Source organism: Polistes fuscatus, unplaced genomic scaffold (assembly GCF_010416935.1).
Source record: "Polistes fuscatus isolate 324 unplaced genomic scaffold, CU_Pfus_HIC Scaffold6, whole genome shotgun sequence".
Taxonomy (NCBI): Eukaryota; Metazoa; Arthropoda; class Insecta; order Hymenoptera; family Vespidae; genus Polistes; species Polistes fuscatus.
Genome location: NW_025113140.1, coordinates 1,584,683 through 1,721,720, shown reverse-complemented (window position 1 = coordinate 1,721,720; position 137,038 = coordinate 1,584,683). Strand labels below are relative to the sequence as shown.

General features: G+C 28.0%; 9 protein-coding genes and 1 long non-coding RNA gene across 21 annotated transcripts in view; 2 read left to right on the top strand and 8 right to left on the bottom strand.

Moving 5' to 3' along the window:
- The window catches only part of LOC122523004 (5-hydroxytryptamine receptor 1), a 99,596-nt gene extending 50,496 nt beyond the window's left edge, over window positions 1–49,100 (bottom strand). Inside the window, exons 1-4 of one of the 8 annotated variants that reach the window (XM_043644510.1) lie at window positions 48,547–49,100; window positions 48,131–48,312; window positions 47,679–47,880; window positions 1,526–1,843 (exon numbers count right to left, since the gene is read on the bottom strand). In XM_043644510.1, coding sequence (XP_043500445.1) covers window positions 1,526–1,663 — 138 coding nt within the window. In that variant the 5' untranslated portion in view covers window positions 1,664–1,843; window positions 47,679–47,880; window positions 48,131–48,312; window positions 48,547–49,100. Of the gene's footprint in view, window positions 1–1,525; window positions 1,844–47,678; window positions 48,313–48,546 lie in introns of all 8 variants that reach the window. The other 7 variants (XM_043644507.1, XM_043644506.1, XM_043644511.1 and 4 more) reach the window with 7 other exon arrangements.
- A 306-nt stretch (window positions 49,101–49,406) lies between these two features.
- On the bottom strand, window positions 49,407–58,914 carry LOC122523047. The gene is made up of 2 exons (XR_006305234.1): window positions 58,786–58,914; window positions 49,407–49,458 (listed from the first exon to the last, which is right to left on the bottom strand). It is a non-coding gene; the product is annotated as an uncharacterized LOC122523047 (long non-coding RNA).
- A 21,604-nt stretch (window positions 58,915–80,518) lies between these two features.
- On the bottom strand, window positions 80,519–88,298 carry LOC122522995 (cilia- and flagella-associated protein 58-like). Its single transcript, XM_043644486.1, has 11 exons — window positions 88,266–88,298; window positions 87,448–87,534; window positions 87,050–87,178; window positions 86,683–86,915; window positions 85,589–85,865; window positions 85,270–85,502; window positions 84,714–85,125; window positions 82,666–82,936; window positions 81,856–82,370; window positions 81,040–81,264; window positions 80,519–80,785 (listed from the first exon to the last, which is right to left on the bottom strand). Exons 1-11 carry the CDS (start codon window positions 88,296–88,298, stop codon window positions 80,519–80,521), a joined length of 2,682 nt encoding a protein of 893 aa, XP_043500421.1.
- A 1,000-nt stretch (window positions 88,299–89,298) lies between these two features.
- On the top strand, window positions 89,299–96,032 carry LOC122522989 (protein ELYS). Its single transcript, XM_043644468.1, has 4 exons — window positions 89,299–89,589; window positions 89,833–90,210; window positions 90,303–90,597; window positions 90,687–96,032. Exons 1-4 carry the CDS (start codon window positions 89,560–89,562, stop codon window positions 96,002–96,004), a joined length of 6,021 nt encoding a protein of 2,006 aa, XP_043500403.1. The 5' UTR covers window positions 89,299–89,559; the 3' UTR covers window positions 96,005–96,032.
- A 3,334-nt stretch (window positions 96,033–99,366) lies between these two features.
- On the bottom strand, window positions 99,367–101,125 carry LOC122523017 (coiled-coil domain-containing protein 50). The gene is made up of 5 exons (XM_043644533.1): window positions 100,870–101,125; window positions 100,701–100,763; window positions 100,490–100,607; window positions 100,199–100,412; window positions 99,367–100,105 (listed from the first exon to the last, which is right to left on the bottom strand). The coding sequence occupies exons 1-5, from the start codon at window positions 100,925–100,927 to the stop codon at window positions 99,485–99,487; spliced, it is 1,074 nt and encodes a 357-aa protein (XP_043500468.1). The 5' UTR covers window positions 100,928–101,125; the 3' UTR covers window positions 99,367–99,484.
- Window positions 101,126–101,805: 680 nt separating this feature from the next.
- Window positions 101,806–102,531, bottom strand: LOC122523205 (tubulin polymerization-promoting protein homolog). Its single transcript, XM_043644860.1, has 2 exons — window positions 102,105–102,531; window positions 101,806–102,010 (listed from the first exon to the last, which is right to left on the bottom strand). The coding sequence occupies exons 1-2, from the start codon at window positions 102,269–102,271 to the stop codon at window positions 101,806–101,808; spliced, it is 372 nt and encodes a 123-aa protein (XP_043500795.1). The 5' UTR covers window positions 102,272–102,531.
- Window positions 102,532–102,535: 4 nt separating this feature from the next.
- LOC122523024 (cyclin N-terminal domain-containing protein 1-like) lies at window positions 102,536–104,040 on the bottom strand. The gene is given in 5 exon segments (XM_043644542.1): window positions 102,536–102,803; window positions 102,875–103,090; window positions 103,169–103,525; window positions 103,527–103,627; window positions 103,808–104,040. Coding segments are annotated over 5 exon segments (966 nt in total). The 5' UTR covers window positions 103,836–104,040; the 3' UTR covers window positions 102,536–102,539.
- A 580-nt stretch (window positions 104,041–104,620) lies between these two features.
- Window positions 104,621–106,432, top strand: LOC122523031 (protein SCO1 homolog, mitochondrial). The gene is made up of 4 exons (XM_043644552.1): window positions 104,621–105,093; window positions 105,163–105,532; window positions 105,612–105,817; window positions 105,901–106,432. Exons 1-4 carry the CDS (start codon window positions 105,028–105,030, stop codon window positions 106,048–106,050), a joined length of 792 nt encoding a protein of 263 aa, XP_043500487.1. The 5' UTR covers window positions 104,621–105,027; the 3' UTR covers window positions 106,051–106,432.
- Window positions 106,433–107,198: 766 nt separating this feature from the next.
- LOC122523002 (parathyroid hormone/parathyroid hormone-related peptide receptor-like) lies at window positions 107,199–126,055 on the bottom strand. Of its 4 annotated transcripts, none has more exons than XM_043644499.1 (14): window positions 125,750–126,054; window positions 124,803–124,888; window positions 114,367–114,480; window positions 111,860–111,941; window positions 110,791–110,897; window positions 110,421–110,579; window positions 110,118–110,212; window positions 109,595–109,926; window positions 109,355–109,485; window positions 109,149–109,234; window positions 108,928–109,072; window positions 108,212–108,467; window positions 107,590–107,756; window positions 107,199–107,484 (listed from the first exon to the last, which is right to left on the bottom strand). In XM_043644499.1, exons 3-14 carry the CDS (start codon window positions 114,376–114,378, stop codon window positions 107,368–107,370), a joined length of 1,689 nt encoding a protein of 562 aa, XP_043500434.1. In that variant the 5' UTR covers window positions 114,379–114,480; window positions 124,803–124,888; window positions 125,750–126,054; the 3' UTR covers window positions 107,199–107,367. The 4 variants fall into 4 exon arrangements, with proteins under 4 accessions (XP_043500434.1, XP_043500435.1, XP_043500436.1 ...); XM_043644500.1 differs by having other exon boundaries at window positions 125,932–126,054; XM_043644501.1 differs by lacking the exon at window positions 124,803–124,888.
- Window positions 126,056–129,469: 3,414 nt separating this feature from the next.
- Window positions 129,470–134,470, bottom strand: LOC122523025. 2 transcript variants are annotated; one of them, XM_043644544.1, is made up of 7 exons: window positions 134,320–134,470; window positions 133,905–134,142; window positions 132,150–132,215; window positions 130,966–131,031; window positions 130,712–130,874; window positions 130,065–130,416; window positions 129,470–129,662 (listed from the first exon to the last, which is right to left on the bottom strand). In XM_043644544.1, exons 2-7 carry the CDS (start codon window positions 134,053–134,055, stop codon window positions 129,480–129,482), a joined length of 981 nt encoding a protein of 326 aa, XP_043500479.1. In that variant the 5' UTR covers window positions 134,056–134,142; window positions 134,320–134,470; the 3' UTR covers window positions 129,470–129,479. The 2 variants fall into 2 exon arrangements, with proteins under 2 accessions (XP_043500479.1, XP_043500478.1); XM_043644543.1 differs by lacking the exon at window positions 132,150–132,215 and having other exon boundaries at window positions 134,320–134,467.
- Between the last annotated feature and the right edge of the window lie 2,568 nt (window positions 134,471–137,038).

Below are 137,038 nucleotides of genomic sequence, written 5' to 3'. Positions count from 1 at the left end.
ACCAGTCGACCCTATTGACTCCTCTTTCTATATCTCTCTCTCTCTCTCTCTTTCATTCTTTGAAACGATTCGAAGAAAAAAGAAAGAAAGAGAGAGATAGAAACACCCCTTTGAAAGGGTGTTCCGTTCCCCTACGTTCCGGTAAACAACACCCTACACAATTCTGATTTACCAAGCACGAAATTCTTTGATCCAAGATTTTTAATCTCTTTTATCCCTTATATATCTTTGTTTCCATCCTTATCTGTGTATAATCTTTTATCTCTTATTCGACAAAAAAAAAAAAGAAAAAAAGATACAAAAATTAGAAACGAAATTCGAACGAAGAGAGAGAGAGAGAGAGAGAAAAATCCTATCTCGTGGAAATTTCTTTTACATTTTTTTTCTTTCCCTAATCAACCCACCCTCCCCTTCCTCTCCTCCTGCCCCCCCTATTTCTATTCGGAATCGTACAAAATTCCAATTTCGATTAATTAACTTTGCTCGGACTGTGATACAAGTATAGAAAAGTTCGAGGAAAATAAAAGAGAAAGAGAGATAGATTAAGTCTTTGGTGAACATCGAAAGTTACGTTACATTCGATAAAGTTTAAACACAAAGGTGCAATCCATTAATCAAATAGGTGAACGTTCATTCGTCTCTCCTGTTCTACCTGTTCTCTCTCTCTCTCTCTCTCTCTCTCTTGGGTAGCGTCTGTATTTTAGGAGAACGCGAATCTATTAATTTATTACTATCTTCATCGTAGGAACAGTTTCCCGTTGAGAATTTAGCCATACCCTTTTATCGTTGTATTTCTCCTACACACAAGCGCACACACACATATACACCAATATTTTATATGACTTACTAATGGACCATGACCTAGACCAAATGAGAAACTATAATATGCAAGAGTATTTCTCAAAACTTTATCTAACTCTTTCAATTATTAAATTGATCTTCCATTAGTATGGAAACCATCTTGAAAAGTTTCTAACCTCAAAGAAATTGTTTATCGAATAACGATTATTAAAATAAAGATTTAATTAATATTCTATGTATAAATTATTTCACAAATAGTATCTGTTTTTATATATATCAAACGTTTCGATCAAAAAAATGTGCAATACGATTCTCGTTTTGAAATTAAATTCGCGATGAAAAATATTATCAATCTTAACCGACTAAATACAACGAAACGAAACGAAATGAAATGAATGAATGAATGAATTCGAAAAGAATAAACAATTTTGATACAAAAGGTGAATTTTATAAATCAATTGTTATTTAAACACTTCACCTAGAGAGTTTTATAATTTAACGAAGAGTTTTTACGAAAAGAAAAGAAATTAGCCCCTCAACGAGAACAAAATCTTTCCCCACTTTCTCTAAAAAGAAAAAAAAAAAAAGAAGAGAAGAAGAAGAAGAAATACGAACTAATATATTCGATCTACCCTTGAGACCTTTGGAAGAAAAAAAGAGAGAGATTAATTTAAAAAAAAAAAAAAAAAAAAGAAATACCTGAAAAAAAAATGAGAGAATATACCTGAAGTGGCGTGTAAGGTGAATTCTTGCCAGGAAATGTTAGAAATAAATCTTTGGTTTGGTTGGTGGCGACGGTGGTGGTGGTGGTTAGATTGAAAAATAGAATTTCTTCCGGGTTGGTCTCGTCCTTCCCCTCCATACGACCCTAACCAAAAGTCAGGAGCATCCCAAGGGCCCCCCTCGCCGATTACTACGTCATGCTCCTCCTTCTCTCTTTTCGACCGTGGTGGCCTTCCACGGTTGCTACGAACGCACATGGGAATTTCTACCTCGAACCCCTTGATTCGATGATATCCCTTGATATCCCTTTTACGATCACCTGCAAATTATCAACAATAATAATAATAACAACAATAATACACGGCAAATAAATTATTATTATTATTATTAGTATTATCAATAGTAGTTATTCTTTTAATATATAAAATATATTTATTATTAAATTATTATAATTATTAATATTTATTATTATATATATTATTAAAATATTAATATTATTAAATTATTATAATTATTAATATTTATTATTATATATATTATTAAAATATTATTATTATTAAATTATTAAAATTATTAATATTTATTATTATATATATTATTAAAATATTATTATTATTAAATTATTAAAATTATTAATATTTATTATTATATATATTATTAAAATATTATTATTATTAATAGTAGTTATTCTTTTATTATATAAAATATAATATATAAAAAATATATATATATATCTATATATATATATATATATTTGAATAATTTTGTATTTGAATCTATATACAGTATATTAAAATATAAAAAAAAACATATTAAAAGAAATGCTGTAAATGTTCATACGCGTATTTGACGATTAAAAAGAAAGAAAAAAGAAAAAAAGAAAAAAATGATTGCAATATGAGCGTTCCATAATAAGAACAACGTTTATAACTCAAAGGATATTAAAATGGTTTATTGTGTATGCGTTTGCTTGGGGAAAAAAAAAAATAATAAAAGTATGATGAATTTTAAAGGAAACAAGTCTAGGTGAAGTATTTTTTGTTTTTGTTTAGTTTCTTCTCTTTTTATTTCCTTCTTATTCTTTCCCTCGTTGCGGGAAAGAGAGATAAAAGAAAAAGAGAAGAATAAGGTGCGGGGGAACGGGGGAGGGGGGGGGAATTAAAGAATTCACCAACACACACATATACCCAACAGTTTCTTGTTATACTTCGGAATAAATTTTCTCGAGTTTTAGTTTTAATTATATTTCTTTCTTTTCTTCCCCCTTTTATTATTTTTCTTCTTATTATTATTATTATGATTATTATTATTATTCCTTTGTTTTCATATATATATTTAAAAAAAAACTAGCCAACTAAACGATATCCCTTTTAAAACATCTTTAAATTCTTCTTCCTTTTCTCTCGTATTAATTTAAGAAAAGTTCTTAAATTGAACCCCCCTCCCCCCACTCCCATTATTTTTAACCATTAAGGAGACTACTTTTAACGCTATACACCGGTTTAAAGTACTGAATCTTTCTCCACTATCCCCGGTTTCGTAAAAGCCACTGCAAATTTCCTTTCGAAATTCTAAAACTTTCGAGGATTGTAAACTCTTGTGTAATCAAGAGAGCTTTTCTTTTCCAAAGCTTTTCGCCGGAGCGGAGCGGAGCGGAGAGAGATTTTCACGGATTTTCCTTGGATGAAAAAAGTCTACCCACGAGTTTTGGAATAATCTTCGCGAATTTTGCGGATTGTAGCAGCAATTTTTCGAAAAATGTGCCCTCTTCAAGTTTTCTTTTTATCACTTTATCCTTTTATATTTTTTTTTTATTTTACGTATGCAATCAAATATATATATGCAACCCAAGGATTGAACCCTTTTTTTACGAGTCGCGTGAAAAGAAAAAGAAAAAAAAATTGAATGCAAGAAATAAAATAAAAAAAATTGATATTTTGGAAACGTATGAACTTTTTCAAATAATCGCAATTCTATCGAAAAATTGTACTTTTCGACATTCTTATAAACGTGAGAGTACTTTTAAACTGTGCGAATTGAGAAATAGCGAATAATAATAATAACCAACTTAACCCAACAACATTTCGTAAAAGTTACAACGAAATTTTCTTCAAGCAACTTTATATTTTTCCCCCCTTTCCGAAACTTTCCGATTCTAAACTCTTTGCGTAATCAAGAGACCCTTTTTTCCTTTTATGCAGCTTTAACGGAGAAAGCTTTCGTCGTAGATTAAATTTATCGAATTTAGAATAAACTGTTATAGCTTTCTTTCTTTTTCTTTCACTCTTGTTCTTTTTTCTTTCCCTTTCAGACAGTTATCCACCCCTTCTTTGTGGTTTTTAATTTTCATTTTATTATATTACATTATAAATTATTGCAAATATACGAGAATTATTTATTACTTATTTATTATTATTATTACATATAATTATTATTAATTATTTATTATTACATAGTAATATAGATTTTTATTACGAAGAAATATAAATAACATTTTATTAACAACAACAAACGAATAAAGACAAAGAAGATGAATACTTTATTATAATGATCTAATATTATTTTACGATCCTTTCCAAAATTATTTATCATTAAATAAATATAAATATAAACAGTTATCCACCCCTTCTTTGTGGTTTTTATTTTTCATTTTATTATATTACATTATAAATTATTGCAAATATACGAGAATTATTTATTACTTATTTATTATTATTTATTATTACATATTAATTATTTATTAATTATTTATTATTACATAGTAATATATAGATTTTTATTACGAAGAAATATAAATAACATTTTATTAACAACAACAAACGAATAAAAACAAAGAAGATGAATACTTTATTATAATAACCTAATATTTTATTACGATCCTATCCAAAATGATTTATCATTAAATAAATATAAATATAAACAGTTATCTACCCCTTCTTTGTGGTTTTTATTTTTCATTTTATTATATTACATTATAAATTATTGCAAATATACGAGAATTATTTATTACTTATTTATTATTATTTATTATTACATATTAATTATTTATTAATTATTTATTATTACATAGTAATATATAAATTTTTATTACGAAGAAATATAAATAACATTTTATTAACAACAACAAACGAATAAAAACAAAGAAGATGAATACTTTATTATAATGATCTAATATTATTTTATGATCCAATCCAAAATTATTTATTATTAAATAAATATAAATATAAACCCTCGAAGAATAATAAACCGCAATTGAAAATAATATTCACCATTAACACGCGAATAAAATTCCTATGAACGTTTAGAAAGCACAAGTAAACGCAAACGAAGGGAAGAAAAGGGTTTGTGTGATAAAAAAAAAATAAAAAAAAAGATAAAAAGAAACGCGTGGTGTAGCATACTTAAGTAATGCGATGCGTTATCATTAATAGGAGAAACTCGGCTTGCAGATTGTGCGGTATGCGAAGCAATTATCGATGGTAAACCCTTCTATAGGGCGCAAACGCGAACGCAAACGCAACATGGGGAAACTTCGCTTTAACGTTGGAAAACACCATTTGCATTTCTCGACGATATTCATGAGATTAGACCAAAGTTTCCTATCTTTCTCTCTCTTTCTCTCTCTCTTTCTCTCTTACGTGAATATATATTCACGTAAGCATGAACCTATATACAATTATCTTATTTTATGTACATCGAAGTACGTTTAATTAACACAACTTGTTATATATTGATACATCATTACAATTAGAAAAAAGAAACGATGATAATAATAATAATGATCGATAGTAATTGATCGTACGATTTTTTTTTTCGTTCGACAAACAAATTTCGATTCTATTCTTTTATCGATAAAAATTATTAAATTTACATCGAGAATAAAAAAAAGAACATAAATTACGTATACAGTATTTTTTATCATTTTCAAACGACGAACGGACGTGTAATTTGTACAAAAAAAAAAATTCCAGTCTCGTACATCTACGCCTGGTATAAAAATAATTGTGTATGCAATTGATTTGAATAATTATTAATTGTAAACAAAAAAATAATTCAGACTTTTCGTTTTCATTCTAAATCACTTCCATTGGAATATTTTAAATGTTACAAAATAAAATACATTTTTTTTAAATAAATTAATCTAAGTGAAAAAACTTTTTCAACCAACCAACCAACCAACCAAACCAACGTAAATTGTAATTCTACGAATAGAATGAGATGTTTATTCTTTGATAGCACAAAATCGTTTTATAACGTGTCAGGAAATATCGTAAACGATCTGGAAAAAAAAAAGAAATCGATGATGATCCTCGAAAGCGAGGAAGAGTGAGAGAGAGAGAAAAAGAGGATTTACTGTAGTCCATCGAAGTGTAAAGGATTTATGAAAGAACTTCGTTTAGTTCTTCAAGGCTCAAGTGGTCTTCTTCTTCATCTTCTTCTTCTTCTTCTTCTTCTCGATTACCGGTTGAAAAGATAGAAAGAAAATGAAGTAGAGGAAGATGTAGTGTGAAAAAAAAAGAGAAAAAAAGAAGAAGAAGAAGAAGAAGAGGAGGAAGAGGTAAGAAGATGTAAGAAGTAGAGGAAAAACGGAAAAAATAGTGGAAGGAAGGAAGGAAGGAAAGAAGAAACGAAAGAGAAGCCAGTAAGGAAGATTTTTCGAAAGATAATACGGTAAACTCTCAATTTCCCGACGTCGTACTCAGAAGATCTTTTATTTTCTTTTTTCTCTTCTCCTTGTTTTTTTTCTTCCTCTCTTTCCTTTCCTTTCCTTTCCTCTTTTTTCTCTTCTCTCTCTGTGTGCACTCGATATCTGGAATTTATCCAGGACGTTGCTTCCTTCCCTCAAGCTATCCTTCGTTTCCTTCTTTCGCAACTTCCTAGTTTTCTCTTTTATACTGAAAAGCATAGGTATATATATATATATAGGGTGTCTAAGGTTAAATGGTATCGTCAATATGTTTTCCTTTTGTTTTTTAATCGATGGTATTGAAAGATTAGAAATGTTACCAAAGTGTTACTCTTTTTTATATCAACGTGGAAAACTACACTTGTCATCGAAATTATTTCTTTCTTTCTTTCTTTTTTTTTTCTTCTTTACGAGGTATTAGATCCATGGTTATTATCGATGTGTTTTTTATCTCCTTTTTCAAAAGGAATCCTACGTACATTTTTTGGTCGAACAAATAATAAATAAAAATGATCTTAGTAATGTATCGTATTATAACTGAGACACCCTGTATATATAAATATATAAGTTATAGGCTCAACGATTTTCCTTCCTTTTGATTTTCTCCATAAAGATTCGGTTATAAAGATTCGATTTCTTTTCGATTTGAATGATAAATACCTTCGAACTAGATATCAAACGTTTCCATCTAATCTTACCATTTTATATTCTGTTTGATCTGCACAAAACGAGTGTAATTATACGAACATTTATTTTTATATATCCTATACTTTACTTTCCTCCAAATATATTTCGTCTAAAAGTTATCCCCTTTATTTTTTTCGGAGATAGGATAAGAATCAAATGCAAAAATTAATTATCTAAATAACTTTGAAAGAATTCGATAAATAAACAAAAAAAAAAAAAAAAGATATATGTCACACGATGTTTTAGTTTCGTTCGTAAAATCAAATCATTTTTATTCGAACGTATTTCCGAGATAAAAATGTATCAAAGTTATATATAAAACACCCGGTATACACCCCCCACCCCTCACACACATATGATCTGCACAAAACGAGTGTAATTATACGAACATTTATTTTTATATATCCTATACTTTACTTTCCTCCAAATATATTTCGTCTAAAAGTTATCCCCTTTATTTTTTTCGGAGATAGGATAAGAATCAAATGCAAAAATTAATTCTCTAAATGACTTTGAAAGAATTCGATAAATAAACAAAAAAAAAAAAAAAGATATATGTCACACGATGTTTTAGTTTCTTTCGTAAAATCAAATCATTTTTATTCGAACGTATTTCCGAAATAAAAATGTATCAAAGTTATTATATAAAACATCCGGTATACACCCCCCACCCCCTCACACACATATGATCTGCACAAAACGAGTGTAATTATACGAACATTTATTTTTATATATCCTATACTTTACTTTCCTTCAAATATATTTCGTCTAAAAGTTATCCCCTTTATTTTTTTCGGAGATAGGATAAGAATCAAATGCAAAAATTAATTATCTAAATAACTTTGAAAGAATTCGATAAATAAACAAAAAAAAAAAAAGATATATGTCACACGATGTTTTAGTTTCGTTCGTAAAATCAAATCATTTTTATTCGAACGTATTTCCGAAATAAAAATGTATCAAAGTTATTATATAAAACACCCGGTATACACCCCCCACCCTCACACACACATATACATATATATATCGGATATAAAGTGGATAGAGATATTATAGAAGAAGACTTTTAAGAGAATGTTCGCGTTTAAAAGAGTAATCCAAATTTGATACGATGCGATTTCTAAGGTAACCGTCATTGTTAATCATGGTCTTAAGAGGAGTAAGGAGTTAATTAACGTTCCTAAGTCACGAAAGAAGCTACTCGAACGACACAAATAACCGATTTTGTACGAATCTTCTCTCTCTCTCTCTCTCTCTTTCTATTTATCTATCTATCTATCTTTTTCTTTTGAAAGAATGACAAGATACTTTGTGATTTTCTTTTATCGGTTAGATAACTCACTCATTCATTCATTCATTCATTCACTCACTTACTCACTTACTTAAGTTTAATACTTCAACCCATACACACATTTTACCACCACTCTTACGTTTGACTATTTTAGCTTTTCGTTCCTAAACATTTTCTTTCTTCTACTTCTGGAAAATAGAGAATTTTGTTGTATCTGGATAATCGTATGTGATCGAAATGTATCGTAGAATCGTGATTCTGCAACACTAAAAAGAATTGTTATGCTAATACTTGTAATACTTGTGTTTCGTTTAGTTTTATGTCGATGAGATTTATTTGTTTTTGATGCTAATAAAAACGTTAGGTTTTATTTATGTTTCAATATAAAACACTCGAATAGTGTATTGGGATTTAGATATATATAAATTAGAAATAAATCAAGTATTTAGAATAAATTAATAAATCACATTGTATTAATATTATTTATTTTAAATATAAAACACTAAAAATATGCATTTTTATTTTTCAATTAAAATTCATTTAATAAAGTATACTACATAAAATTGTATATAGATATATATTTTTTATATATATTTAAAATATAAATAAATAGTATGAAAAAATGTTTTTTTTCTTTCGATACAAATTAAAATAATATATACATATTTACAAATTTCATCTCGAATAATATTTTATCTCTAATAATAAAAATAATAAAGTAAAATATAATCTCGGAACGAGTTATTAAATTAATCATCGAATAAATATAATACGATTTACGATAGTAAGGATATTAAACAAGTAAAATCTAAATTACGTGTCGAGTTTGGGGTGGGAGTTGGGGTGGGGGTGGGTGGGGGGGGAGGGGAGAATTTAGAATTGACGGGAAGTTGAAAATTTGTTATAGAACGGTCTCTATATGGTTAGAGATAGATAGAGAATTTCGATTGACACGTGGACATGAACGACGAGTGCGTAAGCGACAAATACCGATCGATCGGGGGCCAAGGGGGAGGGGTGAAGAAGGGGACGGGGTAGAGATGGGATAACGCCTAACCCCATGCCATTTTGACAGAAATCCCACGAAATCCTAGCTAGATATCTATTTAAATTCACGCAAATAATATAATACCTCATTTCCATCGATTATATAATATATTCGCGTTATTTTAAACGATATGCCAACATTTTGGAATTTTACAAAATCAACAACAATAACAACCAACAACAACAACAAACAAAATTCATCTTTTACTCATACTTATTTTATTTTTATTCACGCAAATAATATAATACCTCATTTCCATCGATTATATAATATATTCGCGTTATTTTAAACGATTATCCTAAAATTTTGGAATTTTACAAAATCAACAACAATAACAACAACAACAAATTCATATTTTACTTATACTTATTTTATTTTTATTCACGCAAATAATATAATACCTCATTTCCATCGATTATATAATATATTCGCGTTATTTTAAACGATTATCCTAAAATTTTGGAATTTTACAAAATCGACAACAATAACAACAACAACAAATTCATCTTTTACTTATACTTATTTTATTTTTATTCACGCAAATAATATAATACCTCATTTTCATCTATTATATAATATATTCGCGTTATTTTAAACGATTATCCCTAAGAATTTGGAATTTTACAAAATTAACAACAACAATAACAATAACAACAAATTCATCTTTTATATACTTATTTCTTATTGGATCGTTTCGAGAAAACATTGGTTAAAAATTCAAACTTTTATACTCTTATCTCAACACATTATAGATGTTACTTTTTCAAACTGTAATAGAACTTTTCTTTCCAACCCTCCCCCTTCCCCCGCCTCTCCCCGCTCCACCCCACCCTTCTTTTCTTTTCTTTCTCTCTCTTTCCATTTTTTGTTCGTTCGTTTGTTTTTTTGTTTTTTTTTTTTTTTTTTTTTTTTATTATTATTTTATCGTCAGTTGAAAAATTTCAAGCATTTCGAGAAAGTGGTTAAGTTCCAACTCTGATCGGGGATTAAAATTTGATGTTGTTCTCTTACTTGTCTCGTTATCCTTCCCCATTTTCTCCCTCAAACCCCCCCCACCCCACCCCCTCCTCTTTCTCTCTACCTTTAGTTTTGTTCATTAAAGGTTATCGATTATTCTCCGATACGAGAAAACTTAAGTTAACGTTCTTGGTTTGACAGTAACTGTATGAGGGTCTTGTCTTCGATAAAATGACTGCTTACGTTACCCTAAAACTTCCACACGATTATATCCATGTTTCAAGGTGGTTTCATCATAGTTTTCATACTTGATCACGTTCACGTAATCTTTAGTATAACCGAAGAACAAACATACCTAAGTCAAACACGGTATGTATGGTAGAAAAATATTTTCGAGAAGAAAACTTTCTTTTTTGGAACAATAATATAATATAATATTATATTTTCGGAAACAAAAAAATAGAAAAGTATTCGTTATTATTTAAAAAAAAAAGAATAATTTAATAATGTAAATAATATTAATCGAATATTCTTAATAGAATATTTATAAAAATAATATAATAATAAATTATTAAAAAAAATATATAAAAATAAAATAAAATAATATAATAATAATGAATATAAAAAATTTAATTTAATTTTTTTAGCAAGATAAAATTAAAAAAAAAATAACTTGAAAATTGATGTTACGTGATAATGAGTTGGATTTCATTGAAAAAAACAAAAATATCTAATTCGTATGATAATTAGCACGGATCTCATATCTCAATGAACGTAATTAACTAATTTCTTTTTTTCTTTTTTTAACATTCTCGCATTCGTGAGAATAATTTTCAACAAGTTTGATAGTGGGATAAATAAAAATATAAAAACGTTTAAAACCCTTTTTACGTGTGAAGTATTTTAATGTTTGATAGTAAATATTTTTCTTGGACTATAGTAACAGATTGTATCCAATGTATAAACAACATTGCTATAATGCTTTGAAAAAAGAGAGGAAAAATAAAGAGAAAGAGAGAGAGGGGTGGGGGGGGGGTAAGAGAAAGAGAGCTAAGAAAAATATTGCTTTAGATACTTTTTCTTTCTTTTTTTTTCTTTCTTTTTCTTGACATTTTATATTTCTCAACTCGTATCACTTTCAATCCCTGATTTTCTACGATAATTTTCCAAAGACAAATTAACAAATTTTTTTACTCTCTCTCCCTCTCTCTCTCTCTCTCTCTTTCGTTGTATATTTATTATGTTTTTAATGTGATACCACAGTATTAAAAGATATTCAAGAGTTTGTTGAACGGTGAATGAAATTAAGTTAGCACCATCGATCATTTCTGTAATTATATTATAAAAGGATACTCCCACGATCTAATAGGATAATAATAATAATAATAATAATAATAAGTGTATTAAGGTACACCGTAGTTAGGATACTTATACTAACACCTATTACTCGACACAAAAAGCACGCGAGCTTACTTTTTTCTTTCTTTTTTTTTGATATCCGTAATATTATATTTTTAGATTAAAAATTTATTCAAGCGTAACACCCCTTCAAAGTGCTCTCTCTCTCTTTTATAATTCATTATTTATTTAATAATATTAATATTAATCTCTCTGGATCCTTTTTTTTTTTTTTTTTTTTTAATAAGACACAGCATTTTAATAATTAATTAAAAATAATTTTTTGGAGATGTAATATATCCGAATCTAATTTTAATATTTAATTAAAAACTCTTTCGAAACGAAATATAGCATCCCTCTTTTCTTTTCTTTTTTTTTTTTTATATTTTTCAATCGTTCTACGTTAAATTAAAAAATATAAAAGCTAATATTAATCTCTCTACTGTGAAATATTCGAATGAGATAAAAGAATTTACTTGAAAAATAAAAAAGAAAAAATAAATATAAAATCAAGATTAATATATAAGAAAGAAAATAAAGTAAAAAAAAAAAAATAATAATATCTCAATGTCGCAATATTTTATATATGAAAATTGTGCAAAGACAAATTCTTTCTCTTATTTCATAAACTATTTGTAAGAAACTATAATATACTACTTGGCTAGGATAAAAATAGAAAGAAAGAAAGAAAGAATTATTGTCGTAAGAAATGTCAAATGCAAAGATCATTTTTTTCTTTTTATTTTATGGAATGATAAGACAAAAGAACAATCGAGTATTCTAACGTGAGTTAGAAAAGCGTATGACAAATTCGACGTTTTCGTGGTTGCCTTCGAGGGGTTATAGGATATCAGAATTCGATCGACACGCTCACTTAGGGTATTCGCATGTCTACACGAACCATAAATATATATAATATATTACATATTTATATATACACCAAGTATATACATAAATATAGAAACACCTGATACGTATACGTATGTGTAATCACACGTAAGGGATATAAAAAGTCAAATAAATAAAAATTAACATAAATGTGTGGGATGCGAGCACCTCCAAGCCAAACACTTAAGTGAGCGTTCGTGAGGAGATTGGACAGTGGGCCGTGGATAGCTCAATTGGTTAAAGAGCAATCATATCACCCGGAAAGCGGAAGATATCCGGGTTCGAGTCCCGGTCCAGTCTGTCCAACGGCCCAATTTTTTCACGAATCCTACAAATGTGTGATCAAGAAAAAAAAACAAATAATTTCATTTTCCAATAAAAATAGCATATATAATTGAGAAAATAAAATAGAAATAATTTATGATTGACAATAACGAGATAAATCAAATTCAACCGATAATCAGTGAAACTAGAATTGCTATAAATAAATGGCAAATATAATATTTCAATGTAATATATAACGCATAATAAAAAAAAAATAATAAATGAATGTTGGCGTTATTGGTAAGCAACGTAAAACGAAAATGTGGATATTCGATGCGTTAAAATAAAAAAATCATAAATAACTATCCTCGAATGAGATCTATCGGATAGATAAATTGTAAAAAATGTGTGCGTACAATTTCGATAGGAAGAATACTTCGTTAACTATTGAATCCTAAAGGGCATATCAAATAAAATAAAAAGAAAAAAAAGGAAACGGTAAAATGGCGATGCCAGTCGAGAGAGAGAGAGAGAGAGAGAGAAAGAGTAAAATATAAAAAAAAAAATCATTGAAACAAATAAAATCAAATTTCGCGTAATAAATACAAAATTAAATATAAACAATTTCAAAAACATCGTTGGGTAATCTACCCACGCGAGATACAATATTATATATTAGATTAAAAACTAAGTGATTGTGATTATTTTTACAAAAACCTATAGATTTACCTATACATTTACAGGTGGGAAGAAAAGAAACGATTATTCGAATAAAATTGAATGTTTCCTACACACGTTTTTATTTTTGTTCTTATTTTCTTCTACACTCTCGAACGAATAAAACGAAATAAATAGAGATAGAATATTATTATTTAAAAAAGAATAGTCATTTGTTATAATATCACGTGTGTTAATAATTAATTATATTACGATAGGTATATATATATCTAGGTCTACGAATAAATGTATTTAATATTACACGAATCTTTCATGTTGTGTGTTGGAGTTTGACGGGTTAAGAAAAATCTTTCGAGAGAAGACCATAGGTAATACGATTTGTCACGAATCCTTTTAGCTTTACTCGTGTATTCGTTGCACTTTTAAAGTAGGAATGAAAGTGAGAAAGAGATTAGGGAAGGGATGTTTATTTCGGTATACGAAACGAAACGAAAACAAATCAACGAAGAATGAAAATAATCGAGAAAATAAATATTGTTGTTTAAATTTATAACTGATATTAAAATGTGATATGAAAAATCGGCACACCGCAAAATTGGCACATCTTCAATTTATTTTAATAATTTCTTTTTATATTATATAATATATATCGAGATAGATCGAGTGTAAAAAAATCTTTTCGATAAAGGTACTAGCAGTACCGGTGAATTCAAAGGGTGATCTAATTAAAGATATTACCGATGATCAATTATGCTTTCGTCCGACTGAAAATTGAGTATGAAAGATATTTTATATTTATTTTTTTTTTTTTTTTTTTTAACATACACACGTACGAATATATATATATATCTATGGGAATAATCTATCCTCGTATATAATAGATATATAAATGTATGTATGTATGTGTTAGTGGACCATATATATGTATGAAAGAGATGAATGATGAGGGAATACAATTTTTGGGTAGAGAGAGAGAAAAAAGAGAGAGAGAGAGACTCGATAAATGGCGAACACCATTTACTGTCTTTTAAACGACATATCGATAGTGTATTGGTTACCGTTCTACTTTTTCATCAAAAGAGGACATCGTATTATCGATCTTATAAAACACGATCAAATTGTTACATACGTATGTATAAATACAATGAACGTTTCTATCGTAATAAATGTTCAATGATACCAGAAAACGAATAAAAGAAAACAAGAAGAAAGGAAAGAAATGATTGAACAATATGAAAGTAAAGATATGATCTCGATCATATTCGTTGGGGAATAATGGGATTGGTCAATATGTAATATTGGAAAATTCTGTATTAAAATTTTAGATTTGGTTTATATTAGATATTAAATAAGTATGATATCAAAGTAAAAAAGAAGAAAAGAATATATTATAGTATTATATATTATTTGGTTAGAAAACAATTGTTAATGAAAGACAAAAAAAATATATAATTTAATTCGTTTTGTGTGTTATAAAATATGAAATATTTTCAAATAAAACGATATACTATTGTAAATAATTTTTATATAAACCATTACTAATTTCTACATTATCTATTGTCCAATCCAATAATAATAACAATAATAGTAAAAACACTGATAAATAATTATGATGAAATATTTGAAATAAAAAAAAAAAAAAGAATTAAATGATGCACGATAATATGGGATTGGTCAATAAGTAATATTGGAAAGTTCTGTATTAAAATTTAGATTTGGTTTATATTAGATATTAAATAAGTATGATATCAAAGTATAAAAAAAGAAATAATATATTATAGTATTATATATATTTGGATTAGAAAACAATTGTTAGTGAAAGATAAAAAATATATATAATTCGTTTTGTGTGTTATATAAAATATGAAATATTTTCAAATATAACGAATATACTATTGTAAGTAATTTTTATATAAACCATTACTAATTTCTACATTATCTATTGTCCAATCCAATAATAATAACAATAATAGTAAAACACTGATAAATAATTACGATGAAATATTTGAAATAAAAAAAAAAGAAAAGAATTAAATGATGCACGATAATATGGGATTGGTCAATAAGTAATATTGGAAAGTTCTGTATTAAAATTTTAGATTTGGTTTATATTAGATATTAAATAAGTATGATATCAAAGTAAAAAAAAAGAAAAGGATATATTATAGTATTATATATTATTTGGATTAGAAAACAATTGTTAATGAAAGACAAAAAAAATATATAATTTGTGTGTTATATAAAATATGAAATATTTTCAAATATAACGAATATACTATTGTAAGTAATTTTTATATAAACCATTACTAATTTCTACATTAGCTATTGTCCAATCCAATAATAATAACAATAATAGTAAAACACTGATAAATAATTACGATGAAATATTTGAAATAAAAGAAAAAAGAAAAGAATTAAATGATGCACGATAATAAATCAACCTATTGATATTACAAACAGGAAGGGTGGGTGGGATGGGGGGATTAAAAGAACGATCGTAACGTTTGGAAAGGAACAAAAAAAAAAAAGAAATAAAAAAGAGAAAAATTATCATAGTGAAATGAGGCAAAAATCTTCGATCTGTGTGTGTGTGTGTATGTGTGTCTGTGTTAGATGTTTAGAAAAACGCTGACACAAGCAACCAACATCATTTCTAAGAAAGTACCCTACGTCAGGTTGAACCAGTCATATTAAAAAAAACCTCGAACTCGTATATACACACACACATATATATACATACATACATATATACTAAACTTGCATATATGATATGTGTATGTATGTAGAAGCAAGTAAATACGTTTAGCCTTCACGAACTGCAAAGTATTATCGGCGACATCGAGTCTAAGCAACAAAAACAACCTTTTTCTTTCTTCAACCAACTGTACACTAATATATTTCATCATAGAAAATTCTTAGAAACTTAGTGCCACAGCACGTAATCTTTTTTTCTATTCTATAGTACAAGGTTCGTTCATTCATAAAAATGTATAGTTATTTGATAAAAAAAAAATCTTTTGAAAAAACTTCGATAAATCATTATTATAAAATTAAAGTAATTATAATTCCCCCCCCCACCCCCGGTATATTATATATATATATATATGTGATTATATTGTAAGTGTATCAACAATCTTTATGTTTGTACGATTAATCAAATATATTTTTCTTCGTATAAATATATATGTGTGTATCTGAAAGTTAAATCCTCTTATTTCGTAATTATGGGATTAGATTTATCCGTCTTATTTTATCTAACTTTTCAAGAGAGAGAGAGAGAGAGAGAAAAAAAAAGAGAGAAAAGATTATGACGTTTAATTCTTGATAGAAGGTAATCCGAGACGAGAAAAGGAAAGATTTTGGTGTCGGATCAGTCGTCGAGCATTTCCCCTTAACTTGTCAGCTTTCACGTACACAGGATAATGATAATCCGAACTTCCTTTTATATAGATTTACTAATTATTTATAAATAACAAGTTTATATAGAAAATAATTCGCATTATATTCAGTTTATATTTCTAATTAATTGAAAACATTTATCATTAACGTTTTAATTTATCAACACATATGTCGTATCAAAAAATCAAAAATCAACAAAATATGAAACCATAAGAATAATGTTTTTTGTTCTGTGTTTTATAATTCAATGTATTGAAAAATATATATTTTAATGAAATAGAAAAAAAGAAATGGTTAAATAATCGTGTATAAAATAGGATAACACAGAGTTGTTCGAAATGGTATAATATAATATTTCTTAGAGCATTAAATCGAACCAAAGTATTAAAGGTTAATGCTCTAATGTACAAGGAAAGAGAGAGAGAAAGAGAGAGAGAGAGAAAAGGTGTATTATACCATGCCCAAAGGGTTCTGCGATGCAACGACGAGGGCGGGTTTGCTGCGCGTGACGTAGCAAAATTAACTATGCATTTTTTTGCTCGTCACGGCAAGCACGACAAAAGACTGGTCGACTGGTAAAATCGTATATCCAAGTTGAGGAGGTTGCTTACAGGAGACTGTTTTCATAGAAATTCTATAGAATATTTTCTCTCTCTATCAATCCCTCCCTTCAACCCTGTTTCTTTCTTTCTTTCATCGAGTTTTTCCTATCATTCGAAATAAATGGAAATAAATTTTGTAATATAATACATTGTGTTATCGTTATAAAACGAATTATTGTAACACGTTAGTAAAAATATTAATAATAATAATATTTAAAAAAAAAAAGAAAAAATTCGTAAATATTATAATAAAAATTATAATTAACAATAACCAATTTTAAATAATATTAATAATTTATTTATTAATATTATAAATAATATTTATAATAATAAAATAATATTAATAATTTATTTATTAATATTATTATTATATATATTAATATTTCTAAATAATATACAAGAATGAATTTATATATTGAAATTTGAAAAATGTGAAATAATATTATCGAATATGATAAAGGAATAAATGAAATAAATGAAAATCCTACGAAGATATATGGGAGAATATTTTTTTTCGGTGAAATTTTGCAAAAGAAAAGAAAAGAAAAGAAAAAAAAAGGGAAAAAAAATAAAAAAAAAAAAAGAAATAGAAAATGACGGAAATTTACGTTAGACACGCGAGGTGGCCTAACTCCCGGAAGAAGTTAACGGGGGTGGCTTATATATACATCAAAAGGGGTCATCCCCAGATGGGGGTGGTATTAAAATTCAACTTGTGTTACCTCCATGCGCAAGAGAAAAAGAGAAAGACAGAAAGGGAAAATGCAAGGCATGCTCGAAGATTTCTTAAAAGTGAACAACAACATTCCTGAATAAACAAACGATTCTTAAAGCGTAAGAAAAATTCCCCCATAAGATAATTCCCTTAAGATATATAAATCTAATCATTTTCTCCAACTGTTTGTTTTAGTGTGTACCATTTAAAAAAAAAAAAAGAAAGAGAATGTGTATGGTGCAATGGGAAAATTAATTGATTATATTAAAATAATCTGGAAAGTTTTGGTAGGACCACTTTGAAAGTTTTAGGGTACCCCAGTGCTCACCCCCATTGGTAGATGAGGGGAAACTATATTAGAAAGGAATACCCGAAGGACAGTTTTCAGTTATAATTAAGTTGTATTCGCTCTAGACGAGAACGTTGGCTTCTACGATAAGGACGTAACGATAGGGATCCATCTCTACCAGCTGCAACAAACTTGATATTTACCTAACGTTTGTGAATTTCAGATGAAACTTCATCGACTTATATACTAGATATGTATATATATATATATGTGTGTCTGTGTATAAGTTCGTATAAATTACGTACAATGTATACGAAGAAAATTTTCCTATTCTCTGTAATAAAGATTCTAAAAGAGAAATATATATATAAATAAATAGAAAAAAAACGAAGATAATATGAAAATGGATGATGATGATGATCAAAGAGACTGTTAATGACAATTAATTTTACAAATTATTATCAATATACGTGTGCTTATTCGTTCAAAGATTGAAGAAATATCTAATACTACTTTTTTTAAACACTACTTTCAATCGTACATCTTAATTTAATCATTTCAATGAATTAAAATCAAACTTTCCGATAAATGTTTATTATTCATTTTAATAATATATTTTTCTATATATATTTGATTAGTTGTTAATTAGAAAAATAAGATAACGTATGTTTGACGAATACGAAGAAAATTTCCCTATTCTCTGTAATAAAGATTTTAAAAGAGAAATATATATATAAATAAATAGAAAAAAACGAAGATAATATGAAAATGGATGATGATGATCAAAGAGACTGTTAATGACAATTAATTTTACAAATTATTATCAATATACGCGTGCTTATTCGTTCGAAGATTGAAGAAATATCTAATATTACTTTTTGTAAACACTACTTTCAATCGTACATCTTAATTTTTAATCATTTCAATGAATTAAAATCAAACTTTCCGATAAATGTTTATTATTCATTTTAATAATATATTTTTCTATATATATTTGATTAGTTGTTAATTAGAAAAATAAGATAACGTATGTTTGACGAATACGAAGAAAATTTCCCTATTCTCTGTAACAAAGATTCTAAAGAGAAATATATATAAATAAATAAAAAAAAACAAAGATAATATGAAAATGGATGATGATGATCAAAGAGACTGTTAATGACAATTAATTTTACAAATTATTATCAATATACGCGTGCTTATTCGTTCAAGATTAAAGAAATATCTAATACTACTTTTTTTAAACACTACTTTCAATCGTACACATCTTAATTTTTAATCATTTCAATGAATTAAAATCAAACTTTCCGATAAATGTTTATTATTCATTTTAATAATATATTTTTCCATATATTTGATTAGTTGTTAATTAGAAAAATAAGATAACGTATGTTTGACGAATACGAAGAAAATTTCCCTATTCTCTGTAATAAAGATTCTAAAAGAGAAATATATATATATAAATAAATAGAAAAAAAACGAAGATAATATGAAAATGGATGATGATGATCAAAGAGACTGTTAATGACAATTAATTTTACAAATTATTATCAATATACGCGTGCTTATTCGTTCAAAGATTGAAGAAATATCTAATACTACTTTTTTTAAACACTACTTTCAATCGTACATCTTAATTTTTAATCATTTCAATGAATTAAAATCAAACTTTCCGATAAATGTTTATTATTCATTTTAATAATATATTTTTCTATATATTTGATTAGTTGTTAATTAGAAAATAAGATAACGTATGTTTGACGAATACGAAGAAATTTCCCTATTCTCTGTAATAAAGATTCTAAAAGAGAAATATATGTATAATAAATAGAAAAAAAAACAAAGATAATATGAAAATGGATGATGATGTTCAAAGAGACTGTTAATGACAATTAATTTTACAAATTATTATCAATATACGCGTGCTTATTCGTTCAAAGATTGAAGAAATATCTAATACTACTTTTTTTAAACACTACTTTCAATCGTACATCCTATTTTTTAATCATTTCAATGAATTAAAATCAAACTTTCCGATAAATGTTTATTATTCATTTTTATAATATATTTTTCTATATATATTTGATTAGTTGTTAATTAGAAAAATAATATAACGTATGTTTGACGATCACATTAACTCGTATAAATTTCTTTTTCAAGTTCTATTTTTGTTCTACTCGAAAATAAACTTCGAAAGCTCATAAAGCACGATTACGAATAGAGAGAGAGAGAAAAGGGGTTAGTGTGTGGTGGGAGGAGGGTTGAGAAGAGAGGATTGGAATGAGATATTTTGAGGTTTAAGAGAGAGTAGTAGTAGTAGTAGTAGTAGAAGTAAAAGTGAGTAGAGGTGAGGGTTAAGGGTTGGAGTTTGGGCATTGAGGGTTGAGGGTTGAGGGTTGGACTGAACGAACGTAAAAGTTGAAAGTTCGTCGAACAAGTGGAACGTCCAAACGCGGCTGCTAGAAGAAATTTATGGCACAGCTGACGCTATTGAAACGCTATGTTACCACTACCACCATCACCACCATAAGCACTACCACTACCAACCATTACCATCACCGTTGGTCAAGCATGCATTTTATGAAAGAAAAATGAAAATAAAGAAGAAGAAGAAGACAAAAATTGAATGATAATGAAAAATGAAAATTACTTAGCTCGTATTATGCGAAAGGAAAATAATTGAAATAATTATTCAACCCCTTCCACCTACGTTTGCTTGAAAATTTCAGGTGTTTCTGCTAATACTTTAGAAATTCGATATTATATTTTCTATAAATATATAATGATAATAATAATAATAATAATAATGATGGTGATGTGAACATAAATATTTTTTTAGTTACAGTAAATCGCATTTTGCGGGACGAATAAAATAATTTATAGCGAACATGTTTCACACTTTATTTTAAATGGGTCGTATTTTTGGTTTTTTGGTTTTTTTGTTTTTTGTTTTTGTCTTTTTTTCTTTGGTTGAGAAAAGATCAGAAATATCGTAAGAATAAATGGATGAGAAAGGACTACTGTACACCCGAGTAGCATGATATGCAACACTTCCTTGGGAAATTTTATCACGACTTTCGTACGACGAGCAAGAAACTTTTGCGTATATACGTATGTATGTGTATATTTTATTGTTGGAAAACATCATCTACTTTTTTATCTTTCCTTCTCTTCAACTCGGGTTTCCATCTCACGTGGCAAACATTTCAGAAAAAAATAAAAGAAAAAAAGAGAACAAAAAAAATAAGTAAAAAGAAAAGTGGAGAAAAAGGGTTAAAATAAAAAACGAAGAAAATTATTTTTCTAAATTGAATATAACAGAAAAATCTGTCCTTGTTTAATTATGCGTACTACAATAATATTCAACGAGCGTTGGTTATCGTAGAAAAAAAAAAAAAAAAATTTTTGTAATATATTTCAAATTTTTTTCTCGATACACGTAGATTTTCATGGAAACGTTTTTTTTAAAAACCTAGTCGATGTTCGTTTTTATCGCAGTTCCCGTGATAACATTTTTCCTGTTTTCTCGTGTATTTTTTTTTTCTTTCGTTTTTTTTTTTTCACATTTCATCAGAAACATTTTTAAGTTGACTGAAATTAATTTTACGATCGAACGTTTACGACTAATTTACATGTACGTTCATTTTAATATTTATTCATCATGGATGAAGGAGAGAAAAAAAAGTATAACAAGGCGGGTCAAAAAGTTCGTAATTTTAATTTATAAAAATTGCATAATCCTCTTCTCGTACTTCACACGCTTATTTTATTTAACATTTCCTTTTGTGTTTCCTTCAAAAATAAATCAAATTACGATACCCCTCCTGCCCCCATAACACAAAATTTAGTTTTACAAATCGATCGAGAAGAATTTCAATTGACATGCATTATTCATTCAAAAATAATTTTCAATTCGATTTTATTATTCGAAAAAAAAATTCGATATTTCGTAGAGATGATTTTGAAACACCCGGTATACATTATCTACCTTTTGATTGATCGATTGACTACTAGAATGGCGAATTTGCTAGCTCGAAATAGGATAAAACGAGGTGGTGGATTTCGATAGGGCTGGTATTATGTGTCGTGCTAACTGGTATTAAAGCTTTTAGGTGGTGAATCTGAGGGGGGAGGGGGGAGGAGGAGGGGGGAGAGGGGGAACACGTGGCAGAAGAGAAGAGAAATTCATCCTAATGCATAGGATGACGATGACGACGATGACGTGGACGACGAGGATGATGATGATGATGATGATGATGATGATGATGACGAGTGGATGAACGTATTGATATGCATCGAAATATCGAATATCTCTCTCTCTCTCTCTCTCTCTTTGTATTTGCTCGTAATTACGATATTAGGTATTATACGCTTATTATTAATGTTATTATTATCATTATCAATTCTGTTATAGTAATCTGATCACGCTCGATCAGCCAATTTTAACATTATTTTCTATTTGTATGTGTAATCAAATATACAAACGATACGATTTAAGAACAATGATAATGATAAGAATGACGATTATTATTATTATTATTAATTAGTATGGTCATATATTTGTATGAATTATTGTAATAATATAATATATTGATATGTAAATATATTAATTGTATATTATTATTTGAATATGAGACAAAAAATGATAAATGAAGTACGTTGTATATTTTATTGAACGTTTCGTGAATGTTAATACTATGTTTTAATTATCTGGTATTAATGAATTAAAATTACGTAGAAAAGAAAAAAGAAAGAATGGAGAAGAAAGGGATTGTGGAATAAAATTATAAAAGGAAAATAGAATAAGAGAAAAAGATGGAAAAGGAAAAAGAAATAACGTAAATCCACTTTTAAATATGTTACTCAGTGGGCCAAAAAAAGAAAAGAAAAGGAAAGAAAAAAAAAGATTTATTTGTATTCTATCTTTGTAAGAAGAGAAGTGCAATTCACATTTCATCGATTTCACGTTGCATCGATTACGAACGCAGTGTTTCTCAACCTTTGCAAAGAAATCTCGAATTTTGTCATACACTAGCATAAAATATTATTCATTTAAATCATAGAAGAAAATGGTAACTTTAAATATTAGACCCGTGGAATGTTTCTTTTTATATTTATCATTACAACTAAAATCGAATTTGAGTTATTAAAAAAAAAAGAAGAAAAACAACCACAAATAAAACAAAGAAGCTTAAATATAATCGAATCCCAATAGAAAACAATCTCGACTAATATTTATTAATCAAAAATTAAAATTATCAAATTAAAATCGACATCATTCCAAAAATTAATTCAAAATTGTTAAGAATTTTCCATAGAAATTAATTTAAATTGAAATCTCAAGAGAGGACTCCTAATATTGAGACCGCAAATTATTTGAGAAACACTGAGAAGCGAGGACATGATTTAGAAGAATGATAGTAGAGCCCCCATCGTAGGTATACTACTCTTCGATTCTCGCAAGCATTATATTGGAATTTCGATTTGTTTCGCTCGTCGAAACAAATCACGTATTCGTTAAACCAAAAATAGATCTATACAACACAGTACACTATGATACTAGTATCTGTAGAGTGATAAAGAGAAAGAGAGATAGAGAGACAGATAGATAGATGATAGATGATAGATAGATAAATGAATAGAGAAAGAGAAAGAGAGATAGTGATAGACAGAGAGTAGGAGTTGGAGTACGTGGTTCATGTTGAGTAGAACACAGATCATTTTCCACGCAAGTGCAATAGATCGTTCACGAAATTGTCTGTTGCTGAATTATCTGCACTAACAGACAAAGACTGATTCGTTCCTATTAAAACGACGATTGTTCATACGCGAACCCACCGATCCTTTCCCCCATCGATTTAAATATCAAAATCTAATCCTATCATCTAATTTCATCTCCCTTTTTTTATTATTTAGTGACGCAACCCTGACGCATTTGTTCGTTCGAAGAACTCTCCCAATAAATTCGAGCTTCAATTGTTTAAAAAAATCGAGAAGGCCCGGGGGATTCGAACCCAGGATCTTTCGCATACCGAAAGAACGCTCTACCACTTGAGCCACGAAGACCTCTTTTCCGTTTTTCTTATGTGGTTATATTTATGTATTATATTTATATGTATCTCACGATTTATATTAACTTATATGAATGTATATATATATATTAGAATTAGATTCGTTAATTGAAATTATTTGAATAAAATCAATGAAATTTATTTGAATAAAATCAATGACAATAAAACTGTTAAATATTTCAAGATAATCGAAAAAAATCTCGGTTTCGTGTACTATTACACCGAGTTGGTACGATCAATCAGTTTTATTCCTCCCTGACCTTCTTTCTCGAACAAGAGAGATCAAAAATGTGTATGTGAGAGAGTGAGAGACACTTTTCTAGTGAATCCTTTTCAACCATTCGTGTCCGTACGTGAAAAGAACGGGGAAAAAAAGCTAACGCAAGCTAGATTTTCCTAAACGAAGCTTCCTAACATTGTACGAATCTGAATGTGCTCCAGAAAAGTGATTTCCCTTTCGGTGAGATTTACCCAAACAACTTTGGAAAGAATAAGGGACTGACTTTATACTTTTATTCTTTCAAAATGATATATTTTTGAAATACAACTAACCGTAAACGACAGCTTTTGGAATCTTTATTGTTTATTTTTTTCTTACTGTGTGTGTGAAAATTATTTATCTAAAAATTGAATTATTTTTCGTGTAAGATTGTTAAGTGAAACGACCAAAAAAAAAATAATTAACTTAACAAATTTGATTATTGGAATATAATCGAATTACTAGTGTCTTCGTGTTTCCTTAATTGATTTTATTTGTATTTTATTATATTGATTTGTTTTTTATATTATATTGTACATAATTTTCATGTGACAAAGGGTTAAGATACAAACGTAGAATGATATTTATAACCGTATCTATATCGTTGTACTCTAGTATTTAACTATTAGATCAATATAAAAAAGTTTCTTTTGAAATTTTTTATTGCAAGCAAGCGTATGGGGGTTTGGAGAGTATGGTTTTAAGCACCTATCTCCGATTTTGTTCCCGTAGTTCCACTCGACACACCTCGTACCGACGATAGAATACTCGAGAGAAAAAGAGAAAATGAGAATATATAGAGACGAAACGTGCGAAACCTTTTCCCTAGAATCTCATCAGGTAGAATGAGATAGGTACAATGATTCTCTAGGTGATGAAGTTCTTCGAGATATCTTTCTTCTTCTTCTTCTTCTTCTTCAATTTTTTTTATTCCTTTCGAAACTTTGCCAAAAAATAAAAACGAGATTTAAGATTAAAAATTCTTCTTTAATTTATTATCCTATATTTAGTTATTTATCTCTTTACTTTGTAATCACAAATTGTTCGCATAATTTTGGTCATTATATGAAAAATAATATGAATGAAGATAAACGATGAATTGATTTTTATTTTTATTTTTTTTCTAACTTAACGTTACAAAAATAAAAAAAGAAAAAAATAAGATAACAAATTGTGTATCGAAATATTCCACAATTAATATCGACTAAATTTGTAAGCTGCTACTGTCATTAAGAAAATCACGCGGAAAGCGTTAATATTGTATACGTGTAACACCTGAAATAACTGCAACTGCGCTCAGGTAGATTAGTACGAGTAATAACCGTGTTCGCGTGCATCGTGTGCTGCATTCCAGACCAGTTTAAGTGATAATGGAATCTCATAAAGCGTATAACGACACGACGCGACGCGACACATAATTTAGACATTGAATTAACTCATAACAAACTTCGGATCGTGTTACGTTCTGTTTAAAATCGGCAGCATTAAGCAAAAGTTAAAATTGCAATATATTATCGAGACCCGTGATATAAAATTATATCGATGCGCCTTTATATTTCTCTTTCTATTTTCTTTTCTTTTTTACAAAAACATTTCTCTCGTATCTTGTTTTATTAAATTTAATTTTATAATATATCTCGTTATATATACGCACATATACGTAAAATGATATTACGAGAGGAAACATTTAATTACTTTATACGATTATTAATATCTCATTTTATATTATTATTATTATTATTATTATACGTTATTTTTATTTTTTATAAAAAAGAAATTATTTTTTCGTATTTTGTTCCCGACAAACAATGTTCGTAGTTTTTGTTTTTTTTTTTTTCTAGTAAAATGTAAATAATTAAATTATATTTTCCGTTAAAATAGTGTTAATCGAAACTATTCGTTAATTTTTACTTGTACTTTATTTTCTCTTTCTTTTTTTTATTATTGTTTAATTGTAAGAATAAAATTCGTCAAAGTGAGTTTCACGAGCTTAAAGAATTCAATTACCGGAGTCAAATAAAAGATAAATGAAATTAAAGTGCTATACAATGGGATTATTAAAAAACATCGGATGTAATGTCAAATTAATTACAGATATCTGTTCGTAGTTTGTATTTTATTACGGATAATGGCTGTTGATTATTAAAACAGGAACAAATTAAATCCATATCGATAATATATCAACCCCTATTCTTTGCGTTCTATCTATCTCTCTCTCTCTCTCTCTTCAAATAAATAGAGAAAATTGAAACGTAGTATGATGATGAACACGTTTAAATTCGCGATTTCATTTAATTCCGATTTGAGATTCGTAACACGATGAATTATTTCTTATCGAAACTGATATAATCTATATTTAATTATTACACACGTATGTCACCAATTAAAAACGAATTATATCACTTTGAAAATAATTAATCTTCGCGAAATAGATAATACATATATATATAAAGAATGATTCTGACAACTGAGTCATTAAAAAGTGAAATGCAATTGTACCTGACAAAGTGCATCGATGCATTCACAGATAAAATAACGTTGTATGAAAAGTAAGAAAGTATTGTGTGAAATATTAAACTTTCTATTTTGTATTTTTATTTAAAAATGATCAGTAATTCGTTCTCCCAAATTTCCAGGATCATCTTGTATATAATAATAATGCTTTACTATATTTTGATTAGTTATAAAAGTTTCCTAAATGGCATCGTTAATTTCAGTTTATAATCCTATATATACGTATATACGTATGGACTAGGAAACGAATAGACTGTGTTAGAAACACTGGTAAAGCAATTTACATTTCTAACAAACATGGAACCAGTTACTAACTACTATCAATATGCAAATCAAACGACATCGTAGTTAATAATGTTTCCTCCACTACTCGAGATATTACTTATCGATCTTTTCTAATTGAAATTCATTTTCTACGTATAGGAATATTAAGAAGAAGAAGAAGAAGAAGAAGAAGAAAAAAAACAGAATAGGAAAGAAAATAACGCGATTAAATTTCGAAATAAGTGAAACCATTTTTCGTTGATTAAATTCAAATTATTTGTTGAATTTAATAAATATGAAAAAAATAAATAAAAAGGTATTATTTAAAATACTTCTCGCGTAGAAATCTATTAATCGATAAAATGGTCTTCTTTTACCTTTACCTTTTCTTTTCTTTTCTTTTTTTTTTCGTTGAAATCAATTTTATTAAGATTATGAAATGAATAAAAAAAAAAGAAAAATATTCTTTCAACGTTTGATGTATATTGGGCCAAGTAAAACCCTTCGGATATCAACTCTTAATAGCAATTCCATTTGCAAAAGAGGATAGGAAAGAGATGGAAGACGACATTTTATGATTTGTCCTTGTCATCGTTTGCTATTACATTCATTTCCACGTCTCGTGAGCAATTAAAGTACTAATTCCGATGTCTACCTTAGCAATCAATGCTTCGTAAGTATTCTACGTCTGTGAATTATCTTCTATCATTTAAATGGCAAATGCTTTTTATAACAATTTCCGAAATAGACGAACGAAATTCTACCTCCAACAATTTTCAACGTATTCACGTTGTAATATTAATTATTAGGTATATTTTTTTTTTCTTCTCGATAAAATTCTGAATACATCAAAGCTTTGTGCCTTGCGCAATTTTCATCGAATTATTTTTATTAATCACTACGACGATTCTAAAGAAGTTTTCACTTTAAAAGAAAAAACGATAAAAAAAAAATAGAAAACTTTTTCACAAGTAATTGATTCCAATTTCAGAGATCATTCAGAATTGGTAACTGTCAGTAAAACTTGTGCCAATTAGTCGATCAGAAATATAAAGGGGTTTGATTTCGAGCGTATCTTTCGTGTCGATTGAAAATTCCATTGAAATGGACGGACATAGGAGTTGCGATGAAATATTTATAATTACGTAAAATGTCCATTATCATCGGTTATCTGTAATCCATCAGAAGAGTTAAATAGAGACAGAGACAGAGAGAGAGAAAATACGATACTTTCTATACTGCATAGTCGTTCATTTATTCGAAATTCATTAAAAGTGCAGTGTGAAATACGTGGAATGAATTAACGCTTTTTAATTAGAATGACAATCGATTTATATCAACCTACAAGTATTTTTCACGATTATTTCAAATGATTTTTAAAATAAAAAGAATTTTATAAATTACAGAAAAAACTAACTTGGATTGTCAAAATATTTTTCTATTACTTTCTGTTATAAAACGTAATATTATTTGTATTAGAGTCTTAACAGGTTTCACGATTGAATAATATTGTACAAATTAAATATTTTGTTGATTAGATTTTGTTTGAACATAAATATATTTTTCATCGATATTCGATTATTTTTTTTTCAAAATTCAATTATTTAATAATATAGTATTAATTTTACTACTTTAACGTTTAATATATTTTAATTAATATCAAAACGAACAATTCAATTAAATAATCTTTTTATGAATAAAATTAGGATTAAAACGTACATGTGTGTAAATAATTGTTAACCAAGGACTTGTCTCTTACAATCGCAATTTTACATACGATTTAATAAACCACACGTACACTTTAATACATCAACGCAGGATGTTTCATTTGTCAACTTTGTCATAGTCTCTTTTCATTGTGTCCTCGCGTAGTTTCTACAAACGAAACGTATCAACTTCAAACTTACATTGTTAAACCACGGGAGCTGTCATTTCACTATAAAATCCTATTATTCGTTGGTATACAATGTTTCAACTTTTTAGAAGGGTTTTAAGAAATTTTAAAAAAATAAAACAACGAATATTTTTGATAGTATTCGTGATGTATACGTGAAAAAACATTGCCGAAAAAATATAATCAAAATAAAAAATAAATATAACATATTTTTACGTATACACAAACATACACTCACACACATACATGTGTCTATAGTAGTTGTTTAATTATATGCGTAGGCGTATTAAACGTAAAAAAAAAAAATATGACACGACCGAAATAATATCTGTTTGTAAAAGTTTTCATTTACATTTATATTATAAGATAGATATGAACACTTTTAAATAACGTAACTACGATACCATACTATATAACACTTTTTATTACTTCCAAACGGTCTCCCTAAACCATATTTTCATAGTTTATGCGAATACACGATCGTTACTTTGAAAAACTTCATTATGTTTATATAGCCCTGCTTTTTTACCTGTTTTTACATATTGTGCATCGTAAAAAAGTGACATTATATTATAATTATACTACACTATCGCTAGGATAAAAAATTACTATAGTAATAATTATATTATTTTATATAATTAATATTTATATAATTCATAGAGAATACACACTTGTGCTATAGTACACTTTTCTTTTTTTTTTAATCCTAATATCGTAAAAAAAAAATGAATTAAAATAAAGAAAATAAGAAAAATAAAAGGATGATTATAATAATAATTCTTAGAAAAAAAAAATGTACATACCCGCATACTTCTTAAAATTATACGTACGATTTGATTTCGAACGATTTTCTCGTTCGCGTGTTGAGATTGTTTCTACTATAGCAGTCAGTAGGGAGAATAGTAATTACTCGGTTCAGTGACACCGTGTTGCTATAGGGTTGAAGAAAAATGAAAAAAAAAAAAAAAAAAAAAAAAAAGAAAGAAAGAATAAAAGGGTGAATTGAAAAGTCTTGACAACGCGAACTCGAGTCAAATGGTAAGAACAAAAATTCTCTTTTAAAAAATTTACTCTTTTTCTAAAAAAAAAAAATTGAACGTTAGGAATCGTTACGCATTAATCATCTGTTAGTATACGCCCAACTAGTTTGTAATTAATGTCTTTCACATAACATACCTATATATATACACACATATACGTGCATACATATTCGATCGAGAAACGATAAGGTAATAAATCAAACTGCTCGAATATTTCCAAAATTTCAGCTTCGATATTGGCTGAATATTATTATTCTTATTATTATTACTATTATTATGTATATCGAGAACAAAATATTTTTTTCCACCGAACATTCTCTCTCCATTTGTGGTCATTTGTATTTTATTTTATTTTATTTTATTTTATTTTATTTTATTTTATTTTATTTTATTTCCTTTTGATTTTTATAAACCTATCTCCCATTATTTCCGAAAATCGTCGAATAGTAATTTCATCGTTACGAATATTTTAGTCAAACGCATGGTGCACGTGCATTTTCGAACAATTATTCCAAACGATACGAGAGAACAAAACAAAAGAAGAAAAAAAAACATTGATAAAAATAAAATAATATCGACGACACACATATTATTACAATAATAATGCCCTTAAGGGTATATACATATCTCGATTGTGCAACAAGGGATGTTTTATTTTTTTTATTTTTTTCATCGTTAACTACATCCTTTTGATATTTTATATTTTTTTTTTTTTTTTATTTCTTTTTTTTCTTTTTTATAGTTGCTTCCGTGCAAATACGAGGCACACACGTGACACGTTTTGCAACGACGTCGTGTATATATTATAACAGGGGAAAAAAGATAAAATATATTAAAAATGTAATAAAATAAAGTGATAGTAAAAAAATAGAGGAAAATAAAAGCCATTATTATAATTTAATGGATAGGGATGGGGGGGGGTCATAACACGACCCCATTGTTCTACATATTCGATATATAAACATCAAAATGTTTCTCACATAAATCAACACAAATATTATAATAATAATAATAATAATAATAATAATAATAATAATAATAATAATAATAATAAAATATACGCGCGTATGTAAAATAAGGTAAGGGTATTTGAGCTTATGTTAAAAGCTATCGAATATGTTCTTTCTTATTTAGGTACGTTCATGCGACACGCGACGATAATTTGTACGAAACGAGAAAAGAACATGGATCTAACGTTTCTTTTTCCTTTTCTTTTTATTTCAAAAGGGGAAAGAAAAATAATGGTACGAGAAAGAGAGAGAGAGAGAGAGAGAGAGAAAAATATAGGAAAACGCATAAATGTAAAAGATGAAATCATTCTTAAGATCCCGATCCATTATATTCGATTTTCTTCTATGTTACATCGAATCTAACATATAAATCGTGGTAGTAAAAAATTACATAATATGTAACTACTTCGTTTCTTTTTTTTTTTTTTCTATAGAGATACAAAAGTAATGGTAAAAAGATAAATAAAAAGAATGTTTGAAATTATATCAGATTTTCAAACGTTAGAATTATATTAGAATACGCACATAATATGTCTAATTAAAATACTTTTTTTATTTCTTACAGTGTTTAAAAATAACAACATAGAAAAAAAAAATATTTTATAATGCGAAATAAAATATCTATCCACGATTGAATAACATTTGATTTTCTTACACTTTCACGTTCATTTATTTTTTTTACAGAAGTATTCTACCCTACCTATAGATAATGATTAAAGTTAACCTTTGTCATTCTGGTAAAAATTAATAGAAAAGAAAATAAATTTTATAATGGGAAATAAAATATCTATCCACGATTGAATAACATTTGATTTTCTTACACTTTCACGTTCATTTATTTTTTTACAGAAGTATTCTACCCTAACTATAGGTAATGTTTAAAGTTAACCTATGTCATTCTGGTAAAAATTAATAGAAAAGAAAAAAAATTTATAATGGGAAATAAAATATCTATCCACGATTGAATAACATTTGATTTTCTTACACTTTCACGTTCATTTTTTTTTACAGAAGTATTCTACCCTACCTATAGATAATGATTAAAGTTAACCTTTGTCATTCTGGTAAAAATTAATAGAAAAAAAATATTTTATAATACGAAATAAAATATCTATCCACGATTGAATAACATTTGATTTTCTTACACTTTCACGTTCATTTATTTTTTTACAGAAGTATTCTACCCTACCTATAGGTAATGTTTAAAGTTAACCTTTGTCATTCTGGTAAAAATTAATGAAAAAAGAAAAAAAATTTTATAATGCGAAATAAAATATCTATCCACGATTAAATAACATTTGATTTTCTTACACTTTCACGTTCATTTATTTTACAGAAGTATTCTACCCTACCTATAGATAATGTTTAAAGTTAACCTTTGTCATTCTGGTAAAAATTAATGGAAGAGAAAAAAAATTTTATAATGGGAAATAAAATATCTATCCACGATTGAATAACATTTCATTTACTTACACTTTCACGTTCATTTATTTTTACAGAAGTATTCTACCCTACCTATAGGTAATATTTAAAATTAACCTTTGTCATTCTGGTAAAAATTTATGGAAAAAGAAAAAAATTTATAATGCGAAATAAAATATCTATCCACAATTGAATAACATTTGATTTTCTTACACTTTCACGTTCATTTTTTTTTACAGAAATATTCTACCCTAACTATAGGTAATAATTAAAGTTAACCTTTGTCATTCTGGTAAAAATTAATAGAAAAAGAAAAAAATTTATAATGCGAAATAAAATATCTATCCACGATTGAATAACATTTGATTTCCTTACACTTTCACGTTCATTTATTTTTACAGAAGTATTCTACCCTGCCTATAGATAATGATTAAAGTTAACCTATGTCATTCTGGTAACAATTAATGGAAAAAAAACATTTTATAATAGGAAATAAAATATCTATCCACGATTGAATAACATTTCATTTACTTAAAAATCTCGAATCTAACGTAATAAGTACTTACACTTACATATTACGTGGCACGTGTTCTCGTCCACCTTCCATGGTATCTTTCTCCTTCGAGCCTAGGAGAAGAGAAGAACGTTTCGGTTTGCGTGCATTAACGTCTACCCTTCGGCCCTGTGAAATTCAACCGTCGTTCCTAATGCTCTATCGATCCTAATAATGGCTTCAAGTCGGGTCAAACGCCTCTAAAAGGTGTGTATATATATATACTTGCTCGAAAATCATTCTAAATATCCTATTAATTGAAATATTTCTTTATACACCTGTCTTCTTTATACACCTGTCTTCTTTTCACCCCCCCCTCCCTCCTTCCCATCTTCTCTACCTTTCCATCGTTATTTCCATTTTGCATTTCGTAATCTCTACCCCCCCCCAACCCCCACCGCCCATTTTACTTTCTTTTCGTATTTTGGATTTTTTTATATTTATTTTTTTCTTTCTCTCTTTGCATATTCAGTCTCTGTCTGTTCATCCGTGTGATTTTACATTTTGTATACCTCTTCTTTGTTTCCCGTATCTTCCGTCTACCTGTCTTCTTGATTTTACATTTTACACGTTTTCTCTACGTTTGTTTCTATCTCTCTATCTATCTCTGTCTCTTTTTCTATCTCTTTATCTCTGTCTCAATCTCATTCTCTCATCTGTCTATCTGTCAGTCTGTCTCTCTCTCTCTCTCACTTATTTCTTCTCTCATTTCTCGATCTTTTTTCATTTTTTTCTTATTTCCTTTTTTTTACCCCCGACAATCTATCCGATTTTCTTTTTCCCAAGAGAAAATATCAATAATCTTATCCTTTTTTTTTTTTCATTTTGTTTAACCCACGTATTAAAAAATATTGACAAGATTTTGTAATGAAATAAAACTTGTTTAACTACGAAAGAGACTCGAAGTCTTAATCGAAATGTTTTATGTGTGTCAAATGATAAAAAAAAAAATAGAAAAGAAACAAAAAAGAAGAAGAAGAAGAAGAAGAAGAAGAAGAAGAAGAAGAAAGAAAAGAAAAAGGGAAAGAGATAAAGAAGAAAGACGAAATTAAAGCTTTAAATCCACGCGAAATAAAATAAGATTTTCTAAGCCCCGAGACTTTTTTTTTCTTTCTACGAGTTCTCTAATTCACTCCCTTTATTTCTTTTTATTTTCTTTAATTCCAATAGTTACAAACTTAAAGCTCGAAGAAAATGAGAGAATTTCATACTTTTTAATGAATAAAAGAATCTTTCCTATATATATATATATATATAAAACGAAGTAATTACTTGTACCATTAATTCTCGTATTGAAGTACAACTTCTTATTTTAATTGAAAAAAAAAAATGAAAAGAAAAGAAATGAAAAGAAAAGAAGAAGAAAAAAAAAAAAAAAAATTGAAAAAAGAGTTAGGAAAGTTTATCACGTTGAAACACAATTTGATGTACGATATTATATATACATGCATAGATCACACACTGACATGAAAGTAATTGACGAGATCACGTCTCGTTATCGTCCTTTATCATTCTCTGCTTCCATGTCATGAGTTTCTTACAGAGGTCAAACGTGGTTTAAAAAATTTTACATTCTATATCTCACCGCGTGATCATTTTATTTAAACAAAAAAAGAAAAAAGACATAGAAAAAAAAAATGCAAAAGAAACGATCCTTTTATACTGATATTTTTTTTCAATTATCAAAGTGGTCCAATAATAAGTCACACGTTATAGCAATAATGTTTATTATTGTTATTAATTATTTGATTCCTTATTTTTTTTCTTTCTAATTAAATACGTAATTTAAAGTGATATTATATTTCAATGCACGTTTGATTAATTAAAATTGCATTCGAAAAGATTATCTTTTTCTAAATATTAAAATTCTAAATCTCTCTCTTAATCTGAATTTGTAATAAAATTCATTTAAATTTGTAATAAAATTGATTTAAATTTGTAATAAAAAATGATCATTTCAAATTTATTTCTATGATTTCAGTATTAACAAATATATATTAGAGAACAACAAAATAAACATATTTTTTTCTGTCCATAATTATATTTCCAAATTAAGACGATAAAGTGATATTATATTTTAATGCACGTTTGATTAATTAAAATTGCATTCGAAAAGATTATCTTTTTCTAAATATTAAAATTCTAAATCTCTCTCTTAATCTGAATTTGTAATAAAATTGATTTAAATTTGTAATAAAATTGATTTAAATTTGTAATAAAAAATGATCATTTCAAATTCATTTCTATGATTTCAGTATTAACAAATATATATTAGAGAACAACAAAATAAACATATTATTTTTTTGTCCATAATTATATTTCCAAATTAAGACGATAAAGTGATATATATTTTAATGCACGTTTGATTAATTAAAATTGCATTCGAAAAGATTATCTTTTTCTAAATATTAAAATTCTAAATCTCTCTCTTAATCTGAATTTGTAATAAAATTGATTTAAATTTGTAATAAAATTGATTTAAATTTGTAATAAAAATGATCATTTCAAATTTATTACTATGATTTCAGTATTAACAAATATATATTAGAGAACAACAAAATAAACATATTATTTTTTGTCCATAATTATATTTCCAAATTAAGACGATAAAGTGATATTATATTTTAATGCACGTTTGATTAATTAAAATTGCATTCAAAAAGATTATCTTTTTCTAAATATTAAAATTCTAAATCTCTCTCTTAATCTGAATTTGTAATAAAATTGATTTAAATTTGTAATAAAATTGATTTAAATTTGTAATAAAATTGATTTAAATTTGTAATAAAAATGACAATTTCAAATTTATTACTATGATTTCAGTATTAACAAATATATATTAGAGAACAACAAAATAAACATATTATTTTTTGTCCATAATTATATTTCCAAATTAAGACGTCTAGTTGTTTGATATTTTTATCTCGTTTTATCCATTCCTTTTTCTTTTCTAAAAATTTGTAGTAATATCTCGTATAAAAAAAAAAGAAAGTAAGAGAGAGAGAGAGATAATTTCTCAGTATATAACTGCACGAGATATATCAGCTTTAAGGTACTCCCACGAGATATAGTCTAGAAGTGTCGTCGAGGAAGCTGGAGATGAGATACTTGGATATTTTCGTTCGTTTACCGGACAGATTACGTGCTACGTGATCCACACGGTGTCCCTGTCGTTCTCTATCGACGATCTTACTTATATGTACGTGACTATCTATTGAATGAACGAACAACCAATGTCCGAATAATATATTCCTTTACGATTGAAACGTTAAAACGCAAGAAAAGAAGTTTATTTAATCACGTATGTACACATGATGTTTCTACGATTAATATGTGAATCATGTGTCACCCACACGTATCTATTTTCAACATTGACTTATTTATAACTTTTACAACAAATATTTTCCTTTTTAATCTGTTTATCAATGGGATTAATCGTATTGAAAAAAAGATACGTGTGTGTATATAGGTACGTGGGTGTATGTGTATTAAAGGTTTCACACGTGCGTACACTTTGACTTATAAATCTTATACATGTCCTATTAAATTTGTTAATCAATTAGATTAATAGTATTGAATATTTTTCTCCCTCCTTAATATTCAAATATTCGCATAAAAATAAAATTCATAATCGAATTGTATTATTTATGATCTTACTTTATATCAAAATATACTACGCAATATTTTCATATAGTTTGTATCTAACGAATAAGATTTAAATATATGACCCCCATATAGAGAAGGAAATAGAGAGAGAAAAATTTCCATTACGTGTTTAATACGTTTCATGGTAAATATGGTTATGCGCAACATTTTTCGACATTTTTATTCATATTTTCATGCTCATATCAATTTTTAATAAAAGCAACAAATTCTAACAAGAAAAACGCGCGTGTAGCACTGATTTTAAAATATTTTCGTTCATCCTAAATACGAAAAGAAGTTGATTTACGTAGAATTATTTATGAGGCAAACGGTATAATAAAAAAGCAAATAAAATAAAAATGATATATAAAAGACCAAGTAAGTAAACTTTGACAAATCGTGACTAATTTTTCTATTAGTAAAAGAACCGTCATCGAAATAGATGGGGGACTGTCTACCGTCAGTGGTAGAAAACGTGAAAGTAATCAAGAAAACTCGCTTGATTGCGAGAAGCTGTTTTCTACGTTTATCTATCTCTATTCTATTCTTTTCTTTCTTGTTCTTTTTTCTTTCTATTTCTTTCTCTTCCTTTCTCAACACACATTTCAATGAACGATATCGATCGTTTAATACGCGTTACTACTCTCTTTGTACTTTTTCAATTTGACTTTTTCAAGACGAACGGGAGAATAATGGATAGATAAAGAGATAGATAACGATTTCGTGTGTAATTGAACAAAATGAGACAAAGAGAGAGAGTGAGAGAGAGAGAGAGAAATTGGTCCAATTAGGAGGAAGTTAATAAATCCTAAAGTAACTCAATTCACAATCCAATGAATCAATCGTAAACGTTCAGTCGTTGTTAATCGAGCTTTCTCGATTAAGCTTCAAGCTTTTCCATAAACGTAGATTAGTATGGTATTTATATTGACCACACATGTTTGTACACCTTACTATCTCTCTCTCTCTCTCTTTATCTATCTCTTTTTATCTCACTTAATCAATGAAATTCGAAGAGAATAACACGTTTACCTCATTACTTTCTCTATCCACCTATTTATTTGTTTTCTTTTTTTTTTTCTTTTGGTTGTCTTTCACCCATTCGATTAAAATCAAAGGTTATTACAATTAAAAAGGTAACGAGTATTTTGCTAGGATATTTATAAAATCTGGTTGATGTTACAATGATAATACGAGTTTATACGTATTACATATATAAAAGTTAATTGTGTGATACGTTATGAGCTTTAAAAGATAATAAATTCTAATAGAGGGTTACTTATTTATCGTTCATTTACAATCGTTCCTATGGGTGCAATGGGAATAGTGAAAGTAATGGGTGGAGTAATGAGATCTGGGAGCTTTCTGTTGTTCTACAAACTGGAATTAAAGAAATAGAAGATTTATGTATACGAAAGTATATATATATGATAATATACAATTTTTTACAATTATATTTGTGATAATGATATGAAAATTAAAGAAACAATTGAATAATAATAATTATTATTATTAATAATAAGATATTATTATTAAGATATTATTATATATATTAATATATATAATAATATAATAATAATAATATTTATATATTATTTATATATTATTATTATATATATAATAATATTTATATATATATATATAATATTATTATATAAGATGTTACTTTAACGATATATTAATAAACGTTGACATTAAATCAAACTTTTTTATTTGTATCGAATTGATTTATTTAAAAGTTCACGAATAAGGATGATAATCCTTAATGGTCCTTCTTTTATTTTTTTGTTTTGTTACAAGTATTAAAACTTCTCTCGGTGAAAATAAACTTTGAAAGTAAAGTTAACAGAAGTTAATAAAAAAACTCGCAGATACTTTTTACGGTGGGTGACGTTAAAAGATCGTTTGAGTATCGGCTTATCGGAATGAACGAGTATAACGCATGATAGAAAAAGAGAGAGAGAGAGAGAGAAAATAAGTTCTCGATTGGGCACAAATTTTCTCGATGATAGCAGATTTTCTTTCGAACGTTCGATCGATATGCTTGATGGATGGAAATAATTTATCTTTTTACGACAAACTCCTATTCCGTTATTTTCATTACAAAATCGTATGGCGCACTTTTTTCTCAAGTTTTCTTTTTTTCAATCTTACAAATCTTGATCGATTTTTTTTCTATTGAAATTATCGTACAATTAAATCTCGTGGGGAAAATGAAATATTAAAACAAATATAATTAATAAGTTATGGGTTCAATCGAAATATCTATTAGAATTTACATGAGCAAATAAAATCTTAATCGTCGCAATATAAAAAAAAGAATCAAAGAGATATAAATAAGAATAAAATGAAAATAAAAAAAGGAAAAAATAAGACAAAAGAAGAAGAAGAAGAAGAAGAAGAAAATTGTATCCAACTTTTAATTAAATCTAGCGTATGCTATAATTCGCGTGCCGAGAAAGTAACGAGCCTGAAACGTTGAAATATCTGCGAAATTTCTTCCCCTCGTCCCCCCCACCCAACAACCCTCCCACCGGCAAACACATTTTTCAAGTTAAAGAGGTGGAAAAAAAAAGGAGGGAAAAAAGATGATGCACACGATCGAAAATCGAACATTCAAATGCACCATTGTTAACAAATTTAATTACATTTGTAAATGTGTACTCTCTCTCTCTCTCTCTCTCTCTATTTATGTACAAATATATATACACCTGCCTTTCTGTTTGGAAAATTAAAAAAAACATTCCAACGATCGAGAATTGTTTTTTTTTATTTTGCTAAAACAAATGGTAAAACGGTTTTACTATTTTCACCGAGTGAGCTTGTGTTTTCCTTCTAATATAAGTGAACAACAATAGTCAATTATTCCAATAGCAATTAATATAATCTCGTCTATATCCCATACGTATATGGAAATGAACGTAATAGATACGATTCGAACGAAGAAAATTTCTTTGAAATAAACACACAAATTATCAATTGATATCAGAAACGATCTCTCGTTCGTTTGATTGCAACAATTATGTTTAACTATTTATACCTTTTCTTTCTAATTTTTATTTTTTTCAAAAACGAGTGTATCGTACTCTCGAAGGAATAAATAGAAATATTATCAAACGATAAAATTGTAGTATTTTTATTCGTTCGATAAAAACAAATATTGTGTAAATTTATTTTCTTCTTTTTCAATAATAAAAAGATTTTCAAATGTTGAAAAATATATTGTAAAGTAAAATTGAACACCACAATGCTTCGTATAATTTAATATTATCTTCTTCTTCTTCATTCTTTAGTTATTTAATATTATTTATATATTATTTATTTTATATATAATTTATATTATATATATATATATATATATATATATTATTATTTATTATAATAAATTTATTATTATTTATTATAATAAATTTATTATTATTATATTATATATATTATCTTTTATAAAAACTATCACGTATATTTTTCGATAACAAATATCCATTGTTATAATACAATATCCACGAAGAAGAGAAAACTTTTGGAAATATCCTACTAATCGAATTTTCAAACTCTTATGAAGTTACTTTAGAATAAGGAAGAATAAAAGTATAATACAAAAATCAAAAGTATAGATAGTCGCGTAGTTGTCCTGGAAACGATTTCAAGTAATTTTACTAGTAGTAGGAAAGGAAAGTCCCAAAGGAAGTAAAGAAAGGAATCAAGGAAGGCAAAGAAGAATGAGAAGAAGAAAAGGAAGAAGAAAATAAAAGAAAAGGAAAGAAAGGCAGGAAGAACGAAGTTAGTTCCTTGTGTTTCTCGGTACGTTGAGACAGGTGCATGTTATCGGTCCCCGAGAAAATGCAATTTAAATAAATAACGAAGGAAAAGGAAATGCGTACAAAAAGAAAGAAAAAAAACAAACAAACCCGAAAAAGAATGAACAAGGAAGAAGCAGGAAAATAAAATCAACTTTAATTATTTTGCTTTCTTTTATCTATTTGTGTTTTCTCTCTCTCTCTCTTTATTCTCTCTGTTTCATTCTGTGTGTCCAACTTTTCTTATTCATCGAACTGAATGAAACAAAACAAACAAACAAAAAAGAAAATTCTTTAGGCAAACTGTTGCTTGTTATTCGAACAACAACAAATACAAAAAAAAGAGAGAAAAATCGAATACAATATAACAAATAGAAAAAAGGGTGACTAAACGTTGAATTAGAAAGTACTTGCAAACAGAAGGAAGGTTAATAACACTCGACTCGGCATGCCACTCGAAATAGGGAATATCTGTCGATAGCATTCCAAAGTGAATAAGAGAGAGAGAGAGAGGGAAATATTTGACCGTATTGTGTAATTGGTGTAATATGTTCACAACTGTGACAAATTGTATTTTCTTCAATAATTAATTAATTATCAATTTTCGCTCCTTCATTAAGAAGAATGCGTTATTATTTTTAATTTGATCCAAAATTCCACCACCAAACCGACAATTTTAAATTCATCATCGAATGAAATCGAATCATACGCGTAAATATATATATTCACTTGACCTACTTAAGCAAAAACGTATCGAAAATTGAATTTGAAGAATAGATCGAAGAAAATGAAAGAAATTAATGACACACCTTGTGATAACACTTGAAAATAATACAAAAGGTATCCTTTTTTATCACGCGTGACTCAGTTAGATTATTAACACCATCGATTATTATTGTACTTTCTCTATACGTACGTACGTTCATATTATGTTTCATTGTTTTACCTATCTTCATTAGAAATTATCCAATCAAATTATCAATAAGAAATTACGCGCAAATATGGGAAGTTTGATTAAAAGTACTACGTGGGAATGATAACGAACGATGATGAACCCCCGTTTTTCATGAATATGCATCCATTCTCGGACACTTTTGTTTATAACTTTTTGTTAATTTTTCTTCTTTTCTTTCTCGCATCAGTTTTTTTCTCCGATAAACATTCCAGGGTCTTTGTATAAAATAAAATAAACAAAAAAAAAAAAAGAAAGATTGATAGTTTGCAGATAAAAACGTGTAGAAGTATATAACGTATAGGTATTGTGCATTTATGTAAACAAAAGTACACGTGTGTTAACTCATGGACCTCTCTTTGTGAAATTACAAGATGGTATAACGAGCATGGTATAAAATATCCATGGAAGTTAATTTATCCCCCTAACTCGCTAATAATACGATAATTCATTCATGTTTTTTTTCAAAATCATCAACTTTTACGGATTTCCCACTCTTTTATTTTTCATTCCTTTTTCTTTTCCCATAAGAATAAGAATAAGAAAAAAAAACGAAAATAATAAGAAGAAACATTTCAAGCTCTCGATTTAGTCTCTTTTTTATTTTCTCATTATCGTAGATTTTACGTACCGGATGCTATAAATATTTTAATTAAAATCGGAAAATTCGTTGTCGATCATAGATGACTGACACGATAACGAACGCGTTAATTATTCAATTTCACTAACCGACTAACTTGCTCGAGGAAGAATCTTATGTTTTTTTTTATTTATTTATTTATTTACTTTTCTCTGCTTTTTATTTATTTTGTTTTTCTACCAGAGGCATCGATTATTCTCGCTATTATGTTGAATTCGTAAATGTCGGAACGTTCGATATAAAAAATACTGCAAACCTTTAGGATTCTATATTCTAAACAAATACACCGTTTGTAACATCTTATCCCTTCGCTTTTATATTTTTCTAAAGAAAAGGAACAAATAAAAAAAAAAATAAAAAATAAAGAAAAATTCGGAAAAAAGATCGCTATACAATATTAATATTCAATTTATATGCAAGATACGAAGAGAGCATGTATTTTACATAGATACATACATACATATATATATATCTTCATCGAACCCATAGAAAACCATATGAAATTTTATACATTCATCTGAAGAGACTAGCATAGAATTTCATAAATATTTTCTTTTATCCGTTTCTTTTCTGATAACGTTGATGACGACAAAAGAGAAAGAAAGAGTGAGAGAGAGAGGGGGGGGAGATAAAAAGATAAAAAAAAATACGAACAATTCGCAAAAATAAATTCGCCGCGATAAATATTTGCGTTATCCCTTTTTTTATATTACTATTTTCTATTTTAGAAACGCACAAAGAACGTTCTTAAAGCTTTTCATATTAAATATTCGATTTATGGGCTGTTCCGATGGAATGATGGATGAGATATAAACACTTATCTCTCTCTTTCTTTCTTTATCTTTCGCATTCTTTTTATATGCCACCCATCCCCTCCCCATACGTGTAATAATCTTTAAAAGTTTTTCATCTCGTGACATTTTGATTTTCTCGTGATACAAAGAAGACTTTTTTCTTTCTCTCTCCTCCCCCCTCACCTCTTCCTTCGTTCCCCTAATCTTCTTTTTTATGCCTGCATAAATATAATAATTTATGAAAAAATTTTTCATCTCGCGATACTTTGATTTTAAAAAAAAAAAAGAAATATGAACAAGCAATTTTCTTTCTTACTATAATATATTCTTATTATTTTTGGTGCACTCTTTGTATATCAAAAAGCTTCTAATACAATCTTACATTATTATTTTATTTTTTCTTTTATTTGAAAAATACAACCCGTAACTCTTTACTCTCGTTTGTTCATTCGTTTATCTTTCGTGCTTCCGTAGATATAATAATCGTCTACAATTTTTAATCTAAAATCTAAATTTATTTTTCTAAATACAAACACCTATCTCTCTTTCTCTTTCTTTCTTATCTTTGTATGCTCTTATAAGTATAATAATCTTTCTAAAATGTTTACATATTTAAAAACATTTCGATTCTAACTTCTCACGTTTGTTTCACCGATTCTACGTTGCATGAAAGTATAATGCATGTTACGGATACTTTGATTTTATAAAAAAAAAAAGAAATATGAACAAGCAATTTTCTTTCTTATTATAATATATTCTTATTATTTTTGGTGCACTCTTTGTATATCAAAAAGCTTCCAATACAATCTTACATTATTATTTTCTTTTTTCTTTTATTTGAAAAATATAACCCGTAACTCTTTACTCTCGTTTGTTCATTCGTTTATCTTTCGTGCTTCCATAGAAATAATAATCGTCTACAATTTTTAATCTAAAATCTAAATTTATTTTTCTAGATACAAACACCTATCTCTCTTTCTTTCTTATCTTTGTATGCTCTTATAAGTATAATAATCTTTCTAAAATGTTTACCTATTTAAAAACATTTCGATTCGAACTTCTCACGTTTGTTTCACCGATTCTACGTTGCATGAAAGTATAATGCATGTTACGGATACTTTGATTTTATAAAAAAAAAAAAAGAAATATGAACAAGCAATTTTCTTTCTTATTATAATATATTCTTATTATTTTTGGTGCACTCTTTGTATATCAAAAAGCTTCCAATATACAATCTTACATTATTATTTTCTTTTTTCTTTTATTTGAAAAATACAACCCGTAACTCTTTACTCTCGTTTGTTCATTCGTTTATCTTTCGTGCTTCCGTAGATATAATAATCGTCTACAATTTTTAATCTAAAATCTAAATTTATTTTTCTAGATACAAACACCTGTCTCTCTTTCTCTTTCTTATCTTTGTATGCTCTTATAAGTATAATAATCTTTCTAAAATGTTTACCTATTTAAAAACATTTCGATTCGAACTTCTCACGTTTGTATCACCGATTCTACGTTGCATGAAAGTATAATGCATGTTACGATTCGATAATAGGTATCGACAGATGTATCTATCCCTAAGTGCTGAAACGTTCGTTTCTTTTCTCTCTTTGTTTCATTTCTTCTTTCTTTCATACTTCGTAAAATAAGCAAACGATTATAACTTTTGAAAACGATGAAGGCTTTACTAACGGCTGCTGGATAAAACGATCGATCGAGCTAGGGCATTAACGAGTCTCACATCTCCAAACTCATCTCCCATTGTTTTCGATACGATGTTTTAACCTACCACCCCGTTTTCTTCTACCCTTTTATCCTTTCGCATCTTTTCGTTTTATTCCCATTTCAGTTCCTACTCTTTTTTCCGTTCTCGCTCTCTTCCATTTCTCTTTTTTTTTTCTTTTTTTAATTTTTCATACATCACGATCGAGCATAGATACGATAAAAATGTTTTTCAATCGTCACACTTTCTTTCCGTCTCTCTCTCTCTTTATGTAAATATTTTTTCAGTCGTACGAAGCAAGTAGATTTTTTTTTCCAAAGAAAAATGCATTTAACACGTTGTAATCTTTTTTTTTGTTTTCCACGCGTACAAAGAATTCCCATGTATCCGTGGTGAAAAATGAAAATATATTAAAGAAAAGAGGTAAGAATTGGGAAGAAAGAAATTCGGTAACGTAAAATGAGATGAAAGAATAAGCAACAAAGCGTAAATCGGATCTGCGAGAAAAGAAACGACAAAAGGAAAGAAAACATTGAATTAAAGTAAATAATAAAAGTGAAAGAAAGAAAGAAAGAAAGAAAGAGAGAGAGAGGTAGAAAATTGCAAATATTGACCCTTCGTGGAATGCTAGGTAGATTAATTTGATGCAGAACGTTGCTTTTATTATTTATACGTGCACGATATTAAGCGCAAGCAATGCATTCGACTTTAATAAATTGCATTCAGTGGCAATATGCAGAGACCACTGTATTATCGACTACTACTCGACCGTGATAAAAGGATTATATAACAGAGACGGTATTCGTGAGAAATTAAAAAACAATTTAAAAAAAAAAAAAAAAAAGTATATAAAGATAAATAATAGACGGGAAACAAAAGGATGATCGAATACAAAAGAAAATGACGCGAATGAATTCGACGCAACAAAATCCTCTTCTCGATCGTTATCCCCCTCAAACCCCCCTCCTCCTCCTCCTCCTCTCACCTCAAATTATTCGCTAACAATGCGTATGAAATAAATTAACTCGTTAAAACTCCCTTTTTTAATATTAAATACTTTAACGCGTATTCTTGAATCAACTTCGAATATACGGGCGTAAATAAATAACGAAACTATGCAAATAAACCAATTCAAATGTAAATTAAAAAAACTAAATTAGATAATTAAAATTTGTTCGTCGTTCGCATTAATTACAATGTGTGAAAATAATAAATTATTTATACTTTTATACGAAGTAAAATTTTGAAAACGTGACCGAACAGATAACGAAATACCAACTTTGCATCTGAAACTACCTGATAATAAATATCACCCTATTTAACTCACATCTGTCTTCTTCGAAATTCCCAATAAGAAAAATATTAAAATATTTCAGAAAAAATTATTAGAAAAAAAAACAAGAACCTTCACGTGTTCGTGATATCGGTCCGAACCGTAAATCGAATTTCGCATTCAACGTATTCGCATAATGATTCTTTCGTAAAATCCTATTAATCATCCCGAAGAAAACGATAGGAAGAGACCAGTATATATATATACATACATATGTACTCACAGGGATGCACCCATACGTAGAAAAAAAATCGTGTTCTTAATCGTTCCCCTATACTACTCTTTCCTTCCTTCCTTTCTTCCTTCATATTTTTTTTTTTTGGGAGGGAAGTTTTTTCTTCTTTTTTTTCCCATGTATTCGCTGAATAATTCACACAAGAAGTTTGTAGAAAAGTGGAGATAAACCGCGTAGAACGTATCAACGATCATCTAGATACTCTTTTTCATTCCTTTCTGCACATATGCGCATATTCGATATCGAACGGGAATAATAGGTCATCTATTCCTTTACAGATAGAGGATGAACTTCTATATTTCTTTCTTTTTCTATCTCTAATACACATTTTTGTCATTCCTTTTCTATCTCTCTCTCTCTATCTTTTTCTTCCTCTCTCTCTTAATCCTATCTTTCTAGCTCGTCCCACTTTAATCGTTTAAAAGCGAGAACAAGCTGCAAACTATTAATTAACCGAGAGTTACACGTTGCTTTCGTCGTCTTTCATGCATCCGGGAAGAGAAAACAAATATATATGTATGTATCTACTAGAAACTAGATGGTTAAACGTTACAAATGCCGAGATATATCGTCGATCGATGAACGAATAAAAATAAAATTGATAAAAAGAAAAGAAGAAAAAGAAGAAGAAGAAGAAACAAAGGGGGAAAAAAAGAAATCTTAAAAATCGATCCGTGTTAAAACATACGATCCCAATGAACGTACTATAGTTTACCGTCGTTCGGACCCTCCCCTCTAACCCCCGGTTAATTGATAACCAACAGGTGTTTTCGTATGGCACATAAATGCATAGATCATCATCGCACGAGATCCAATTTGTATTTTTTTCTTTCGACAAATTTTTATTCGTACTTCACGTTTATTTTTTTTCTTCTTATTTTTATAGATATCTTTTATTTAAAAAAAAAAAAAAGAAGAAGAAGAAACTAACTAAAAAAGAAAATCTCTATCACGTTTCACCGTCCAGATGAAGGGTAGGTAATTTTTTTTTTTTTTTACGTATATATATATTTAAAAGCGATCATTTCTTTTTTTTTTTTTTTTAACATCTTATCGAACGACCAAACATTTTTGGAAATCTTGTTTTAGTCTTATCTCGACTCACCCTTTATCGGCTTAGGAAGTTATCACGTGCAAGAAATAGGATCTTCCTCTTCCCCCCTTAGTCTTCGAACAGGAACCAACCAAAGTAACTTGTCAGGATATATCAGCAGAAACAAAGTCCACAATCCTCTTAAGCAAAAATCGATATACGATCCTTCTTCTTCCTTTTCCTTCCTTTCGGATCTTGTAAAAAGGTTATTCTTCTTTAATTACAGTTTTGTATCGTCACGTAATATCACCAACAACAACAACAACAAAAAAAACAAAAACAAAAAGAAATTTATCACAATCGTCAATAGTCACTTAAATAATATTAATAAAAAATAAAAACATCATCGGAGAAATGAAATCTTCGAAATAATACGAGATCCTTTACGCGTGTTTGCGCGCACACGAGTCCATCGAACTTTGTCGGACAAAGCAGCAAACACCCCGGCTATGAATTTAATATACCTTTAAAACAAAGCATCGGAGTTGCTTTATAGTTTACGATTGTCCTTTGCCGCGTACCGGTTTCCTTCGCAACGTGGAAAACCGATCCTTCAGGTGAACACCAACCAAGAGACACGCATGAAACCGGCTCACAATTCCTCTCTATCCATCAATCCATCCATCTATCCATGTATCTATCAATACTGAGAAGCATACGGTTCAAAGGAAATCCTTTAGAAGGATCTCACTTAACAATCCATAGGATCAACCCGATATGTAGTAACATAAAAAAGTAATTATCATTTCAAATAAACATATACTATCAATTTATAATCCAATCTTATTAAATAAATTTTGAAAAAAAAAAAAAAGGAAAAATACGAAAAGGAGAATGGGGAAGGAAAAAAATTAAAAATTAATTAATAATAAATATGAACATTTTGGAAAGATAATCTCGACGAGGACGATATGAAATTTGTTGAAATCCTTGAAAAAATCGGTAACCCTTTTAAACCCCTTCCTCGTTTCCTATCAAAAGAATAAAAGTTTGTATATCCCCCTCTTCTTATTTTTTTTGCTTCTCACTCACACGACGAACCAATGGATAGATAGCTAACTCTCTCTCTCTCTCTCTTTTATTCGTCCTGTTGCTCTCCAGCAACGTACCTCCTGTCAGAAAGCACACGAACGAACGAACGAACGAACGAACGCGAACGAACGAACGAACGAATGCACGCACGCACGCACGCGCGCGCGCGCGCGCTACCGACCGGGTGGTTTGGGGGTGGTGAGTGGGGAATTGGGGGGGTGGTTCGGTAGGTCGTAGGGTTGGTTGGACTTACATTAGGTGAACGATGAGAGAGAAGGAACAGCGCTAACCCCCCCGCCACCCTCAGTGAGAATATTCCACTCGCGCGTATCGTAATGCAACGCGGAAGAAATTTGAACGCGTTGCAACTGTCTCAGCCGTTCTCTTGTATACGCTTTGACGTTCGTCGCACGACTAAACTCAACTAACTTGGGGTTCTTGCCGTTGACCCGGAGCCGGTTTACAGTGCATGCGCCGTGCCGCCAAATTACTGCCCTATCCGGAAAACCGAACGACGTATGACGCAACGTTCTCGTAACGCCCTATCCTCTACCATCCTCCTACTATTCTTCTCTTTTTCTTTTTACTAGAATACTACGAGTACTATATACACTATACTGTACTATATTATGCTTCTACTACTTACTTTAAATTTCTTCTTTTATTACTACTATACTTCTACTATCACCACTTCTTCTTCTTCTTACATTTTTCTCATCTTTTCTTATCTAGTTCTTTTTTCGAGTACCTGAGTTAGTATCTAAAGAAGTTATCTTTTTTATTTGGATCTCGAAGTCTTCGGAGAATTTTCATTTTTAGATATTACGGGATATAAGGATTTTTCTTTTCTTCATTTTTTTTTTTTCTTTTTTCTTCTTTTTATTCAGAGAGTTTCGCAGATTGGATTTGGTGGGAGTTCTTGAAAGGAGGGAGAGGAAGCGAGTTCTAGAAATGAAATCCTATGGAGTAGCAACAGGTAATATTGGTTTTAAAGAACATTAGGATCTAATTTTTTGGATATTATTATAATATTATATCTTCAATAATTAAAAACCTATTATACTAATACTTTCATTTCTTATTTCCTTTCTTTTAAGTATTCATTAAATATAAAATACTATCGAGTATCAACAGGTAATATCTATCGATTCTTAATTAAAAATTCTGAATATCTTGAAAAACAATAAAAAAAAAAAAAAAAAAAATAATGATAGCGATTTTTCAACAATAAGATTAACTCAAATTATTTCACTAGTTTTTAATAAAACGTTTCCTTTATACACTTTTAAGACGATAAACGTTGTTTATGGAGAGTTCACGTAACCCATACGATGCTGACATAAGAGGTGTCTGACGTTTACAATCTCAATTACCATCGTGGTATCGTCGTTGCTATAACACAATATTTTGACAAGTACTGTATAAGGTACGTTACCACAATGTCTACCAAATTGTACTATAACTGTTCTTAACTCTGTTTGTTCTGTTCCTCCTAAAATGATTCGTACAACAAACTGAGAATGATAACTTTATTAACGAAAGAAAAAGAGCAAGCAAACAAAGAAACAAACAAACGAACTAATCTAAGAACCAACGAAAAAATAAAGATAATTTATAACAATTCTACAATTAATTAGTAGGACGAAGATAGAAAATATGTAATAGAGAATGCACGTGCAATTAACGTCCTAAAGTTACTATTTATTATTATTACGATTTACCATCTACGATTTCGAGAGTTTTCATCAGGTATCTCATACATGCAAAGTTAAAGGAGAAAACTATCTGAACGTTCCAAATGCACAAGTTTACTGTATATATATATATATACATAAGCCTATATATTTCGCTTAATTACCATTCACGTTAAACACAGATCCACGATATAATAATACTCTAGACTATACTGGCGTTTACAACCGGCCTGTATGTAATGCCTACCTTAAATCTAAAGCTTCCCCTATGGATCAGTATTTACTTCGAAATAAATAGCATGCATTAATCATGATTAAGTGCGATACAACCAAATAGAAAATTAATCATACAAAATTTATCATTTATACGCTATTATTTAGATTCTCTCGGTCCGACGATAAAGATTGAAGGAAAGAAAAACGAGAAATGAAACGTAAAATAAAAAATAAAAAAAATATAGAAAAAGTAATAATCCAGAAACATTGTAAAAAAAACTTCTTTTTTTTTTACACCGTTTTATTTGTATCTCTAGCAAAGCCGGTGTCGCGAATAGAAATATAAAAAATTGTTAACGACGATTTAATAATTATACGTATACTATAAATAATTCCCATGTGGAAAAGATAGAACGGATGTTCGATTCTCGCATTGGTATCTATGTGAATGAAATTCCGAAATTGTGTGGAATAGATACCGAACACGATAGCCGGAAGAGCTATCCGCATACATACTGGGTAAACCGGCCGCCATTGTTGCGTGATTGTACACATTACATTAATCGTATACCAATCACAGGAAATATCTGTTGATCGATATGATCGATCACGATTAAATCCAATAATATTCGGTTTGCTTATAATTTCATTTAGAATATTACATATATTATATATACACCTATACACACACGTACATACTCATACAACAACTCTTTAACAACTCTTCGAATCTATCTTGTAAAAAGATAATCTTGTATACCTATAATAATCCTTTATTCTATCGTTTAAAAAGATAATTAACGAAAATACAATTGTGGAGTCGAAAATGGGTTCTCGAAAATTTTAAAACAACGTATCACTTTTGTACGTGATCCGCGTTTGATTCGATATTAAATGGTGGTGCATTTTTCATATGTTTTATGCAATTAGGTATACGTAATTTCAATCTTCCTCTCTCTCTCTCTCTCCATCTCTCTCTCCTTCAATCCCAATATCCACTAATTTTTAATTTCATACGCTTTTATTTTTCGTTATACTTTAATTAAGTCCAATAAAAAACGTATTACCTTTTTTCCTATCTCTATCTCTCTATCTCTCTCTACCATTTTTCTATTGTATATTTTTTTCATTTTTATTATATAATAGAATGCTTTGAAATTTCTATCCGTTTCTACTAATTTTTCATTTCACATACCTCTAACATTTTTTTAATAATTTTGCATTTGAAAAACAACGAACTCTAATATTAATTTCCAAATTTATTCTCTTTCCATTTTTAATACACTTTGTTGTAAGTGCATAAAATTTTCTTTATTTATCACTCGTTCTATCTCTCTTTCTCTTTCTCTCTTTCTATCTATCTATCTCTAGCACTACTTTTTCCTTTTATCGCGTGAAATAACGGAGACGTGTCTATCCTATATCAAACGTCAGCACGATCATCGTCTTTGGCTTCTTCTTGGAGAACGATCAGCGTCGAATCTTATAAAAACCCTATCTGTTTGGCGTCGGTTCAATATTTCTCTCATTTTATATATATATATATATTTTTCAAGCTTGTCTCCTCTCTTGCTATTATTCTCCTTCTGGAAAAGACAACCATCCCGATTGTGTGTTCCTCCTTGCCATCGACCAAAATTAAAATAAAATATTATCCGTTCTCTCTAACGAAATTTTATTATTCTTTAACAAATATACTTAATACGGGATTATGGCTAAAGTAATTATAAGGGTTTTTTGTTTTTCTATTAAAATTTTCGATCTTCAATAATCCCCTATTTCTTAATTTTCTCTATACACTATATAAACACTTTCCTGTTTTTTTTTTGTATTTATTTTTAAAAAATACTACATATATATAATACGTAAATACTATGGCAAATAATCCGCTTTTCTCAAATGTTACGCGCGGAATTCGGAGCAACAAGTGCCGTTGAAATTCTTGGCTTAAATTTTTGCATATAAATTCTTGAAAAAAAAAAATAAAATAAAATAAAATAAAATAAAATAAACACGAAAAAAATAATAAAATTAATCCTCGTAATAAATTGTTACATTATTATTCTAACGATAAATTTCCAAAATTTATCGTATTATTCTATTAAGTAAATATTATTATAAAGATATTAAATAAATTTCTCGTATATAATTGTAATAATTAATTATAACGAAATTATAAACGAACAACACGTCCTACTGAGATTATAAATTAGGTAATTAAATCGACGATATATTTCAGTCGCAAAACTATCTCCCTCTGTAAATTACGATGCTAATGTCACAAAATCTGCCATACTGCGATGTATTATAAAAAAAGAGTTAACGTGCTAACGATCGTAGATTTAACCTGGCAAAATGTTTTGCTCAAATATTGAAATAATTATTAACGCTTTTTCTTCGATCTATGTTGAAGATATCAAATATTATTATTAAATAAATAAATATATAAATAATAATAAATATCCTATCTTTAATTATTAATCCTTTTACAATTTTAAATGTAACTTTAAAATAACGAAAAATTCATCAATTTAGAAAAACATATTTAATTAATTAATATCCTAAAATTTAATATACTTTTGATACTAATAAAAATAATATCGTACATTTGATACTGCATACATTTTGTCGTAAAAAAAAAAAAACGATTAACAAAAATTGATTTATATAGAGGATAATTAATTAAATAAATAAATAAAAAATAATAGTACTAAATATATCAAATATCTTTCACTCGAAAGAATTGTTTTCTTTCACAATAAAACAGTTACTTTTAAAACAAGTAAATCCTACCGTATCTTTCGTTTGCCGTCTGACCATAACTTTACTTTTTCCACTACGTGAATTCTCTCATATTAAAGACAAATATTGACGAACCTTGGAAACTGTGTGCACCACTGTTGAAGCTTCAAGATTCTACTCTGCAACACTATTTTTTGTATGCACACAATAACCTGTGCCTATGCACAGGTATACACACATATAAATAAAGATTCATCTCGCCTCTGTTTTCTTTCTTTCTTTTTTTTTTATTAACTTCGAAAACACACGCTATGACATTTTTATTTTTCATTTTAAAACAATCTTCTCAACGTAAAAAATGAATTAATAAATTTCTAACGTTCGTACGCCTAATTTTGTACGCTAAATTGTCATTCGCGCGAAAAAACATTTCAACTGTTTTCTTTTAACTATATAAATTTTGTCCTAAACAATAATCGTACGAATTAAAATAAATCAGAAAGAAAAAAAAAAAACAGAAAATCAAATATTGGCTTAGCATAGATAACAAAGAATATTTTTCTTCCCGTCTATAGAAATGCAAATAATACTTCATTGATTGTATACTCCAATTTTGCCATATTCACTTGAACAATTTATTTTTTTCTTCTCGTTAATAAGTTTTCTTCATTAGTACGACGGACACACGTACGCGTACAAAAATTAAATATTGACAAGCGGATAACAAAAAAAAACAGGAAAAACAAATATAAATAATTATTAATTAATTTTATATATATCAAAAGAGAGAGATGGAATATATCGTGTACCATAATTCGTTAAATTTTCAATAGCAGATCAAAAAATCCCGATGAAAAGTATAATATCGTGTTAGGATATTTCAGACGTGCAAAAAGCTTAAAGCTCGGCAATCGATTGAGCTAGAAATGAAATTATAAAGTTATATTTCAGTACTCACACCGGGAGCTTACCCCGAAGGCTTCGTTTCTTCGACGTCCAAAGCCTCTTGTGGTATGTCTTCCCAGTTGAAATAACTTTTCTGAATCCTTCGTAGAAGAAGAGAAAAAGAAAAGAGAAAGAGAGAGGGTGACAGAAACGTGATAGTTCTCTAAAAACTTTTCTTCGATTTCTTCCCACGTATTTTTCTTATTTTTTTACACTCATATATATACAACACATAAATATATGTATATATATATAATATTGTATAAAATAACAGCTGAGTGTTTCCTAGAAAATTCGAAACACTGCAATATATTTTTTATTTTTCACGATCAAAACAAAAATAAAATTCTATACACAATACATATAAATATATATATGTGTGTATAAAATAGCAGCTGAATTTCTTGGATACAATTCGAAACTCTACACAATATCTTATATTATTCTTTTTATATATTCTATGATCAAAACAAAAAATTTATATACTATGTATAATAAAACTGGCAACTAAGTTTCCTAGAAAATTCGAAATCTACCCGATATCTTCTTTATTATATGCAATAAAAAGACAAATTTATACGTTCCCCGGTATAACACAGGTAAAACGTGACAAACTTTACCTGAGAAAACTTTCGTGCTACAAAATAACGTCTTGATTTTTTTTTTTTCGTTATTGATATCAAAAATTATATATCATCGAAAAAATACCATAAACGAATAACTTTTGAGTCTACAAAATTTCTTCCTTTCAGATTGCATGTGGATCGTTTATTTCGAAAGTAATGCAAATCCATTTTCTATTGTTACGCAGACAATTAAAGGTTTACGTATTTGTATATTGTTTCACAAAAATATAACAACAATGGATGAACAAATAAAAATGAAAGAAATCTTTTAATATATCATTTCAATCATGCGAAATTAACAATGGTGACACACATTCTACGACCACAAGTGTCCGTCAAGATTAACAGGAAATTCTATCGACTAACGTTGTACGATCAATGAAACGAGATCGTTCCAGTTAAAGAGAGAGAGAGAGAGAGAGAGAGAGAGAGAAATATCTAAATCGGAAACTGAGGTAGACACGTGATAATCGCTCTACGAATTTCGTTGAAAGTTTCTCTATCCGCATCTATTTCTCTCTCTCTCTCTCTTTCTTGACAATCTGAAGATTCAAATTTATCTTTACAATGTCCAGCGATAGAAACTTGTCCTTTAGAAATCCTAGATGTAACTTCTCCCGTTGTTAGGATTTGCTTTAAACTTTTCGAATCAAACCAATATCTCTATCTCTATCTATCACTCTCTCTCTTTTTTTCTATAATAATTTCAATAAACAATATACCCGTATCTCGAAACAAAATATATCGAAATCGAATACCATTGCAAACGAATACACATTCAATGTTTCACGTTTTGAAAATAAATATCTCTATCTCTACTTTTTACAAAATTATCTTTAAATAACAGTTAATTGGGTTATCGAGATGATATAAGATAATAAAATAAATTTTCCGTTAGATAACATTTTGTCTATCGTGATTAATGGTATCTGCAAACTTTTTTATGTTACATTATCGAACGATATTTCTTTTTTTTTCTCTTTCTAATTTTCTCAACGATTGACCGATATTAGAAAAACAAAAAATAGAAAAAAAAGATTCATCTTAATTAAATAAGATCGAATAGATATTCTTCCAACGAATAATTTTCACCTTATTAGTAATTAAAAAAAGTGTCACGAAATAATATCATGAATAATGAAATAATTAAAAAAAGAAAAAGAAGTTTGGTAGGGGGGATTAAATCTAGCCGATATAGGTAAACCCAGGTGTTAGTTTATTCTTACAAAGTCGTAGATTCGTTTACGTAGCTCGCGAAGAAAACTTCATTTACTAAGGGAAAACCGAGGCACGATTATTTTGCACGATTGCAACGTCCATGGCATAAATTATTCGTCGAAGGAGTTATCGGTCCTCCATCTCACTCTATTCGCTACCTATATAATCCTAACTATTTCTACGTACTTCTTTTTGAAATCAATATCACAACGATAATTATCTTGAAACCATTCCGATGTCCGTTCAAACAAAAATATTGTATATACAAAAATTAAATAAATTATTTACGTATGTATGCGTGTGCGCGTGCATGCGTGTATACCAATAATTATAAATTAAAAAGAAAAAACATTTTATTATGAGAATGAAACGTAAAATAAAATAAAATAAAATTAATATTATTAATACAAATAATCATCAGCCAATATCAAATAATATTATATATAACTCAATGTAACATTAAAATATAAATATAATTGTTATCTAACGACTATTTTATATTCTGACTTATGATTTATCTTCTTGGATATTATTAACGTCCATAACCCCGACGACAATGACGAAAATATATATTCACATCGAAATCGCGTCGCAACTTTGTTAAAGGGGTTAAGGATGCACTTGACAAATGATCGATAAAAGCGTGCGAAAGTGTAGTATAGTAATAGTAACAGTAGTTAGGTATATCGTAACTGAATGGGGAATCTACCGAGTTTACGAACTTATATACTTGTACTTCGTAAAAGCTAATGCTCGTAGACAAAACGAAATACGAGAGATAACGATGAGCAGTATAACAACAAATGATCTATTTTAGATCTTCGATCATCGCATTTTTATCGAAGATAAAAATACAAAATCAATGTGTACGTAATACTGTGTTCATTATAAATTCGTGCTTTTGTTTTAATTAATTATTATGAATGAGCAATGCAAACATAAAATTCGTGTAATAATTGTTGCATTAAGAATTGAAGAGAATGATAATTAATGAAAATGTTTATCGTTGATATGCATTTTAAAAATTACATATTATTAATTAAAGAAAAATTTATAGAACAAAGATAAAAACAATTATCACGCGATAATTTGATTATTTTTTTTTTTTGATAAAATTCGCATTGTTGCGTTAAGGATTGAAGAATGATCGTTGACGATAATTAATGAAGATGTCTATCGTTGGTAAAGCCGTCACGCAATGTTTTTCGTCACGCAACGATCGACTAGATTCTCATCTTCTCGAGTTAAATTAAAGCTGGTAAGTTAAAACTAACCTAAGATCGATTTCCAAAGTACCGCACCGAAGCGTATCGAATACGAGCGAGTCCTTTGTAATTATCTTATCGAAAGGACTTACTGTTTATCGAGATTGCTTCACCCCCACCCACCCTTTATTGATGCATAGTATAGGAAGTGAGCAATGTGTTATAGAAGACTATGCAGCCAAGTCAAGATGCTCTTCGATATTCTGGAAATGCAACGAACGTTGCGTTGTTCTATATCAAAGGAGAGAAAGGCTTTCATTATCTTAGCTCTTTGTTGTTATCCTCAAATTCCTCCCTTCTAATTTCTAACTGGAAATTATATACCCCCATTTTTTTCTTTTCGACAAAGTAACAAGAAAAACCGTACTTATAAATTAAATTGCGATTAATCGAATTTTGTCTTTTTTCCTCTTTTTTTCTATTTTTTTGTTTTTTTTTTTTTCTTAAAATCATATCAACGGTAAAAGGTAAAAAAAATAATATTAACGCAAAACAAGGCTTTAAATGTAAGAGAGATATTACGCGAAGAAAATAATAGTAATGGATATTTATTACGTTAGAAAGTCCACGAGTAGTATAGATGGGATATACACTCGCTAAAAAACACAAAAGACATTGCAAAGAGGAAAGAGAACAAAAAATAATATGATGAGAAGAGAGAGAGAGAGAGAGTTTGGTAAACAAAGAGAAAGAAAACTAAGACGAATCGCGAAGGGGAATGGTCTAGGTCAAGGAAAACAAACACGAAGAGTGACAGTGTTGGAGAAAGTAAGTACAGGAAAGAGATAAAGAAAAAGAAAACGAGAGAAAGAAAAATATGCAACTAATGAAGAAAAAAGAAACTTGGAATTTAGCCAATTCGATTAATTTAACATTGTTGAACACCGAATGAGAATAGTATTAATATCAAGATTTTTTAAATCGTTAAGCTATTTTAACTATACTTCCAATCGTTGTATAAAAAAAAATATAAGAATAAGTTATTTTCCAAAAATTCAAACAGCAAACGCATTTCCGTGAAATAATACACGATAAATAAATAAAATAGAAAGAATGAGAAATTGTTAATAAATAAGAAACAAAGTTTTATTTTTTAATAATAATATGTCTAGTTAATATGTCTAGTTTTTTTTTTTTTTTTTTTTTTTTTTTTAATATTTCCGCAAAATATTTTTAAATGACAATTAACTATCAATTTGTAGACGATGTTATTACGGTCGACAAAAAAGAAAATAATAAAAAATAGACACGAACCACTTTAAAAATAAAAACGACATATATATAATATATAATAATATAATATAATAGTTATTCTCAAAAAGAACGAAGGTAGATAAACGCCGACAACGACGAGGATTTATTCGTACGGTCTTTCTCGTACTTCGTCTCATTAACTCGAGAGCAGTTTTTCCTGATTGCCGACACCAATTCGCTATCGCAAAACCAACCCACCCATCCACCAACCCAGCAGCACCAGAAGCAGCTGCACCGGCAACAACACTAACAGTAACACAGCAGAGTTGGTAACCAAGCTCACAATTTTCCAACGATAAACGTGGTGTGAGTAAAAATGAGAGACAGAATGGGAGGGAGAGAAAAAGAGAGAGAGAAAGAGAAAAGAGAAAGAGAAAAGAGAGAGAAGAGAGAGAGAGAGAGAAGAGAGAGAGAGAGAGAAGAGAGACAGAGAGAGAAGAGAGAGAAAGAGAGAGAGAGAAGAAGAGAGAGAAAAAAAAGAAGAGAGAGAGAGAGAGAGAGAGAGAGAGAAGAGAGAGAGAGAGAGAGAAACGAGATTTAAATCCAACTCTCTCTCTCTCCTTTCTCTCTCTCTCTTTCTCTCTCTCTCATTCTCTCTCTTACCTTATTTATCTATCTATCTATCTATCTATGTATCTATCTATCTATCTATCTATGTATCTATCTATATATCTGTCCTTCTCTCTCTTTCGTTAGTGGGAGAACGTCAGTTCTTAACTCGGTTTCTATTCCCAGTTTATTCCAATTTATTTTCCGGGCAAGACAATCGAATCAGAGGGAATAATTAGCAAAGTGGAGAAACTCTTCGGAGCGCGAATTTCGCGTCGTCGTCGTCGTCGTCGTCGTCGTTGCAATTCGTTCGGTCCCTCGCAATTTCTCGCGACGACTTAAACGCAAAATTGCACGACGACGTTAGTCTATCCACTTGGCAAAGATTAATGTAGAGAGCTCTAATAAAACTTGAGAGAGAGAGAGAGAGAGAGAAAGAGTAAGAGAAAAGAGCAAGTGAAATAATAAACAGATAAGATGGATTGGATAAATAGAAAGAAAGAGAAATAAATATGGAAAGAGATAATAAAAGAGAAAGAAATAATAAAAAAGAAAGAGTGAAAATGATCAAATAAAGAAATAAAGTGAAAGAATTAGAGATACATATCATTTAATAGATAGAAAGAGATAGATCAATAGAATAATAAAATTAATTATATATATAGAAAGAGAGAGAGAGAAAGATAAAAAATAAAATAGAGATAGTGATTGAGATAGTGATCGGACAGTAGTTAAGTTGTTCCCTATAGTCATCCAGTAGTCGAAGCAAATAATCCCCGAACACTGCTTTTAATCGAACACGTGGTGAAAAAAAGATAAAAATAAAAATCCAACACGTACTCGGAAATAGAGGATAGAGAGATAAGTTGAGATAAAAATAAAAATAAAAAAGATGACCAATTTCGATTAAACTTTGGAAGGTAAAGAAAATTTACGATCGACATTATTATAAAATAATCGACTATTATTCAACATTTATCTATTCCGCAATTTGTTTAAATCCTGTCGTATATATCAGGGAACGTTGGTTGCAGTAAAATGCATACTCTCGTAGGATTCCAATTAAATCGATATCGACTAGGAATAACTACGTTTTACTAAAGATCAATTAAATAAAGTGAAAAGAAAGGGAAGGAAGGAAAACGGTTAAAAGTTTCAAGTTTTCTATAGGATGGATAAAAAGTTATCAACTTAATTTTTTACAAATTCAATCATTTTATATACCGAGACTTCTTTTCTTTTGGGGGAGGGACTTCTTCTTTTTTTTTCTTTTTCTTTTCGAATTATTATTAAATCAGAATGAACTTACCACAGAAGGGTCAGGTAGGCAACCATCCGATTTTTTCTAAATTTTATACACTTGGAAAAAGTATGTTTTCCTCTTCTTTTTTTCTATTAATTAAAAAAAAAATGCATTATCGCAAATATTTAGAGTTGTATTTGTTATAAAATTTCAAATAACAATGTATGTGTGTGCCTTCAGAAATGCATTTTACATATATATTATAAAATGTAGTCATTATTAAGAGCTCAAGTAGAAGGAAATCCAAACGAGTAGATGATATATCCAACGATGATCACCTGAAACAAGAAGCAAACTATATTAATCATACAATCAATAAACACAAGTGTAAAATACAAGTCGCCAAATTAGCAGATGCACTTTTAAATTTAATTCCTTATTTATTTTCATCAAATCTCTATTTCACGTTGCATAAAATTAAATACAAACGCGTGATTTTATATTATAATATATAATAATTAAGAAATGGAAAGGTTTCAAATATTACGTTTCTAAAAAAAAAAAATCTACTTTAATAAATGTATATTACTTTTATATCGCGTCCTTTACAAAAAAAAAATTCCAAATATAATAATATTCGATCATAGTTAAAAATTCAAAAGACAAAAAAGGTAAGAGAAATTATTGTGATGTTTAACGAACGTCTATTAAGTTTATCTAATATCTAAGAAAATGAAAATCTAAATAGTTTTGACTCTATTAATCAACAAAAAAACTTGTGCATCTTTTTGAACGATTCAAGCATTAGTTTGGCGTAACAAGGAGATGGAATGGTCCATCATCTCCAATTACAATTACAAATTAATGACGAGCAAGAATGTAATATAATAAAATATAAAATATGACTAGAGAGCTATTCTCAAAAAGTTCGAACTTGCTGTTGAACCTTCGAAAATAACTCAATAGTCTGTGTAGTTGCCCTCTTCAGCCACAATTAAGTGGGGGCCTCTTCGGCATTAGCCTCTTCGGCATTTAGCCTCTTCTTTCTTCAATCCCTGAAAACTGCATTGGACATTTTCTACGCGCGAGCAAGATAGGATCTTTCATACTACGTTTGCAAATTAACTCGTATTTTTCTAAGATTTTAATTCTCAATTATTAAAAAATTGATTTACATTCTCTGATCATTAATAAAGATCGTGAATCATCAATGAACTTAGAATTCATTGACATATAGACGAGCACAATTAAACGAATGTCCAAGCAGATAATTATCGATGACCTAATAACACATCGCACTTTTAATATCAAAAAATAAAATAGAACTGAAATAAATAATGCAATAAATGTTATGCATTTTCTTGCAATATTTTTATTCAATTTATTCTTTATACTGAATTATATCAAATATTTCAAAGACTAAATCGCGATAGTGCGAAATGCTAGTTATAATACTTAAAACTAAGTATCAAATTCATCAAAGTATTTGCGAATTTGTTCGACTCTATCTCGTTCGAGATAGAATCGAAATAGAAATGAATCTTTCAAATCGTTGCAAATCCCTTTGAATCATGATACATAATAAAGATTACAGAAGAGTCACAAAATAAATTTACAAAGCAAGCATAATAGAATGAAATGATATAATTTTGTAACAATTCTGTATAAACCAGGAGGCGGAATTTCCACTCCGGAGTGGAAGCAAACCTAGTGCCTTTCCTGGATCCTACCTACTTAAAATTAAAGTTTTCACATTCGCTCAAAAAAGTATGCTACCTGCCTGCCAGTTACCCGTATTTAAAAAGTGCAAACATACATGCGTACCCACCCTCTCACTCCACGATTCTCTCACATACCACCAGGGTGCAAAAGCCTAAACTAGAGAGCATGCCCCGGGGCACCTCCGACACCCTAGTTCAAACGCGTGTTTTCTAAACTTATGGGAGTACGTACCAATGCTGTAATCGACTGCCAAGGCTAATGATTATTGCAATAATGACTAAAGCAAAAATACTGGTACATACTAGTATATATCAGCATACTAATATAATACAAGTATTGTTAAATTTCCACAAACAAATGTGGGAACTCTACTATTCAAAACGATTCGAAAAAAAAAATGAGAAAAATTTAATATAAATAGAAAAATACAACCATGTGTATTTTTCATATCACACCTAACTCTAGGTGTGCTATACTAAGTATTACTTTAAGTATTAAATAATTCATTAATTAAAAACTATCACGAAACGATGTACAGTACACTACCTAATACGCACATACAGGTGTAAAGTACATCGTGCAATCACTAGCACAATGACAGCCGCCAATAGGGGAGAAAAACTTAAAACTAAACCCATACTAACCGTTTCTCACCCATACGAGTAGCACCTGGGCACACGCATAGATGAGAACGCAGAAAGTATAGGGGGGAGAAACGGGAGATTAGTACATTAGAAGCTGAAAATCCTGATCTAAAAAATATGATTAAAGACACATAAATACATACCACATAAATATATAGCAAATAAGTACATTTTAATAAAAATTTATCTAAGCGACTAAAGACTCTACAATTTATTTGATAAAAAATAACTTTTAATATCTTTTAATATCTTTTAATAGATTTAAAAACCTCGGACGACTCCTTTCATTAAGTTGGCTGTTCTAATAAAAGAACTGGGCTTTGAGCCACCACTTAACTGCTAGAATCTATCCGTCGCGAATGAGTTTGTCTTCTTGCTCATTTATTTATAATATCGAATATCGATACATCAAAATTAATCGCGATTAGATAAACTAAGTACGAAGCAATGCATGTAAGACATTTATTACATGCTTTTCTGGACGAAAACGAGTAAATAATGCTCGGTTTCACCACTACTAACCACGAACAAAACACGTAATAAAAAGAAAGTGCATTATTAATTGCACTATTAATTAAATGAATTTAACCGGTGAGACAAGAAAACCTATCCTGAACTAATAAAAATACAATATACAATAATACAATATACAATTTTCATGAGTAATCCAAAAGAAGAATTACTCATGTGCTCGTCAATAATTTTTTAAATAATACAACCAGTAACTCGTGCCGATTAGGACCTTTCATCCTCGACATGATTGAGCCCGGAGGGACTTTAAATTTTACTCACGGTAAGAAGTTCTACGATGGCTCCAAAACACTCCTACTTCGCAGCAAGTGTTGTAGTCTCATCATCGAAGATCCTCATATGATAGAGAAGATCCATCGAAATCCATCGAAGATCCACCGAAGATCCATCGAGATCCATCGAAGAATTCATCCCACATCTTTGATAAGGTAGAAAGTCCGTCGTCATATCTGTAAAATAAAATAGAACAAAACGATAAGTTATCTGCAATATAATCTAAAATCATATAAAATAAAATCGAATAAAATGTAAATAAAAATAGATACTTACAATGCATTCCAATGGGATGAAATTCAATTGCACCATGGCGATGCACCTCGCGTGAATCTAAAACGCGGTATAAACGAAAATAAGAAACTATAGATGAGTTTCTTATCGCGAAACCGAAATTTTATTATACGGCGAACAACACTGATTCTAATTCGCGTTTGATTTTAATTTGTTTTACGCCCGATCACTGATTCTACACAACTAATTCAAAGACTGCTTTGCACACAGTCAATGCAAGTAGAAAAATCTTCATTGATGCACTGATTCTAATACGCGAACAGTCTGTGCGACTGTTTAAAGATAAAAATACAACTTTACTCGAACAAACTCTAATGCAATTACTGCATTGGTCGCAGTTAATTTAATATATAAATTTCAAAAATAGTTCGCGAACGCGACGGAATTGAAATGAAAACGAACGAACGTGCTTCTAATCCGTGATTTTAATTATATTTAACGATACAACACTCCCGTATATTGCTTCGCGCACGATAGCAATGCACGAACACTTGCAACACTTCACAAACACAATTCACAAACACTTCCAACACTGATATATTCCCATGATGATCTGAAACAGAAATAAAAACAAAATTATAAATATCATTGTTGTAAGTAAAAAAATTATTATAATTATTGAGAAAGTGTTTAAAATAAAAATTGACTTACGTTTATTCTTCATTGATGAATGCACGATGGGTATCCTACCCTTAGGATGACGATGAGCACACGTTTAAACCGAATAAAAGAAACTTACGGAGTTTCTTAACCGAGCAAACGAAACTTTTACATACGGCGTACAACACTGATTCTACTTTCCGATTCTTTTATATTTTATTTTTACGATGCAACACACGAGTACCTCATTGCCTACGCGCTCGATTGCAATGATGTTCTGCAACAAAAAAAGAAAAAGAACAATTAATATCATCGTTATAATAAAAAACCATTAAAGTTATCATAGAAACGTTTAATAGGAAAATATACTTACTTTTAGTCTTCATTGATGACTGCAGGATGGGTATCCTACCCTTAGGATGACGATGAATAAAATAAAATTAAATAAAACTCTGAAAAGCTGAAACATACTAAAAAGATTATAGAACAATATATCCTGTGAATCATTCCTGAAGGCATTGCACACTTTTAAAGATATTTTATCATAAAGAATCAATATAAATTCAAGCAATATTAATTGCCTTTATCTCACTACTTGTATAAAATTACATATAAAGTATTTAATATCAGTAAAAATTGTTAATAAAAATCGATAACGTTATATATATATATAGTTTAATACGTCACGTCGTTAGATCTTATTGTTAGCTCGTTGAAGGAACGATCTGGAATGAACACGTAATCGCGTCCTTCATGTCGAACGTTCGGCTGTCTTCGTTTTGTTTTCGGCTGTCTTCGTTTCTTCTGTTCTCACTTCGAGAAATTCCTGGAATATACGTACACATTCGTTATTGCCCGTAGATAGAATATTTTGTTTTCTTATTTTCTCTCTCTCTCTCTTCTCTCACTTTCGTTCTCACTCTTTGTATACATTTCTGTATGGTTTAAAAAAAAGAATAACGCTTACCTCGATGAATATGAAGATAAAAAAGAGTAAACACAATTGTTAGACTGAGTATATGTATTCCTGCTGGACTCTCCTAATGCTCGGTACCTAAAAAAAGAAAAAAAAATTACATTAGTATAATATAAAGAAAATCAAATATATGAGTGTATATGTACGAGCTACCTATACTTATGCATATATGCCTGTATGTGTGTGTAGGTGACAGGAATCGAATTTAATACGAAATACGATCTTTGAATACATAATTATGAAAAATAATTAATTAGAGCATCATTAGAGATGGTAGTAAGTATCGATAACATGAAACAAGCTGGAAATTAGAAGAAATATTGTTAAGTAACAATGGTGAGATTTGGCGGGACGCCGAGATACATCGATGTTATATTCTCACAGATATCATTCGAACTTTTTAATATTTCGTTTTGAAAACACTCACGTATGAAAATCTTATGTGTAACTATCGTTTGATATGTAATAGAAAGGTGTAAAATACTTTTCAATTACCTGAAATAAACGAGATGACGCAGTACGCTGGAACATATACAGCTGACAGAAAATGGCGTTTCCTCTACCTTTCCCCTGCGCCCCCTTCCGTTGCCACTGCGTTGCCTCTGCTGCGCATCTGCTGCGCGCGGTAGTATGCGCGGTAGTCCACTTTAAAAAAAAGTAGCGAAATCCGTTGACCAATGGCTGCTTCAGAATTTTGCGTTTTCTCCATCTATCATAGAAAAATATCGAATAGTTAAAAATAGGATATAGGAACATAACAATTGTCGAAATATATACTTTATTAATCCAAACAATGAAAATTGAACATTATAAGTCGATATCCATAGAAATGATGCCGTAAAACAAGATATATATATCATTGCGTAGAAAAATGCATACCAATGTACATGGAATTTTTTTCTACGCAAATATTCTTTATCCTCGACATTATCGTAATCTTTCGATTATATCATTTGGAAGTCATTTGCTAGAAGAATCTATTAGTATATAGGAAGATTATTTACGTTAGAAAATACTTTTTAATTACCTGAGATTAACGGGACGACGTAGCATCAGTCCGATCTCCAGCACCGACGCCGCGAAAAGAAAGAGGAATGATCAGCAAAGAGCCCTGATTGGCTGATAATTATTGCAAAAGAAAAAGATGACCAATAAGAAATTCCCAATTACCATATTGAAATGCATTATCCCCCTCACACGTACGTAACTCGGCTTTCTTCATGACCACGCAAGTCAAGCTAGATATGATAATTTATTTATTAAATAAATGAAAAATTTATTCTATTTTACTATTTAAGGTACACGTATCTTGGTAATATTTAAAAAATAACGAAAAGAATAAAGACAATATGCACTATAATCCTTATCACACAGAACAGAAGAACATACATAATTTATTTATTACAATAATTATATATCAATTTTATGAATTATTATAATTATCTACTTATTAATCCAATTAATAATTATTGTTATCTAATTTATTTTTCTATTAGGTGTATACGTTCCTTGATAATATTAAAAAAATAACGAGTAAAATAAAGACAATATACACTAAAAACTTTATCACATGGCAACGTTCTGATTTAAACATTCCTTCAATTTTTATGTAATTGTTTAAACTAATATACATTTGTTTTAACATCCCTGTGCAATGATGACTTTGGATAATAAAATTTTTATCCAGAAAAATATCACATTAAAATTATTTTATATTCAAAGTATATTAATAAGTATGTAATGTTTAAACCAGTACATATGTGTTTAAACAATCTGAAATATAAGTAGAGTGTATCAGAATATTTAAAAAATTGTTAAATAATCGATAGGAATGTCTATTGTTGTCTAAAAGCTAGGAATATACGATCTATGTACCGTCCCCTTCGAAATCCACCGTTGAAATGAGCTCTTGTCCTCTATGAAAGTACTTTTATTAAACGTTGTTTATCTGACTTTCCTAACGTTGCGCATGTGTATAAAGGGTGTCATACATCTAATACATAATATTTAAGATTGTAACGTTCTTATTTAGTATTCTTTTAATTTTTGTGTAATTATTTAGTGCTCCTGCGCAGTGAGGACTTCGAGGGTCAAATTTAGCTGCAATATAAAAAAGTGCATTAGTGCATTAAAATAATTGTTAATGTATACGTAATGTACACGTATGGAAATGAAAAAAAAAGTACATTTCTCTAAACAATTATACAACCAATATATTAAAACAATTATTAAACAATATACTAATGGAAATATGAATTATTAAAGTTTACCATTATGATAGAAGAAAGCTGAGGTGTTTGTTCGTTTGAATACCATAAAAAATTGCCTGGATTCATTTTAAAATCTTGTAAGTTCTTCTTTTATGTATGTACTTGATACACAGAACAATACGAAAGCCTAATAGATGCTGTGCTTTTCCAAATCTTAAAATTCTTGCAAATCTGAAAATCATAAGATTGTATTAATAAAGTATCAAACAATCTGATATATTTGTGTGATGATATTTGTATAAGATGTCTCTCACTCTTTTCCCTTCTCATACTTTTTATATTATTATTCTTTATGTTATAAAAGAAAAGAGATAAACTTACCACAACTGATATCAATATAAAAAAGTAAACACAATTATTATTTAGATAGAAAAGTAAACACAATTAGACTGACAATGTATATATGTATTCATCCTGTATTCTACCAATGTTTGGAAACCTAAAAAAAAGTATAAAGTAACATATGGCATTAGTATAATATAAAGAAAATTACATATATACGTGTTTTATATGCGTGTTACACGTTCGTTGTTAATATTTAAAAAATAACGTGTAGAATAAAGACAACATACACTAAAAACTATATTATACCACACAGAAAAACACAATCATATAGAAAAGAAACCACGTTGTTGATATTTTTAAAACAATTGACTTCGCATGCCAGAGGAAAACACAATCTTATAGAGATGAAACATCGTTATAGAAATCTTTAAAACAATTGATATAAGGCACTGTAGCCATCCTTAAAGAATTAAAATAAATTGAAACAAAACAATTGACATCTTTCATGCCAACTATGAAAGTATAAATTCCCATATTCTGTAACGATATGGAAAAATTTTTGTTACTTTCTTTCTTTAAGGATGGTTACAGTGATTTATGTCAATTGTTTTAAAAATATCTGCAACAAGGTTTCTTTTCTATACGATTGTGTTTTTCTGTGCGGTTTTTAGTGTATAACCTCTTTATTTTATTCCTTATTTTTTAAATATTGTGAAGAAAAGTGTACACCTAATAGGAAAAAAAATTATTTTTGATTTATTAAATAAATAAATTTTGTGTGTTTTTCTGTGCAGTGTGATAAAGTTTTTAGTGTATATTGTCTTTATCTTACTCGTTATTTTTTGAATATTAACAAGGAACGTATACACCTAATAGAAAAATAAATTGGATAATAATAATTATTAATTGCATAATTAATAATTAATAATAAATTGGAATTTTGATTTATTTAATAAATAAATTATGTATTTTTTTCTGTGCGGTGTTATAAGGTTTATAGTTCATATTGTCTTTATTCTTTTCGTTATTTTTTAAATATTAACAAGATACGTGTACTTTAAATAGAAAAACAGAATAAATTTCTTATTTATTTATTAAATAAATTATCATATCTAGTGTGTGTGAAATACATTTTATATGGTAATTGTAAATTTCTGATTGGTCACTTATCTTATGAAATAATTATCAGCCAATCAGGGCTCTTTGCTGATTATTCTTCTTTCTTTTCGAGGCGTCGGTGATGGAGATCACACGGATGCTACGTTGTCCCGTTAATCTCAGGTAATTGAAAAGTATTTTACACCTTTCTATTATATATCAAACGATAGCTACACACAAGATTTTCATACGTGAGTGTTTTCAAAACGAAATATTAAAAAGTTCGAATGATATCTGTGAGAATATAACATCGATGTATCTCGGTGTCCCGCCAATTTCACCAATGTTACTTAACAATATCTCTTCTAATTTCCAGCTTTTTTCATGGTATCGATAATTACTACCATCTCTAATGATGCTCTAATTAATTATTTTTCATAATTATGCATTCAAAGATCGTATTTTGTGTAAAATTTGATTTTTATCAGATACACACACATACAGGCATATATACATAAGTATAGGTTAACCGCTCATACACACACACTCATATATTTGATTTTCTTTATATTGTACTAATGTAATTTTATTTTCTTTTATACTTTTTTAGGTTACCGGATATTCCAGCAGAAATACATATACTCAGTCATACAATTGTGTTTACATTTTATCTTCATATTAATCGAGGTAAGCGTTCTTCTTTTTTTAAGCTATGTGACATATAGAAATGTATAGAAAAAGTGAGAACGAGAGTAAGAGAGGGAGAGAGAATAGAAAACAAAACATTCACCTACAGACAATTATGAATGTGTGTGTATATTTGTAGGAATTTCTCGAGGTAAAAACAGAAGAATAACTACCGAAAAGAAAACGTAAACAGCTGAGCACCGAACGTTAGCCACTCTCAAGGATAAGTAGTATGAGATCATCATTCCCCTTCCGTCCTTCTATGAGTGAGGATCTAACGAACGTGACGTATTAAACTATTCAATAATTTTATTTCTAATCTCATCATTATTGAATTAATCGTTTAAAAAGTTTATTATAGCACTGGACAGTATAACAATTGATACACTTGTTAGGTTATTCTTTATTGAGTTTATTACTACAGTTACTGTTTTCTTTAGACTTCTTTAAAGATTTTTATTAATAATTTTTAATAATATTTTATATTTTATATGCAATTTTATGCAAATAATGAGATTTAGGCAACTGATATTGCTTGGATTTGTATATAAAAATACAAAGCAAGCACTATCAAACAAATAGTTGCATACTTTGATAAATTCCATAAATATTGTTTAACTTTTACTTTTAATAAGTTTAATTCTTTATGATAGAATATTTTTTAAAGTGTGCTATACCTTCAGAAATGATTCACAGGGAATATTGTATTATAATATAATCTTTAGTATGTTTCAGCTTTTCAGATTTTTATTTAATTTTATTTTATTCATCGTCATCCTAAGGGTAGGATACCCATCCTGCAGTCATCAGTGAAGACTAATAGTAAGTATATTTTCCTATCAAACATTTCTATGATAATTTTCATGGTTTTTTATTGCGACGATGACATTAATTGTTCTTTTTCTTTTTCTGTTTCAGAATATCATTGCAATCGAGCGCGTAGGCAATGAAATACTCGTCTGTTGCATCGATAAAATAAAATATAGAAAAATCGGAAAGTAAAGTCAGTGTTGTACGCCGTATGTAAAAGTTTCGTTTTTTCGGGTAAAGAAACTCCGTAAGTTTCTTTTATTCGGTTTAAACGTGTGCTCATCGTCATCCTAAGGGTAGGATACCCATCGTGCATTCATCAATGAAGAATAGATGTAAGTCAATTTTTATATTTAACACTTTCTCAATAATTATAATAATTTTTTCTTACAACAATGATATTCATAATTTTGTTTTTATTTCTGTTTCAGATCATCACTGGAATATTCCAGTGTTGGAAGTGTTAATGCATTGCTGTCGTGCGCGAAGCAATATACGGGAGTGTTGTATCGTTAAATATAATTAAAATCACGGATTAGAAGCACGTTCGTTCGTTAATTTTAATTCCGTCGCGTTCGTGAAATATTTTTGCAATTTATATATTAAATTAACTGCGACCAAGGCAGTAATTGTATTAGAGTTTGTTCGAGTAAAGTTGTATTTTTATCTTTAAACAGTCGCACAGACTGTTCGCGTATTAGAATCAGTGCATCAAGGAAGATTTAAAGTAAAGTGTGTATAATTTTTGTACTTGCACCGACTGCGTGCAAAGCAGTCTTTGGAAGCAGTTGTAGAATCAGTGATCGGGTGTATAATAAATTAAAATCAAACGCGAATTAGAATCAGTGTTGTTCGCCGTATAATAAAATTTCGGTTTCGCGATAAGAAACTCATCTATAGTTTCTTATTTTCGTTTATACCGCGTTTTTAGATTCACGCGAGGTGCATCGCCATGGTGCAATTGAATTTCATCCCATTGGAATGCATTGTAAGTATCTATTTTTATTAACATTTTATTCGATTTTATTTTATATGATTTTGAATTATATTGCAGATAACTTATCGTTCTGTTTTATTTTATATTACAGATAAGACGATGGATTTCCTTACCTTTCAAAGATGTGGAATGAATTCTTCGATGGATTTTGGATGGATCTTCGATGGATCTTCGATCAGCAGACTACAACACTTGCTGCGAAGTAGGAGTGTTTTGGAGCCATCGTAGAACTTCTTTTGCAGTGAGTCAAAAAATTTAAAGTCCCTCCGGTGTTCAATCATGCTGTGGATAAAATGTCCTAATCGGTACGAGCTAGAAGAAACGTTGAAATAAAGCGACAACTGTAAAAGAGGATTATGATAACTTCTCGAAAGATGATTAATACAAATGAATAATAAGAATAGTTTCTATCTTCGATAATAATAAAATCGAACGAGCCAATTCCTCCTCCTCCTTCTTCTTCTTCTTCTTCTTGTGATGTTATGAAATAAAAATGTAACAAACGATGAATAGAAAATGAAAGATATAGTTTTACTTTGATAGAAATTTGATCGAGACACATAAGAGAAAACGATTTGGTTCAATCTTAAATAACTTTTCCAATTGTACAACCGCGAACGAGAAACTAGAGCTAGAACGAGAACGGATCTATTGCAATCTCTTCTCTATCGAAATCTCTTTCGTTATTTTCCTTTCTCCTTTAACCACCTTTTTCCATTTCTTATCGATGGATGGAAAGAAGAACTTCGTAAAATAATATCTCAAGAGCAAAAAAGAATCTGCTTATAAATCGTTTGAAAAAATTGAAAAACAGATAAATAATAGGTAATAATAGATAATAATAAAATAATGGGTATCTTTTTATTATTTTTGTTTTTTAAATAGATACAAAATAGGTAAAATAGGACCTTCGAGCTAATTTTCGGAGATTCGGGGGACCAATAAGGAAACTTTCAGAATTTTATTTTAATTGCTCAAACAGAATGTTTATAAATGTTATCGTTTATTATTTCGTTTACCTATATATGCATTAATTTATGTTTTACTCGTTTATCCTGTCAAATAAATAAATAATAACAATTGTTACCGTCGTAATGAAATAATTGATTAATTTTATTTGAACGTTCCAAGTTTAACACCTAATACCGTTTATATTATTCTAACGAATCAAATGTCGAACAGAAATGTAGTTTAAATAATTGTTCTCAAATGATTTTGATGTTACCCCCGAACTGAAACATTTCAACTTCCTTGTATTGTTCCATTCGTATCTTCTTAGCACTGTAAAGACCGGGAAAATGTTCACAATAATAGCTCACGTAAAAGGAAGTCATGCTACGAGCTAAGAATCTTCCTGAGTTTTCGCGAACAAGTTCTCTTTCCCTCTCTCTCTCTCTCTCTCTCTTTCTCTTTCTCTCCCTTTCTATTTCTCTTTCCCTCTCTCTCTTTCTATATTTTGCATTTCATACTGCACTGACCTTGCTAACGTATTCAGTGAGTTACGTGCTTTAGACGAGTTTAGCATGCCGCACAGCTTGTATACAGAAAGGAAAAATGTTTTTGATCTTTCTCTCTCTCTCTCTCTCTATTTCTTTATATCTTTCTCTCTTTCTTCAACGTATATATTTCATTCCATACATATCTGTTGGTTTCTATAAAAAAATGTACCAATACAGAAATATGATAAAGTTAATATTAATTCATTAAACTCCCCCCTCCCTATCCCATCAAAGTTACCATTAAAGTGTGAAATAAATTATGAAATACTTATATTGATTGGTTGAAATATAAAATAAAGCATAATTATCTTGTGAATTTATATATTATATATAAACCTCGTTATTTTCCAAGACTGCTAATTTCAACGTATGGTAAAATACTTTTTATATGATTTCCCTAAAAAGATTAGTTATTTCGTATAAGACCTAGATTTTGTTATGAATTGACTGTTTTATACTCTTTAACGGTAACATAATATAAATATACATAATAAAAACATGAATTTTAAATGATTCAAAAATTAAAGCAATAAAAGATAGAGAAAGCAGAGAGAGATAGAGAGAGAAAGAGATAAATAGGATCGATAAATGCAAAACTAAAACCAAACCGAGTTCGTTTGCGGTCATTTGGAAAATGGATTTATTTTTTGTTGTTTTTTTTTTTCTCTTTATCCTAAAAATTGTAAACTCTTTTATATGAATTTACCGATTTATCTTACTTTTTTTTTTGTTTTCAAATAATACAACACTGTGTGGCAACCGTACCACGAAGTAAAATTAATTTTATATCACGTTGAGAATTATTCGGAAAATAAAATTTATTTATTAATTTTATTGAAGTTTGAAAAGAAGTAAATGTGAAGTATTTCGATATTGGAAAAATTTGTATTATCAAAAAATAAAGATACTAACGACACAAAGAAGGAGAAAAAAGAGAGAGGAAGAGATAGAGATAGATACGATTGGTAAATTTAAAATCGAAACGAATTCGTTCCTGAACATTCGCGGTCAACCGTAAAATAAATTTTCCTCTTTTTTCTTTTTTTTCTTTTTTTTTTATTTAATCCTGCAATTTTCAAACACGTCTATTCGAATTTATCGATTTTCCTTTCTTCTTTTTTATTTTTGTTTTTCCAAATAATACACAACTGTGATTGCCGTATCATATAAAGAATGGGAATTACTCTTTTCGTGTCATGTCGGGGATTATTTTTCGTAAATAATTCATGATTCAGAGAAGAAATACAGAATGTATCATTAATTTTCGAGATACATTTACTAATCATAAAAGGAAATTATAATGAGACTGAGAGATTACGAAAATAACAGAATATAATTATAAAACAAATCAAAAATATATTCAATATTTAAATCAATACAATATCCATTATATCTTAATCCTAATTCCCATTCAACTTCAACAAACTAGCACGTATAAAACGTACACTTGTACTTATGAAAGAATTATTAAAGCAAAGAAGTAAAAAGGAAAGGGAAGGAAAAAAAAAAGAAAAAGAAGAAAAATCCATTATTCTAATCGTTTCTCATGCAAGTATTAAATATATTGATCGGTTAAATGAGTTTATAGGACAGCAAAGTTCTTCTTTCCGGATACCTTAGGAAAATATGTGTAACAGATACGTATGATACATATATCATAGTAAAATAGGATGAAATTAAGATACCATGATACATATATAAATATATGTGTATGTGTATATATATATATATACATATTTAGGTATATAAAGGTTTGATTTAAGGGATGGAGAGTATATATTCGATGGCACGATGCCCATTTTCGTTCAATAGAATTTCATATATATCCAAAGAGAAAACAACTAACAGCAGCAGCAACAGCAGCAGCAGTAGCAGCAGCAGTAATGGCAAACAAGTCTTTGATTCGTCTTTTTGGTTTAGTTTAACGGAGAACATTGAAAGCAAATTCGTCAGATGATTTAACAATGAAACATACAATAGGTAAACACCGTTAGTATCGCTTTACACGTTTAACCATTGTTTCGATTTGCACGTGCGACCAATGGAAAGCAACATTTCAATCCTATCCCAACAGAGTTCCCAACCAAATTTTCATTTGGGCATCATTTGGACAGTTAAATTGACAAATCTAATAAGCCCTAATATTAAACAAATCAAATTTCACTCGGTATAAGGAATTTTTTAATTATATTTTAATTCGAGCATCACTTTGCCAATTATTTTCTATTGTAAAATTTATTTAATTTTTTGATATTTATTCAATCGATATTTTTCAATATTTTTTACAAATTCTTTAAATTTCTAATACAATATCAGTAAATATAATATAAATAACCAATATAGGAGAATTGTTAATATTTGGTGTGATTACTTAATAAATCCAATTATTGGACTAACCAAATAAACAAATATATTAATTTTTATTAATTTAACATTTTCTTTAATAAATAAGTGTTATATAGGTATAAATAATATATAAAGAGTATATTCAAATAAAATATTAATATTCTCCTATTATAAAGGACTGACAAGTTATTATTTATATATTTATAGAATTAGTATTCTCGGACTCTTTAAATAGTTAACACGTATTCCATGTTGGGAACCACTGCCCTATCCTTTTCTGTCTCTATCTAATTGTTTGTTTCTTTGTCTATATTTCCTTGAATTTTCTTCTTTACTCTTAATTGTAGAGGATTGTATATAAACAAACATTAACGTTGCAGTCAAATTCATTGTCGTCAACAGTTTTATCAACAGGTGCAGTCACCTACCACCGAGTTTGCTGAATCAACATTTGCACGAACAACGAGTGTACCAGTTTAGGTACGAGATATGAAAGAGACTACTTGCTTTTAAAACGATCTCTTTCTCTCTCTCTCTCTCCCTCATTCTCTCTTTTCAATTTTTTTCCTCGTGTGTGTATCTTGTATATGTGAATTATATCCTCGAACGTAGTCAAAATGTCTCTCTAGTTCTGTTAAGATGAAATGAAAAGAGAGAAAAAGTGGATTAAGTTTAATCGCATGCATTTCAAAAGATGCATTCGAGAGATGCGAACAATAGAAAATGTAAATAATGATATTAATTTAAAAACAAAAAATATATATACTTATCAATATAATTAATATTTTAATATAATTTTTTAAAGAATTATTTTAAATTACCAGTCGTTATTATATAAATCTTTTTGTTATTTTTTTTTTTCTTTTTTTTTCTTCGACCAATTATTCACGACGAAAATCATCGTATTATTTTAACTACTTTCCCCTTTTATTCTTTGGTATGTGAAAAAGAAAAAAGCTCGTAGGTTCTCAGATTGCATCTTGATTGCTTTGCTAAAACTCTCGTAAGAGCAACTCGCATTAACTCGAATTTGCAAAGGCAAGTCTATGGTACGGAAAATGAGGTGTGGATAATGAGAAAGAAAAAAGGGAAAGACAAGAAGGAAAACTATAAAGAGAAAAGAGAAATATAGTCGAAAAAGAAAATGTAGGGAAAATGGTTTAAACTCTGAACAAATGTATTTCTAACGTTGTACACGTAGTAACGAAAAGACGTGAAACACGTTTTATTTTTATTTGGTAGCAAATAAAAATAAAAGATTTTTAATAAATAAATTTGAAAAATATATAATAATAATATTTGCTTAAATTTATATCGATTACAAACATAATTATTTTATTATATAAATATTGTTTATATTACGAATAATAATTAATCCTATAATAATATATTTATCGAATGTATACATCTATGAAGTAAAACACGTTTTATTCGCACGAAGGATATTCTATATTATATTATTTATACTTCAAAGGAATAACTAATCCTTAATAAATGAAATTAACATTATTGTATTTCCTTAATAAATTAGAAATATCCTACGTAAAATACATTTGTTCGGAAGTTTCAACAAAGATAACAAATCTTACTCGCACAAAGGATTTCACTTAACTAACGATAAATGAAAAACTATGAATTCTAGTTTATGCATATTAATATTATTATCGATTCTCTTTGAAGGACAACAAACGATCGTGTACAAGGTTAACACGCAAACATAATACGTGTATTTAAATAACGTCAATCCGAGCCAAAATTAAAAAGAAAAAAAAGCTTTCAATGTTTTTCTATTTTACGAAACGAACGAATCGATAAAAAGTACTTTGAGTTTACGATATTCGGATCTTTACAAAGGATTTGATGTTTAACTATGCGAGTATAAATTCGTACAAACTGTGACTGGCGAGTCTGATCTTTCTCTGCTAAACTACTATGTATATATATGAGATACTAAACATACAAAGCTAAATCGTATTTCGTAGAGCTAGGTTCTCTTTTGCTATGGCGATTAAACGTATTTTCTCTGGCTAGTAGGTCACTGATATCAACCCTTTTTCCTACCTCTGACCAAACCATAACTTTCTTCCCTATCTACTTGTTAATTTATATTTTTTTCATTATTTTCTTTAATATTTTTTAATCATTTTTCCATTAGTTTCATAAAAATGTATAATTGTATGTTATTTGTATTATTTTATATTTACGTATGCATTGAACACATACACTATTTCAATGGTTGATTCTTATAAATGTTGTTATTAATATTTATTTATTATTAATGTTTAATATTTGTAGATGTATATACGCGTTTAGAAATTTGATTTATATGTAGGCACAATGTACACATACGATTTATCAAAGATTATTTGACTTTACTTAATAACGTACTCAGCAACTTTGTTTCATCGAGATATCCTCAACTCGAAATGAGAAAATTTATTGGATATATATCACAAGATATATTCTTCTTATCCCACTTCTTTCCTAGTTTCGTAAAAATCGTAAGATAAATAACGTAAGATAAAACAAACAAAAAAAAGAAAGAAAAGCAAGAGATGATTTATAATACAATTATAATTTACGAAGAAAAGGAACTTTCTTTCGAATTTTTCTATTACGTCATTTCCAATCTGGCTTATATATATTTTTTATTGTTGGTTTCTTCTTCTTCTTATTAATTTATTCTTATATCCCCTTTCTTTTTTCCTTTTTAAAAAATTAATATATTTTAATTAACGTTGAACGATTTCCTAGATGTCCTTTTTTCTTTTCAAAGATTCTTTTTCTTGGTTTAAAATATAAAAAAAATTATAAATTCCCAAGGTAGATGGAGGAATTTTGTTGAAAAGAATCTCAAGTACTTTGAAATATTTTCTAAAAGTTCGTCATTAAAACGATAACAAAAAAATTCGATACACTTTTTAACACATCCGTATATAACTTTTTCCTTAAAGGAATCTTCTTCATCGACTTTTTTTTTTATCAAAACCTAACTTATACTTTATACAAAACTTTTACGGTTTCTTTCCTTTTTTCTTCTACGAACATCGTTTCTATATTTCTTTGTCATTCGAGCTATTAAATATAAATCACGCGATATTTCTTAAGATGCAACAATATAATAATAATACAAATTTGTACGTGCGTGTGTATTAAAAAAATGTATTAAAAAAATGTATTAAAAGAATGTTCGAACGATCGAAATATCGAGTAGGAATAAAAATAAACTATTATATTATTTTTCCAAATTTCGTCTGGGTCTCGTGTTGCATCGATGCGATCAAAACGATTTGCGAAAAAATTCTAGTTCGAAAAAAAAGAAAGAGAGAGAGATGAACCAACTAAACGAATAAGAGAAAAGAGATCGGATAGAGGGGATTTATTGAATAAATATTTTCGATGAATTTTATGTCAATAAACGGTCACCAATGGTTTCCGTAAAGCGAAGAAGTTGGGGGGAGGGGGAAAAAAACGAGAGAGAGATCGCATAAATCGTTTTAAAAAGCGAGTAACTCTTTAATCATCGTTTTGAAAGTCCCACAAAGTACAAAAACACTATCTCCATCGTTTTTTATCAATTTAAATGTCGTACTAAGGCTAGGATCAGCACAGGAAAAATAATTCATGTCATAAAAACTAAATGAAATTAGAATTACCTTTAATTAATAAAATAATATGTGTGTTATGATAGAAATTAAATTAAATTAATTAAAATGAATATTAAAATAATTAATAAACTTAACATGAGATTTTGTTTATCGTATGTTATTTAATAGAACAACAACTATATACAATCTTATCTGTATACGAAGAAGAATTAAACGATTCAACAAGAAGAGAAGACCATCACGTATGCATATGCATGAACCAATTAACGACTAAACGAGCAATAAACTACTTCCCGATCACGATAATTGTTTCGCCTTCCGGCACGAGTCCATGATCGGCACGTTAAGAATAGCGTTGATTAATAGTCAAGGTGAAGATGAGAAATACACAAGTTATTTCCGTTTTAATCTTTAATTAAAAGACAAGCTATCCAAGCATAAGCTTAATGTTTTAATTTGATTCTACCGCGTGATAACCGCTTATCAATGCAAACATATTATTTAGATCTAATTCATTTGATAATAATTAGTTATATCGTATAAACGATGATTAATAATGCTTAATAATGTTTCAAATTAAATTAATATTTATTATCGGTATCTATCGTTTAAACAAACGTTTATTTTTTTTCTTTTTTAATATTTTTGTTTTGTCGTTGAGAATATTTTCGTTTCGTTGGAGAAAAATTGTGTTATCAAATTACTACTCATGGTTTTGTGTGTTCGTATTCACTCGATGTATTTCGGTTGTGTATCAAAGCCACGAACAGGAGAAACCGTTTTCCGCATCAGGGAATTACCGTCGGTATTAATCTTCCTGTACTTGGCTTCTTCTCTTTCTCTTTCTCTCTGTTGCTTTTAGACTACACGTATTAGAACCGTCGATCTCGATAATTCATGAGCATACGCATCAACGAAAGCTTTTGTCTTTAGTTTAAAGGAGAATTCGCTAATCTTCAATTTCCTATATAATTTCTAATATATATAATAATATATAATTAATAAAATTAAAGTATGTATGTATATATATATTTTAACAAAGCTTAGAAAATGTATAGAATCAGCTGATTTCTCTTGTTATCTCGATCCTCACTATTACAAATTAACATTAAATAGTAAATAACGTTGAATTCAACGATTTGTATTTTCCAATGTTATCTGAAAACGTTAGGGTCAATGAAATATTAATTAAAAACAATAGAAATACGTATATTTAATTAAAAAATTCAACTCTCTTATAATAAGAAGAAAATCTATAAAAACGTACATTTTCTTAGTTTAGAAAAATTTGATACCTTTATAAATATGGCATCAATAATCGATAAAAAATAATAATAAAAAATTCGGACTACGGTTTCTTGAATAAAAATAATAATCGATATTAATAAATTATTAATAATACATACGTAAACCTTGCAAATTATTTTTCTATGCAGAATCCAAGATAAAACACGTTCTTGGCGTAGGAGTTGTCATATTGAAACCACCGCCAACGAATTTCTTTTGTTTTATCGGTACAGCTGGTAATATTGATTCTGTCAAGGACTTCGATCTCGTTTCCTTCTCCTTTTGTAATTTCCTTTTCTGTGCGTAATATTTCATCTTCAACTCGCACATCTCTTTACTCATCCGTTCGACATCGAATTTGTATTCGTTTATCTCAACTTGATACATGTTCAATTCGGATACGAGACACTGGATTAAATAAAAATAAATAAATAAATAAAAAATATATAAAAAAAATAAAATTACGTGTGACGAATAAATTCGAAATATTTTTGTATTTATTTGATGATTGGTATTTTTAAATATTTTTACTCGATGTTCGATCGTAAAATAAAATAATAATAATTCGTTAGTACTTTAAATAACAAAACAAAACAAAAATGATCCAATAAATAATGGCATTCGAACGAAATATTTTACAAAAACGATTTCAATAATCGTACCTTCATTTTATTTCCTCTTTTTCTCAATGCTTTTTGAGTTTTATTCAAGGCCATAGTGATCTGTGGTCCTGGTTGTTTAACCAAAATCTCACGAAGATTCATGTATAATTTTTCGGTGTCTTGTACTCGTTTTTCCTTATCAATTATCAAGGCCGACATCTTGATAACTCTCTTTTGAAGAATCTGAATCTTGGTCAACATTTCATAAGCCGATGGATCAGAGAACTAAAAAATATATTTATGGAATTAATCAAATTTAAGTCAAGAATATCGTAATTCTTTTATATTTTTTTTTTTATATTCGTTTGCTGGAAAGTTCAAACATAGTAAGATGCATGTATAACTATACCAACAACGTTCAAGTTTTATTCATATATGTATTGAAACAAGAAATTTAACTCAAATTTTCGTGTGAAGGTTACAAAAAAATAGAACAGAGAAAAAGAAATGTCAAAAAATTGCATATTTAAAACTTGAATTTTAAAAAAATCTTCGTTATTCATTTATGGCATCAACAACATTGGACAATTTTGTTTCCATTTTTTAACATGCACGCAATATCAAACTTAATAATTTAATTTACGAGTGATTTCAATTATTTAAAACACTTTTTTTGCCATACTCAAACTAATGATGTTTAATTTCAAGTAATATTCCTTGTGTTCTATAACTAATACCATTCACGTAGGTACATATAATTCGAATCATTGTTTTACGATCAATTTCATATTTTAACGATTGATACATAATCAACAAACGAACAAATTTCAAATAAATCAAATCTTAAAAAAAAAAAAAAGAAATAAAAATGATCACTTGGAGTTTTCGCCAACGATGAATATTCAACGGTGTTTGAACTTCTTCTTCCAAAGCCATGACCTTTAATCTTTCTTTGGTAAGATCTCTGTTCAAGTGAAAAATCTCATGACGCATATCCGAAGTATTCTCAATGCTTTTGGTCAGTAAAACTTTCTCGGTTCTGAGCTTGTTAACTTCCAGCTTGAGCAATCTGATATCTTCAAGACGTTCGTTATATTGTTGCTTGCCACGTTGCAATGTACCGTTCAATATCTTGATCCTGTTATATTGCAAACAGAGCTCGTCATTTCGCCTAACCAGTTGCGTACCAAGAATATCGCGTTCGTTCATGACATTGTCGATATCTTTCTTATGACGAGCTATGTCTCTGTCTGCTTTTAAAATCGTCTGCCGTAGACGTTTTTCCTCTTGCTTCATTTCTTCGATTTCACGTCTCAAATCTGAGATGTCTTTACGAGCAGATTGAAGATCTACCTTTAAGGTTTCCTTTTCTCTTTCGGTTCTCCCAAGTACTGAAATATTATAATCAATTTATTTGACAAATTTCAACAATTTCTTTTTATTAGTTTATTATTGAATATTAAATAATAATAATAGTAATTTTTTTCTTCTTCTTCATTTTTTTGTATTAATAATTAATAATACAACCTCTCGTATAATATTTTATATCAAAATTCTAACGCATTATTTATTGGCCAATCCCCAATGGAAACAAATTACTTCTTTCCCTTTCCCTTCCTATTCAATCAATTTTATTTAAGCATATTAAAAGTATTCAATAAATGAATAAATTAATCAATCGTTTACCAAATTCTTTCTTAATCAAGTCGGCCTCCTTCGTGGCAATATCCTCTTTCAATTGTTCAATTTGTTGAGTCATGATTTGCAACTTGCTCTTAAGTTCATGAACATCGTCCTGAGCTTCCAATAAGCTTTTACTGCAAGCATTCCTCTCACTTCGAACGACCTCGAGTAAGTTCTGCTGCTGACGGTACTTTACCTCGGACTCATCTAGTCGTTTCTTATAGTCCATGATTTCTACTTGGTTCAGCTTAATCTCGCTTATGTAATCGTCGACCTACATAGAAAGAAAAAATTATTATTATTTTATTTAAATAATAAATATTTTATATTTTCCAATATAAATTTCGATTATTTCAAATTAATATTCGTCTATCGTTCAACGTTGCGAAAGAAGAAATATAACTTTAAATTTAATTTTCCCTTGAAAGATTACGCCACCTTGACCCTTGGCAAAAAATTGACATAAAAAGGAACACTTTTTTGATTTGTTCTTTTTTTTTGGTGGGTGGGAAGGGTGATAATGATATTTAAAAGTTACCTCAAATTATAATGGTCTTTTTATGGTAGTTTTTGAACGTTCTTTTTTACAAATATGTAGAAAATATATATATATATGTATTATATAACAATTTTCAAGATTTCAACACATCACTCTATCCGTGTTCATATTGTATATATCAGTGTTGCATTTTATCGATCTTACCAAACTTACCATATTCATTCATTTCATGCTTGCTACATATTCAAGAAGATTATATGCGTTTACATCGTAACATGAATGCACACATATAAACTCTATTATTCCAGATTTGAAGCGTACAAGCATCTTCCATGAAGCGTTTAATTAAGCTATTAAGGTGTAGAATATATTACATTATCAGATAGAAAAGAAGAAAAAAAAAAAAAAAAAAAAAAAAAGAAGAAAAGAAAAGAAATTGGAAATGATAAAAGATATATCGTTATAATAGGATTAAAATAATTATCTTAGGTAAATCCCATTATTAATAAGATTATTAAAGTTTCAATTAAAATTTCATTTAAAATAGAGTTCAACCGATAATTGATTAGAAAATAATGTAGTTGATCGTCAAAAAAAAAAAGAAAAAAAAACATTCAGATATGTATAACATCTTAATCTTCGAAAATTAATATATGCAATGTTAAAATTATTAATTTTTATAGTTTCGGCAAAATCATTCATTCGTTATTCAATTAGAAACAGTGTCCTTTGAAATTCATTTTCCTATTTTCATGCAATTCGTTTCGCAATATTTTCTCGTGTCTTTTTTCCCCTCACGGTATCGTAATGAATAATTAACATTCAACTTTATTAATTTTTTACGAGGTCATCCAGGCTATTGTTGAAACAGATAATTGCACGATAATGAAATCGGAAAAAGTTCTTTTAGTGATAGTTTAACCGGCGAATACTTAATAAATATTTTCTATAGATAAATACGTTATAAAATATAAATATAAAATATAAATTAATAAAAACTGTGTGTGTGTGTATGTGTGTATATATATATATATGTTTGTAGGTTCAATATATTATTAGCGAATAATTAGGGAGTCCAATAGAAAGTTATGCTATACAAAAGTAAAGTTCTGAGATATTATGGGTTTTATGAAAAATAATGTTTTCATTGAAATTTCATAATTAAAAGAATTATTAATACTTTTTATATTTAAATTTATTAGCAAGAAAGATATTAAAAAATAATCTCTCTCTCTGTGAGAATATATTTTATTTTATTTTATTTCTGTATAGGTAAAAATCCGAAGATTAAATGAAATAAAAATATATTTACAAAAATACTTCTCATATAAAAAAAAAATAACAAAACTATTTTATTTAGAAATATGAGAATTTCGTCCTGCGTAGTTATAAATTAAAGAATAATAACTAGACATATCGTACTAGTGTAGGAATTAATTTCAAAATCCTATTTTTCAACCATTTCGTGACATTGTACTGTCTCCCCTTTCCCTCCCCCCTATCCTTCAATTAATAATAAAAAATATATACACATAAATATTCATTCACTTACTCGTTGCAAGAGTTCTCGTATTTCAGAATTACATTTATCTCTCTCCTTTTCAATAATTACTATTTTCTTGTTTAATTCAGCCTCCCTATATGTACTATTATTAAGCGCGTATTCTAATTTCTTTCTGCTTGCATTGATTAACGCCATTTCGTGATTAAGACTTCTAACGTGCTTCTTCAAGTTCTCACTAGTCCTTGCAAAGATATTCTTCTCGCGCATCAATGCCTCGTACTGTTGCTTATCCTTGAATTGCTGTTTCTGAAATGTTGCTATCTCGTAATCAACGTTCTTTATGTTCGTCATTGCTTGTTTCAATTCTTGTTCGAGTCGGCTTCTTTCATAATCAATTTTTAGAAATTTTTTCTCCAACATATCCTTGTCCGATTTACTTCTCGTACTCATCTCATTAGCTCTACGATTATTCAATTATTCAATGTTAATTATTCGATATTAAAAGACCGTAAATTGTAAATCTTTGATATTCGATACTTACAAATTATTTGGACACCAACTTAAGATAATTAGATTATTATAAAATAATTTTTGTTTATATTACCTACTAAGTTCATTCTTAAGCATTCTAAATTGTGTCTCCTTGTCGCTAATTTCTTTGTCCAATATATCGATTTGTGCATTGGCATTTTCCAAATCCGTTTGAAGATTTAAATTTTTCATCGATGCTCTGCTCAATTCCTTCTGCGTTTTATCAAGTGTAACTGTTTTGTCCTTTAACCTAATCTCCAACTTTTTAATGTTATCGGTTGCATTTCTCAATGCTGCGTTAACGTTCTGTATAATTGAAATCAAATTTATATTAATCGAAGTTAATCCAATTTTATGTGAATCAATATACATATAACAAAATGAAAACTTACGAGAAGATCCTCGTTTTTTTGAATAAGTTCTTCCTCAAATTGATGTACATCATCTTCCATTCTTTCCTTTGCCCTTTTTTCTCTGGAAACCTCGCTCGTACGTATATCCAAAGTTTCTTGCATTTCGATAATTTTTTGTTCTGCCGTAATGTTCTTAGTCTCAAGTTCATTGGTATATTGTGACATATTTTTTAATCTCTCTTTCAACGTCTCCATTTCGCCTAATAATTTTTCTCTTTCTCTTAATAGGCCTTCCCTTTGTTGGCTTACTCCGGATCTACAATTTTTATAACGATTAATTAAGAAAAGGGGGAAGGGAAAAGTATACTCAAAGAAGAAAACACACCGAGTATGTGATAATTGGATATTCTCGGCGAATAGGTTCTCTTCGTTGGTTTTTCATATATACATATGTGTGTGTATGTATATCGCGTATATGTGTATATTGTATACATCTATATATATACAGAGTGAGGAATTTTAAATAAAATCATTTAAATTTCTGTAAAACATATCAGAATACTGATATAAAATATTGAAAAATATTGAGCCAATAAATAAATCTTTTTCGAATATTTATAATTCAATTTTACAAACTATATCCATAAAACTATAAATAACGTAGAATATATTTACATGTAACAATTTCTACAGTCCACCCTGTATACTAAAGCGAATTTTATTTGTAGACTTTTTTTTGTGAAACCGACGCACGTTTCCCTCGGGTTTTACTTGTGTGCACGCGAGACGAATTTAATGAAAAATACTTTCAATAAAATCGGTACAACCCGTTTTCATCGTTACTCATCTTATGTACCCTTCCAACGGGATCGGAAAAGCCAACGTTTAACAAGGAATATTAATTACCGACGTGTTCATTGTCCACTGACCTATATTAATACATAATAAACAAAAATAAACAAAAAAAAAAAGATTCTTTTTTAATATCAGGATATTATTTATATCCCAATGTATTATAATACACGACGATGCCGTAATTTCTCAAGGGAGAAATGAAATAAATAAAGAAAGATTTATTATACGATTGAATTATTGAAATAAATAACGATTTAATCGTCTTAACTGAAACTTACTCCTCTTCCCCGGCAAGTTGTTTATTCTTAACTTCTATTTCGTGCATTAATTTAGTTATGTTCAATCTTAAATTATCTATAACTTCTTGAGCATTTTGTTCCCGGGTATGAGCAGCATCCGCTAATTTCAAAGCTTTCTCAATTTCCTGTTTGAGTCTTGCAATTTCGGTAGCATCGGTCTTAGTTTTGGTCGTCAAATCTTTTATTTTCTTAGCATTTTCCTCGATCTCGTTCTAATAAATTATATATGTATATATATATATATGTATTGTATATAGGTATGTATATATGTATCACGTTAGTTTTCCGATAGCTCCATCAATCTTTCTTTTTTATTATGTATATACGTATATTCAAAGAGGCTTACCGTTAAGGAAGAACATTTTTCCGTGAGTTCTTTTTCATTCTTATGAGACTTGTACAAAAACTCGTAAAGTCTTCTATAGTCATCCTCGAATACTGCTAAAGCATCATTAGTCTTCATTTCTTTCATGATCTGTACAATAGTATGTATTATTTATTGATTTATTTACTTATTAAAATCAATATATATTTAATTATGAATATAAATATATTATATTATAGGTGGGTTGAAAAGTTTTAATCCTAATATTCAATACTCAATATAATATTAATATTTAATATTAATAATAATATTATTAATAATACTAATACACTATAATATAAAATATTATTTGAGTGCATATAGATGCACAATAAAATTAAAAAGAAATATTATATATTTAATGTCGATCAGTTACTCACCCTCGCATAGTCATTTTCCAAGTTACAAAACGTGCTGCTAGCTGAACTACCCTCGGAAGATGATTGACTACTCTCGCTTCCATCATCCTGAAAGGATCGTAAAAGTTATCGTGAAAAAGTACTTCGAAGAAACTTTCCTCGATCACATATCATCACCTAGCCGCGCATTTATGCGGTCTACCATAGATTTATTTTATTCACAACCCCTCAAACCCATCCCATACCATTAAACTCTCGCTTAAACATTGTATCTCTACAAAATAAAAATTTAATATTACTGATTTCAGCGAGAGAGAGAAAAAACGAAAAATTCATTTCAATTTAAATTATACGCATTTCTTTTGGATATTATATTTTCAGTCAGTTTGTTCACTTATTGCCTAATTATTACAGGTGTTTTAATTTCTTTGTATTATATATATATATATATAACGAAGTTACGGGAATTGAAAAACTTCGTTGAATTGTGCTTACCGCTCGAGTTGCGCGGTTAGGTTAAATAAAACGATATATTGTGCTCAATTGTATTAACATCGAATTTATTTCTCCTCTTCGTACTCTCTTTCTCTTCTTTCCCTTTCTTCTTCGTTTCGAATTCTTTCTTCATCGTGATTTGAAAAAAAATGCAATTCAAAGTTACGCAATATTGGAAAAACGTAAGTTAATAAAGAAAAATTCAAAAGATAAAACACGTGACTGACGATTTTATCTACTTCGAGATATCGATTGAAACGATCGATATATATATATATATATATATATATATATATATTTGAAATTATTTGTTGAGTGAATATTTAAAATCAAAGTTTGCTTACTCCTAAATCAGCGTTCATTTCCATGTCCATCATGATAATTCCTTTCTTTTTTTTTAAATTGCCTACAATTAAATATATATTATTTATATTATATTATTATATTTAATATTGTACGTTTTATCTTTATTAACTTTGCTGTTTAAATGCACTGAACGTGAAGTTGCACGTGGGCACACAGTGTATATGGAGAGACCTATCTAAAATGGGTATATTAGGTATGCATCGTAATCTCGTTTTGTCGATTTTATAGTTATGTTGTTTCTATGGTTACCATGAACTATCGTTAAATTCCTACGTCGATGGATCCTTTCTACTGGAAATGCAAATCAATATTTCTGAAATCTTCAAACTGTTTTGTATAAAATAATATTTACCTGTAATAAGTATGTTCTCGATTGGTAGATATTTACCGACTGAGTTTATTCGGTATCTATATTTTTTTTTTTATTTTATTTTATATATATTCATTTATATATTTAATTATTTATATTTATACTCATATTTAAAATATTCATTATTATATTTTTTTATTATTCCTTCGATTTGCATATCCCGAACGGTCGATAACTTACTTACCTGATTGATCGAAACTTCGAATACCATCTAATGATAAAACATTTTTATTTATTTTTAAAAATATTCATTATTATATGTTTTATTATAATTATATACCTATATATATCTTTTTCGAATCCTATTCAATAATTCGTAATTTGGCGCCAAAAATTATAACTAAAAACAATCTCTATGATTTTAAATGTAGGAAATATTTCTAGACCAATCATATTCTTAAAATAGTGCATACCAATTGAAAACTTTTCGAAATAAATAAACTGTAAAATATAAGGAATCCGAGTAAAAAACTATATTCAAAATTATTAATTAATTGTAGAGAAAATAAACATTTTTATAAATGTATTATAAATATCAAATAAGAATATTTTCGTGTAATACTTTTTTATCCGTTATTAATGCATAAATTAAATTATAAAGTTGGCAACACTTTTAGCGCATTTCGCAGCTATAACCGCCATTATAAAATGTTAGCACGAGTACAGAAATGCGTATGAGACAGTACTGATTTCGATATGTATTTCTAAATTACATTGTTACATTAACGAACCGATTAATAATAGATTTTTTCACACGCTCGTCGTACATGTCCAATTATTGTCTGGATATATATGTAAGTAAATTAAAGGAATTCGGCGCGTGCATAACCTTACGCCGTCTCTAAAGTTTATATATAAATATAAATGTTGATCAAATATTGCCTTGATAATTTGCAAGAAGTATGAAGGAACTTGAAGAAGTCAATTGCGAGGTAAATTTAATTATTATCATTATTATTATGATTAATGAAAAATATAATGAACTTATATTATCATTTTTTCTATAACTGTGTAATACAAAACTATTCTTATGAATGTGTTTATAATGATCAATTTCATGTTGAAAAAGTAATTATTATTATGATTGAATATATAAAAAAATATAATGAATTGTTGTTGTCATTTTTCTAAGTGCATTTAATTATTCTTATGGATGTTTGTAATAACGATTACAGGCTTTGAGAGTAAGTGATCTTCGAAAATTAATATCGGATAGATTGAAAAATTCTGAAGATGAATATGGATCATCTGTACATATACAAGACTACGATACAACCAACAATTCTTTGGGAGGATTTTTACATGGAACAACATACGCATGGATGAGCAATGATTGTCACTTAATAGTTTTTAATGTTAAATTTGGAGAAAACATTAATTGTTGCTGGACATTTAGTGAAAGGATTACGTGTGTATCTGAATTTCCTACACAACCAGGACACCTACCATTACTTTTGGTTGGCTTAGACAATGGTGCGAACAAAATGAAAGATTCATTTGGATTATTATGTATATTTGATTGCAATACATCCCGTGTATTAAGAGCTATACGGGTAAGTATTATGAATTTAATACATTTTTTAATGTGAGTGATATATTAAACTTTGCGATTAAAAAGAAAATAAATATAATTATCATCACTTAGACACCAACTGGGATTGAACGAGTTTGTGTCGTATCAGGTGGCACAGAATGGGAAGAAATTAGCGATAAAAGAACAGATAATATTTTTTCTAATATGGATGGCATAGCTTGTGTAGTTTTACGCAATCTTCAACACATAATGATAGATTTACAAAGATCTTCCTGGGATGACCCAAATTCTATTACTTGTATGGATGAAACTTCACCGGCAGAATTAGATTTTTCCTTTGAAAAAAATTCTGATAGAAATATTTCTGTTAAAGAAAGGCATACGGCATACAATTTATTGAATAACAGTATGTATTAATCATTTTTATTTGATCTTTTATAAACATGAAATTGAATATAAGTACATTCTGCAATTATACGTTAAATATTTTTACAGATATTGAAAATTATATTGGTTTTAACAGAACAGAATTTGAATCATATCCCTTGATGCAAGAAAACTTAACATCTATGATTATTTATTCTACAAAAATTGGATGTATAATATCTGGATGTTTGGGAAGAATAATGATTTGGCAAAATAATGGCTCTATAGCATGGATAAGTCGACCACTCGAAGAGAACATGACTATAACCCATTTGTCATTATTAGAACCTACGGATGATCCTAGACCATTTTATTATTTATGGGTTGTATATGAAGATGAAACTTTAAAAATGCCACCAATTCTTCGAATGTATGCTCTTCTTTTCGAACGAAAATATTGTGAAAAAGGTACAAACCTTTATTTCAATTTGGAAGCAGAACCTTGTCTTAGGTTTGAATTTGAATTAGAAAAAGAAGATAAAATTATTAGTTTATCGCCTATCGAAAGAGAAGTTAATCCAGATCAAACAGATTCTAATATAAAACGAGGCGAAGACAATTTGTTGCTTATTGCTTCAAACGATAGATTACTATTATTTGATCTAAATCAATGGTACAAAGAACAAATGCCTCAAACTATTTATGATTGTAAAAATCCAAACAGTATATTGGCAACGTATTGTACAAGATTCAAAACACAATGTCCAGGAGATAAGCTACTTAGCTCGAGTTACATACCTTCTACATTGCGAGAATTTCCAACTAATAGACCGTGTCCAGCGGAAGAATTATTTTATCCCAATTCACTATCATTTGAATGGGCAGAACTTAGTACGATGAGATTGATAACTTGGTTGACACGTGGTATTCAGACAGAACTTTTACGTAAAATGGCAATTACAGGACCGGTTATATTGTTACAACCCAAGGAATTATTTCATAAGTGCCTTTCTGTTGGGCTGGTACCATTTAATACAGAACTTTCATTTCTTGACGACGAAAATACACAAAGAGAAGCATTACTTTCTCTATGTCTTGAACAACGTTGGACTTCATTTTTAGTCAAATGTGCAATGGAATGGTCCGATGGTAGTGCCTCGTTTCTTTACCCATCATTTGTAAAATGGGGCGTTCAACGTGCTTCGTCTATAAAAATAATGGCAGATCATCTTTGCATTCCTTTATTTGATCAATCGGACAGTAGCATTGGCGAAGCTGAAATTAAAACTTTACGATTCTGTTCACAACAATTAGAATGCTTATCAAATGTTGTTGGAAAATTGATACTTGAAACGGATGAGATGATAAAACAAAGAAGAGCACTCAGACGTGTATCCATTTATCTTCAGGTATTACTTTGGTTTTATGACGTCGGTTTACTACCAGAAATACAAGAATTAGATGAGGAAAGACAATTACCACTTTCATTATCATTTCGAATTCCTTATCCTTATGAGAAATTGATGTCAATTTATGCTCAAAAAAGAGATGCAATAAAAAATAATAAAAATTATGTACAGGAAGATGAAGGATTATTTATTGATATGTTAATTAATAAGGAATGTCCTATTTTAAAATCACAATGGGAAAGAGAGGGTGGAGATGTAAATGTCAGTGGTTATTATCCTCCTCCGTCATTGCAATCGTTATTAAGAAGTTATCTCACTGATTGTTATCAAGCAGATATAAATGAAACTGAATGTAAGCATCAAATCGCTATATATCTTTTAATGGATTTGGTTATGCTTTTGCACGGATCTTATCCTGGAGCAGATCAATTGATAAAGTATCCTTCGGCTTTTAAAATGAGTCCAAGTTTAATTAAACTAACACAAGCATTTTGGCTACTCGATCATGAAGATTATAAAGGATTTTTGGATATGATGACTGGACAATTGGTTTCTGATTCTGATGTTAAAAGTTGGCATCACAAACATGTATTACGAACACTGGTAAGAAATGATCAGCAAAAATTAGCTTTAATGTATTTGAGAATTAGAAAACCACCTATATCATGTACCAGTGATCAAAGTGCAATAGTAAATTTATCTGTGCAACATGGCTTAGTTCAATCGGCCTTTCACTGCAGACCACCGTCACATTATGCACAGTTATTAACGTGCTTTTTCGAAGCTTGCAAATCATACAATAAACTTGGTGATATCTTACATCTTGCATTGGAACCAGAGGAAGAAGAAATTTTTGTCAAATTTTTACAAGAGGATAGATCTGAAGACATGAAAACGCTTTATTATTTACAACGTTGTCGTTATTCGGAATTAAATAATAAACTTCTTTTAAGTCAATTTAAAAATAACGTCCCAAAAAATATGCTTCCAACTTCTGCTGCAATGCTTAAAGCATATGATTCAACCTTGCCATCAGTAATAAAACAATTATCTAGCAGTATAACTAAAACAACTTTTGAAACAGATTTAGAATCCAAATATCCTAGACCTATGTCTCATTATAAATGTATTAATAAACAACAAAGCATTTATGAAACAGTCATTAAAAAGGCCAAAGAAACATCATTCCAAAGTGGGAAATGCCGAATACCATTTATTACAGCTCCTTGTGCATCATTAAAAGCCAATGAGAGTAATATAAATATAAGCTGTGTCTTATTTCCAGAAATAGCATATAAAAATCGTAGAAAACGTACTTTGGATGAGATATATGAAAATGATAATAATGAATCCTTAGAAGGAACAAAACGTAGAAAATTATCGAATAACACAGATACAGCAAATACTTCATGCCCTACTAATTTAAGTGTTACATTCGATACACCATTGGTTAAACGAAAAAGTAATGTTGCAAACAACAAAAATACTTGTATAGAGACACCACATTCAATCTTAAAAATACGTCAATTAATCCAGAACTCGGCATCCCCTAATATTTCTATTACACAATCTGTTGAGACAAATATACCTGATACACCATTAGAGAAACAAAAGAAAATCAATAGACAAATACGATTCAGCATAAATAGTCCTGTAAAGAATATTAGTCACGAAAGTGAAATAGAAGAAAACGTTCCGGAAGAAATATCATTAAAAAAATCAGATATATTGGAAAAAGATACTGAATTATTCCTAAGTCCAAATACTAGTGATAAACCACACAATGAAACTACTAAACTTTTATCGGATGATAGTCCGATAGTTTTATCGGACGATAAAAGCAATTGCTATCCACGACCAAGACCAAGACTTAGACGAAGTTATTTAACTGGAAAAAATACTATGAATACAACTTCAACCAATTCATCCACTACTTCATCAAACTTATTAAATACTTCAAAAGATGCGCTTACGCATTCCACAGAAATGAATAAACAAACACTATCCTCCTCTAGATTGCATAGTTCATTATCTGCTACTATGTATTCTACTATGATTCTTTCTCCTAGTAGCAGTACTGATGAAAATGCACTGTTAAAGAAAACTGAAGAATCTTATTCATCAAATCAATTAAGTCCGCCTAATATATCATACAATTATAAAAATGCTATTTCATCTACTCCATTGGTAACAAATAAATCTGTTAAACTCTTAGATGATAATAACGAAGAATTGACGTTTTCATATGAAGAAGAAAAACCTACTGAATCATTTAATAGAAACGAAAGAATGGAAATATCTAACGATTATGATACTACATCAATAAAGGATAGTGCTTTAGAAGAAATTGATGAGGATAGTTGTAATGAAGAAAGTGAACATGAATATAAAAGCTTACCTAATTCTCCTGAACGAGAACTTAATACAGTTGATATAGTTGATTCAAAAGTTAAAAATGATTCTATTGGACAAAATAATAAATCTAGTAATGGCCTTCTCTCTCAAAAATTGCCAAATGTAATAAATGATTTTGATATCACCGATGATGAGTCATCGAATGATGGTAGCAAAATAACACTAGTTTATGAAATATTAGAAGATGATAACAAAGATAATATAGATTCAGAAACAGATCGTCCTACTAATATTAATCCTCAATCTGTATTACATTTCTCAGATGTTTCTAACATCACTGAAGATGGATCAAATAATAGTAATGATATCAAAGAATATAATAATAAAAAAGAAATTCGAGGAGGGAAAGACAATGTTACTGTTAGAACCAATAAAAGAAATTTGAAGCAAATAGATAAAATTAATGAATTAAAAAATGTCGAAGATTCTAGCAATGATTCGATTTCAAATGAATTATCATCTCAACAAGTTATCACCTCTCGAGATATGTCTGAGATAGAAGTACTGAAAGAAAATAATATTACTTCTTGTGCAGTTAAGTTGAATAAAATATCCACAGAAAGTAAAGAGACTACTATATTAGAAGAAAGTATTTCTTCAAGGGTGACAACCAGATCTAAAAGAATCAATTCTTCTAAAGTTAAGAAAGAAACTATTTCTGTAAAAAGTGTAGATGAATATACAAGTAAGGACATATTAGATGATTTAAAAAATACATCAACTGCACCTGTGACTCGAAGAACTCGAAGAAGCTCATCTCTCGCTAAGGATATTTTTCCTATTACTAAAATTGACAAAGAATCTGATGAAACTGTAAATGATAAAGAATTAACTAGGAGAGTTACGCGTCGTGCTTCTTCTGTTCAAAAAGAATTAACGTATGTTTCAACACAGAAATCAAAGCAAACAAGATCAACATCGATTTCTAAAACAACCGATGAGAGCAGTGCAAATCTCAGTACATCAAAATTAACAGGAAGAAAAATATTTAAGAAGGAGGAAGAAAAGGAGAAAGTAGAAGAAGTAGAAAAAGAAAAAGAAAAACCAGTAAGGGGTAGATTAACTAGAAGTTCGTCTACATCGTTAATAACACAATCCAATGAAGAAAAAGAGGTATTAACGGATGTTCAACCAAAACGAAGACGTGGTAATTCGGTACCTAAAGAGTCCACAATAAAAATGACTCAGAAAGAAAAATTTAGTAATGTGATTCCTGACACTCCAGAAGGATCATTAACTTCTACATTGCAATCTAGGAGAAGAAGAAATTCAATGTCATCTAAAATTGTTGAAGACATTTCAAATAGTCCAGCAGCAAACACACGTAGTCGACGTTCGTCGATTCAACCTATACCAGAGGAAATGGAAATGATTTTAAATTCGCCTCAAAATTTAAGTGAAACCAAGGAAACTTTATCTAATACTAGAACAAGAAGGGCAACTAGTGTGGATTCCTCGTCGTTAGATGTAAAAAAGAGAACACGTGGTATTCGTAAGCCAAGTATCATAGAAGATGCAATTATAGAAGAAACAATGGAAACTGAAAGTCAAATGGATTCAAAAGTTACAAAAAATACCAGGGTAAAATCTTCGAAAAGAAAAAGAACATTATCCTGCAATTAAAATAAAACATAAATAAGTAAATAAATGAATAAATAAAAACAAACGAATCTAATTAAAAAAAAAAAAGAAAATGAAAAACATAAATGAATTGTTGATAATAAAAAAGAAAAAGAACAGTTTTTATTCTCACAAATAAATAAAACACTGGACCTTACAGTTGTATTTCCTAACAGTAATATATTTCCATAGACCTGTTAATTACAATCCCATTCATTATTTATTTTTAAATCTCTCTCTCTCTATATATATATATGATAGATATATATGTATAGTATAATTCACACATGGTGTGTGATTTTGTATATTTATTGTAATTCTAAACAAAATATGCTTCCAGTTATCAAATTTCTTTTGTATATCATCTTATAATTACTATGTACAATAATTTTCTCTACAATATGTACATATTTTCTCTTATCTCGATCTTGTAGACAAAATAAATACCGTTTTAATTTATCTTATTAACATAAACTGTTAATCTACTGAAAATAATTAATATTATTGTTCTTGTATAAAACTTTTCCTATATAAAAAATTGCTTTGAAACTATCCTTTGATTGAAACATCGGTTTGTTCATTTTAGTGTGAACAAAGAAATCAATTAAAATCTTACATTGATCGATGATTAGATATAGAAAATATATATATAGTTGTTAAAGAAAATGAAAACCAAAAGAGATGCAACAAAATTGATACAATATTTAGTTCTGAAAATTTATTTGATACTGTTGTTGATTTTTCAATTTGTGATAATAAATACATTTAAAAATATTATCTATACTAAATGAGAAACTTTAGTTTTATTAATAATTTGAATTTAATAAAGTCTTCTTTTTTATATATTGCTTTTTTTATTATCTGATAAATATATTTATGTTTCATCTATACAGAACATTTGTTTCTTCAAATCGTGAGAGAATAAAAACTGTTCTTTTATATATATTTATATACACATAAGATCTATAATGATTTTAAATAGAACAATCAACGAGATTGTATATAACAAATTATTAAAATTATATATTTCTTTAAAAAGTATAAATGGTGATACTGTATTAGCATAGAGGGACCATTTGGAAAAAATTACATTTTGTTATTTTCAAATACGATGATGTACTATTAATGTAAGTTTAGAGTAAATTAATTGGTATTATGCTATAAGTTAATTACTATCGTCAGAATGGTAATGGTCATCATTTTGTGAATCTAGGTAAAACTTGCTAAATCTTTTTTTTTGTTAATATCGATATCTATGTACTACAAATATTTAGTTTGATAATATAGATTTATTAAGCCGTACAAGACGCTTCTCTTCAACTTCATACACAGTTTTCACAAAATCTTGTAAAATAACTTTGTAAATAATTTATTAATATACTTTGGGTATGTGTGTGTGTGTGTGTATGTATGTGCGCGCACGCACGCGCGTGTATAGGTGTATTGAAATAATAAAAATATATAAAAAATATATTATAATAATACATAATATTAGAGAAATATAAATTTCCATTCACCGGCGGTAATACAAATATTTAAAAAAAAAGAAAAAAATAATAAGAAAACAAACTTACGTCCTATTTACTTTAATTGTAATTTAATATATAACATAAAGAGAAAGAGAGAAATAGAGAACTAAATCTTTTTTAGGCTTTTGAGAAAGATCTATAATAAAAGTTTGTTTAAAGAACGATTATAATTAATATTAATATTCGCAAATACGTATGATGTTCAAAATCCCTCTAAAAAAAATTTATATATATTGTACATTATATTTTGTACCTAAATATCTTTATTGTTAAACCTTACGCATAAGGTTTAAAAGACCTCCTCATTTGAGCATCATACTATTTTAGTATATCTAGATAATTATTATCATCTGGTACAAAAGCCAACATTAATGGTCTCATCTTTGGCAGTGTCATTATCATTTACTACATGTCGTTGATAAATAAAAAAGAAAGAAAAATTTATTTCCATAATCACCGAGATTCATTTATATCGAATCAGTACAAAGATCATTTGAGTAGATAGTTTGAAACACTGCATTTACTTTGATATTTCACACATCTGTTATGCTTTTCTTTATAATCAAAACTTTCATTTGGAGATTTTCACCTTTTTTTTTTTTATATAAAAGATAATGGAAAGATATATATATATATGAAATATTAATTTTCATTAACTTTGTTCTGATTGTCAATCTAATTTTTTTTAATAACTTACTAATAAATAAGCTTTATATAATATTATTACCTATAGATATATATTTATATATATATATATATACCCGGTCAGATACGTGATTGTTAATTTCGTCGAAATGATTGTTGAAACCTTGTTGGAATGCAACTCTCAAAGGAAACTGAAAGCAAGCGTGTAAGATAAAATATTCAAGAAAATGATGGAAATATTTTTCAATGTGCCTATCTACAACGATTTGTTGTACGACAGAATTAACAGAATCGATCCAACCCCAGGAATGTAGCTCTTACTGCAATTCATCATGATAATAGAGCATAAAAAAGGATTTTTTTTCTATTTCTTATTTTCATTCTATTTTTAAGAATATTCATAAATCCTTAAATATAAATATGTACATCACTATTATTAATTTAAGTGTCATGCTTGCGCATACTGAATGATATTCTTTTATAACATAAAAAAAAAATAAATTGAAAGAAAAAAGAACAATTTAGATATCCTCTCAAAGAGCTTATCACAAAATTTTCATATGCCAAAGTATTTGTTTCTCTTTGTTTTGTGTATATATATATATATTTTACTTGCTACACTTTATATATCTAATTTCGTTCTTAAATTTTCTATAAATTCAGAAATATTGAAACAATATTGATTGTAAAGTAATCATTTTAGAATGAGACAATATTTCTTACTATTATTAAAAATGTATCTATAATAGAGAAGGCAGATAATCGGTTAGAAAATGGTACGATTTTGTTGTTGTAAATTTTAACTCTTGCGTTATTCTTTTTGAGTATTTATAGCAGATGAAAAATGAATTAGTTTTATAAATCGTACTCTTCCAAAGGCACGTACGGTTTCATATTTGATGAAACTCTAAAAGGTATACTATTTTTAGCGCTGTAATAACATCTAAATCTTTGTAACAATACAATTTGCAGAGATGAATCTTAAATTTCGTAAGAAGTAATGATTTTGATATCATCACAGTTATAGAATAGTTTAACTTTCTATAAATGTATATATATGTATATATATTACCTACTTTCAATAGAGTAGCGGCAACTACATTAAACGTGTGCAATATTGCGAGAAAAAATTTCTATAAAAATTCGTTAATATCACGTAAGTACTTCTATCGTTACGCGATTAATTTACTAAGAAATAGAAAAAGTATTATCCTTACTAGAAATACTCTGATAATATTCCATACCAAAAAAGAGATGAGTAAATATATACTTATTATTAATTAAATACGATAGGCACGATGTTTTTGTTTCATTGATGCTTACATCCATCTTTAACCCGTCTTTTGTGTTTTTCTTCATGTGCTTGGGAAGGAGACTGATTTTGATTTCTTCGTTGTCCTTGTATCGGCATGTAACATGGTGCACTATCTACCATTAATTCAGGCGGTGGTGTAGGTAATGCATATGTTGGACTGACTGTATTACTTGAACTACTTGAAGTATTTCGATGCTCATTTATATTATAAGTTGGATCAATAATAGCAGCTACGTTGGGTACTTCTTGTATTTCCTCGATAGGATTATCAAGTGTTTGTATCTCTTCAGGGTCCGGATATTGAGTATAATTTGTGTCATGTCTTCGATTTTTACTTGTAGTATTTCTCAAATCAATCTTATCAGGTCGTTGCGGTCTATCTATTAAAGTATGTTGTTCCAACTGTTGCATTTGTTGCTTTTCTAATTTTTTTTGTCTTGCTCTTTCTCTCGCCTTTCGTGCCTTAGCACGTTCTTTTTCTTGAAGCATGCGTGCCAATTCAGCATCTTGAGCTTCCATCGCAATTTTTTGATCTAATAATAATTGTTCGTTAACTGGAGAATCGTGATCATCTACAGCACCTTCTTCTTCTTCCTGCAACTTTCTTGCCAATTCCTATTGTAAACAAATAAAATAATTATTTTACATAAGAAATACCTACACACATGTGTCTATAAGAATTTTAATTAAATTTATTAAAACATATACTTCATCCTTTTCTTCTTGAATACGTCGTTCAATTTCTAATTTCATTGACAGTGCTTCATCGTTGAGTCTTAACTGCGATCTCATTTTTTCTTGTAACTCTCTTTCTCTTTGATGCTCTTCCCTTTCCCTTTGATGTTCTTCTCTTTCTCTTAAATGTTCTTCCCTTTCCAATGACAATGCAATTTGTCTTGCCACGACAGCATCTCTTTCTTCCCTTAAAAGTACGATACTCTCTATACATAATTTTCACAATAATATATTCTAACATAAACATATATTTATTTTACTAACTGCTGTTGTATATAACTTTGATATCTCATAGCTTCTAACTCTTGTTCTACCCTTGCTCTTGGAAGATCTTCTCGTACTTGAGCATTGCGCACCTTATTACCGGTATAATGTTCTTTAACTGTTAAAAAAAATAGAACAATTAGTTATACACAAAGAAACACTTTAATATAATTTATTAAAAAAAATAAGGATAACAATAAAAGATACTTGCTTTCTTCATCTTGCAATCTATAAGCCAATGCTCCATCTTCATGCACCAACCACTCCCGACATACTGTGACATTACTAGATTAATATGGGTTAACAGTGACAATTAAAGATATAACGTCAATCTCAAATGATCGACGAAATAAAAAAGAATTAAAAATTATTAGTCGTACCTTCGTTAACACGACCTGCTTTTGGTAAAGTATCCGAACCTAATACAGATTTAGCCATTTCTTATGTTTCCGTTTAACAGCCAGTACTCAACAAGAGTAGATATGTATCTTTGTGTTTACAACCACCTTACCAAGGACCTACGTTCTTTTCTCTCCATCTTGAATAGAATCGAATAGGTTCATGGTATGTGTGTTTGTGTATATGTGTAGGTAGGTATGCTGCAATACATTTAATGCGCGCGCGTACGTAACCGTCAGGAGTGTTACACCTTTTATATGTGTAGGTATGCAATGTACCTATAGGTGAGAGTGCACGTAGCGATCGGTAGTAAGGCGTCGACATACTTTATATGACCACGTCAACCAGACGGATAGTAGAGTGCAGTAGAATGAAAAGCGTACTAGCAATAGTAGTAAAAATACGTTATCCGATAGTAGCGTATACTATCGTTAGATATATATGTATATATATATATATATGAATTTGTATGAATGAATAGCGGATCACGCGCACTATCGAAGATAGTTTCACAACGAAAAAGGCCATAGCACTGAAGGCTAAATAAAAGGTAAAAAAATATAAATACGGACATTTTTTTTCTGTTTCCTTTACAAATACCATGTGTTGGTATTTTTTCAGCTATACGTATATATATATAAAGATTTAAATACAATAACATATGGTCATTTATTTATATCCAATAAGTAGAAGACAAATAATTTTAGAATATTGAATTAAGTTCAATTAAATTTGATTTTCTTGTCAATTTTTCATGAATAGCAATCTCATTGAATTATATATATTTTGTTAGCATAGTCTTCTTAATAGTATCAATTATGGTCCGTTTCGATATCTTCTTTTATTTATTCATTTTCTTCTTTTAATAAGTTAAACATATCCGGACGGATCTTCTACATTTTTCAGAACAACCGATTCTATTCTCTGAAAAATAATGATGAAATATTGTTATAATTAAAAATATATTTGAGTATATATAAATTATTAAATTGTACCGATCGCTCTTCAATTGGAGGACCACAATTCGTCATTTTATCTAGGATTGCAGAAGGATCCAAGCGTTTTTCTTTTGCAAAATCATCTATGAATTTTTTATATTCTTCTATAGGAAGTGTTTCTCGACTAGATATATATGTATATATATTTTGTTACATATAAGGTGCGTGATTTTATAATAATTTATAATATTTTTAAATTATTGGAAAAAATAACTTACTGTAGATTATTAAAAGCTAATGCTGTATCAGCTTGGGTAACTTTATCATCAAATATTTGTGCTTGTCTCATCCATTTATCGCTTTGTGATAAAGAGATTCTTCTGCCATCAGATTTTGGTCTACTATATTTTGCATAAGCAGTGAACTGCGATTCAAACGAAGCCATTTATTAAATTAATTAATAAGATATTAAATATAAATAAATTTTTAAATATATTAAATAAATTATGAAAAATAATGTCTAATTGTTTTTTTTTAACTACACTGTCAAACAAATGTATGACATATGTATATATATATATATATATGTGGCGATAGTTATATGTTTTAGAAAAATATTTCAAAGTATATATGAGATAACTTCAAAATCAAAACAATGTTTATACAATTATAATTTGAAATATATATATATATATATATTTAATGCTTTACATTTATTCCTGTATCGCTAATATAAGAATTATATTTGCTACATCCCAAATATCAGTATAGGTAGTATCTACTAAATCAGCTAGTTTAGCTGCTATTCCTTTTGCTACATTATTATCAAAATATAAAAAAAATGTTGCACACAAGATGATACATCCTCCAAGAAATAATGAATTTGTTTTAAGAGCCATAAGGTTTCTCTTATCGGCTTCAGATTTACTAATACGACCTTGCGCTAGACACTGCACATGTGAATACAATTGCTCGTGCTAAAAGTATAAATATTGTTATTTCATATTGTTATATAAAATTTCTTTATAATTAAATTTAATAGACAAACCTGTAAATATGTTAAATCCAATAATTCTATAGAAGTTTCATATATATTCGATGTATGTCTAAGTCCTGTCGCAGCTAAAAGGACTTCGATACATTGTAACGGAGTACAGAAAGGCATTTTAAATCCTACAGTTTTAAATACTTTAAATTCCGAAGTAATAAGTACATTATTTGTATATTCCTTTTTTTTATCAATCCAACGTAAAATACATATTAACTGTCAGATATACAAAAATAATATTCTTCAGTAGAGAATAAGAAAAGATATGTTTTAATTTTATAATTACTTTAATACCTGTGATATACTTAAACTTTTAGAATGTAAATCCATTTTACTTGCTAACTGAAGACAAGATACAAGATATAGCTTGGATTTATGAGAAATAGTTTGACATATTTTAGACCATGAAGCTTCAGTTGTCTCACTTCTATTTTCTGTTTTATATACTTCCCAAAAATAGTTGCACATAAATTTATCATATAAATGAATTGTTAAATATTTAGTATCTGTTCCTAGTTCTAGGTGACATGTTATTTTGAAAATAGCATTTATAACAGATGCTGGAATCCCTGAAAACAATAATAATAATTTTTATTTTAATACAAATTTTAGGACGAAATTTTGAATATATGCTGTGTTTCTAAATTTCTTTACCTACGAATGGCATATAAAATTCATCTTCAGCTCTAACCATATTTTCTTGTTCTTTTATAGCTTCATGAAGTTGTTCTAACCAACCGTCTATTAAGGGATCTGAAAATAAAGTTTAATGAATAATTTTTTAATTTTTTCATTAAATTTTTGAATTATTTATATTTTGTTTTTCTAATATTTATCACATAAAAACGTATTCCAATCAAAATTTCTTACATGCAAAGTGTGCGAAATGATAGTTATACATTAAACATAGAAAATGTTTTAAATAGTAATTACCTATATAAGCGCTATCAAAATCCATCATATAATAACGTTAAAAAAATCTATCGTCTTAAATAAATTTTTATTTAAATATTTTCATTAGTACAGGTGAACTATTTCACAAACTGAATACTTTAATGAATTTCACTATAATTATTAGACGTGAGTATACCTTTTGTCTGATAATTATTTGTTTGTAAATATGTATAACAACAAAATCAGGATTATATTATTCATTATTTACAACTATTAACTATCGAATAATAGTATTCGTATGACTTTGAATATATATACATACCCACACATATATATATATTATTCTTTTTTAATATCATCTTTTTAAAAGAATAAAAAGCTTTTTATTAGTTAAACGTTTCAAATACGCCGCCTTTGCGAAAGGCTTATTTGATTGGTCGCTTAAATTTACTTCAATAAAAGAGATTTAAAATAATTTTTAACCATTTTCTCAATTACTTTTTGTTCTTTGATTGGATTAAACAAATAAATCTATATGATGTTACATTACATTATGGTACGTAATTTATACGAACATTCTTTAATAATTTTACGATTCTTTATATGTAATACAATTTTGTAAGAATTAAAATACACGATTTTGTGTGGGAATAGCGACCAATCAGGACGAAGTAATACAAACTATGTATTTAATTTAATATCTATAATTATTTTTTGCAATATATATTTTCATTGGTATATTTTTGTTTTAATGATTGCAATTATATTTAAAAAATGTTATTAACGAATTAAAAAACTTTGCTGTAAGTAATCAAAATTTATTAATTTTACTGCGCAAACGCCGTAATCTAATCTTGATTTACTCGTGAAATATCACATAAGCTGACATAAGCATTAGAATGGATTAGTGTAAATTAAAAAAAACGTGGGGGATAATCATTATAAGAAATATTTAGTAAATTCTTTTTATTGTAATAGTATTTTGCAAAGTACTTGATAATTAAAGTTTTGTAAGTTATCATATTAGAAAAATTAATTTTAATTTATGCCGGTGTTTTAGTGTAATATCACAGTTTGTTTAAAAAACGTATAAATATTCGTAATCAGTATTTAATTATCGAAATAATATATAATTGTTTTATTTAATTTCTAAAATACAAAGTGTTAATCGTATCGTGCGGTTACATTTATATTTTTATATACATTGAAAGTAGTAGATGTGGTCTTTAAGGTTATAATCGGTATATCTTGTAAACATAATGAATACATTAATATCGCGAACTATTAATTGCTTAAATAGATCACCAAAGAATATTTTTAATAAGGTATGTTAGATCTATTATCAATATATTATCTTTCATTGATCTAGCATGAAAATATATCTTTTATTATAGGTTAGGCAAATCAGCAGATCAAGTGTTCATAGAGAGATAGGAGCACCATCCAAGTTTGATAAGAAAATTACAAAGAAATCTCCAATAACATGGAAATCTTTGACGGTTACGGCAGGTCTTGGATGTGTTCTTTTAGGATATTTGTATCATTTGCAAAAGGAAAAAGAAAAAGCACAGGTGCGTGAAAGAAGACGGCAGTTAGGAAAAGCTGCCATCGGTGGAAAATTTGAATTGGTTAATAGCGAAGGGAAAACTGTTAAATTGGATGATTTCTTAGGACAATGGGTTTTAATTTATTTCGGTTTCACTCATTGTCCAGATGTTTGTCCTGATGAACTTGAAAAATTAACATTGATTGTCGATCAATTAGGTAAATATAAAATAATCGCATATAAAATTTCTCTTTGGGATTATAAGTCTCATTATTAGTTTAAATTTTCTTATTACAGAGAGCGAATTTAAGTTGAAGGTTCAACCAATTTTTATATCCGTTGATCCTGAAAGAGATACTCCTGCCATAGTAGGAAAATACATAAAAGAATTTTCACCTAAAATTCTTGGCCTTTCTGGTACTCCTGAACAGATTGACAAAGTTTGTAAAGCTTATAGAGTATATTACAGTAACGGGCCTAAAGACGTGGATAACGATTACATTGTTAGTAAATTATATTTTCCCTATGATCATATATTACATATTATTTAAATAATTATTTCACAAGTAATATTTTCTGTGTTTAGGTTGACCACACTATCATTATATATTTAATTGATCCAGAAGGCTTATTTGTTGATTATTTTGGACAAACACATTCAGCTGAACAAGTAATTAATAGTATAATACTTAGTAAGTCTAAATACGATCAGTATTTAAAGGATGTAAAAAAATAATTTTTTGTAATTATAAATGACCATGGTTACATAACTATGTAACTGGTTATGAATATAGTTACTTATCCAGAAATTGTTATATTAATATAAAAATTAATAATTAAAATAACTGTTTATTTGTTTTATATATATATATATAAAAGAAAGTAAAACAGTAAGTAAACTTGCATTCATATCATTCCTTATGCGTGTCTATATATGTTAAGATAATAGAGAGACAAATAAGTATAAATTAAATAATTTATATTTATATATAGACATATATATGTATAAGGAAACTTTATCAGCACTGATGCAAGTAACTAAGAATAATTCACAGAAATAATGTACATAATTTTTAAATTTTATTGCAACATAGACATAATAACGTTTACTATAATAATTTAATCTTATAAGTTTATTTGACATTTCTTTTCCTTTTTCTTTTTTTTCTTTTACGTTAAATATACACAGTTATTTAGATATTATTACGATATAGAGAGCTCTTTATACTTATTATTGAAGCAAATGGCAATTCAGTGTTGATAAATAATATTTAATTGATTTCAAATTTGATATCGATTCTGACTTGACTTATGTAACAAATAGTTTGGTTACTTTGATATGGCATCGCTCGTTATATAAATCGTTTTATTTTTGTTTTTTATTTTAAGTTAAAGTATTATTCTTTGACAATAGAAATTTATTAGTTTCATTGATTTAAATTTATCATAAAAATGAGGTAATTGACGACATTTACTGTGTACTTAATTGGAAGTAGCGAACGATTCGCATACTTGTCTAACATAAGGTGGAATACATTTATATTGCAATGAATATTACAAATTCGAATAAGAATAAATATTAATCAATGACGGTACAAATTGACGACATTAAATTATTAATTAGGAACACGTACATTTTTATATCATGCCGATAAATTTGTTCGCAGTTCGATTCACAACACACATACGTTATTTTTATTTTTTTTTGTAGATTAATATATCCTTTTTTAAAAATATTTATATATATATATATTGTTATACATTTTTCAAGCAATATTTTCAAGAATATATTTCTTCTTTGACTTTTCAAAATATTTCTTATAGATCGAAGAATATTGTTAGTGTTTAATTGATAATATTAATTTTTATAATATTTTCTTTTTCTTTTCTTTTCATTACAATAAATCCAACGAATCATACTCTCATACAAAATAAATTTGTTCCCGAGAACGTAACATAAATATATTACATTTAAGAACGTACTCCGCGAGATCAGACGGAAATTAAACGTATTCTTTAAAATATAATCCTTAACGTATAAAAATTCATACTGTCAGTGACACGTTTGATGTTGAAGATTGTGTAGTTCATATGCAAGCTGACAACATTCCGAATCACTCCATCTATGCCGTTCACGAATTTTGTCTGCATTCGTGGAATATTCGGACACCTAAAAAAATATCTTAATATTACTACAATCACAGAAAAAAAAATATATTCAATATTTTGAACTTTAAATATAAATCCCATAATAATTATCGTTCAATATACTCACGTTCGAGGAAAATGAAAGTAAAGATTGATCCGTGTATTTACTACAAAGGGGCGAAGTATGATTCATAATGTTCTTATGATTATCCATCGATACCACGTTGGATCCATTTCCAACGATGTCCATGTATCCTCTGCTGCTAGCTAAACTACCTCCTCGCGTTGCGATATCTAGGTAAAAATCATGCAATAATATATTTATTATTTAGGTATATCAACAAATAAAATCGATTGGACCGAGCATATTACTGCAGAGATGAACTTATACACGCGTAAAAAATGAATTTATTGGATTCCTTAGAAAATTCGTGCCAATTTAATATTATTTTTTTTTCTTTCAAAATCTGATAAACAGTATACAATTATTTTCATAATATTTGATAAGGAAACACTTTGTCCTATAAAGTAATATATACTTTCATGTTTTAGATTGATAGATGATAGATCATGATAGATCATTATGATTCTCATTCCTTCATTTATAAATCGGAACGAAGTTTCTTTGGACAATTTAATAATACTAGTACAAATATGAATAAAAAAAGTGAAATCGAATTTCTAGGAAGGTTGGACTGGCTGCGTGGGATTTTTCTTCGCACGTCAGCTCGGTAGGATTAAAAAGACACCTTGTGTACTCGCCATCGAGTGCGTTGAACGATGACCCTCGCGATCATGATAGAAACAAGGCCATTGTTTTGCTAACCATTTTGGTCTTTTACCACGTCTCCGTCCAAATTTCGAAGTGTTGCAACTGCATACACTATTAGAACGTGTTCTTGTATCGTAACGAAAACGAGGACACCTGTAATTTCTTAACGTTCTCGAAACTTCTGCCCTAACTTCTCTGTTCATAAAACAGTAAAGGACTGCTACGAAAAAACCCTACAAAGAATAGAAATATCATTTTATTGCATAACACAATTTGTATAAAATGAACCAGTAACTGTTATCACCTCAAATATTGCGTCTCGATCATTTTTTCTCAAGGTCTTTTTTCTTTTTTTTTTCTTTTTTTTTCATAAGAATCCAACGATGCACACGCACGTGCATTGATATATTGCGCTTGTGAAAAAAGAGAGAAAAAAAATATTATCGCGAATACGTAGAGTCTTCCACCTTGAACTATTGATCTTTTTCCACTGACATTTCTTTTTTTTTTTTTGTCCAACTTCAATAAAAAATAAAAAGTATGGTAATCATTGTTCAATTGTGTTTTATTCAGATATTTCAATTGTACAAAAAAAAAAGAAAAAAGACAAAAAACGGCCCCTCAAATAATGAAAGAACGTGAAGTGATAATAGTTATAGATAAAATTTTTCAAATATACGAGAAGTAGTTTACCTGAAAAGAAGCGAATGATTGATCGCAAAAGAGCCAGATAATTTCAACCGTTTCATCGATTCCCATACTGTATGACATACCTAAGAAAACTGTATAATGTACTCCAAAAAGTGGCACTAGGACCAGAGTACTTCTTGCCCACCGTCTGCGTATATTTCAATAAGATTATTATCAATTTTGTTAATAATTTAATTTTTTTATTTTTTTTTTCGTTAACCTACTTATATCTTTGAGTTTCCTCTGATACGGTGCACTTTAATTTGGACAGTAATACTCGTACGATGTTGACAAAAAGTACGAAATTAATCTGAAAAAGAAAAAAGAAAAGAAAAAAAAGAAAACAAAAAATAACACAAGAAAGGCAATCACTTAAATTTATATCGTACACTTGAATAATTTAATAATTTTTATATTTTGTTTATCTTACTAATATGGAAAGCATCGTTGGTATTCTAATCCATAAAAATAAATATGGATTTTGATTGGTTGTCCAACACAAAATATCTTCCAGTATAATTCTTGATACAACCCAACCCGTTACAAATATCGTCGGTAATCCTGAATAAATAATACAATATAATTCCAAATTAAATAATATTTTTTTATTTTTTTTATTTTGAAGGATATCAAATGATCAAAATTAAATTAACAGGTTAATCGAACTAACCCCATCCTAAGCAAACGTAAGCAATTATGTTTGAATTAGCATCGGCGAACAGTGCCAGGAATACTAAATTATGAAGATAAAGGCCTTCCATGAGAATCCAAAAGTAATTGGCCAATATGAAATATTGCCAAAAACTGGTGAACAATTTGCAATGCCAGTTGCCTTCAGTTTCGTCGAAGATCCAATCTTTTTCATCGTTTTTAATAATGATGTCCGAGGAAAGACCGATTCCGCTTAAGAATAGGGTATCTTTTAGAAGGGCCATAAATGCTCGCATCATGAACGAGAAAAATGTGTGCATGTGTAACATATTTCTTGGACATCTCAATTTTCTACGTAAAAACATATAATATTTTTTTTTTTCCGTGTAAAAAAAAACAAACGTAGATAACAACAACAACAACAACAAAAAACAATACGAGAAAAGAAGTATACATTTATTTTGATAATAATATCCGATTATTATATAATATATTACAGATTTATTTAAAGAAAAAAAGAAAAAGAAAAAAATCATACTTACTTAATAATCGCAAGAATGAAAAAGGCTATAACCAGCGTGAAGAAGGATACCGTATATCCCACTTTAGAAATAGTTTTCATTATAGGAAGGTACTTCTGTAAGGACAGTACAGACAGAGACACGTTTTACATATCTAATTTTACTAAAACTAAAATAATAAGAGACGTATATGTGTACATAGAAGATTCATTTCATTTGTATTTGTGGTTATCAATCCACCTTGTATGTTAATATTAATAACCATAAGGGCTTTTATCTTGGTTTCGTATACTTTCACTTGAATTCGTACAAAGGTTCGTTTACCGTGATAAGAGTGATATTGTTCGGGTGCATATCCGTTATGTTCATTACAACTGTGACTAGTTGTGTTGGATAGCACTGCGTGTAATTGCTCCAAGTGCTGTTGATGTCGAATCTCCAGAACCATTCGCCATTGGGCATGCATTGCCTTGTTGCATTCGACTAATGCATACACAAGTTTATTATACAATTTTTTTTTTATTTAATTTGGAACAATTGATTTTTATAAGAAGCTTGCTAACTATTTTCTTTCAATTAAACTTTACTTAAAACGTGTAAACAACCAGAATTAATAGATCAATTTTATATATTTTATATTTGTAATTATTTTAAAAAAAGAGAAAAAGAAAATGAATATAATTTGTGTTAACACCTGAGAATCGAATCCTGCGATGTAATCAGGACAATAGAGAGATGCTAATTGTCCTGGTGGGGTAGAAGGCCAACAAAGTATCGTATCCCAGATCATTGGACACCAGCCTATTAAAAGAGAAAATTTATATGAAATAATTGTAAATAATATCGATTTTATTTAAGAGAGAAAGAGAGAACACTTAATATACAGGCTGTCGAAACAAAATGATACAACCCTTGTGATTATTTGAAGTGTATTATTAATATTTTTTCGATGTTTCTCGAAGTGTTTTAAGTGTTTCAAGTTGATATGTTTAGCACACTTTGAAAGCTTGAAACACTTAAAACTGTTACAAGGGTGGTAAGATTTTTATTGCGACACCCTGTATTTATATACTCATAAAACTTGATTTTATCCGCACGTTTTCGAATGAATAACGGTATTTAATTATTTTCTGCGAAGTTATTAACCGTGAAACGAGTAATTTATTCGTTCTATAGTAACAGTATAGGTGCGTAAGGTCGGCACAGAAAATGTTTCATTTTGTTTTATTCGAAAAAAAAAAAAAAGGAGACAAAGGCTTTCATCTTGTTTTAACGAAGATTTAATTGTAATGAAAAAAAGTTTAATTAAAAACAATTTATAAATGCAACGATAAATTTCATATTGACCCGATTAGTTTCATTTTTAATCTGTTAATTTATTAAAGTTAATCGAATCGATGAGCGTATAATTCACAGACGATTAATTACAAATCAATGTTTGCGTTTTCCTTATAATATTATCATTCGAATAATAATTTTCTCAAAGTTTAATACAAAGCTTGATTTTATCCGAAGAAATTCTAAACTCGTAGAAAGTTGAATTCTTGAAATAAATTTTCGATATCTGTTGGGAATAAATCAAACGGGTTTGACAGAAAAATTATTAACTTCACGAAATAGTTCTCGAACTATTACGAAGTATTACGAAAGAGAATAATTGAAAGGATGGGACAAAAGAATTGATAAGAAAGAATAGAGAGAACTTTTTCAAATGAATTTTCAAAAGTTAATCGTTTAGAAAATGAAATGATTTATATATATACCGTTTTTCGTGATATTTCCATGATGACAAAGTCTTCTTTGTGCTTCCCGTGTTTCCTCTTGATGAGAAAGGCTCATTCCCTTCTATACAAACACAAATTAAACAATAATATATTATTAATATGTTAATTTATTTTAATATTAATTAGAAACTATATACATCATTTTCTTATAAGTATTGTCTCGAAATTTTAAGGATTACAATTTCAATATATACATATAAATAATATAATAATAATTATTATAAAAATATTTCAAATTATATAATATATTGTTGATATTAAATTTGATCGTATAATTTTGTCATCCTTTCAGAAAGTTAATAATTATTATACATTACATTAAACAATATTATTTAATTGTATAAAAGAAAAAAGGAAAAGAAACATTGCGAAAAGTTGAAAATATAAATAAAAATAAACCTCTGTGCACATGTAAACTAAAAGTTGCAAATGCACATCGCGTTCAAATGAAACGAGCTACGGAAGAACGTGTGCCTGCCTACGTGTCCGGTTTATATAATGTCAAAAGAATTTTTAAAATGAACACACGACCCTTTCCTAATGTTAAGTTTCTCTTTTCTTTCTTTCCTTCATTCTTGCTTTTTTTTATTCCTCCTTCTAAGCTACCACCACCACCACCACCCTCTCTCACGCCCCTTTCTTTTAAATTCATTCTTTCTTTATGAGAAAATGAATCTCAAGGGAAGCATCCCTTAATTTTCCTTATTCAGTTTCTGTTAGGTTACTGTTAAACGAAGTTACCACGATGATGATTATTCTAGGTCGCACACTTAAAATAAACTTGTCAGATAACTTGTGCGTCATTTTCTTTCTCGACCTGTTGCATTATTATTACGTAATAAACGTTCCCGATTATTAAATATATTCAAAGAATCAAATTATTTATCATTGTAATAAATTATACACGAAAGTTTTACATATAATTACGCACTTAAACGTAAATGCATGGTGTTAATGCTCATTTATATATACAAAAGAAAGAAACTATAGTTATCAAACGATTTCATACACAGGTTCAAGCATTTACCATACAAACATAAACGCGTACAGGCATATATAAGCGATCGCGTTAATATTTATGCATAGTTATGTTTGCAAAGCCATAAAACTAATTTCGTTTTCCGCGTGACGGGTATTAGGAGGTGGAGAAAATTCTGAAAATGCATTTATAAATCAAATCCTCGGGCTCGTACTTCCGGTATTTTGATCCCCTTGCGAAATAAATGGTGATTTTACGAGGCCAGCCAACGTGATCGTATATCCTATTAATCGATTTGCAAACTTGCAACGTAAAAGAAGAAGAAGAAGAAGAGGAGGAGGATGACGACGAGGGGGGGGGGAGTATTCAATATCACACTTTTTTCTTATTAATCAAACAGACAAATAAAATCAAAAAGTAACGAGAAAAGGAGACGAAGAACGAGAAATGAATTATTTTACGAAAACGTCCGAGTTTTGTTAATAAGATAAAAAAATTAATTTAATAAATGTACATACGAGAGAGTTTGTGGATTCATTTAATTATAAAATAAAAATATATACTTTTTCTTATGAGATTTTTATAACATTGCCGTACCGCCCACGGGGGATTTGAAAAAGTTTAAACACGATCCTGTTTCCCCCATACGTTTTAAAAACGAACTGTTAACATAAGAGGAAGTGCAGCCGGTTGGTTTATTTATCTTTTTTCTTTCTCCTCTCTCTCTCTCTCTCTCTCTCTTTTTCTTTTCTTTTTTTCTTTTTTTCCCTTGCCCCTTTCAATTTGTTTTCCCCCGTAAGATATTTTACCGGGAACGTTCTTGTTATCGTTTTGATAACTTTGATGTCTCACTCGATACACTTTATCTCATTTCTGAAGCAAATAGAATATCGTAGCACGGTATAAGCAAAAGGGCCGTGTGTGGTGAGGACAAAAAAAAAATCTTCCTTTTACGCGTTTATGCGAACCTTGCCTCGAGCAAGAACGCTAAAAAAAACACACACATATATATTACTATTTTCTTCTATTTATTCTATTTCTTTTTTCAACGAATCAATGCTCATTTTCTCTCTCTCTCTCTCTCTTTCCTATTTTGTTGTTATTGTTGTTGTCTTCGAGTATCTATTGTTATTATCTACGTTGTCGTTTCACATTCGAGTAATTGATAACGATATAAGAATTCATTCGATATATTATATTTGCGAGAATTGTTATTAAATACGCGTGTAACGCGATAAGAAATTTATTTTTAATTTATTTCAAATTTGTTTCATAAAAAATAACTATCGCAAAATAACAAAATCATTTTATTTTATTATTTAATTTATTTTGTGTTTATAATTCAAAGCATTTTTCGTATAAGCTCATGGTAATCTTTTCCTTTTTTTTATATATATATATAAAATTAATTAACGTTTAATTATTTTTTTATATATATATATATAGTTATAATAATACTACTTACTTAATATTATAAAGGAATGTAATTTAATTAACAATTACTTACTCCTACTTCCATATCGTTTAGAAACGTCAATCCTTCTTCTCTCTCTCTCTCTCTCTCTCACTCTCTCTTTCTATCCCTCTTCTGGTATAATGGATAATTCTCTTCCTGTTGATTCTGGAATAGAATTTCATCGATTAAACATTAAACCAAACCATTCGAGTAATTTCACGTTAATAATATAATATATATATAACCCCGTTATGATTAATTATTTTTAACCAATTGCAAAAGGATCTTTTGATAATTAATTTAATCATAGTTCCACGATCTGTTCCAATTAAATGATATTACCTGATATCCGACACGAATGCAAATATCTATTAGCGTGAGAAATTTTCCATTGAAATTATTATCAATTATATACATTCGTATAGATATTTTTTTTTCTTTTTTTATATAGATTAAACGTATTCTACGAGTTAGAAATCAAATTGTCTCATGCTTATATCATTCTTATTAATTAAGAACAATCCTTTTGCAACATAAATGTATATGTAAGAACTTTGTTACAAAATAAAGAAATTTGTTGAGAAACACGTTCGTATATATAATATGATTTTATTTAAACAAAAAGATCATAAGGGAAGGATTGGTTTAATTGAAACGTTACAAGTTAATATTTTAAACAATTAACTTTTATATGATATTTTACATTAAATATATTATTTAATCTTAGATATTAATAAACCACGTTTACTTTTTTTTTAATTCATAATTCTTTCGTAAACTTGATAAATATTACGTGTATCGTGGTAGTTTGATATTTATTTTAACGAAAAGCATTTAAAGCTTGGAAATAATTTTGTTCGTAATACTCGTGATCCAGTTCTGTCACGCGAAGATTACGTTCAATTTGCCACACCTCTTCTTTTTTTTTTTTTTATCGAAAAAGAAAAAAAGGAACGATACCTACTTCGTGACACGTGACAATAATACCCCACAATGAAAAATCTCAATTTGGCAAATCAACATTGTCAACCGTCACACCTATGTTTGTTTTCTCATTAATCTTACATTAGTATCTCCACCCTTGTTATCGGTTAGAAAATTTATATGGCTTCGATTAATCGATATTAAGATCATTAGCTAGATATCTTTTTTCGATTGCAAAGACTATGAAGAATTATATTTTCTCAGGTAGGAGGAGGGTTTCTTCCCATTTATCATTATCAAGTTTATTAAACACACTATTAGAGACTTTATTCTAATATGGGTGATTTTTTACATTTGGAAAGCATAACAATTATACAAATAATTGTATTCAAGTTATTTGTTAAGAACAAAAAAAGAAGTAACAATTAAAATTTTTCTTTTTTTTACGAGGAAATTTATATTCGAATTGAACTTATTTTATTTCATGCGAATATATTTAAAATGTATTATAAGAAAAAAAAAATAGTTTGTTCAATCTCGAGAATAAGATTTTATAATAATAATTTAACATTGTTTAATCGTTGGATATTAAACGTAAGAAAAATGAATCAAAGGACATTTAACTCGAAAGGAAGAATAAATAACAACAAAATTTCAATTTAGATATTTGTGTAGTAAACACAAAAATGAAGTTTCTCTTTTTACTTAGAATTTTATTTGCTTTCCAGTGTAACTTCATTTGACCTACGACATGCGATTCATGATTTAAATAGACCAAAGAACCACCCCCACCGTCTCAAGAGTAGTTCTCGAGAACCTCGAGAGTGTTCGCGTTTTAAACGTTCAAATTACTATCGTTGGTATAAAAATATCTTAGGACACTAATAATAAAACGAGTACTATGTTTTTACGTTTTTCATTATAAGCGTGTCAAAATATTTCATCGAAAATAAATAATATATATTATCAAAAACGATCTATTAATATAATAATTTATGAGACGATGATAATAATAATAATAATAATAAAAATGTTAAATCCTAATTATATAGAAATTTATAAAGAATTATTTTATTTTATTTTTTCTTTTAAAATGATTTCCTTTTATATTCATTTCTTTTTATCGTTTCATTGAAAATATCGGTTTTATTACAATGACATTTAAAATACATCGATTTTCCAATAATATAATAATAAAATAATAGAACAAAAAAATACACACTTTATATATATTATTTTAAAAAAATGATAGATATAATTGATAGTATTTTATTTTTATTTCAAAATTGTGTCATATATTTTTGTATGTTTTATTTTGAAAATTTCAATTGAACACAATAGCATTTATATAAATATAATAATATTTCCGATTGATAATAATAATAATAATAATAAATAGTCCCTTACGATGAAAGAAATTTCATATCTTTGAAAGAACTAATTCCTTTGTATATAACATCGTATGGTCATCTAAATCAATGTTGACAAAAATTCTTCGAAGATTTTCTTATATACGTGTTAATCGTAGCGTAAAGAAGATCAAGGAAAGGAGCTTGTTAGAATTTCAAACTTGAAACTTTATAAACTCTCTACACAACTTTAACAAATGTCAACGTATCTCTCAAAGGGGTTTGTTTGAATCTTTACGTTTGAATCTGAAACAACTTCGACCATTTACATATTCATGACATTTTCAAAACTTTGTATATTCGTATTTTTTTTTATGTAAAGTATACACATATAATATGTACAATATTATAAATATTTTTTTAATGTCAATATATTTTAATGATCATATTTTTCTTACACTTATTGTTATACCAGAAAATTTTCTTTATGTAATAATATCGAAGGATACAAGCAAACGATAGATATTTATTTTTTATATTAATACAAAATTAAAATAGTTATGTAAAATAATTAATAATATATTATACATCATTTTTTTTTAACGCAGTTACAGAATTGATTAATATTAAAAACATAGCCGGTTAAAAGTTTCTAAGATGAATTTTAAAATTAATTAGACACTTTTCCCCTAGGAAGTAATCTTGGTTTTTTTTTTTTCAACTAATCTTATAAAACTACAGACATTGTTTATAAAATTATTAACTTCTAACTAGTATTATACGTTTAACGATATTCTATCAATCCTACGTTTCTTATTTTCCTCTTATAAATATGTACATACATAAAAAGGAAAATAAAAGAAAATTCCAACGAAAAGTACTACGTTCAGATTAAAAAAAAAGGGATTACCATAAACGTTAGTATGGAAATTGCCATCGATAGATAGCAATAATGATAATAACGAAACGGTAAAAGAACCTAATGGAATCTAAATCGAATTTCAATTGAAAGTGTCACGGTTGAAATGCAATAAATTGAACTTGGACTTGGAAATAAAGTAATGTATGTATGTGCATGTGCATCTTTACATAGGTGTATATATATATCGTATGTATCTATGTAATACGTGACCTCTTTCAAATGAAATAGTATAACGAAAGCCCAGAAGTGTGCATCGGTGGCTTCACGAATCCACTTTTCGTAAATCCGTTGGTAGATAAGGGTAAGATTTATTTTAGTAAGGGATTATGATGATGATATCTGTTCTTTCATCAAATTATTTCGATATACGCAAAAGGAAAGAGAAAAGAAAACGAAAAAGAAAGAAAATAATCAATCTTTGTAATATTTATTTATTTTTTTTTTAAATCTATTCGTTTATTGCGAAACATTTTTGTTTCAAATTCTATCACGAATATCACGAGAATTACGATTACGCGTAATCCTATTAGAGAGAAGGCACACACAAAAAAAAATATACATAAAAATGAATGAAAGATACACCTATTATAAATAAAAAAAAAAGAATAGAGAGAGATTAATGTTTACCGGGTCCAAATGGTAATTCATATATTTTATTTTTCCCATTTAAATTTTCGTAAAAAGTAATTTGTACCTTTCATTTATAACGTTTCCGCAAACTGACTGATAATAAATGTGACATTCCATTAAAAGATACTTTTTTAAAGATTTAAAGAAAATATTTTTATATATATATTCGCAAAAAAATACATCAAAAGAGGGAAAGAAAAACGCAAATAAATATTTTTCCCATAGGTGTTTGCGTCATCATTTTAATACGGTTTTGATATTGAACGATGATTTCCAAATATCATGGCTTTAAAATTCCATGTTGTTTTTTTCCCACTTCCCCCTTCTCACCCCGTTATAAGATGGATCGCAAATAAACTGTCATGTTAAAAATTGTGTATGTATTTATAAATTTGTATAAATACATTTACGTATATACGAATTTATATACCAATGTTCCCTTATCTTTATTATAGTACGTTTATTTCTTCCTTTCCGTCAGATATTTATCTTTCGGTCGTTTAAGGGTAATAAGGGCGACCTCGTACTACGATGTTGTCAATCAATAAAGTACGATCTTCCTCGTAACACACGTTATTGAAAGTAAAAAAAAAGAAAAAAAAATGTGTAACTTGATTTCGAAGCCAAGGAACATTTATTTTTCTTCTCGAATAAACGTTTGCGAATGATCATTCCCGCGTAATTATTATTATTATTTATTATTAAACAATTCTATATCAATATATACATATATTGTAATAATTACATCTTTATAGTGCAGTTTTATTTAAAAAAATTGCATACAAATTAAAAGAATGTTAAAATGAGAAAGTTATAATCTTAAATTTGATATATTAGGTGCATTATTATCTTATATATTAATATATATGGAAGACAATGTTTTATTTCGAAAAAATATTGTTTTTTTTTAATAGTCAATCAAAAACAGATAAACTTTTGTTTAAAATATTTGTTTGTCAGGTTATCGCAAGTATTTGAAAAATCGTGACTAGAGTTATATGGGACACCCTGTATATATATACATATATTTAGTATATTAATTAAATGAAATTGATTAATCTACTTATGTGTAAAAACTTTTACATTTATGGTTTCCTATAATCGAAATTTCAACGTATTCGTGGGTATCATCCTACATTACACGTGTTTCATGCTACTAGGATGTTATTTAATGTGTTCCCGTAAACTATGCTTAGCAGGATGTCATCGTTAAAAGAGAGAAGAGGCGTGTAAGGGGGAAAAGAAAGGGACAGAGATAGAAGGGGGTTTGAAAGGAAACAAACACGACGTTAATTAAAAGAAATGACGTCTTTTAATTTTATCATTAAGATTGACCCAAAAAATGTCGATTAAAGAATACCTTAGAATTCGTTTAATTAGAATTAAATGTTTCCGATTAAATGAATTACATTTATATCGAAGTATTTGAAATAAATATATTTGTTTAAAAATAATCTAAAACAGATATATATCAGATACATATATTAAATTATAATTAAAATTGATTACATTCGATTAAAAATGTAATATATATATATAATAATAATAATAATATAAATTTAAAAAAACACGTAATTGATGATATAGTTTTCAATTCGAGAACGTTTGAAAGAGTTAAAAGAAGAAGAAAAATCGTCCTTGAACGTGACGTAGTCACATCGGTGATCAGTGCTAATTGATTTGCTTCGTGAAGTGTCATTTCTTAATTAATAGCCACGAGAAAGAAGGATAACAAAGGCGTGGTCGATATTTTAACACGATATAGTTATTACCCTAACCAATGTCTTTCTCGGGATATAGTATTTCATAAAATTTCATATTAGTATTATGAGAATCTGTGTGTGTAATTCGATGTAATAAAATGTCGAAGAAAGTAAAATTGTCAATCGATTATCTTTTTATCTTTATCTTGTTTTTTTTTGGATTAATCATACTTATTATTATATAATAATTATAATAATGATAATAATAATAAGATGAGACAAAAATGTAAGCATTTTGCGAACAATTTTTGGGTTTGGTCACATTCCAATCAACCTGGATAAATCTAAGCATCAAAAATATTGAATTTCACGTAAATACTTTGACCAGAAAAAATGTATAAAAAAATAATCTAAAGGAATAACATAAATAAATAAATAAAAAAGAAATAAAATAAATGGAAAAAAACAGAAAATACGACGCTTTGGAACGTATTTTTCTTTCCAAAAGATTAACCTCCTTCTCCTCCTACCACCCTCCCCCCCCATTTTGCATTTAAAATTCTTGTATTTTATTATTCCGATTCCAATTCTATTTTTATATTTCGTTCCACGCAAAATCACTATACATCTATATATTTTTGTTTTTGTTTTTTTGCTTTGAAGAAACCCATTGAAATAATCAAGAACGCAATCTATATCTACACTCACGTCTATCCTAAGAGTAATATACAGGAAAAACATTCTAACGATCTAACAGCGAGCAATTAATTTCACTTTACTAGTAACATTCGTCTAGCTATAGTAAACTGAACTAATGAAGGTATATTCCTATGGGAAAAATATCTCCGAGCTATACTATTCTCAACAAGCTAAGAGTATTACATATTTGTATTAAATTTTTATCAAAATAATATAAGGACTGATTAAAAATAAAAATAAAAATAAAATATGATATATAAAAATGATGTAACAATACTTTTATCGATTTTAAAATCATAAAGAATGAATACTTTCATTTGCATGATATAAATTTGGAAGTATTTTAAATAAATAAATAAGATATTATAAATTTGATAAAAATTTTTTATTTACAATACCGAATCCAATGAATATCTAATCAAACATTCAAATATATATATTTTTTGTTGTAAATCAAACACTTTATTACGTTTTATTGTTTCACATTTACTTTATCGATTTTCTTTTAAGAAAAAATCACTTGTAGTTAGGTTTAATCGTGTAGAATGTTATTATATCGTAGAAAATAAAATAGTAAAAGCAACGGAAATAATAAAATAGATAAATAGATTGAATTTTCTTGGGTAAGTGTTCGCAATAATAAATATATACATCTTGAAACTTTCATACTATTTTTTTGAAGCTTGCAATATCTATGTCAGTAGACGAGAAAGAATATCCTATCCATATCGAAAGAAAAAGAAGAAGTAGAAGAAGAAGTAGAAGAAGAAAAACTTATTGAAAACGTATTACGTTATCCTTATTGATTATTTCACTAGTGAAGATCGATGGAAAAAAGAGTGAAAGAAGTTAACTTATGTTAGATTAGATCTATCTTGATCTTTATTAAAATCGATTAATGAGAATCCTATGAAAAAAGATCGTTTTAGTTAAGAAAAATAGATAGTTGTCGAAAAGATTAAGTTTTTTTTTTTTTAAACTAATCATCACTTTCAAGGATTACGTCCTACGGGTTGTATTTTTTATAAATTTATTTATAAAATATTTTAAATAATAATAAAATAATTAAATTATTTAATAAAATAATTTAATAATAATAATTTAATTTAAAATGAAGATTTTTTTAGAATAAAAAAAGAAAGAAATTACATTTTAGTTTAAAGAAAATATTTATTCTTATTTATTTATTTTTTTTTTATAAATATAAATAACTTCTCTTGACTTTTCTCTTAATTTTATTTTGTATTAGATTTTTTTTGTCTTTTTCCTTATTTTTTTTTTTATTTTTTCCTTCGATCAACTGACATTCGAAAAATTTCGATTGAATATACGATATTAGCTTTGTTATAAAAATTTATATGTAAATGCAAAGATTTTACTGATCAGTTATTCACCATTGTCTGACAAATAATTAGGATTCATCGTTTGAATGTTTAACATCAAGTTTGGTATTAATTATTTTAACGTGACAATGAAAAGAAACGTAATCAAAGTACGTCTCGATGTTGCATGATTCAATGTTTGTCATTTGCGTTGGGGCGATTTTAATCTTTGTAAAAGCTTCTTAAAATGCATTTCAGATGGGAGATTTATATCGTAAAAAATAAAAAAAAAAGAGAAAAAGAAATTATATTTATCTTTCATCTTTTTGCATTTGTCATCTTCCAATACTCTTGGCAAGATAATTTAGGGGAAAAAAAAGAAAAATAAATAAACAAAAATAACAAAAATAAACTATTCTCAATCAGTAGAAAATATAATTATAATTATTTCATGAAATTTATAATCGATGAATAAATAATTGATTTATATTAAACATAAACGTTAACATAGTGCGTGCCAAAAGTTTGAAGATAATTTAAAAAATTTCAATTACTCCTTATTCGTAACTTCGTAGGATTTGTCAACGAGACTTTTACCCCAATTTGATAAATTAATCTTGTAATTTTATAATACGATAAAAATATTAGCGTAGAAATGTTTCGAGGGGGAAAAGAAGAGTTTATTTAATGTTGTAAACTTACTTAAGAATTTTTTGTTTTTTTTTTTTTTAGAATTCGTCTTATCTAATGATAATAATTATATAATTACAATACTTTTGTTTTTATCTCCAAATGTCACGTTATTCGGCAATGATTTTCAAGCGAGTGTAAATAAAAAAAGAAAAAAAAAAAGAAAAAAAAAAGAGTAATCCAGCATTACGAGAGACACGTTTTACGATTTTTCATTTCGTCAGTGAGACGACAAATCCAAAGACAAATATTTTGTCTCTTTTAGTTCGTGGTGCAAACGTTTTAAACGATTCGTTCGGTTTAAACTGTTATTACGATTGAAATGTATGAACAAATCCTACGATTGTTGTTGTCCGTATTATATTATTGGTTAAAATAACCTTTCACGTTACGTTTATATGAAATATGTACGAATATTTTACGTGAAAAATTAACAAAAATAAAAAAAGCAATATAAATGTTTCTTTTTTTATTATTATTATTATTCTCTCATCCAATGAAACGCAATTCGAATTATTTGTTCTTTTTCTCTTTAATATTTGACACGATATTAAATAATATAATGTAATTGTTTAAATCATTCTTTTACAATGTTATAATAAATTTAATAATAAATAATTTATATTATATAAATTATAAAAATATATATATATAATTTTAATTAATTAATTAATTAAATAATAATAATAATAATAATAATAATAATAATAATAAATAATAAATAATTTTAATTAATTAATTAATTAAAATTATATCATTGAACCTTATTTAAATAATAATTCATTAATTTTCCCATTTGTTTCATGATATTAACTATAAATCAGATATTTTCCTCTTTTTTTGTTTCTTTTTATATAATCGTGTTAAATATTACAAATCACATAATTCGCGATATTCGTTGAGGAAATATTATTGTTTATCTTCTTCTTCTTCTTCCTTTCTTTCTTTTTCTAAAAATATATATCAAGTATGTATGAATTTCTTTCGAGAAAGATTGCATGTGTGTATGTTTATGTGTTTGCTCAGGACTAAATAACACAAACTAGAGAATGTTTAATCAAGTTAATGCGTCTGATGACCATGTTCGTGTCATTATCATTACGTCGTGCCCTTCAACAAAAGTGAGAACGAGTTAAAGTAACCGGAACCATATAAGCGGAATAAACAACACGTATGAACATTAATTTAGTATTTAATAGTATCGCGTAACATAAACCGAAAGTTATACGATGTGATAGATGACGTCAAGGCGTAGGCAGATCAACAAGTTGTTTGAACAAAACCTTATTTCATTCTTATATCGTCGTGTATTATCCTTAACAAAAATTAAAAGTAACTTTTATCTCCTATTTAAATTCAAACAAACTTATAAAACTATACTACTAATAATTTTTATTTTTGTACAAAATAATTATTCAAATATATCAAACGAGATACGTGAGTTCATTATTATGTTCTATTCGTTTTATTAATGAAAAATATATTTTTTTATATTAATTGATAATCATTGACTTGGTTTAATTTTAATGACAGAATTTTTAATATAAAAATATTAAATGTTAAAATGTATAAACACGAGATTATATTTAAATTGAACTATTAAAATTTACGACATTATATATATATATGATGGGTCAAGGTAATATGATAATTAACAATATTTGAAAATTTTTCTAAGAACGGTATCGTTAATAGGATTACTTTAACTTTAACATGAAACATGAATATTATCATGAATATACATTTGAATCGTAAACAAATTTTTTTAAGACTACCATTCTAAATTATTGCATATTTTTAATCGGAAAAAATTACATTTTCACCTGAACATCTTTGTAGGAATTAAAAATAAAAATAGTCGAAGTAGAAATAAATGAGAAAAAGAGAAATTACTTAACAATAAATAAATATTAAATAAAAATATAAAAATATAAAAAATACACCAATCGTGGTCGTACCTAATCGACAGTAAGAAACATTCGTTAGCATAAATAATATTTTTCTCGAGTATTGTAAATAAGTATACAGTCATTTATCGATCATTATAACAACATTTGTTTTGACGATTAAAAGATTTCGAGATTACATATCGCATATGTATTTATAAATAATACTACGATCATAAGAATAAGATAATAATTAAAACAAAGAAAACAACGTATATTGAAAATTATCGATGATAGTTAAAACTATATGACATAACATATACATATATATATTGTATATAAAATATAACTATTGCACTTACCGTTTAGTGAGACGTCATTATTGAACGTGAAGCATCATTGACATTGTCATAATCGGCAATACGATCTTTCTCGATAAAGATATGATCTATCAACGTGACAGGAATACTTCTCTCAATAAACTTTTTACATTTTTATACGTAAAAGCCTTTATGTGTTTTATATTAGATATTTTATGTGTTTATATGTGATATATCTCTCTATCAAATATTATTTATCTTATACGTAGTATTTAAATATATATATATATATAAAAACGTATCTATGTATAAGTATTATTTACGTATACATACACACACACACACACACACACACACACATATAAGTCACGGAATTAACAGAATACACGATCGTTTTAATACACGAAAAGTATTTTTCTGAACTAAAAAGTTCGATGAGTCGTTCGTTTATAAATTCCGATAAGTATCGAAGAAGAAAAAGAAGAAGAAGTTTATCCGCCAGATTACCCTGATTTGTTGATTTACAGGAAAACAAATTTAACGTTTCAAATATTTTACTTTTACTTTTCTTTTTTTATTTATATTTCTTTTCTCTCTCTCTCTTTCTCTCTCTCTCTGTCTCTCTTTCTCTCACACATACATACACAAACACACTCTCTTTTTATTTTATTTTCCACGTACGCGATGTAATATTTTTTTTCCCCTTTAACAGATAAGTTCTTTTATTCCTATATTTCTTCTTTTTTCTTTTTTTCTTGTTGTTGTTTTGTTTAGAAATCAAACGGGGTGGTAGTTAAACGTGCGCGTAAAACGTGCTCCTTTGAACATTTCTTTTTCTTCTATTTCTCTTTCGTTACTTCTTCGGAAAATGAAACTTTTTGACTTTTCCTCTCTATTCAATTCATTTATTTTACTTTTATGTTTACTTTTTTTTAACTTTCCCCCCTCCCCATTCAATTCTTCATATTATTTTATTTGTTTACGTTTACCTTTTTAACTTTCCCTATTCGATTCTTTATATGTTTCCATTTTATTCTTTAATATTGAAATTTGAATTTTAAAAATGCGAAATTTCGATGGTACGCAAAATTGTTCGATTGAAGATAATGCGTGTTTGTTTTATAAGATGTCACTGAGAATATGAGAGTTAGTATAAACAGAAGGTAAATACCATATACGCGACCGTCGTCGTGCGAAGTTTAAACGATACTGACTTCCACGGATGGTATATATCGTTTAATCTTACGCATGTCCGTTCGTTTTCCAACCTAGCATCCTTCTTCTCTTCTATATCTATCTATCTTCCTCTTTCTCTTTCTCGTTATTATATTTCTTTAACTTTTTAAACGAATTTTTCGAATTTTTTTCGTTAAAAATTATCTCGATAATATCAATTAATTTCAAGTCAATAAATTCTCTTTTTCCCATATAAATATATATAATATATATGTTTACTTTTTAATAAAATATATATATATAATAAATTATTTAATAATACTTTTAATAATAATTTACTAATTTAATAATAATAATTTAATAATAATTATTTAATATACACGCGTGGGTGGATTGAAAAAAGTCATCTTCAATTTAAACGAAAACGAAAACAAAACCAAATTTTCTTTATAATATACATTTTATATATTTTCTTCGAAATAAAAGTTAGTTTCAATATTTTCAAGGCTGAATCAATATAATATAATACATATTTTTTACTTTTTATTAATATACAAATTTATTCGTTTTATTATATTTTTCATCCTTGACCATACTCCCTTTCCCTTTCATTCTTTTTTTTTTCTTGATATCAATCTATCAATTTTTTTGTTATTCTTATAATTTTTTAATCAAAGCTTTCCTATTAAATTTTACTTTACAAATTTTGTCCACTATATACATATACATTTCTATCGATTGTTGCATATTGTAAAAACGAGAAAAAAAAAGAAGCATTATATTATACCCCATTAAATATGAAATTTCCAATTTACAAAATGAAAGTATTGTAATAGGAATAATCAAACGTTTCTCACTTTAAATACCTGATACTTGGAAAATATTTGAAAAGGTAAATTGAACTAAAGGGGAGGAATGAGATAACGAGAGAAAGAGAGATATGAGATGATCAAATCGTCGATAAAAAAGGATTTGGATAAAATTATTCGCGAAGAGTAAAATGCTTACTAGGAAAAATGGATAAAAAACTGTTCTCGATCGAAAAATTAGTTTTCTATCTAGATAACGATTTTATTCTTTTTTTTTCTGTTATACTTCTTCTTCTTCTTCATCTTCTTTAATTTAATGATAATAATAATAATAATTTTTCATTTCTCGTTACTGAACGTTATTTAATACGACACGATTAAATTACTTTAATAAATGATAAAGAACTTTTGATTTAATTCGTAGATGGAGGAGAGGGGAGGGGGAAAACAATAAATAATTACCCTTTCCAATATTCTTTTTTATTCATCATTTGTATAATAATATACTTTCTTCTTTTTTTTGTTTATAATTTTATATATAATAAAGTTGTATATACAATATATTTATTTAATTGAAAATAATGGAAAAATAAAAGAAATCTTTGAATCGACAGATATTTTTCGATTAGTATATTTCATTTTTCGAGAAAGTTACAAAGACAAAATCTTACGAATCGGTTACTATAATATATTTCATTTTTTGTTGTCTTCGTTTTATTTTATTTTATTTAATTCTTTTTTCTTTTTATTTTTTTTTTCTTTACTCGCACATATCCGCACATTTACACGTTCGAAAAATCTCGAATGTATACAAATCCAATTAAGTTTTCACGCGTCACACAATCGTTGATCTTTTATTTCTTTTCAAAAATTAAAAAATAAAAGCAAGATAGAAAATGGGATATAAAACTTAATAATTCAACGAATTCATTCGTATCAAGAGATCTCGCGTGAATTAATATTTAATTTATACATTTCTGTATTACGCGTATAATACAAGTATGCGTACGTGTATATGTGTATGTGTTTATTTATAAAACATAGAAAAAGATATTAATAATAATCGATATATATATTTTTTTTTAGAGAATACTCGAAAAGAATATTTGATTATCGTAAGATTATAATTCGTATTAATTTTATTTATCATTGATTTCCTATCTAATTGTAAGATAGGAAAGACTCTTAACACGAACGCTCGGATAATGCTTGTCTATTTATGTTATTTATTTTATCAGAATGGGATTGTAAATAAATCGCGAATCATTTGACCACTACATTTTTGGATGATTAAATAAATATATATATATATATGTGTGTATATGTGTGTGTGAATATTTGTGTGTACGTAATTATTGATTAAGTAACAACTTGCCTGTGACAACCGTATCTCGTTAGACTTGATTGTATAATCTCGAGAGAAATTACACGTGAGACAGATAGATAATTTCAGGAGATACAGGGGAACAAAAAAGGATTGTCATTGTTAACAATAACAATAAAAAAAAAAAAGAAAAATCTTAGTTTATTAAAAATCGTAGAATAATAATATTCCTACGATTTTCTAGATAACTGTCGTATAACTTTGATGATAAGATATATTATATATATTTTGTTTTGTTTTATTAATTATATTCATTTTTCTCCCCCATGTTCTTTTTTTTTTCTTCCTACAATTTGCACAGCCTAAAAAAAAAAAACATAAAAATCTTCGAGACCAAAATCGTATATAACTAATATTCGAACTATCTAAAAAAATAAAAATATATATATAACTAACAATTATATTGTATTTAAAAAAATTGATATAAATTGAAATTATAAAATGGAAATATTTTGTGCTATTACGTTAAACAAATTGAATTGAAAAATATATTAGAATCTTGACGTATATAAAATAACATCGCTGCATAAATCAAATGAATTAAACATTCAACAAGTGTATGTGTGTGTGTGTGCGTGCGTGTGTTTGATGAACGTCTTTCGAAAATACAATTTGAATAGGAACGTAATGCAATCCACAATGATGTCGTACGAATTCTTTCGTAATACGACTAATGCTATACACCGTATTCCTTTTAATACGAAAGGAAACTCTTGAGAAGAAAAAAAAGAAAGGAAAAAAAGAATTATCGAATTAATCCTACCAGTTTTTACATAATATTCGTGTCTGATAGGTATGCTCATTAAAAAAAAAAAAAAACCAAAGAAAGGGAAATTACAATTATATATCAATATTTTTTGTTTGAAATTATAACTTGCGTTTTTTCTTAAGGTCGACGAATAAGAAGAAAAGAGAAAAAGGAAAAAAAGAAAAATAAAAACCACACCTTACAGTCGGCATAATTAATCGATGATTTCCTGAGATTCTAAAAAAAGAATTATGCTAATAATTGATAGCTATATAATTATCGTTAAATAGCATTAATAAAAATCTTATTATTCTTATTATTATTATTATTATTATTGCTGCCGATTAATCGACATTTATTTTATATTTTTCCTCTTTCGTAATTCGTGAGTGAAAAATTAAAATAGAGAGCAAACATGCGAATGAAAAATTGATAATTAAACGAAAAAAAAAAAAAGGAGAAGGATGAAGTAATGAAAAGAACGAGAAAGGAGCAGGGAGGGGGGGGGGTAGGTCAGAGAAATAAAAGTTCTTTCGAAAATGAAGAGAAAAAAAAATAGGGGGAAGGGGGGAAAAAGAAGGTGCGACACATATAATTTAATATCACGGTATGATTAGATGAGCAATATCACGAATTTCGTTTTCTCCCAAGAGAATATTAAACAAGTCTCTCATGGTCAAGTGTTGGATCGTTTCGTTGACTCTGCCAGCCACGTAACTCTTGATTCCTGGGAGTATGTCTGGCTTAATGATTTCTATTACTTGCGGAGTGAGTTCTTGAAAGACCTAAAATGAAACACAGAAAATAAAAACACAAAATATCAAGAAGAAAGTAAGAAAGAAGCAATAAAAACGAATCCAGCAGACACAAGTATATACATATGCATTGAATTAGCCAGTAAATGATTTTTTTTAATAAATAACTGCAACCGAAATTTTTTTTTCGCGTAGAAGAATAGTCCGAGATCAATTGCATTTGAAAAAAAATAAATTAACGACTAATTTCCCCGAAGTTATAAAATTTTATTAGATGAATTAATAAAGTTTTTGCAAATGTTATTGAATTTTTGTTAAATTTATTTAATAGTAATTAATATAATAAAATATCTCTCTCTCTCTCTGGTTGTGATAAAGGATTGATCATGGTTTCGTATTTAATAATAATAATAATAATAATAATAATCTTACCTTGTTCATGATCCTGCCAATTTCATCGCCACCCATAAAATTTTCAATATCGAACAAAACTGATGTCAATGTAAAGTCCAAATCGAAATCTTTGATATACAAACCCCTTGAATAACCAACAACTACTGTCACCATAAGACGAAACTCGTAAATTGTTGCTTTGAATGGGCCAGAACCAAACAGCGCAAACATGTGACCGAGTATACCGGATATGTTGTAATTACCGGTTGCATAAAGTTCCGGAAATAGAAGATTTACGGAGATTGTTGGACCAATCAGAGAGAGTTTTGCACTTTCAATCAGGAATGATGATAATCCGTAAAGAGTCAAGTCGGTGATAACGGCACTAACGCTGCAAATAAAATGCATTATTTAATACGAAAACAAAAAAAAAACACATTCTCTTCTTTTTCTTTTTTTATAATATTTACGATAACATCATTTTCGTTCAATTAATTTGAGAGGAGAAGAAAAATTCTTTAATTTGTTATTAAAAAATAAAAATATGTATATAAAGCATAAATATTTGATGTTGCACAAGACGCGAGTTGTTTAGTGGCAAGATATTTAGAAAGTAACAACTCGTAATTATACTCGCGATACCTTGAAAGCTATGAAATTTATTTGAAATCAAAAACATTACGTACTTTCCAATTTCCGGATTATCAGTGTCGATGCGAATTCCATCGAGATTAAACGGTTCAAGCGGTGGTATATCCAATTCCGGTATACCATAACGCATTCGTGAACGAAACTTCTCAATGAATCTACGAAGTTTAAATTCTAATCCTTTGGATGCTGCACTGTCGACTGTCCTTCGAAGTATTATTAATGCGTATTACTCAATTAAAGTTGCAATTTATTATTATCATTATTATTATCATTATCATTATTTACTCACTAATTCCTGTAGTAGCTCTGGTAGCATTGATCAATAAATTTCTCGGCCTTTCCACTGCACTGACGACTAAAAGAAACAAAAAATACAAGCAAAATTAATAAAAAGAAATAAATTGAATTTTATTAATGATTAATAATAATATTGTAAATGTGTTAAATAATAATATTTATCGCATAACACCCCTCCCCTCGCAGAATTTATTCTAATTTTCATTTTATTCGTAAGCTAATAGAGCTGATATATTTATAAGCGTGTTAATAAGCGGATTAAAATCCGAGTTAGGAAAATATTATGTCAATCCTATAACGTAATTAATATTGTTCGATATATATATATGTACAAATTCATTGTCATCGAAATTGGAAACATTTTTTGTTCTTATTCTTGATGCCGTTTGAAATTTTTTTTTATATTTATTTTAATAAATATGAATGAAAATGAATTATGTGATTCTGCAAATACAAAATATCATCCAAATGTCTCGTACTTTGTTTACTTAATTAACGAATATGTAATGTTTCTTGATAAATATGTTCGATATATCGAAATTGTAAATTACACCTTGTCGTTACATATTTTTTTTTAATTATTTATTATTTTCCTTACGAAATGTACAAAATTACTCGAAGAGCAAAGGCCAGTGCGAGAAATGCCACTTCCCAACATGCAATTTGCGTAATCAATGCATTGACTTATTGCAAAATAATTATCTCGAGTCTAATGATTTAATATAATAGTTTAATATTTCAAATGATTAGCAAACAATTTAATCATTAGATAGTTTAACGTAGAAGGGTAATACTTTCGAGAAAATAATTTCTAACAATTTTTCCGAAGGTATTTCTCATTTCGTTTTGATTTTTATTACATTATTTTCCAATAAATCAATGATTTTTTTCTTTTTCCTCGAGCATTACGCAATTTCAAATCGCAAGATAACTTTGATTGTTATTTTTTTGTTTTTGTTTTGTTATATCCTTTTTATTTCCTTTCAATTAAATAAATAAAATCGATGAGAGAAAGCAAATTACACCCACACATACTCACACGCGCACATACATATTTACACACGCGTGATTGTTTTATTCGACACGTGTTTCTATTTGTATAAAAGGGAGGATTTATAAGCCGTACTAATGATCATATTATTTTTGTTTTTGTTGATCATAATGCACGCAACATACTGTAATCCGTAGCGGTATCGGTAATGCGATGCAACAGGTCTTTCTGTCGTTTCACGACTCTGGATACTGCAACAGATAGTTGCACCTTTGACTCGACTATTTGGGTCGTTATCTTTGACTAAAAATAATAAATCAAAATGTACATGTATAATATATAAATATATATATATACATATATATGTGTAGAGTGATTCAAAGGTCACTTAAGTGGGGTCCCGAAAGGTTCCAAATATTTCTAAAATGAATCAAACGTTTCCTAAATGATTGCAAAACTTCATTATTTTCCTTTTATTAATTTTTTTCTTTTTATAAATAAATTTTAATCTTACAATTAGATTCGTAGCAATCTGAAGAAAAGAAATAGCTTAAAAAGTTAAATATAGAATAAATGGTTTTTAAACGAATTTGAATTATGAAAGAGTTTTGTTGAAGACTGAAAATATTATAAATATTCCGTTATAAAAATTATGAATAAAAATGTGGTAAATGATATTAAACGAAGACGTTTCATTAAAGATGAATATTTTTCTAATTTTGCATGGATGACTAATTTGTTTCTAACACGAACGTGATAATAAGAAACATAAAGAAAAAAAACCAATCATATATTACGTACTAAGAAAAAAATTGTAAACGTTTTTACGAAGTATTCTATAACGGTGTAAAAAAAAGGAATTGCTATGAGTAATCGACAGATATGTATTAATAAGCATTTTTTTTTGTTCATTTTACACACGTAATTATTTTTTATCATTAGAGAAATAGAGATAAAGGGATAAAAGTTCAATATTTTTCTATCAATAAATAATTGTCATCAAATGACTTCACTATAATATAACTGTCAACTTATATAAAAAACATGCTTGACATAATCTTAATGTTTATAATTTATCATACAAAGAAAATTACAATTTTAATATCAACCAATAATTTTACATTGAATTTTTGAAACAAAATTATTAATTGTTACTATTATTTATAATTTATAATATCTATAATCACCAAAAAGAAAAAAGGAATTAAATTTGTACGTATAAAATAAAATTAATTAAGAAATTAGTGTTTCGAGACGATTAATATATATCTCAAAATAATATTGAAAATGATTTTATCTTCGCATCGATAGTGAAAACTAGTTTCATTGTACATAATAATTGTAAATGTGTAGGTAGTTGAAGTATCAGATCAACGTAACTACGTAACTCGCGTGTATCGAGTAAATATATATACATAAAGATTTATTTACTTATATCTTCTGCATTCAAAGTAGTTAAAAGAAATAACATTTTTCAAATAACAACATTATTCCGCTTCAGTATTATTACACAATGATGTCTGATATCAATCGAGATCTGTCTACGAGTTAAAAAATGAATTTTTACTTTTTACAATTTCTGAATATAAAATGTTGTTATTAATATTAAATATTTAATCTTTTATATTAGAAAGAATTTTATTTTAATAAAAAGATTTAACGTCATCGAATGACAACGATTATTATGATTATTCAATAAGAAATTATACGAGAACGTATAATATCGTACGAGAAAATATTTGTAAAACTTTAATGTAAGTCAAATATAAATAAAAAAATAAAAAAAAAAAAACACACAAACATTATACAATTTATATCCACCTGAGATCTTCGTTAATCGTTAAACCTATAATCTATTTATTTAATAATAATCCTAAAATATATTATATATAATATATATATAATAATTGAAAATAAAAAAGAGATAGATAAGAACTTACGAAAATTGGTAGCACTAGAAGCAACATTTTCAATGCCACCTAAGATAAGTGAAGGCACAGATTCGTTTGGTTGTCCTAGGGTTTGATCCGTGATGATCCATATCAGTAATGGAAATATAATAAATAATCTTCCGATCATTTTCAATCGCATGATAACTAATGCTCGTTATCAATTTTGATTATATCAAACGTAAAATCTTACGTTTATTATTATGTTCGAAAACTCAAAACTCTTTTCCTATTTTAATTATTATTATTATTATTATTATTATCACAATAAAATCAAATGTGAAATAATAAACGATATGAAAATATTTTATAATGATCGATAAAGTCGATGAATCGAAGATGACAATTGATTGTACGTGAGAATGAGATGTAATAAAAAAGAAAAAAGAAAATATTATGAAGAGACCTTGCAGCGTTTTACAAGTTCTCGATTGGTGTAACGTGTTACGATAGTAAAACGCATATGATGTTCTCTCGAAAGTTTCCAATCCAATACTGCGTTCGTTGCCAATCTGTGTAAGCCTTCTTACTGTCTCGTTATTTTGTCTCCCGCTCGAAATTACGTAGGTAGTTATGGTCTCGTATATATATATATATATATCTGTTTGTAGTATAGTACGCTCGATGAAAGCAAAACAAGGTATGAATAGCGGTCAAACTGCATGAGTCTGTCTTATAAACGAGAATTCTTAAGTTAGATAAATAGATAAATAGATAGATAGATAGATTAAATCGATCATTATCGATTAAAACGTTAAAAACTTTACCTATACGAATAATGACACAGTATTGTTATATTTTAAATGTTGACAAAATTTTTCATACTCTTACAAGTTGACGTGAACAATTTTGAAGCCAATAGTTTATGAATTTGAGAAAAAAGAAATGAAAATGGAAATTGATTTGTTTGTTTGTTTGTTTGTTTATAAAGCATATTGGCTTGTAACAAAATCAAGAATTAATTTGTATTGGTTATAGTATATATGTTATATATCGATTTGAATAATTTTTAAAATAGTATTTGATTTTTTGATAAACTTTGTAACCATTTTATATTATAAATTTAATTTGTTATATCAGGTATATTATATAGTGTGTATATTAGTTTGACAAAATGGAAAAGTAGTAATTGAGTTTTTTATTTTTTTATATGACGAATCAAAGATAAATAAAAAACAAATGTGGTAAAGGAAAACAAGAAGAAAATTTCAATGGGAAACGAGAGAATTGTTGACCGTCACGGAAGTCCATTGTATTTTTACACAATTTAATCTCGTTGCATTGCGTAAAAATTATTCGCTTTGTTCCTTCATGTTTCCAGAAGAACGAACTCAAAGCTAGAATCGTGTTACGTTGAATTCCAAATAAAACAAAACCCCCTTCCCTACAATGTTTGAATAAATTTTATCTCAATTGTAAATTTATTTTTCTGAAATTAATTAATTATTTCTCGTTATCACTAATTGTTGCAATAATTCTAGTTTCTAATCAGTTTTACAAGTTACGATCGATTACGCATAATTTTCAGATTTATGATGTACGAGTTAATGGTTAAAAAAAAAACGAAATATATATTACACGAGTTGTAGAACGTATGATTTAATTTTAATTTGTATTCAAGTAAACCTTAAACTTGTCGATTGATCGCATTACGTTTAATATCTTACAAGAAACTAATAGTTTAATTAGGTCAAGTTATACAGGAAGCTTTATTCGACTCTCAATGATATGAAATTAAATAGATTTAGTTTGAATATGTCAATGTTAAAAAAAAATACAAAATTACAAAATTCTAAAATAAAAATAATATAATAAATAATAATATAATATAATAATAATAATAATAATAATAAAAATAATAATAATTATTATAATTAATTATAATTCTATTCGTAAATTATATTTTAATAATAATATTAATATCATTTTTTTTATATAATTATTTGTAATATTTAATCATAATTGTCTCTTTTTTTGTTACGAACAATTAGATGATTGCGTTTGAAAAGGTCTCGGATAATACCATGGATTTAGTGCATATGGTGGTCTTTGAAGTATGGGATAATATAAACTGTTATGGCTCCTGCTGTTACTGATTTAAAAGTTGACGCAGAGTTCACCAGAGTATAAGACAAAATTGTTAGAATCGTTAGAACGGCAATAGCCAAGAACTTTCTCAGTGAAATCTGAAAAGAATGTTTTAGCCTTTCGTTAACTCTCACTTGATGCGTTCCGTGCTATGTGTTTCGATACGTTAACAAACAAAAATTTATTTAACGATTAATAAATTCATTTTCACACATATACACATATATATATATATATTTAATAAATTAAATAATAAATTAAATATATACCTGAAAGAGAGATTTAACAATTACTTTTCTTATATCGTTATTAAAAAATATATATATTTAAATTTAATATTTATAATTTTATTTTAACAAATCTTATATTCGATTTTTCAAATGATTCAGTATTATATTTAATCACTTGCGAACAACACACCATACGTACAAATTAACTTTCTCTATCTTACTTCAATCTATATGCTTTCCACTTATGGGAACTGGCAATATAGTACCTAACACACATATATAGTTTCTTTAAATAATAAAACAAAAGAAAGAAAAGAAAAACTCGTCAGAGACAGTGCGTTGTAAGTTTAAATAGAAAAACAACATTCTTATACTCTTCTTGTAGAGACACGTAATAGATATTAAGGTTTGATTACTCTTTTAAGACAATTATACGTTGCGTTCGTGTGTGTTGAAAAGTCATCGACTTTCTCTCCTTATCATTTTCTCTTTTTAATTTGTTCTTTTTATCCTTCCTTCACTTTTACCAAAAAAAAAAAAATCATTTCGATCATTTACGATATATTTAATACAAAAATTAAATGACATGATTAAATATGATTCATAAAAGAAACTGTGAAACAACATCGATTAATTTAACAGCTAAAAAAAGAAAGAAAAAAAAGATTATTTTAAAAAAACGTATAGAAAAAATATATCAAGCGTACAAAATCGTATTTCAGATATTATATCATTGAAAATCAATTGTTTCTTTGTTTCAATTTATTATCTTATGTTTGATTATATATTTATCCTTATTCGTCATAA

Excerpts from the sequence above, each read along its gene's own strand:
- LOC122522995 (XM_043644486.1), bottom strand. The coding sequence starts at position 88,298 with ATGATGGACATGGAAATGAACGCTGATTTAGGA. Across the intron at positions 85,503-85,588 it reads AAAAAAACGAGGATCTTCTC|AACGTTAACGCAGCATTGAG; the intron begins GTAAGTTTTCAT and ends TCAATTATACAG. Across the intron at positions 80,786-81,039 it reads AAAGAGGAAATAAAATGAAG|TGTCTCGTATCCGAATTGAA; the intron begins GTACGATTATTG and ends TATTTAATCCAG.
- LOC122522989 (XM_043644468.1), top strand. The coding sequence starts at position 89,560 with ATGAAGGAACTTGAAGAAGTCAATTGCGAG. Across the intron at positions 90,211-90,302 it reads GTGTATTAAGAGCTATACGG|ACACCAACTGGGATTGAACG; the intron begins GTAAGTATTATG and ends ATCATCACTTAG. Across the intron at positions 90,598-90,686 it reads ATACAATTTATTGAATAACA|ATATTGAAAATTATATTGGT; the intron begins GTATGTATTAAT and ends ATATTTTTACAG.
- LOC122523017 (XM_043644533.1), bottom strand. The coding sequence starts at position 100,927 with ATGGCTAAATCTGTATTAGGTTCGGATACTTTACCAAAAGCAGGTCGT. Across the intron at positions 100,413-100,489 it reads CAAAGTTATATACAACAGCA|GGAAGAAAGAGATGCTGTCG; the intron begins GTTAGTAAAATA and ends CGTACTTTTAAG. Across the intron at positions 100,106-100,198 it reads TTCAAGAAGAAAAGGATGAA|GAATTGGCAAGAAAGTTGCA; the intron begins GTATATGTTTTA and ends TGTTTACAATAG.
- LOC122523205 (XM_043644860.1), bottom strand. The coding sequence starts at position 102,271 with ATGGCTTCGTTTGAATCGCAGTTCACTGCTTATGCAAAATATAGTAGA. Across the intron at positions 102,011-102,104 it reads TTAGCTTTTAATAATCTACA|TCGAGAAACACTTCCTATAG; the intron begins GTAAGTTATTTT and ends ATATATATCTAG.
- LOC122523031 (XM_043644552.1), top strand. The coding sequence starts at position 105,028 with ATGAATACATTAATATCGCGAACTATTAATTGCTTAAATAGATCACCA. Across the intron at positions 105,094-105,162 it reads CAAAGAATATTTTTAATAAG|GTTAGGCAAATCAGCAGATC; the intron begins GTATGTTAGATC and ends CTTTTATTATAG. Across the intron at positions 105,818-105,900 it reads ACGTGGATAACGATTACATT|GTTGACCACACTATCATTAT; the intron begins GTTAGTAAATTA and ends TTCTGTGTTTAG.
- LOC122523002 (XM_043644499.1), bottom strand. Across the intron at positions 110,580-110,790 it reads TCGCAGGATTCGATTCTCAG|TCGAATGCAACAAGGCAATG; the intron begins GTGTTAACACAA and ends TGTATGCATTAG. Across the intron at positions 107,757-108,211 it reads CTCGATGGCGAGTACACAAG|ATATCGCAACGCGAGGAGGT; the intron begins GTGTCTTTTTAA and ends ATTTTTACCTAG.
- LOC122523025 (XM_043644544.1), bottom strand. The coding sequence starts at position 134,055 with ATGCGATTGAAAATGATCGGAAGATTATTTATTATATTTCCATTACTG. Across the intron at positions 131,032-132,149 it reads CGATACCGCTACGGATTACA|TCGTCAGTGCAGTGGAAAGG; the intron begins GTATGTTGCGTG and ends TGTTTCTTTTAG. Across the intron at positions 130,875-130,965 it reads CAGAGCTACTACAGGAATTA|TCGACAGTGCAGCATCCAAA; the intron begins GTGAGTAAATAA and ends TTCGAAGGACAG.